We start from the raw sequence: 107,345 nt of genomic DNA, 5'->3' as shown, positions 1-107,345 counted from the left end.
TTGATAGAAATTTTGTAAAGATATTGTTGAGCAAAGCTATTGTTTTTCATCAGAAGCCTGTAATTCCCAAAATGAGATGTACAGATAATATATGCATTTTGTTGAATTACTGACTTTATCCTATAGCTTTCAACAACTCAAATTATGATGTTAATTATAGCGGTTCTTCAAGTACAGTTTTAGATACAGTTTTACCTGGATTTTATCATTGTCATATCTGTCGCAAATTCACTGTTTTCATCTGTACATTTCAAATTTAACTTATTTATTGAGATATATAAAAGAGAATTATATTGTGAGTGGCCTTAGTGTGAAAATGGGCCGGCTAAGCAGGTTGTATGTAAGTGGAAAAATGGAAATATTTTGTGTTTGTTCTTGTAAAGTTCTCTCCGTAAACAGTTCATAAAGAGATTTCAAAACCATGTACGTGGAGCAGTGGACTCTGAATAATGATTTTGCAGTGTGTTAATTCTGTGATGCCAGTTTTGTCCTGCCTGCATATCAGAAGTAAGACATAGACGCTGCTTGCGGACAACTGTGACCTCTGCCTCAACACAAATGTTAACCTGAGGTTAAGATTTTGAAATATCATAATTAATTAAAAATAAGGCTGTATTTCATGAAACTTGGACATCAAATTCCTTGACCTGAACTTCATTGGGCCAAGTTATAAAATGCCATTCCTGGTCCAACTTAGGCTATGCTGTATCAAAAACATCAAACCTTAACCAAAGCTTACTAACCAAGATTGTCAATTTCCAGCATAATTTTGAAATTATGTGATCTTTGTTAATTTAGCATCCTGCTTATGTCACTGGGTCAAATAGAAATTTAAGTTGACACTTCAATGTCACAAAGTAAACACTGCTACAATGTCGAATCATGTTATGCAGGCAAGACTGGCAGTGCTACTCCACTTGTCTTACCCTTCCCATCTTCATTTTGAAAGCTCCGTAGTCATGTACATGTATTGATTACAATCATTATACTTGTAATAAATGAAGAACTGCATATGGTGTGTAAAAAGAATATATGTAACCCTTTCTTTGCTCTGAGTGGCACATTTGGCCAAAGTACTGGACTGATAAGCAATGCACCTTTTAATTCCAGTCTTTATTACTTTTGGACATCCCAATTGGACTTACGTTTAGCCCAGTATTCTGCTCTTTATTCCTTTCACATGAATAGTGCATATATATAATATGATATTATTTGTTGTAAGCTGCTTATACTGCATTGCCCTTGTAATGTAACAACATGTTTGTATGCTATTCTGTGTTTATAGTTAAGATTGTAAACTACTGCTATCTATATCGACATTAGTTGCTGTGCATTACTCCACTCTCGTATGTCAAAGATCCCATGCTTGAAGTTGGCTTATAGACTTATGTGTATATTTAGTGTATTGTTTCATTTGTTAAGAAAACGAAGAGAATGTAGTGACTTCCATGCATTTATCTCATAAAACCAAAGACTTCTGATAAATTAAGATGAATTTTGAATAATGTCATGAAGCATTACTTTCACTTTTTTGTGTTGTACATTACAACAATAGTTTGCATTTCATGCTTTTGTTTTCAATGCAAAAAGTAACATTTTATTTACGATGCTACACTATTTTTCACTTCAGCTGCAGATGGAATTCTCATTTATAATTAGAGAGTAAGGATATTATTTTTTCATCCAAGAAATTTGAGAAAAACATCAAGAAATTAGTCTTAAGAATATCTATATATACAGTCGTGCTCAAAATTTAGTGAACTCAACCAGAAAATAAACATATTTAGATATTTTGATAATGAAGTCAGGATGTAAAATATTACATTCAATAAAAAAAATTCTCTAGGCTCGCCGAACATTGTAGTGTCTACACTTAACACTCAGCATGAAGGAGTGTATTTTGTGGTAGGTTTCACTAACTTTTGTGCACCACTGTATATATTATATAGAGAGAGATAGAGATTTACCGTGTTTGTTTTCTGTCTTGTTTAAATTTTTGCAAGGGAAATTTAATTGAAGAATGTGTTGCATTTAACAATACCCACTTTAGGGAAATATTGTAACCATTTATTGAGAAAAAGGGCAAAGAAATAATGTACAATTTCCTGAAGAAAATAAAAATATGCATATCAGATGGACCTGTAATGCAATTTGTACTTTTCTAAAATGTATCTACTTTAATTTATATGTTAAGTGCAACAAATACCTCATACATGTATACATGCTGTATGTTTATATTTTTTTTATGTTATTCATTACTTTAATTCTTATAGTTCCCTTGATACTGCCTAAGCCCTAGTATTCCTGTATCATACAAAGATGTGTTTCTTTTTTTCTTTGTTAAAAACACCCTGTGGACCTTCCTCATTATAACTGAAACTGGACTTATATGATTTTCAGTGTCATCAGCAATTTTCTTTGTACAATCATTTAACAACCTATGCCAAACATTTATTGATATTTTTTTGGTCTTACATTCTGCAATAAAGTCAGTGTTCAGTATGTAGTATGGAAGCTAGACTTATATTACAAAGATTATGATTTCAGACTCTTTTGGTGATTATTTTGGTGACAAGCTGGTCCCCAAAAGTGAGAAACACGTGTTTATCAACCCTCAAGTCTTTTACCTATTTTGTCTGAGGAACTGCTATATATACTATTGATAATTCTTTTTTTCTTTTCAAGTGATTGAAAAGAATACAGGCTTAATAATCACATCAACTGACATATTGTATTAATGTATTTTTTGGCTTGCATATGATGTACCCCAACATACATGTTTCAGACGAGTGTTTGTATTTTAAATACAGTGTCGCGGTTCCCCATTTGCTCCGATGCAATATCTGCACATTAAGGCAAAAATAAAACCTAACCTCCAAAACTATGAAATCCCTATACTGATATTTGCATAATTTTGAAGCAAAAACTATCACAATACTAACACTAACCCCATGCCCTCTAAGATGTGATGACCAGAGCAAATGTTGCAGGAGCATACATCTTTGTCACCTTATATACAGGTTCATTATTTGATCTTAAGAATTAGACTAGAGTGAATTGCAAGTCAAAATAGATTTGATAATTAATGCTGCTTTGCATCCCAGATTACATTCAATTTCATTGATACTGAATCAACTCATAAAATATCATTCCTCAACTTTCATCAAATCTTTCATTATGTCAAAACGTAAGTCTTGATATATATATTTTTTCCAGACTGATTATATTGATGAAGGTGTGATTTCATCAAGATAATTCTTTCCTTTATTTTGGGCCAATTGTTTGGGTGGTTGTGTTTTCTATTGTTGGACAAAATTGGTGTGAAATTTCTTGCTGTGAAATGTACTATGTTTGTCACAAGCCCTTCACCAATGATGAAAATACCTGATTAATCATGACAGAAGAATATTTGTGTACTATAAACAACAAATGTTGCATTACTCTAACTTTATTGTAACTGGTTACCCCCAAATACTTCACAAATGATAAATTGTATATTGTGTCTTACAATTGTGGATGTATACCTTCCAAGAAGTCACCATGAGAGGAAGGTCTTAGAAGATGAAAATTCAGTCAATATTCTGGTTGGCTAAGGGTAGTTCGTGGAATGGATGGACGTTTCTTTGTTGAAGTTGTGTGTACGACAATCAGACATGTTTGTACTTGCTTGTACCAATGATATATTTGATGTGTGACAATGCCTATATTGACAAAAAGTGAATGAATTGGACTCCTATGTACAATTTCAAAAATAAATGTACCATTTCTATCAAAAATGCATTTAAAAATGTTTTCCTGTTTCCTCACTGCAGTGTTTGTCTCTGTCAAAATTTTCATTGCAGAGTTTTGTTGAACACGGTGGCCTCTAAATAATGATACACTTTAACTTTGGTGTAAATCTTTAGCTATGCTATAGGTAGCCAAATGCAACATGATGTGCAATAGATTAGTCTGGCTATCCCTAGAAAGCCACATAAACAAATGAAATTATATAGTGTACACAAAATGCTAATATTTCATTAAACACAAACACAAAAATGTTGTTAGAGCACTTGCAGTCACAATTTATTGCATTTCTTAAACTAGGTTGATTAATATATTGTGGCAACTACCTGAATAGCCTTACTTTCTTTGTATGTAGTAGTGCAAATAGTAAAGTCGGTTCTTGATACATTTCACATGATACATATATTGTGCTCCAAAATGTATATCTAATCACAAGAGAATAGTCATGATATCTGTTAAACAATAGTTAATCAACATTTAAATCACCCTAATTTTTCTTGCTTGATTTAGTTATTCTGTAACCAGATACAAAATTTTGATGAGGTACGTGTGAAAAAGAAAAATGTGTCTTTTCAACCAATGAAATATAGCCTATGTGTGTGCACTTGTAGCACAGTCAGTATGCTATGTTGAATATCCATTATTAATCACCACATGTGAAAATATGACATTACATCTCTTTAATACACAAAATGTCCAAAAACATTGAAATTAGTCAAATCGCTTTAATTTTTCTTGCTATAGATATGCACCTATAGGTACCAAATATGAAATTTAGAATATAAAAATAGTATTATCAACCAAACAATGTACTCATAGTCCCAACAATGTGTACTGATATTCTCTTAATTTACAAAAAAAAACTCTGGAACTTCACCAAAATACACTCAGATTTAATACACTGGAGATTTTAAAGGGGAATGAAACCTTTGGAACAAATAGGCTTGTGTAGAAACAGAAAAATCAAAGAATAAGAATAAAAAAAGTTTGAGAAAAATCGGACAAATAATGAGAAAGTTATGAGCATTTGAATATTGCAATCACTAATGCTATGGAGATCCTCCCATTGGCAATGCGACAAGGATGTGTGATGTCACTGATGAACAACTTTCCCTTTGGTGGACTATAAAATACCCTTAAAATGTCTCTTTTTGCTTTTTCCTATGATGATGCAAACTCTTTATCCATGATGTATTCTTAAAAAATATGTATTACATGCCCTCATGTAGAAAGAACACATGATCTATGGATAGATGTGATAAAAGAGGCAATTCAAGTGAAATATATACTAAAGTAATGGGGAGTTGTTCATCAGTGACTTCACACATCTTTGTCGCATTGCCAATTTGCTATCTCCATAGCATTAGTGATCGCAATATTCAAATGCTCATAACTTTCTCATTATTTGTCCGATTTTCTCAAACTTTTGTTGATCTGTTTCTTTGATTTTTCTGTTTTCACACAAGCTATCTTGTTCCAATGGTTTCATTCTCCTTTAAGAACAAGTGACAAACTTATTTTGAATACACAATAAAATGTTCTATCCATCACTAATATTTTCATACTTTGTTCTCATGACAAACCCTAGTAACTTCACAAATCAGGGGAACCTTACCATTGAAGGTCAAGTCCACCTCAGAAAAATGTTGATTTGAATCAATAGAGAAAAATCACACAAGCACAATGCTGAAAATTTCATCAAAATCGGATGTAAAATAAGAGAGTTATGACATTTCAAAGTTTCGCTTATTTTGAACAAAAAAGTTATATTAACGAGCCAGTTACATCCAAATGAGAGAGTTGATGATGTCACTCACTCACTATTTCTTTTGTTTTTTATTGTTTGAATTATACAATATTTCAATTTTTACGAATTTGACAATTAGGACCTCTTTGCCTGAAGCACAAAATGTTAAAATAATGGAATTCCACGTGTTTAGGGAGGAATGAAACTTTATTTTACATGACAATGACAAGAAAATCAAAAAATTTCATATTTCATACAATAAAATACAAAAGAAATAGTGAGTGAGTGATGTCATCAACTCTCCCATTTGGATGTAACTGGCTCGTTTATATAAATATTTTGTTGAAAATAAGCGAATCTTTAAAATGCCATAACTTTCTTATTTTACATCCGATTTTGATGAAATTTTTAGTGTTTTGCTTGTTGAATTTTTTTTCTCTTTTTATTCAAATCAAGTTTTTGTTGGGGTGGACTTATCCTTTAAGCTAAAAACAACAGTCATCTGGATTGTCAAGTCTAGTTCATGTTCCTCAAAGGTGTTTTTGCATAAATTGTTAGAATGAAATATGAAAACTTATGATTGCTTACACTGGGTAGTAAGATACACAAAAATGTAGGACTAGAAGATACAATGTGCACTACTGCTGATACAGTTTGCTGCCATCTGTTGTCAAAATCAAACCAGGTTGCTACAGCTTGTGACAATATCAAACAAAAATGTTAATCTCAACATTAAAAGCAAACAAGGCACTTATTAAACAGCATAAACGCAATAATTTTCAAAACATACAGAGACAAAAATTGTGAGAAATTCGACAGAACAAAATTATAATAAAATCTAAAAAAAAATTACAGTTGGCATTTGAAAAGGCAGCTTCATACAGCATTCATTTAAAAGTAATGGTAAAACACAGGAGTCAATCAAAGTAGCAATCTAATCATAAAACACACAAAAATATACAAAAGCCAATATGTTTTAATCTACATGAAATAGAGAAAATCTGGTATGATACAAAGATATACAAATTAGAACTTTCAAAAAGTTTTTAATTTAGTCCAAAGTATATTCATGTCAATTCTGGATGTGTTGGAAAAAACTATGTAGATAAAGAAGTGGGCATGGAAATGATTTAATGAAATAAAATTACTCTCAATTTGATATATAATTTCTAGTTGATACATAGAATCCAATGAAATTAAACTATTTAACTTCTTTTAAAAAATCAACTTTTTTCCACAACATATTGCATCATATATCATGTACATGATACAAATTGTATGTGAATTCAAAATAAAAGAACCCAAGTTCCCGATTATATATGAATATAATTTCTATAAGTATAATCTGGCCTTAAAAGAGATTCATGTTTCAACAAAAGTTACGGTTGCACAGACCCTAATTTCATCTTTAAAGGACAAAATCAATTGCATAGATTACATTTATATCTTTGAAGGGAATCTGGTATAACACATCAATCACATCAACAAAATATGTACAAAACATTACATAATATTGAAATTAATAGATGAAAGTGAAGCAGAATGTAAACCTACATTGTTTGTATACTATTATGTAGGCACAGGTGTCTTGTATATGTATTGTCATTCAGATAAAAACATAGTTTGATGGACATTCATGTATGTATAATGTATGCATCTAAAAGACTCCAAATAGTGATATACATGTAAAAATGGAATGTCTTGTAAGAAACAACTGTCATCATCCTATTTTTCTGCTCCAACAAAACCAATGAAATGCTCACAGCTCCATTTAAGACTTTCTTGAATATAATAACTCTAGATTTAATATTGGTCCTTAAATTTATATGTGTAGCTGAGCAACTTTCCTCTCAATATAGTAACAAACATACAATGGTACAGTAATAATAGAATAGAAACATAAAGATGAACAAATATAACCATGCATTACTCTATACTGGATGAGCATTTATGCACATACAGTTGAATTAAAGAGACGATGAGCACTCTCTTTCCCCACGGCTTTCCAAAGTATTTGAGACAATTCACTGGTAATTTTTGTAAATAGGTATAAAATTGTTGGATTCTTTACTGACAAGTCACACACAAAGTCAGACAATAGCTGAACTTTGGAAGTCTCTTGCTTCAAAAGGCAAAACAAATAATGTTACAGGGAGGTACCCTTTGATTGTGGATACAATAAAAGGACAAGGATTAATTACATGTAATTGTTCACTGTAAACAATTTCAGGCAAGTTATCCTCCAAGTACAATATTTTATGAGTGGGGGGGGTTGGCAATAAGTAGAAAAAAAGTGTTCAGATTCCTTGTGAGGTAATTTCTATGCAATATGTTATCACTGAAACTAAATGAAATTTTTAGTATATTTAGAGCTGTATTACCTAATTTAATTTAAAATATCATTTAAACAGAATATCATTTATTACAGAGTAAAAATTTGGCCTATAAATTTTGATGAGTCCTACAAATTATTTTGCATTTGATGTTGAAAAAAATATGAAAAATCAATTCAGTCCAAGAATTTTTATAAAACATGCTGGAAAAACCAGAATGATTTGTCAAATAAAATTGGAAAACTGCAAATTTCTTCCAAGCAATAAAGATTGAAAATATACTGTTAAACTTGCAATTAATGTCATTAGATTACATGGTAATTATATTCAGTTTGAGAATTTAAAAATTCTCATTAAAAAAAACCTATTGCGAACAAGACCTTAAAAGACTACAATCATTGATATGAGTGAGCACACTGTTCAAATTTGAAGTGAATACAGAAAATTCTATTAAAAAATTCTAAGTACCGTACGCAATATGAGGCACTAAATTGACCTTTCTGATTTATCATGCTCAGTTAATATCTACATGTATCCTTAAAAAGAAGTCTAATTCAAAAACAATTTTCTTCTTTGGAAAGGAACTCTTTGATGTGATGCAATAGACTTATATGCAAGTTCATATGTGCTGCAACACATGCAGAGACCTTGACTTTGCCTTTTCCTCATTCACAATTGTGAATACAAACTGCTTCAAGATAAAGGAAATTAATCATCATTATCTCAAGTGACTAATTTGTGCACAGGTTATACAATTGAACTTTTGGTTTCTGATACCTATTTTCAAATTATACATGTATATAATTTCAGTACTCTCTAAAGGTGCCATTGGCACTGTATAAATAAGAATATTTTCATAGCTCATATCATTTATCACTTTTGATTTAAAAAAAACATGTATAGATCCTGGCACTGCCATATTTGCCAATTAAAAAGCTTTCCATACTAACTTCACATATTTAAGCACTTTAGGCAGCATTTTCAAGTTCACTGGCAAAATCTTTACTTGTGCTAAATGTCAACATCAGAATTTATTGCAAGTGACCAGTTAGCATACACCCCAGTGACTACATGTCCATGCATATTACTTGAATATCACAGCAAACATTGCGGTCCAATGACATATTGATTTATCGCAACTGAAAGACCACTTGCATTTGAAGGATTTTGTCAATTCACACGTTCAACAGTGTGTCAATGAAGTGGAAAGATTGTATGTTTGTCAAGATCGCATTGGACTGAAGTAGACACTCTCGATCTATGATGCACGTATCTTTACATTTGTTGTGATCATGTCATTTGAAAGTACAAGCAGTGATTATCAAAGTACATGTAATGATCAGTTCAAAACATCAATTAGATACTCAAGTACACACACGTGCATGTGCACGTAATTCAAATGGTATCAACAATATGTCATTAACAGTACTAACAAAATAGAAATATTGGAATATCCCTATTAACCACTCACTTGGATACATATAAAGAATAAAATAATGACCCTGATGAATTAAAATTATCAAATAAATGCATAAATTCAAATGAAAATAAAAGAGAAATTTATATACCCTAATATTTTAATTTGATAAGCAAAGTAAAGTCAAAATTGTTTATGGGCCAAGGTTGGATAGCCATTACAGAAAAGAGAAAAGCGAAACATGACAAATTTGTGTATTGCAATTACATGCACTTATGGTACTTTCAATATGCCAGTCATACTTAACGCAATGACAAATTGGTGCAATTTATTTCAAGAGAATGCATACCTGTACATGTTAATTGCTCTAATGGGAATGTACATCTATATTCCATGCATTTAGGCCATCATGAAAAATAGTGCAAAATAAATTAAGAAATGAAACCAAGTTCACTTTCTTTATTTTTTCCAATGACATTAATTATCATGAAGGCAGATTTGATGACAAACAAAAACTGGAATGTTTTCAACACTATCTAATTTATACAGCAATGGGGTGTGTGAGTTTGTCATAAATATTCAAATATCATCAGAAAATATTATTTTAATAAAAAAAACTTTTTCATTTGCTGATGTAAAATAAGTATCTGAATGGTACATTTAGGAAGAGTTCCTTCCCCATTTAAGACCAGATAAGAAAAGTCTATCATGACATTAAAAGAATTTTTTTTAAATACGCCACCTAAGAGAAGAAAAAAAGTCATCTCTATAAAAAAATCTTTGCCTCTTGATTTCAAAAGGGGTAAGGGCACTTCTCAAAACAAGAATGCATTGTACACTTCGTTGCAAATGGGGGAAATTTTCCATAGGGGGAGGGGCACATGCTCTAATGTGCAACCCTCCCCCCCCCACCTCCTAAGACCTATAGGCCAGGGGGTGTTTCACATAGATTTAAGTATGACTTAGAGTCACACTTAAATACCGAGTTGCATACGGTATGAAAGGCTTGACCGCATTGGTCAGATCATGTCATGAGGACGCGCACTAATGCGATTCTATCAATAAGATCGCACGTTGCATATCATGTACGTGTCAGCATTTAAGTGTGACTCAAGTCATGATACATCTGAGTGAACACCCCCCCCTACATACATTAAGGTTACACAGATGGCCTTTTGCAGTATCGTCAAAATGAAAACGGCATGCAGCATCGTCAAAATGAAAATGGCATGCAGCTTGGTAAAAATACGTAATTAGGAATATCAGTTTACCTCTACTCACACCTGTCCACGATATTAATGTTTCCTATCCTCTACAGTACATACTTAATAAAAGCATTTATCCAATGAATTCATACACGTACATCATACTTGATATCATGCGAGTACTATTTGTACAACAATATACTGGGATTTTTTCAAATGTCTTACGATGGCTAATTGAGCCAGTAATATCACACAGGTCACTGGTGATCATGGCAACAATTCATTTGGGGTTTAATTATCATTTGATCTATTTGAAAGATAGTAGCATAACATCATAATGCCAAGATCACAGAGATGAAAATATGTAATGTTTTGGGAATGTGTTGAACATGTGGTATACAAGTGTGTATGGTATGTCTGGTCAGATACTCAATGTGTAATATCCAAATCCCTTATCCATACAATTAACAAAGTGTGCAAAATTGATTTGAAATCTGTATGCACTTAAACAGATAAAAATAAATTGCATTTGTAAAGCAACATCTAAACACAAATTTATTCAGAATGCTTTTGTATAGGGTTTATGAGGCTAAATATGGTATCTAAACCTCTTCACCAAAAATTCATAGTTGAGCATTATAGATGAACAAGTGGAGCCAGTCGGCATTAATTTTTCAAATTCTAATAATATTCAGCTCTATTTTCTTTAGAGGCAGCTGCAATCGACAATGCTCATGCTCTAATAATAAAGTCCTAGTCTGCCGTTCCTGTGCAAGAGTGTTGTTTTTCTCCCCCTCACATCATCCACCCCCATCTGTAAAGTTCTATCTCATTCAGTATAGATCTCTACTGTCTTCATCCTTAAGTGACATGGAATAATGAAACATGTGTGTGCACAGGCTGAAGGTTGAAGTTGTATTATTTCTCCAGAGAGAGAGAAGTGAATATGAAATCAATATCCATAGACATGCTCTCTCTTTCTTTCTCTGTAGCATAAATGGAATGGATATTTTTGTTATGATGTACATGTATAAGACATAGTGCAAACTTCATGGTTAAATATTTCTATATTTTAACATTTGTTATGGAAATACAGGCAGGATGTTGCTGATACAAGTACTATTCTTTGCCAAGATTGTGTATTAACTCAATCCCACTAGTTTATTTGATCTCCAATGTATATATGCCTTGAGTTTTTCTTCTCATATCGGGGTAATCCACAATGTAATAGTGAATTATTTGAAGTGCAGTGTTATCATTATATTATCAAAAATATTTTGTGAGCATTATTAGACTGTAAGTAAAGAACATCGTGAAATACATCTAGCAATCTGATATGAAATAAAGTTGAATCCAACTCTTATGACAAAGAAAATTAATAAACTTATGGACAATTCACTCCTTATTAAGTGAACAATGGCCAAATGGTTCTCACATTATGATAATGAGCCCCTGTAAATATCTACCGAATACAGTACACACTGTATATATAATTTGGCATGAAAAGAGTTTGAAATATAGTCACTATTCAGAAAATACTTCTTTTTTATATATCTTGAAAAAGACTGAAAAGGCACTAGACACTTAAGTGAAATTCAATAGGTATTTTATATTGAAATGTGAAGTGTAGGCAGTGGTGTAATATTCTATTCAGATTGTCATACAAAAAATAACTACATGTCCATGTATATTACAACAGAAGGCTAGGGTGAAACATTATTGTATTTAAGAAGTAAAATGTTTGGTACAGTTGAAAAAAAAGACAAAAATCATCAATGCCAACTTCGAACAGTATACAATACGATAGTCAGTTTAGTCACCCCTTTTCGTGGCATAGTCTCATTTAGTTAAAAATCCAGACGTGATATTGGATTTTACTGTGAAATTTTAAGTGTGTAATTAATGACAGAAAAAATTAGTGAATACAAAGAAATAATGAATTTCTTTCTCTCTCTTGTATGAAGGCATGATATTTGGATTCCTAGCCAAAAAGGTTTTTCTTCTGAGGCACTAATTTCTACTACATCAAGGTGACAATCAACATTTTAAACTAATCAATGTATCAAATATATTGTGTCTAGTTATTATGTACATCTACATGTATACATGTATCTATCTTCACACATGATCACACACAACAAACTCACATTTTTATTAATCCTTATTTACATGTACCTAGTTCATACCTATTGAAAGAATAGCATATCAGCTAATTTTAAAGCTGAACATATATTATAAGCTTTTCCATAAACTTCTGGTATGCATTTTCCTTAAAAAACCTACATTTTGTGTCACAAATTTCATGACATGTTTTGTCCAAACAGCTAGATATTAGAGCCATTCCCATCCTCAATTACTGTACTTTTTTAGAAGTGCTGTACCAGTTTTGGGTCATCTATCACATAAAAAAATGTCAGAAAGAATAGTTTTGAACTTGGGTATACATTTTATATGTTTGGTTTTGCTTCCTTATAACAAATATGAAACATTTCGTTTTCAACTGTACTACAGAAAAAAATGGATAAGCATTCTACTTTTATTTTCTTTTTTGACCAAATTAAAAATATATTTTATACAACTTTGTGCATCATTTCTTTTTTAAAAAATGGGTTATGTTCTACATGTATCTGTTTATATGTTTCCTTTCTACGTTTAAAGGCTTGTCATTATTGTAATTTTCTATTGAATTGCAAATAACTGCATGTAAGACTTTATTAGTAGTCAGATACCATTATCAATGGTGAGTTTTGCTAGAGCAATCTTGATAATATCTGGTATAATGAGAAATTAATTTCATGAAACTCTTGTATCAGCATCAGATAAGCCTTTCATTGTATTGCTGAGAATCTCCATCTTCTTGTGTCGTTGTAGTTGCAGGAGTCTGTACCTTCTCTGGAATGGATGGGGACACTTCACCTGTATCACCATCCCTAACTTCTGCAGGGCTTTCATCACCTATGACTGGCTGTTCCTCTTCAGGTTGTGATTCACTACCATTTGCCATTTCAGCTGAGTTGCTGTCATCTGGTGGCAATTGTTCCTCTGAAGACTGTGATGCAGTTCCATCTGTATCAGCAGACACCTCATCTGGCTCCTCTTGGTCACTCTTTTCTTCTGAAGCACTCAGGCTTTCCTGATCACCTCCATCATCATGATTTGTGGTAGATTCCTCAACAGCTGATGAAGACTCCTCTGCAACGTCATCTGCCTCGGCAACGACTTCATCTGGTTCGGCAACAACTTCATCTGGGACAGCACCATCCTCTGTTAGATTCTCATCTTCCATGGATTCACCTCTGGTTGATTCCTGCATAGTATCAGCTCAGGTTCTTCTGACACTACTTGTTCCGGAACTTCGTCTTCTTCCTCTTCTACCTGGGCTCCTTCTGATGGTACTTCCACAGAATCATTGTCTCCTTGATCATTCTGAACTTGTTCCTCCTCTAACCTATCTGACTCTGGGAGGTCATCCACAACCACTAGTTCTTCAGCATCATCATCTACATGCTCTCCTGGAACATCTTCATCATTTGCAGGTACAATCTCAGGCTCTTCCTCAGGCACTTCTCCAACTACTCCATTAGCATCATTTGTCTCATCGTTTGCCTTGTCTCCTCCGTTTACCTCTGGCATTTCCAGTTGTTGCCCTTCAATCACATCATTCTGTTCAACTTCTGTCTGTTTCTCGATGTCCTCTGGAATGTCAGGTCTAGGATTCTTCTTTTCATAATTTCTCATGGCAGCCATTCCTTTACTTGCAGAAAGAGCTGACGGGTATACTAAAGGATTATCTTGCAGAGCTAGCTTCTTGAGAGACTTTGCCTTTGTACAAAAGTTCTCTGGGAGTCCTTTAATCTTGTTTGATGATGCAAACACTTCGTTCAGCTTAGACATTCCTGCAAGCTCTTCAGGAAGTGTTGTTAGCTGGTTGTCATCCACCACTAAACTCTGAAGGTTGGGCATGTCCTTGATTCCTGGAGGCAAACTCTTCAGCTTGTTCTTCTTCATGGATAAATCCTGAACTGGACTCTGGAACAAAGCTGCTGGGAATTCCTCAAACAAGTTACCATCAAGCACAAGCTCCTCCAATTTCCTTAAGTAGATAATATCTCTTGGCAGAGAAGTTAGCTTGTTCTTACTGATGTTGAGGTATCGAAGATTCTCAAGATCCCCTATGACTTCTGGAAACTGTTCAAAGTTATTGTTTGACAGGTCTAGTCTCTCAAGTTTTTTAAATCTTTCTAGTTGGCTGGGCAGCTTAGATAGTTTATTTCGCTTCAGCGTCAGACCAATTGCCTTGCTGTTATTGAAGAAACCTCTTGGAAAGTCCTCGATGGGTTGGTTGAAAATCTCAATGCACTGGCCAAAATCTCCCTTGTGGTCAAGGATATTGTCATAGGTTATCTTCAAGTCCCCCATGATGGAATCTTGGAGTTCTGTCTCGTTGCTGCAATCACAAATCTGTAAATCATATGAACAGAGAATAGAAATCACAAGCTAAAATATGATGTAACATTCAATTCTTACAATATATATCAATATCAATTCATAAACATCATGATTAATAATAATAATAACTAGATTTTAATTCGTCATGTGGACGAATTAGGTGGTCTGTCCTTATTCTCGCCATCATGATCACTATCAACATGTTAATGCAGATCAAGAGATGATCATCATGACAACTGAATGTTCATTATGGTTTAATACCTGTGAAAGATGCGAGATGATAATGCGCTGTGAAAAGGGTCTCTTTAATATATGAAAATATATGTGATATGAAAAAAAGTAATTATAATCTGTTTTATCTCGCTAAATCTTAACTTTTATACCTTTTAATTGTCATAAAGGATCATGTACAAGGTGATAAAATAAAAGAAAAAAATCATCTTGTTCACCCCAGGACTCGAACCTGGGACCAGAAAGACGCTAGTCAAGTGCGTTATCCATTCAACCAAGCTATTCCCCATAGAGATTACACGTAAGCAAATTTGAGAATTACAAATCCAATTTTGCAAGCGAAAAATGGGGCATGATCCCGGCATCTGATCAAAAAATGAAGACAACATTAGCAAAAGTTTAGAATCTCAGCTACAACATATTAAAAGCTCAGGGAAAACTGACAAGAAAAAATGGAGATATGGCCCGCGAAATAGTGCAATGTAGAATCTAGTTTTGAGAAAAAGGTCATGTCCCATAGAGATTACACGCAAAATACATGTGATATGAAAAAAAATTATTATAATCTGTTTTACCTTGCTAAATTTTAACTTTTATACCTTTTAATTTTCATAAAGGATCATGTACGAGGTGGTAAAAAGAAAAAAAATCATCTTGTTCACCCCAGGACTCGAACCTGGGACCACAAAGATGCTAGTCAAGTGCGTTATCCATTCAGCCACGATATTCCCCATAGAGATTACAAGTGAGCAAATTTGAGAATTACGAATCCAATTTTGCAAGCAAAAAACGGGCATGTTCTCAACATCTGATAAAAAAATGAAGGCAACACAAGCGAAAGTTTAGAATCTCAGCTACAACATACTAAAAGCTCAGGGAAAACTGACATGAAAAATTGGAGATATGGCTCACGAAATAGAGGAATGTAGAATTTAGTTTTGAGAAAAAGTCATGTCCCATAGAGATTACACGCAAAATGAGTAAAAAAGCCTGCCTTTGTTTGCAATTTTTCAGGATGATCCGTTCATTAAAATGAAAAATAAAGGCAATAACTCAGAAAGAGTAAGACCTAAGCTACAACATATCAAAAATTGGGCAAAATTGACCAATATTCACGGAGTTAGAGCCAAATTCGGATGATTATTATGACGTCATAACAAGCAAAATGGATATTTTGACTTCCGACGCCATTTTGATGATCAATGTCATAATATAATTGAGGGTCATATGAGACAAGAAATTATATCTCTAATTCATGCTCTATCAAAACAAAAAAAAAAAAATGGGGGTACCCATTCGTTCTGAAGAGCTACAGCGGATTTTCTATCTATAGGCATATTTTTGCCCATATGGCCTACAATGTATAGTGAGAGCTCGCGCGCACATTTGCTGCAAATTTTAATGGGTGTTAATTTTGTTATTAATGGTCGTAGAAGGTTGATCAAGGTATCAAATTGCTCAGAATCAATGCAATGATATAAAAAACAGTGTTTCTGCGTTGTGTTAATGTTAAGGCGTAACGCGCGCATACGTGTGCATGCAAATTTTTGAAATGCTTAAAATGACCTTATTTGATGTAAATATGGTTGATTATTGATCCGTTATGTTGATATGATCAAATAAAGAATTTTACAAAATGGCGCGTAGATGACGTCATCATGATCAGATGACCTTGAAAAGCTTAGTATGCCGTCTCTATGATAGACTCTATATATGACAGAAAAATCAACAAAATTGATTTAGCCAATTCAGAGAAAAGTTGGCGACAAACATAGGGGTTAAGAATAAATAAATAAATAATAAAGAAAATTCTGACGAAATTAAGAGGTGATCTGTCATAGACAGACCAACTAATAATACATGTAGTGATGATATAATAATAATGGTCTTTATTAGGCATCAAAACATTTTGGCAGCCAATGGCTGAATTATAAATGTTTGTACACGGTAAGAAGATTCACATATAAATTTGACAGAACGGTATACAAAATATACAAAATACAGAATAAGTATGAAATATGATTAATCAATATACACAAGAAAGGGCGAACTCCATCCAACCTTGCAAAGACAACTAGAAAAAGGAAACATTTGATAATGATGGCAATACCAATAATAATGATAAAAATAATTATGATAATAATAATAAGAGCAAGCATAATGTAATGTAACAGACACTCATGTATGCCACTATAGATCTGTTGACATTGACTGCAGGCTACTAACAAGAGCAACTGAATGCAAACCCTACACCCTCACACATCTGAGATCTCAATAATAGTGAAAAATTTTGTTATCTTTAATACACATAACATTAATAAGTGTAAATGAACAAACATTGAATCAAATTTTATAAGTCACCTTTTTTCCACACTTGACTTCACAATCATTCGTGTTAATCGTGCATGAATATGAATGACATAGATTACAGTGGATTGCCCTTTTAACCTTGCACACCTTATGCATACAAGTAGGAGTTCTGAATGTTATCAGCTTCTGAAAGGTATTTGGGTCCACTCAGAGCTAGCAAACGAGGGGATTAAATTATGTATATGGTTCAACTCCTAAGAGTTTACACAGAGATAAAGCCATTTTGGCTTCAAAATTCTTTGGGGAGACAGGGGCAAAGGTACATGTACCCCACAGGTATTGCTTCCTAAGATACTACTGTCGTTGATCTGAATTTACAGTTAAATCTATAGAGGGTGTGACAAGTTCTTCAAAATCAAATTAAAACAAAATATTAGAGTATCTATTTTCTTTTGTCTCGAAAAATAGTGGTGATGTTAAAATAAATCCTGTTAAGTGGAGAGGCAATACCAGAAGTCCACAGAAATTACAAACATTTCAATTACCCCAAAATTAAAAAAAAATCTTATTGATAAACATGTTGACAATATGAATATTATCTGAAGAGTATGCATTTGCCCATAGACACAAAGTACTCTGTCTGTAACCCCTCCCCAAACTGTATTTTTGTATATTTTATTAGATTTCTTTTTCTCCCTACACTTACCTTTTGAAAGAGGTGAAATAAAATAAACTCTACCACATAGGTTTAGATGATGATGAAATGACTGTGTCATATAATATTGTGTAATTCCAATTAAAATTATAATAATAATCTTCTGTTAACATAAGAGGTCATTTGAAGCATATTGGTAATGATCAACAGGTATAGATCACTGCGCATGTACATGTACTCTGAGATGGGGCAGTAATAATATACCCATGTGGTAGTATAATCTCCAATCTGATAGACAGGGTAAATACCGGAATGTTTGCTGCTGGAGATAAGCAAGTAAGGTACACGCACTTTGGAACGAAGCAAAAAAAAAAAAAAAAAGATAATGTGTAGTTTATACCAAAGATTCTTTTCTCAGAGTTCTTAGATGTATGACAACTAAACTTTGGTCCATTAATGGGGTTTAAATTCTGGATTCATGTACCGGTCAGTACACCACTCTGCTTGTGAACAAAATAAGAAGCCCTGGCAAAACTTGAGTTTTTGCAATTGAATTGATTTTGTTCAAAATACTTGAAATATATTATGAGTAACCTCACCTATCTTTGAAATGAAGATTAAAGTAGAGATGGAGTGATGTTACTTGTTTGTGGAGGTAGTGTTCCCATGCATGGAAATTTTTTATTCAATTCAATATGTAAAGGCTCATGAAACTAGACTGTGTAAGCCATTTTATAAAAATATTACAACATTAAAATAAGGAGACATTCACATTGCCCATATGAACCCATTTTTAGTTTTAAAAAGGTTAGCACTGTGACACTAACAAAGGAGGAATACAAGTACATGTACTCCTGCCACAATTAGTCACCATAAATTTCTGATAATGATATGTACAAGTACATGAGAACCTTGAATAATGACTACATGTGCAGTTCAGCTGACAAGTTGAAAATAAACATATCTATAAATTCACCGTCAAAGTCAAACTCAAATAACCCACATCATAGAGAGAGACGGAAGAAGGAGATGGGGGGTAATAATTTTATTTTCATATTATTCAAAGCACTACTGTCACAGCTTTAGTGGTCTTTTGCCATGGAAACGGCTTGCATCATTTAAGCTCCATGGTAACCTTTTCTCACATTGATACATCTAATTTTCACCCTCTTTTTAATTCCAAGATAATCAAATTACACAAGGAAGACCACTTTCAACCATTTCTTATCATTATTTGATTTCATATTCTTCTCTCTTTTAGTAATTGCTGGGGGGTAACAATAATATTAAGAGAGAGAAAAAAGAAAAAAATTCCAATGGAAGTAATTCTTGGAAAGTTGTGCCTAGGTAGCATCTTGACATAATTCATAGATGGTCTCAACATTTGCATGTACTGTCAGTGTCAGTCATGAATGATTCACTATTCAATAATTGACACTGATTTTGATAGCAGAAGTTATTTTTATTACTTGATACCAAACCAAGTACATACTGACTATTAGTGAATCACTAATAGTCAGTATATGTACTTGGTTTGGAATCAACAAAATAACTTCTGCTATCAAAATCAGTTTCAAATTATTGAATCAAATATATATCATATTAACCTCTGTGAATGAGTTTACATTAAGGATGCACTGTGTAAGTATATACATGTATGGCAAGCTTTAGCATTATGCATATTATGAAGGATGTGAAAATTATACACGAATGTAACATGTAGATGTTCAAAGTTCATAGCATAAAAACATGTGTCAGACTATATTTATGCATACATGCATCAGAAATATGATTGTCTGTCCAGCGTAAAATCCTTCTTCAACAAACAGATGCACAGTTTGCTATTCACCGGTGTACAGTGAGTGACTAAGTAAATATCAGATCAGTGGGAAAATAGAATTATAGTCAATATCTCTTTTAGATTACTGTCTTATGTACTTGGGGGCAGCCCTAGATTATAATTCATTAACCGAATTATCGCTTCCGCAGTCTTGGTAGGCAAAGGTAGAGTCAACAGAACCTGTTCATGGTACAATTCCAACGTGACTGTGCCTGTTTGTATCAAGCTGGCATAGAGGGATTCTAGATTGTTCTACGTACTGTATGTATTATGTACCATATGTATCTGACTGCCCACTTCACGAATAAAGATATAATACAAGTTGTGGTAACGATCTCATAAATGAGTTCAAACAGAATCCAATAAAATTACCACCCAAGCGTTTTACATGCCAGATGGCTCTGGAAGAAAATGTGTAATTGCTGAGAAATTATAAAAATAAGCATGGAATTCTATCAAATGTAGGGTATCTTTCCAAGCACTGTGAATACACTGTCCAACAAATGCTTTTCTGTGTTTTTAGTGATCATCAGATTTATTGGTTTTGAGCTATTAGATTTCATGAATTCACAAAGATAAGTTTACATGAATGTACTGGTAAGATAATATTGCGGCAATCAACCTTGATTCAAAAGACTTTCTCATGAAATTATTGTTTGCTGCAACTACTTTCTCTTACCTTAACATATTTTTATTGGTGGTGTTTTTAATTTGTCACCCTTTTATTACCACTTATTCTTGATTCCGAGCAAAAATTAAATGATTTCAAACAGAGTTCCAGAATTCTCCATGAGATGTAATCAAGGAAAATATTAAAGTTTATAAAGTTGCCTACATCCAAGCTATTTCATCAAGCAAAACTGTTTTACACTATCCCGTTCCACTGCTTATATTTCACTCCTATTCAAAGAATTCAATATATACAATGAATGCTTTGCTTAGATCGTATTCTTGTATTGTCACCATGTTTGCACAATGTGCCCTTCAGATGTGTGACTGCTGGTGACTAGACTGAATACAATATTGTGAAAAATAAGAAGACAGGAATGGTGATATCCCAATGCACTGTTCTTTCTTTATTTAACTTCATTTAGATTGTTAATTTCAGTTCTGGGCATGAACTAAAATCAAACTTTGTGAGCAACACTGTCTACATTAATGTCGATTCTGCCTTGATTTGCAAGTCTACTGTGATTTGATACTGTCACTTGTATTTTTTCATCAGTTCTTTTTAAAGAGTTTAATATACATTTTTTATTATCATAGCAGACAAAATCCTTAGAATTTCTTACTATCCCCAATTATGAAGTTTTCATCTGATTTTCACCTGACCTGACGTTTTTCTTGCAAGTTGCCATCTTGAATGACGACATTATCGTTATTATCGTTATATGTCGCGATTGAAAACTAGTATCGTTTGTCTTCGTGTAGTGTATTGTATCGTATTATTGTTTTTGTATATTGCCTTGAAGGTGTGCTGGTGGAATGCAATATCGATATCACATTCGTAAATTGTTGACGCCCTCTCTGTTCGTTTGTAAATATTTCATAGTTTGGCTGCCATTTTGATCATTTTTCCTGTGTCCTACCCAACTAAACATCGGTAAAGTATAATTTTAATGCATTTTCATCTCTATCGTTTAAAGTATTTTCATGATGAATAATCATGTTTTCTTAGTTTGTAGTTTATAAATCCTTAGAGTGTAAATTCGATGTGAAAAATATATACTTTGGACTGTGGATTAAAAGTGTGGGTGTGATAACAAATGCGAGCCCACACGGACACTTTACCGTCGGTGAATAAGGATTACAGTAAAATGTCAGAAATTGTTCAATAAATCCCCAGAAATGACGGTTATTCCTGTCTAGTGTTTAATAGTACAGTTGTCAGATAGAATGGGGAATTGCACTTAGCCAACAGTGAACCACGCCCCCTTTTAAAACTCACTTTTAATTTACCGTCTCGCAATACTCGTTCCTACCCCCCCCCCCTGTATTCGGGCTGGATATGGAATCACAAACTAATTAATATTTGAATAATTAATCAATTTATATATCTGCAATACTTTTTCTATTATATTTGAAATAACGTATACGGCATTTTGTTTTGTGTATGTAATCCCCGGGGGGCACTCAGTGTATAATGCATAGTGTGTATGTGACGCGGAGGGGACCCCCATTTTTACACTCAAATTTTTGTTCCGAGGCATAGCATTTTTGTTTTGTTGAGAAAAAGAACAATGAAAGCCGCTCCAAGGCATAGCATTTTCTTCTTATCGAGAAAAAAGAGAGAAATCCGCTCCAAAACATCGCATATTTTTTTGTTACGTACCGTATCGATCTGCTACAATGAGCTGCAATTTTGGTGAAAAGCGGCCGCAACGCTCACACGGCAGAGGTTGCGCTAGCTGTATGACCGTTCCAAAGGGATGCATACACACTCACATGCTGGCGATCCGTTCCAAGGACCCCAATTTTCACAAACATTTGTTGTTCCGAAGCCCGTTCCGAGGACCCTCCTTTTTACAATAAACCCGCTCCAAGGCCCCCGTTTTTTGTCTCGCCCGCGGCACACCCCCACCACTTTTTGGTCGAGTGCCCCCCCACCGGGATGTAATCCCACGGTATTCGTATTGTAAGTCTATTTCATTCTGTCTATGCATGTGCATATGTATTTGTAATTTTTGTAAACCCGATATGAAATGAATTTCCTACACAGGACAATAAATACATTCAATTCACTCGTACACCATGTACACGGCCATGATCGCATCTTGGTACTGCTGATTGGTTGTAACAACACCCTCTTCGCAAAACAAGCAACTCGACGATAATCAAATCATGAACCTCGCAGTTTCTTGTCTCGTAAAAACACAAGATCACCCAAAACAGAGAGAAAAGTAACTTACCAATCAGACTGACCGCGGGTGTGGATGATAAAATGTTAAAATCTGTAATATGACCAAAAATTATCTTCTGGCGATCGATATCTCGAATTCTTTCGAAAAACGCGCTGGTCTTCTAAACCACGGTAACCGACCTCGACCGTCCACCGTGCAAGTGGCAGGCGATGATATCAAATATGTGTATGAGGCGTGCACCTGTTGATTTATTTTTCATGCTTCGGCCGTACGGACCGCTACCGTACGTACAAAGTTATGTATTACTACCGTCAGTGGAATTGGCGCCTCACCTTATGCTCGTGGCGCCACCATTGTGGTAAATGTGGTAGAAGGGTGGTTTGTGTTCTTGTTAGTTTTCAATTGAAAAGTAAAACGCTGTCAAGCTCTCTGGTTACTTTTTGTGATTTAGATAACAAAGTATGACTTCTACGAAATGTACATGAAGAAAACACCTAGTTTAGTAAGCCAATCATATGACAACCCCTAGTTTTTATAGTCATTTTCATTAACAACCTGAATTGAGATTCCAAATAATTCTTGATAGGCTGTATATGTGGTAATTAATCCCTTCTTCTAATTGTGTTGGTTTCTTCTTTGTTGTCTATTTTTTACCTACTATTTCCTCTTCCGCTTCTCCTTCCCTTTTTCTTCTTTCACTTGTTCCATTCATCTATTTTTTTTTCGGTTGCTCATTTCTCAAGTTCTTCTTCCTTGGCGTTTAGTTTTAACAGCACTTCTCATTTTTATTCTCCCTATCGTCTTTTCTGTCTCCCCTATGACTACTTTAATATGTTCCATTCATGGAGCTGACCATCATCATCAGTTTGGATGTTTGTCATGTTATGACCATGAGCATATATCAGCCTGAAGAGAAAAGCCCTTTTCAAACTATCGCATCAAAGACTAGTCAACTTTATAAATTAATGAAAATCCAGTGCGCCCCCCCGTTCCAGTCACCAGCATCTTGTCATTTTATCAATAAATGTATAAAAGCTAACAAAATCACCTAGGGCTGATATTCTTTAAGACGTCATTCAAGACTATAATGCTGTCAATTATTGTCTCCGTAGGATGTAAATTGTCGCAGTCATAAGTAATCCTATCAATTCATATACAATTTCACATTATAATAAACAGTAATATTTCATTTGCTTAAAATGGTTTTTAATAAAGGACTGTCAAGTCATGTTCAAGATCAGAGCTTATTTTCGATTTGCTGTTGGTTAATTTCCAACATTTTCTAAATATGCTTGAGATTCTCATAGCAGGCATATAGTATGTACATCAATAACATTTTTTCTCTTTTTTTTTTCATTTCTACAGTCAAAGAAATATGAAGGTTTCTTGTATGGGTATTGATGTGCTTTTACAATTAACCTTTATCAATAAAAAGTGGAAATCTGTATAGTATAACAAAATCTGATCACAGTATTTCAAAGTGAAATCCAAAATCTGAAGTACTAAATAGTAATCTGAAATTTTCTTTCTTTTTTATAGTTTATATACTTATAGTCAGGTCAATATGTGATTTTTTGAAAGTTTTTAAAGTTAAAGCCAGTGTAGGATTTTTTTTCTATTATATATCATAGACTAATAAAATGAAATTGAATTGAAGTGTACATATGCTTTGAACCTGGGCCCATTTCATGAAATAATGTAACTACAGTTTATACTCTGCCACTATAAGCCAGTTCATGGTTAGCTCATGATCAACTTTTCTCAAATGATCTTTGTGACTTTTCATTAGGATAAGCATTATCATTTTCAAATGTAGATGTTGCGTAAGCTTTACCGGTAGAGTATTCTAAGAACAAAAGGCAATGTATAGACCAGGTGACTAGAATAGTACATCAGGGATACAGTTCGGAAATCTGTTTTATTGTCTGCCTTTGGCACATTTGACTTTTGTTTAGGCTACTGTCAGATACCAGTGATTATGAAGGCTCTATTACTATTCAGTTTGGATGTGATAAAATGAATATTTTAAAAGGAATACATGAATAATCATCAAATCACAAATGCCTATGTCAGTGAATTTGAAAGCCACCTTCATGGTTTATCTCCAATGACCCTTTTCTGCTCGTGCGCAGTTTACAACCATGAACAGGCTTATTGTTTGTACACAACATAGTAATTGGGCTTAATCAAACCAAGGTTTCCATGCTACTTGACACTATGGCAAAGTTACCACAATGCACAACATGTTAATGAAATGGGTACCAAATTTCACAAATCCAATTATAACTAGTTAGGCATTTTTTAATTGTTCCAGGAATCTTGTCGCGTAATTAAATGACATCTCTACTGTATGGAAATCGAAACCAAAGTAGTGAAATAAAGCAAACTTTGAGACTCAGCACATAAAGGTTTTACAAGGACACACATTTTAATCTCCTCTCTACATGGACATATTGAGCAATATTGCACTTGGTAGAAAAGGAATATTTAATGCGGTTAGTTCAGTAACAATACTAAAGACTGAGTATAAATGACATATAACAATGAATGGTAGGAATCAAATTACATATCGTCGGCATTCATCCGAAAACCGTATCAGTCAATTTTGGTTTAAAAAAAACGATTTTGAGATTTTGAAGAAAATGAAAGTACAAGACCTTTATCTTATTCATAAATGAATTTCTAGGCAGCAATTTATTTAGTGTCTGAGATATGTAAGGATTTTAACGGCGAGGCCATGCAAATTGTTGATAAAACGCAGAAATCCCTTACGAGACATGTACAGTAGCAAAGCAAACAACAGCTGCACGCAATTGATATGCAAATTCAGTCAGTCACACTGTCATATCGGTACCGCATTGACTTTGCACGTGAAAAAGCGATACGTTTTGATTGACCGTGTGCATTGAAATCGAAGTCAGGGTTGTTGTATTGCCTATGGCATTTTTGTACAGGGAAATTCTAAACCACTCAGGCCAACATTACAAACATGCAGCTCTCTTGCGATATTTTCTCTGATTCTTGGTTATATGTAAAAAAAATACCAATGTCAAGAAATCGTCTTAGTCTTTCCAATGTATTTTTCTAGCAATTAATATGTTATACGGCTGAGGAACTAAGTGTGAAAATTACAGTAAACTTTGAAGTTGATTTTCTCTAAAATTGGGTTTACACCGTCGTTTCACACAAACGAGGGTGCAGCTCCCCCTCAGTCTTCTTACGCATCATAGCCCAGTCTATTTAGGGTTAAACTGCTTGATACTCCATAAATCATAAATACATGTACGCTCACGCTATAGTCACGCCAACGACACAGATCATGTCAGCCACTATGGCTGATTAACCTAGACGTAAAATGTTCCAAGGTAATTGGTTATATACCAGCTTGGCGTTTACCAGCAAAAAATGCTGTCCTGCCGAGTTCCTACAGGAGTTACCACAGCAGAAACAGATACCAAACCGACGAATGATATGTCATTGGTAATAACGTAAAAGCTTTGATCAATCTGGAGTCGGTTCCCCAGTGGGACTGTGGCATCAAAGAATGGAAGCCAAATATATTAAAACAAAAAATAGCGCAAACCATAATGGAAAAGTGATAGCAAATTTGAGGTGCTGCATAACTTGAGAAAACCATTCTTTGGAAAATCACTAAACTCATAAACGTTAAGGAAATATTTTCAGTTCTAAATAGAATTATGGCCTCCAGGGATGAGAAGATAAATATATAACAATAATGGTTTACACCAGTAAGTAAAATTGACCAGAAAGTAATCATTTAGTATTGATCAAAGAGTTACACTCTCACATAGTATAGCCTACATATTTAACTATTTTTTAAATACTATATAAAAAAAAAATACATGTAAAGGATAAATCATAACACAAATGCATAGGTAAATTCTTCCAGGTAATTATCATCGATAAATTATAATACTTCTATGCTCATGTAAATAGAAATTAATACATGAAACAATAAAAAGAATTGTAAGCAACTTGTTTTGGTGTTCCTTTTAGAACATCAAAACATACTGTCAACAATTCAATTCCACAAAATATACTTTGAATGATAAAGGAAAGAAAACAAGTTACAAAGAGCACTAAACTAATAATTACAAAGTTTGCAAATACTGGACATACTATACACAAAATCTGAAGAAAACTTTCAGTGGTAAAAAGACTAAATATTCAAGATTAGTAGGAAGGGACACCATAGAATACTACCATTTCATAGCAAATTCTAATTATAATATCATACATACTTTGGAATGTTACACACTCTGTTATAAGCATAATTCTTTCATAGCAAACATGCTTTGCTTTACAATATAAAGATAGCATATACACATACATGCATGACAGTCTATTTCATTTTGTTCATAAATAGTAATCATGCACAAACAATTTACACACAATTTATCAAATCAAAATGAAAATTTTTAGCATTAGATAATGATTATCAAACTCCCATTCTATTCTAGAATGAAATCATATTAAACATTAAGCTTTCTGCATTGGAGTGCATAACAGCTGGAATATGATTTAACAAACATACTGAGAACATCAACATGACCCATTATACATTATAAAGATGAAAAAGAATGTGAAAAGCTGAGTAACAGTATGAAGATATATTCAGTTTCAAACCTGTAAAAATAATTATATCTATCTATGCCTAATGAAAATGCATATTGAATAGGATCAATCCAACACTTTTTCAGCTAAAAAAAAATCTTTCCAAATGAATCTCTACAAGGGATTATTGTTGTAGCAATACAATGAGGGATGTATACAGTATGTGTAGTATATTTAGCAAACCACTGAAGGCAGGAAATTATCAGAAAGATAATTGAGGTATAATTCAAAGTCCTGTAGAAACGATATACCACATTATACATGACAAAATAACACATCATCTATGCAAAACTTCAATAGGCAAATTAATCTAGTTTGATATCACATTCTGCATATATTCGTAATGTTGTAGGTAGTGGAATTTCCTCTTGACTCCCTATTGTACAAAAAAATTATTGTTTCAGCCAATCTTGATTTTATTTTTCTTGTCTCGTATTCCATTGGAATTTTTTTTTAAAGTAAATAATGCATTTTCATTATCTGCTCATGTATTTCAAGCGATAACAAATATCTGGGATGAAAATGAACTGATGTAATGCAATAAGGTAACAAAATGATAATTAAAATATGTAAAAAAAAATTATTAAGGAGATGAAATACTATCAACAACAAGCTGAGGAAAGAGTTGATACTGGGAATATTACATTGTTATATAAAGAAGTATGATATATCATTCCTATTGCTGTATAAATGCAAGTATAAATAGATAGCATAGACATCTGTGTGAGTATCTAATCCTGTTGATATTTTACAATTTCTTGATTATACGTTGTACCAAATAGCACATGTCAATAAGATTATGAATATGAAGTTATAAATATCTGAAAATCCATCTTTCCATTCTATGAACAACATAGACATACATTTCTTGCAAACACTGAACATATGATCTAATTTCATTGAATTAATTTCCTACATATCTTGCCTCTTACGTTTTTTCATAGCTGTAGATGCAGCCTAGGATAACCGAAAGGATAAGGCGCTATGTAAACCAAACTTTGGATTGGATTGGTTGGATTTGGTATGGATTGTTTTAATGATACATAACACTGTGGAATTAGTTTTTTTAATCCATATAGCTATAATCATTTAAGAAACAATAGGCAAAATCTGCACTTCTGTTGATGGATGCAATATTGGGTTATTTAAAGAGCAACAGAATGTTGATGACATTTTACAAATATTTCTGCACACTACCTTTATATCATAAATTTGGGTTTGGCTTTCATGTGCAAAACTTGCAATAAACATTCAAGTAGAATGGCATTCATTAGCAGAAGATTTCAATGCTGGAAACATGAATTTTGAATATCAAAACTATTGTGAAAATTACCACTTTTAAGTTGGAACGTACGCTTTCACACAAGTGAAGCGAATCTGGCTTTGAAATTGAACACAAAATATCTATTCCCACACAATACCAATGCATCATCCTAACTTAGCATAAGAATGAAATCAGAGTGATATTCGTCATGCAAGGGAACCGATCACTTTCATAATTCATTTGTTTTCAACTTTATTTCAAAAACATTTTATGATAATACATAACAGGCAAGATTTTTTTCCTTGCAGGAGATCATTTTCGCACATGCAGATCCTTTCCTATACCCTTGCACATAACTTTGACTCTCCCAAAATGAAATATCTGACAAAAGAAGACTAAATAGATAAAGGAAAGACTGTAATGGCTCTTCTGAGAGTTCCTTTGACTAATTCTGTACATTTTTTTTTGTCATACTTTCAAAACAGAAAGAAATTGTTTTACATTACTGATTACAAGATGAAATGTTCCAAGTACATCAATTATACTTGCAAGTTCTTTCAAAGAGTGATAAGAAGACAGGTTTTAATCTTTCTCACATTATTGACAAACTCATGCACATTAAACTTCTATAAATAGATGTATTTCATATTTTCTTGTAACGTGGTTGAAAATCTGGAATGAACATTTCTTTTTTAAGTATACAAGCTGCTTCTATCTAGTGGTCATACTCAGCACTATTCTACACCTCGGCAGGGTCTAGGCTGTCCATAATGGTGCCCTTTTAATTACCCACAGCGGCACATTTTCTGTTTGTATCATCTCTCTTCCCCTCTAGATATTATTCTTCCAATCTCTCTTTCTTGACCGCAGATGGCATGAATGATGTATCTACAGGAAGTAATCTTTATGACATCTCTAACCTGAATAGTGAAAGAAAGCAAACAAAAAGAGATGAATTACAAATTTGTTTAACTCTTCATGCGTTATGTTCGCATTATTGCACATCCGTAGGCGTGTTTCGTTCGCATTTTTTGCACACCCACATAGACGTCCCCTGTCCCATTGTTTTTTTAACAATTACATGTCCCGGAGCGTGCCTAGCTACAATGTATAGCCTGGCGTTTGTGTATACCGTATATGTGTACCGATTGATCGATCGCGCGTGCGACATTAGTTTAGCCTTTGACGGATTACCGCAGTTACAGAATCGTTGAGTTTTCCTTGAAAATTAGTACTTATATCGCGTTTATTTTATTTAAAAAATCAATACATCCTGATCCCAGCCAGGAAGTTCATTGAAAAAGGAGAGGAGAAAATCAATAAAACCCTCCTCACAAACAATACCATGGCCAGGTTTATTGTTAGGAGTCTGTGACTCGTGGCACGAATGTGAATGAGACCCTTTCAATGGAGTACAGTACCTTGACCAGGCAAAAATTTACTCTCTTTTATTTTCCACTATATATGGGCTATTTTTATAACATTATGATTTTGCTATCAATACAAAGCTTATGTAATGAACAGTCCAAGTGGATAAATAAAAATCATGCCACTAACACAAGAACCAAAGTAAAAGGGGGGCTAAATTTTGTTGGAAGTATTAGGAGAAAGCATTTAGAAAATGTAATTTACTATACATTTTTCCATAATTCATCCAATAAATTTATATACAATAAGAAAGCCCAGGAAACACTCTACAAGTTTGCTACACAACATTTTCTTTAAAAATGATCAGATAAAAAGTTATGGCACTCTAGATAACAGAGTGTATTATACTGCGTAGAGGGGATCACTGCTAAAATAATGCAACACACAGGGGGTTTACAGGTGAACGCATGAAGAGTTAATTCTAGCTGGTTTCATTGTACATGGATAAATCCTACTTAGTTTGCAGCTGAAATGTAGTTTTTAAAAGCTATTTGTGTAATTTCAATTTGTCTACAATATATATTTTATTTTGTTTCATTGACACTTTTTTTAAATTTAATCTCATTCATAATGAAATTAGGAAAGAAGAAACCTAATAAAAAATGCCTATGATTAAAAGCAACTAATGTATCTTTTTCAATAAGTTTGAATCATTTCTTTTCATGAAAATCATACAACTATTGCTGATGAAACGCACGATAGGAGATTGTTTTACGATAGGAATTATCAGTAGTTTTATCCAACAACGTCTGTGTTTTTCTGCCAGATACGAAAGAAACATTCAAATACCTGTGTTCCTCAGCTGATCAAGAAAGTTGTCATACGTGACACATTGTCAGATGGCAAATATTGATGTAACAATCTCCTGGTGTAACTTACCCTCCCTCTTCCTCCATCAGCGCCAGGAACTTGGGTACTCTGTAGGATGGTTCTGTCTGTCTGACAATCTCCAAGAGGACTAGGAGCTTCTTGATACCAATCAGTAGGGATTTGCCTTGGGTCTTGGTCCTGATCCTGTCCCTTTCCTCAGGTGTGAAGGCTTTCAGCTCCTGATACAGTGATGAGATGAAAAATGTTATAAAAATAATCTATACGCTAACAATATTGTGAAGGCTTTCAGCTCCTGATACAGTGATGAGATGAAAAATGTTATAAAAATAATTTATACGCTAACAATATTGTGAAGGCTTTCAGCTCCTGATACAGTGATGAGATGAAAAATGTTATAAAAATAATCTATACGCTATTAATATTTTTTAACCAATTCATATCATAAAGCTCTGATATCTTTCATTGTTTAGAGGGCAATAAATAAAGGAAATAGACATTTATCAATGTAAAATACAAGTATTAGGTCAAAAATAAAAGTAACAAAATAAGACTACCTTAAAACAATATTTACATGCTCATAAGCCAATGCAATTTCTTGCTTCTTTGGAAAATCAGACTGATTCTTCTTATTGTTGAGAAGGAGCATTTCATGTTCTTTATAAACTTACACACTGCGTCTCCATAAAATTTCATAATGGCAAGTGAAACAGGATCTTCAATCACTTTTTAGCTAATGAAATCTGCAAATGTCTATCAACGTCAACATACATTAAAAAATTTCAGAGAATTTCTGGTCACAGTTTTTGTAATTAGATGATGAAAAAAGGTTTGCAATTATATAAAATACAATAACATTTTGTCATAAAAATGTCAGGACCTTTGATCATCCAATTTCACCCAACCATTCATAGTCTGGCTGGCTTTACAAAAAGCTTATGGAACACCAGGGCCCCGTAACACAATGGTTTATAGCGATTAACTGCTAAATGAAATGGCCTTCAAGATCTTTCGCTCAGTAGACTGACGAGGAACCGATCAGATTTATTCTTTCAAATCAGCAATCAATCGCTTTGATACCTTTGCATACAGGGCCCAGGTGTATAACATACAGTAGACAATGTAAGATGGTATATCCTACCTCTAATACTTTGACAATGTGATCACTTGTAGTAAGACTGTGTACTCTGATCTGGGTATTGAAGATATCAGTCATCTTCATCTCTTCTAGTACATCATGGCTGCTTGTAGTACCAATGATAAGGAGCTTACGACCCTGGGGATTTCAATAACGAATCATTAAAGATAAATGCCACTTGTGATGATTTAAAAATGAGTTCCTACAGAATCAAATGAATTACCACCCAAGTGTCTGTAAATATCAATAAAAAAAATGTGCCAAACAATTCTGTAGGAAATAGTGTAATGGCTGGAAAATTAGCAAAATAAGCGTGACATTCAAGTGATCTGTTGGGTCTTTTTCCAAGCAATAATAATGATATGCTGTCTCACATGTGCCTACATGTGTTGGCTATTTTCGTTGTGACCATTTTTCAGCTTAGATCAGTTTACAGACTTTCATGAAATCATTGTTTACTACAACTACTTTCAGTTTACAGACTACTTTCATTTCGCAAATGTGATACCTTGGTATCCTTTTCAAAATCATCAAAGCCATTAGGAGCAGCATAGTTCAAAATCATATTAGTCAAGGTGACCATATCATTTATGCAAAACACAGAAAATCATACAAACTACAAAACATTAAAGTGAAATGCAGTTAATGTCTGTAAAATGGTATTAAAAGAAATGATCTCATTTAATGATTTAAAAAAAGTATATTTGGATAGAATGCTCATTGGTTGTAGCTACATGGTCTCAAATGCTATTAGTATCTATGATACAGTATTAAAAGAAATTATTTTATTAATTTATCATGTTGTCATATATATTCATAATTTTTACATTTCATATATTCATTACACAATGTAAATATTCAAATTCAATCATTGTCAAAATCAATCACAGACAGGGTACAACATGAAGTGAAATTTATCTTTACCTTCGGTGGGGCTTTCTTCAAGAGTACTAGGAGAGCTTGCAATACCAGATTTGAGAAACGAGGTCCAATGGGAACATAATCTGAAACAAGTATGTAAGTGATAAATTAGGTAAATAATAATGAAATACTAAGAACAAGTATTCAAGTTATAAATCAGACATAAGATATTCATACACTTTTTACAAATTTAAGAAAATTGAAACAGAATATAAACAGTGGTTGAAATCATCTACAAATTCATATTTACTGAATTTGGTTGGAACTGCAAATAATATGCTCTTAAACAGCAAGCATTCATGCGGAATTTCTTCAAAGTAATTGTGTCATATCTTGCCAAGATATGCAATGTTTTAGTCTAGATATAAGTGCTTGGAAGTCAATTAATAGTACCTCTGTGCTAATATGAGTTGATATATTGCGATAGCTGTAAACTTACCAAGCAATCTTTCAATGTCATCTACCACCACACAACTGACCTGAGACTTGTATGCATCCTCAAAGATCTGAAGAAAGACATTAATTATAATAACAATACTACTACTAATAATAATATATCACTCGCATCAGGGAAGCCAACCTTGTAATAAGTATTGCAGAATTTAGAGGAATGAAAAAATAATATATATACAGAGATGCCAACTTTTGGAAATCAGAATTAGGGAGGATTTGCAACCGCCACCAAATTATGTGTGCAAAGTGCACATCTACAGAGATGCCAACTTTTGGAAATCAGAATTAGGGAGGATTTGCAACCGCCACCAAATTATGTGCGCATAGTGCACATCTCGAGCGCTCTGCGCTCGACCCTTGCGGCCGGGGTCCAGGTCCAAGCTCTGGGTTTCTAGATGCTCTCTGGTGCAATCTGACCCTTATTTTGGGGCATTTCACATGTTTTGAAATAAACATTGTTCCCACTTTTTTAACATTAAAAATATCAAATATGCATTTTCACATGTAAATAAAAAATGAGGGGACAAAAGAAGTACCTGTTCAACAACAATAATAAGGATGAATTATCACTATCGGCTATAGGCAGGTTATGTTCCACTATAAATCCAGTAAAGAAAAGCTCAGCGCTGGTCCCTTGCTTGGTGAAATAAAGACAACAGGGTACTTGTGGAGCTCGAAGATCTTGTCATCGCAATGTCCGTAGGCCTATGCCATTTGCTCCCGAACGAAAGTGCTTCCGAATTATCATCACGACCTCCCTGCTAAACAAATGTCCACGCTGCAAATTGCACAAAAAGCATGGTAAATTCCTCTTTCCGACTTCCGAACACACAGGTACTGGAGACTGTATTCAGTCTTATACTTCTGAGACCATTTCTTGGTCTTCTTTTGTTGATTTTCCGCCATTTCGTGTCAATATCAACCCATCAATACGCCAAAATCACACACCGATATTCCACCGCACGACTCCACAAATCCAGTGGCCGCGAGCGCACACGCCTTGCGAAGCTAGCCGGGCCTACCGGCCTGGTGCACAGTGGATTCCTGTTGGGCATATCACATGCACCAGCTTTTCGCTGCTCCTTATTTGTCTACTTTTCACACAGAATTTAGTAGCAGCGAACGTAATGGAGTTACTACATGCTAAAGTTAGCAGACGATACATGTCCTTCCAATCCAATTTGATCAATGCAAAAAATCGTAATTTTGAGAGGATAAGGATGGTAATCGTAAGGGCGGGAGTTAGGATGAATTTTCGGGAGCCTCCCGATGAAATCGGGAGGGTTGGCATCTCTGTATATATCTATGTGGGTAGTATTGTCAAATTTTCCGTAAACAATTTTCTGAAAACAAAGCATCTTTTAAACATGCGGTATATTACTAGACAGTGTAGAAATACTGAAAAATCCACTAATTTGCTGCAAGCTTCATGTACTGCACACATAAATTTGCTCAAACACTTAAGATTATTCAATATCTTGAATGATAAGGCATCTGAATAGCAATCCTTCACAGTTATTCAGTGTACATTTACTACAATATTGCTCCTCTGACATGAAAAGAAAATATAAAACTACCAGTGATTGTTTTCACTTTTCCACAATAGGAGAAAGAAAAGAAAGAAAGAAAGTTACAATCAATGAAAGAATTGTGGTGGGAATAGTAACTAACTTTCTTTATGGCTTGACATTTTGCTGATTCTGAGAATCCAACCATGTCTTCTGGTGAACAGATCTTTATGAATGGGAAGCCAGACTCCAATGCAAGCTTGGCTGCTAAAGCTGTCTTTCCACTACCAGCCCTTCCTGTTCAAATTGAAAGGAAACCCAACTAAATAATGACATATTTTACATGAAACATGTTCCGTAGATAAACACTGACATTAACAAGAGTATTAAAAAAAAGCTTGGTCTAACACAGTGTTCAACTAAAGTTAATGAGATTTGACACACATCCCTCACAGAAGATGGTACATTTTTAGTATTTCTGCAACTCTTACTGTCATAAGAATGATGATATATGTATTTTCGAGTCCAAAGTCCAAGTCCAAAATTATAGTAATCATAATCATAACAGAACAGACAGTTGTCACAATCAATTACCCATACTAAAACCAGAGGTAAAAACTCTGACAACTTAATCTCTTGCAGAACATACTTCATGCCTGAAACATTTTTACTTCAAATTGAATGAAAATAAACATTAGAATTGGGGTCAAACAGGCAATAACATAATGTACCTCATTTTACTAGTATGCTTCTGCTCAAGCATAAAACTTCTCATACCAGCAATGTGAAAGTGGGTTTGTCACCACTGCTTCAGGGCATGCAAGCGGTCAATCTTGGACAATTGTTTTCAAATCCTACCTGACATGAGCATACTGGCCAGTGGTACCCGGTCGCTGGCCTTGGTCTGCTTGACCACAAGCTCTCCGTCGGCCAACACCCTCTGGACGGATTCTCCCCAGTCAATGATCCCATTCAAGATAAACTTGTCAAAATTTTCACTACTCACACCAAAAGCCTGATGAAAAAAAAGAGTGGAATCAAGTTAGAAGAGATCCAGGTTATATTCTAGCACTACAACAGCAAACCAGGCTTATGTGTTTTAACAGATGAAGGATGCAAACGAGCCAACTTAAAAAGCAATTTCTCCCCAAATCAAATGGTGAGCAGGCAAAATTGTCACTGTTCAAGTTTGCAAGATACATTTTCAGTATCATACTAGTGCTTTATGAAAAACCTAGCAGAGTTTAGTTACATCACCAGATTTCTTACTGGTTGATTCATTCATAAAATGGTTTGCAATCATATAGTGGTTTGAAAATTAAGAACATTTTAACGAAACAGCCCCTGACATGGTTTGGTTATATCTTGAAGTGCTTTTTACTAGTTGATCCATAAAGTCTGGTTGAAATGAATAGTTTCTTACTGGTTTGATGTCTGTATCCATGGCATGCATAAAGTGTTCTCTTGAAACCTGCATATTCTCAGCCTTTTCATAATCAACCTCAACCTTAGAGGATGCCTACAAAAAAAAGAAATCACAGACATTATTGTCACCTCCTTCTTGCTAAGGTCATCATCATCACCAGCACTAAAGCCACCACCACCATCATCATTGACATAACCTAATTGTTCCCATGAGTGGATGGGTATCAGGTTTTCTTGCCATGCTTCTCTATGTTATGATCATTTATAAATTCTGAATCAACTTTCTTTCCATCCTTCAAGATGCAATCCTGCCATCTTCTATTTTGTGCTCCTTTTTTTCTTCCCCATCTCCCCTGTATTCTAAAGTTCATCAAATAAGGCCATTGATAGAAGTTGGAGCCAAGTTGGGCTATGTCTTTTACCAAACATCCCACATCCCACAAATTATATATTTTCCCTTTTCAGCATTCATTGATTTATCCTTCTCATTTTCCTTTGACAAAATTACAATTTCTGCCAAATATTTTACATATAATCTCACACATCATCTATGTCTGCCATTTCTCAAAATCATACTCACCGTAATGAGGCTATTCATAGCCATAGACTGAGCTGCCCTGACCAATCCTGCAATCTCAGCACCGCTGTAATTCTTGGTCAGCGTGGCAAGTTCCGCAGTATCCACGTCTTTACTCAGCTTATTGTTTTCTTTCATCTTGGCAAGATAGATCTCTATGATTTGGATACGCCCTTCCTCATTCGGCAAACCTGGTGAATGAAAATAAAATTCAAGGTTCACTTAGGTATAAATTCATTCACTATTCAAGAACTGATTACTTATCAAGTAAGCATCCTCTAGATATACTGCGACAAAGCTCAGAAACATTTTACTCAATGCTCAGACAAGGTGAGACAAATTGCATCAGTTATTCTAATAAACAGGCATTATAACTCCAAGTCTACAACATTGTCTTAAGTTGAGCAGATAAATTCATGGTACACTAAAAATACATAGGCGAAGGCGGGGTAAGTTGTGACAGTTTTTGCTTTTTGCATGTTAGAATTTATATGATTAATAATCTTGTCGAAATAATTACCTTGCCTTGAAATTTCATTCTTCTGAAATATTTTCCACCTATATATAACTTTCTACCCCAACACTGAAAGTCATCGTGACCTTTGAAAAAAACCGATGTCAAATGGCTCAACTTGCCCCATATATGGGGTAAGTTTGAGCCACCTTCTGGGGTAAGTTGAGCCACAAAAACTATGTCCAAAATGTATGGGGGAGAACCAGCATGTCAATTTTTTGTTTAAAGTCTTTTCACTTGCTAATTCTCTATAAATACTAACATCTTGTAAAAGGAAAAGAGCAGTCATGTAAATTTGCTCCTTTCAGCCTGCATTTCAATCGATTTTTATGGTTTGTTTGTTTTTTAAGATACATTACCATAGGAATTACCATGGCTCAAATTGCCCCATGCCGTTTGGCTCAACTTACCCCAGTCCGAACTTAGTGCGATAATTTTGTATCCACACATTTATTATGCATCCATCATATAAAAGACTATGACAAGAATGAAGATCCATGCCTGGACTAATAATGTTGTTATCATGTCTTTATTATATTTAAAGACGTGTGTGTTTATAAAGCACTTATCTATTTCACACTCTTTTTTACTCTTTTGGCTGAAATTCACATTTTTCCCCTCTAAAAAACAACTTTTTGTTTCAAAGTTGGAAACAATGTGGTGGGGTTAGGGGTTATGCTATGGGTCATCAATACATGACACCACACAATGTCTGACTCATTCATTATTGGCCTAGGGCTGGTGGCTCAACTTGCCCCTATGCTCAACTTACCCCGCCTTCCCCTACTATATTAAGTTAATATGAATTATGACATCACTCACCGATTTCCATTTGAACCTCTAATCTACCTGGCCTAAGCAAGGCATCGTCTATCAGATCTTTCCTGTTTGTCATACCTGAAAAATATGTTAATCAATTGAATAAAACTGATGATTGATACTTAAGTGCTCCTATCTCAGCATTTCTGTTACATCTGAGAATGACTTTGAATGGTTATGAATTTGTTGTCTTCATATTTTCAATTCAATTCTTCAGGGACTTTATTTGTAGATAAATTTTACAATACAGGCATATATCATATTCTTAATTTGCCATCATTACATCTCCCCAATTATAAGTTCATTAACCAAGGGCTGTTTTTAATCTTCACATCAAAAGGACCACAAAATAGAAAATGATCCCTATGCCTACCAGAGAACGCATATACCTAGACATTTATAAATGTACACATGGCCAAATAATAAGGGAGTTTAACAAACAAACCATTATTTTTTTTCAAGATGAATTCTGGGTGCACTTTAATTTGCAACCAAAGCAACCAAAAACACTGAGGAGTTCACTCCATGATTCAAACTTTTTTGTGGGGGTTTAAGGATTATTTAGTACAATATACTCTGAAGAATCTCACCGATGAGAAGAACATTATTGAGTTGTTCAACACCATCAATCTTTGACAGGAGCTGGTTGACTACAGTATCATGGACACCGGTGCTTCCAGACTTATTAGAAAAAGAGAAACAATAAGTTAGTCAAGACCATTTTCTGGACATTTGCACTGGACTTGGACCAATACTGTCACTACCAGGTAATTGGAATATATTTTATCTCCTACTGTAAGTTGACTAGTATTGGTATCTCCAAGCACTTTTTATCTCTTGGAAAAGGTGCCATATTGACTATCATCAATCATTACTATGATTGTTTAACTATTCTTAGTCACAGTAAAATGTAAATAAGTTTATGGGATTTTTTAGCCTCAAGCCTTGGGACTCAGATGTTTTGTGAAGCAAAGAACACAGAGCAAATTAAAGACAATTGCAATAATGTAAAGTGCATTAGTTTGAAGATTTAAAACTGTAAGCATCCATCAATTTTAGCAGTGAGAATACCGGTATGTAAAATGTTCCAAAGAAGAGAAGCAACTAATGGAAATCACTCCACTTTTTTCTCATTGAATCATTTTCATAGTAAAATTTATGAATAAGTTAATTGGAATTTCAACTGAAATCAAGAATTCTAGTAAGCTCTTAAACTTAAACATCCAGACTGATAAATGAATGATTTCCTCATCTGCATACTTTCAATTTCAATAGTTAATCATGTATGTGGGAAGTTGTGAAACACAATACTGAGGTATAGCAGAAAATAATCATATCTTACCATTGAACCTCTCTGCTTACATATGGCATCAATTTCATCAAAAATAATTATATGGAGTCCACTGTTATTCCCCATCTACAGATGGAATAATTGAAATGCAAATATACAATGTTGTAATTATTTCATAAGACTGGAATTAAATGTTGTCATCACATTCTTTAGAATGCAAAACCTATAACAAAATAATAATGTAGATGAAGTCAACCATATTATTTTTATAACATTTGACAAAACAATTATTAATAGGTATTACAAAATTGAGAACTGCATTTCAAGTTTTGCCTGTGCGTTTTCTTCTCTTCATCTAAAATGGGTCTAAATAATTAAAATTAATTAATTATTTAGACCCATTCAGAGGGAGGGAATGGGCATACATGTAGGCATAGCCTAAATAACACTGAGTGGGGGGCCGGGATTTTCACTAGTGCCAATTTGGAAAATAAAATTACCTTCAATTAAATCAACTTCTGTCTGTGTATTACCAAACACAACAAAATGTAAACAAAAATTTGAAGAAATTACCAAGAGATTTCTTTTACCTTTTTCTGTTCCTCTTCTGCAGCAGCAAATAGTTTTCTGATGTTAGCCTCTGACTCTCCTACAAACTTGTTAAGGATCTCTGGACCGTTGATAATCTGAGGTTCCCTTGAGTTCAACATCTTTCCTATAGTTCTAGCCATCAGAGTCTTACCCGTACCTGAATGGTGAAATAAAAGAATTGTTCTCAAATGCCATTTTCACAGAAAAAAATAGGGAAAAGTCAGGTACATAAAGAACCCAACCACCAGACGTGCTAATCAGAAATCAAGTAATTAAAAATAAACAGCATGTTATTAAAAAAGTTAAGAAAAAGCCAATCTCATAAATTGCACGGCATGCAAAATACTACAATTAAAGAATTGTTTCAAACACACATCATACTGTACAACTGTTTTGTTCCCCCTAAAGGTGTAATGCATAACAAAAACTAATCTTTCCTAATGATTATTATTGTAATGCATTATTGTTGCTTATGCTGCTATTGCTGTCGTAATTGTTGTTCTTTGTGGTTCAACTCATCATTTACATGTATATAATATTACAATTATTTTCATAAATATAAAACAATCTTTTTTTCTTAAAATCTTAATTATCTCATTAAGTTGTGGTATCATTAACACCCTCATCCTCATTCATATATGTTCAGATAATTAACATATAAATAAGTAGAAATGAGGCAAACTAATGAATATATATAAGCTTAACATTTTTTCAAAGAAAATGAGAAGTGCCTTACCTGGTGGTCCATACAGTAATATACCTTTCACATGCTGAGCACCTGAGTTACAAAATACAAGTAATGAACTTCATCAAAAAATCAAAGTCAGAAATATCAACCTTTTTTAGATTATAATCTAGTCAATGCAGATTAAGACTAAAAATTCTTAATAGTTTTGGCTTTTAAGGCAGGTCTAAGGTTTTAACAAATTTTGAAAATTTCTGTGACACCACATAATATCAAGTAATTCTGAATCAAATCAAATTTTTGTTGTTTGATGATTTCATTCATTACCAATATTCATTTTTTTTCTTTTTTTTGTAAAAAGAATGAATTTTACACAGCAAAGAAACCAGGCAAACACATAAATAAGTACGCAAGGGAAATCACTCACATGATCTAGATCATGTGATACAGTTTATATATAAAATCTGCTGATATTAATAATTAACTAAATCTTAATTCAATTAGAATTAGAACTTGCCTATTTGTTCCACAAATTCTTGTGGAAAAACTCGGGAAGCAAAAGCTCTCCTGAAGATATCTGAAAATTCCTATAAAGAGAAGAAAATACATGGTATCAAATTAAAATGTATCATAATTCCCATCCATTACCCTTTAGTCATTTAACTCTTTCTTATTAATCCATATAATCCCAAATAAAAAGCAGGATAAAATCTATTTGATCACAATAATACATGAAACAACATCAATTTGTATATTCATACAACTTGACATTTTGGTGAAGTTTGATCTGCTGCAGTCACATGTCTCCTACAGTGGCTGTACAACGAGTCAAAAACAGCCATTTTATTTATTTTTATTCAAACCACCTATATGTAGCTGGTAAATTTTTTTTAAACTGCCGTTTTCAACTCGCCGCACGGCCACCATAGGGGAAATGTAACTGCGCTATTAGTCTTGTTGTAAAAACTTGAAGGTTGATTAACCCTAAACTGACCGGGGGGGGTTGAATCAACCCCCCCTCAACATTTTCAGAGATCATTCCGCCGCGCAAATTTTTTTTAACGCGCCACTCATAGAGTTTATACTTTTAAGTCTAGTGCATCTTTTGAGACCAAATTTGCGACACCCGGGTACGCGTTTCGAAATTACGCAACATTTTGTAAGTGCATGTCAGACCAAAAATTGTTCCAAAACATGATTTTGTGTACAAAGTCAATGCAAATTGAGTTTTCTCATCTTATTCATAAAGATAAGATTATTTTTGCTTCAAACAGCTGAAATCAATTGATTTTAGCATAATTATGCTTCAAAAAGGTTGCGCAATAAATCTTGTGAAAAAAACAAAGAAAAACAAAAGGTTGAAAAAAAACAAGGAAATACATAAGAAATTCATAAAACAATAAAATACATAAGAAATTGATTTACAAACCAAAGTTTTTTTTCAATTGCGATTGTTAAGAATGCTACAAAGAATATTTTAACCAAAAATTAGCATTTTAGGAGCTTTATTTAGTGAATTAGAGCAAAAAGTATGATTTATGCATAAATTAGCATAATTAATTCATATAAAATAAAATCTCATTATTTTGGAAAATTTTACCATACAGCATTGAAGATTACATCGCACACTACCAGCGTGCAAATATTTGCGGTGCCCGCTCGATCAGGGGGCCAAGATCTCAGGGGGGATTCAATCAACCCCCCTCCCCGGCAACAGAAAAAAGCCTGGCCTAGTTAAATAAAAAAAAGTGCACTGCACATAGGATATTTATAGCAAAGTGTACATTCCTTTGAGACATAACGCAGAAGCCATATATTTCATGGACATAATTCACTTCATAAAGATAGGAAAAGTTAGGAAATATAAATATCTGCAGTTACTTAGACGCAAATTTCACACACACACACATAAAAAAACCCATCTATATATATTCAACTCACCTGATCTAATCCACCAATGCCCATCTTCTTGAAATCCCAGTCAGGGTTGATGATTGATTGATTCGCTGATTGACTGCAAGGAGAAAAAAGAAAAAAACATGTCTTGTGTTACTTGGTACATTTTAAAATGATGGGATACATTAGGTTCGTCACATGCAGGATTTAACAGCAGCTTTCCCGATCAGCATTGTTCCATTATGCAGAATATGGCATAAGGAGAATTAGAAGGGGGAAAACTGGGTAGGATTCCAGCTATAAACTGTACCGCAATATGGCTCAAACATTTGTTACGGTTCCTGAGGCAAACGTTTCCCACACGGCCCTTAAAATATAATTCAGTAGCATATTTGGCATTATTTGCAAGACTTATGATTGGTTTCAGGACATATTTATTTATTTATTTATGTATAAAAAACATTGCACATAGCAGCCTTACGGCTGAATTGTGTACAATTTACAAAGATACAAAACACAAACAATAGTTGATAAAAATATAAGATAATGAAATAAGACATACATAATTAAACTCTGATCTATAATCAATGAATCTATGATTTAACAAATGAATTTACTAATGAATATTTTATGATATAATTCGAAATGGTTGCATTGGGATGTAAAATAAATATGTTATTTGTTATTCATATCAAGTTTTCTTGCTATATCCCAAAAGACTGGTGGAATGTTGACTGAGGATCTGCATTTGGTAAATCTCTGATATTAAAAGAGCTTACCCCTTTGATCTGCCAATGAGGTTTAGTGCAGAACCATCTGCCTTCTCGAAGGTAACTTGTGTGTTCTGGGTTAGGACACCAATCCTTACTTCCTATTGGAGTAAACATAAACAAGAGAATTAAAAAAAATGAGACAGACTTTACTATACACTGACACACTTGGCCTGCAAAATACAACGGTTGGCTATGAAAACAAATTTGTCATGTGGTAATGAAATAAAATGAGAAATGATACAGTCCAGGTACATGTTTCATAAAGCTATTCGTAAGTTACAAATTATTTTACACACATCTGGTGACCCTTTATTGCGCTAAATGATGTAACTGACTTAGCACCTTGTAAAGTTTCAGTCGTGCGTAAAATTGTGCGTAATGCTACAAACAGCTTTATGAAACACCCACCAGGGGCTGTTTCAAAAAGCTCTTCGTACGACAAGAGCGACTTTAAGTACGACTGGTGAACTTTTAACGTGCTAAACCATCGCCAATGAATATAACATTTACCACAATAAAGGATCACCAGTCATTCTTAAAGTCGCTCTTAACTTACGAACAGCTTTATGAAACACCCACCAGGAATAACAAACAAATACTAAATACCTTGTTCCTTCTGGCTGAAGGCTTTCCTCCCTTCAAGATAGCAGGATCAAGGACTGATGGAAAAAGCAAGAACATAAAACATCAAAACTATCATAACAAGTACTGAAAATCTGTGTTATTAAAAAGAATTCTAATCTTCATATTTCCTTTCTGTTCTTTTACAAGACAATTCAGATTTGATTTTACACCCTTCAAAAAAGAAATTCTCTGCATATGTTTCCTGCTTCCAAACTAGACAGAGTAAATTTTAAAATGGCCATCGAAATAACCACTGGATCAAAAACCAACATTAATTTGGAACAGCAATAGAACCATGATTCAGTATGATACTAAATCATAACATGATTTATACTTGAACATGAATACTTACTTTCTACAGATTTGACAACCAGTCCCATCAGTTTCTTGTTGTAGAATGAGCAGACCAGCTGTTGTTCCACTGTGAATGCCACACGATCAAATGACCCCAAGAAATCTTGCGCCATTTTGTCCGAGTCAAAAGCTTCATTGGTGATGCTGCAACGAAAGAAAATGGGATGGATATTATTAATATTTTAATTTTAATACCACTATCATTACATTGAAAAACTGATAAATATCTGTCTCATATTTCCATATCTTTACAAAGTACATGTATAACCCTTGATGTCATGGCAATATCATAAATTCTACTTATCAGCATGGTAAATCTACAGACTATGTATGATGTTAAACAATATCAGTATCTTCAAGTCAGTACTTGTTCAAATCTTTTAAGTTAGGACTAACGCATTACCCCCTCCTTCCCCCACAGAGTATATTTCCTCATGCAAGTTGATAATCCATTACAATATCTTACTTTTTCTTTTGCAAGAAATCGACCTCCACTGTGATAGAACTCAAGTACTGGCAACTTGGATCAAATCGATATGGGGCAGCTGAAGATAAAGAAAGATTAAAAACAAAAAGAATCTCATTGAACATTTTAAAAATATACTGAATTGACAGGATACAAATTGGTTTACATTGTATGTTAATCCTTATTGCCGATCAACCTCTCTATTACCACACTTTGACTTGTAACCATTCGGGAATGGTTAATCAACATCACCATCACTATTTATTATATTATTAATCATCCTCAATCAATTGATATTATTATCATCCTTATCATCACCATTATCATCATTACCACTTTGAAACTTTGAAAAAGCGCTTTATATAAAGAAGTAATTATTATTATCCTTATTTTCATCACCATTATCATTGTCATCACCATTGCCATCACCACATCATCATCGTCATCCTCCTCCTCCTTTTCATCATGTTTATCAATTTTGAAGATGAAACTGGACAGTTCAATATGGAATATACCTGCATCTGTACTGCCTATTCAGTCTTAGTGCAATACCATCTCTGTCTGCTACACGTAATTTTTTGTTCATCTTTACACCACATTTCCTCTAAGGAATATTAATCAACTGTCAGGCATCAAAAGAGGGGAAGATATTTTAGCTGTCTTCCATATGACAAACAACCTTTCAAAAAGTATGCTTAACATCATCTACAGTGCCTCAAAAGCTCCTTCATTTTGCCTAGGATATCAGATTTCATGCGTCAGATATGGCGTTATTAAAACTAATGGATGAAAACTTTTACATTGCTGTATTACATGCAGTTTGCCTCAGGCTCAAAGTTGTCAGGAAAAAAATGAAGAGGGGACAAATTGTCAAGAAAAGCTATCATGGTGAACATATCCAGAAACATTATTTTTATGAAACAAAAAACTACCTGTATCTAATCAATATTACTCTCTGTAATATGGTTCTTTCAAAAGCAATATGCTAATTTGATGTTTAAAAAAAATGAGCCAGTCAAAATTTTTACGATGATCCAAATCAGACATTTAGAGAAAAATCATGAAAATAGAGATATATTATATCTTAAGAATATGCTGTTAATGTGCCATGTTAATATATCAGGGGCTCCTAGCTTTACCATTATGATTATAAGGTCACATCCCTGGGGACGCATCTTCAGCGATGTTTTATAAAGTATATTGCTGTTGCACGGATCAATACGGCATGTAGGCCTATCTCCTTCTATGCTTCCTGAGATGCCCGGATGTGAGACCATGGATAATACAAAGGTATTATATTTTGCATCTTCTCTGCCTCCAAAGACAATATGCACATACTCTGCATAGAGAGACTGAGTAAAATGCTAATTATGTACTTATCCCTGTAAATTGTAAATGACCTGCTCAGATGTCTGATACAGCAAATGATAAGAAAAAACAAGGAATATTCCCCCCCCCCCCCATGAAAATAATACAATGCACACTGAATTAAACAAATTAATAATGATCTGAATTAAAACAGGAGTATCCACCATCAAGTTCAGGGTATTGGCTCTTTGAAGCTCACAGCACCAAAAATGGTGCATTATGCACACAATACTGTCAGCAATACACGGAGCAAATTTGCTTTTACAGATCAGCAGCCAAGTGAAAACAAATTGAATGGGACAAGCAGAGAAGGACATGTTCACATTATCACCTTACAGTACCAAAAATAAGCAGAGGGTACATGTATATGTTCACATTCTCACCTTTCGGGCAAGCAGAGAATGACATGCTCACATTACTACAAAGGCAAGCAGAGGATATGTCAACATTCTCTCTTTTCATGTAAGTATGATGTTCACATTAGCACCTTACATAATCTACATTACATTACATTAAGCAGTGTTCACAACATGACAAAGATTTATGTGTGTATGTACATGTATACGTGTAGGCCTACATGTGCCAAACACATACTGTGCAATGGATATATATTCATTTTATATTATGCTGTATGAAGATGAGCATTAATTATGAATTGCAATTAAAACAGCACTCACACATTATTTGCCAGTTTTATACACACACAAATACATGTACACTGTACATGTACTTCAGGGGCCGAGAAATGGTTTTGGAAAAAAAAGGGAGGGGCTGACCATGCAACAACAAAAAAAAACCAATCAGATAGCCATTAATTATGTTTTTGTACACAAATTGAAAACAAAGTGGGGGGCTGAAACCTTCATTGCAAAGTTAGAAATGCAATTGTTTTACTTTTACAAAATCTAAATTGACATCAGTGCTCAAGAACTTCCCATTTTGGTGAAAATTCCATTGTAAAGTGACATCTGATGAAGATGTGAACAGAGTAGAAACAAGAAAAACTGATGGCGACAGTCATGGTATTCTTGCGCAATGTTTAAGCACAGGTATTCCTTATCATTCATTCAGATCTACAAGTACTAAGACCATCTTGATACAGTCAATGCACTGCTGATGCACTGAACTGAATGTCTAACAAGTGCCCCTACCAACCTCTGACACTGCAATCACCTCCTCTTACATATCATTGTTATTCTTCACATCACAGATTATTAAAGGTATTGTTTAACTTTGTGAACAGCCGATTTAAAAAAATCTCAAACCAAGATGAAACATGTGTACAAGTGCATGTATTAGAACTAATAAACCCTGAAAACAACCATTATTGAGAATGAAAAGCTAAAACTACAAGGCAAACCCCGATTTTGTAAATAGGCGTCTTATAGACGCCTAAATAGTACACATAACTGTATGGGATGAAATTAAGATGGTGTTTCCAGTCACTTTATATTTCAATTTTCGAAGCACTAAATAATGATTTTCGAACGCAATTTTTTTCAGGGCTTCATTTTTGTAACATATTACAGAAACAGGTGACAAGTGTGACCTTCTAGCTCAGATTTTTTAAAAGTCAAACCAATGTTAACCAATCACTTTAAGGTTAATGATATTATTTTTCTTCAAAAATGTTTTCAGCAACTTCAGGGAAAGTTTTTTTTTTAGTTCTATTTTCTGCATAGGTTCAAAAGGATTAATGGTTCTAAACATAAGTTTAAAGAGTTGACTCACCCACCTACAAGCAACAGCAACATTTAGACATAAAATCCCACATGGATCAGAGGCACCAAAATGGTCCCCAAATCTGGATAAGTTTAATATTGTATACATGTAAGAAGCATGCGCGAGTATACTGGAGCTAAACAAATCTGAATTGGGGATGAAGAATGCGATGTCACAACTCTGATGAAGTTCAAGTGAGAATACATCATCATGGGGATAATGGAAGGATAGCCAGAGGTGCAGTAGAAAAGGTCATCATGATCAGAACCTTCTTTCATGGAGGGGGCTGGGCACTTGTATGAGTCTCAGGCACTTTACTTCAAACACACACCCCAAATATCCATATTAGAGCGAAGAACTACATGTACATACAACCCTAATGCAATATTTTTTTCCAAACTATACATACATCTACATGTGTATGTACTGTATGATGCCTTCATAAATGTATGATCTTGTATTCTTGTTCAATATCTAAATTTAACATTTAAAATATTTGATTTCCTGCATAAATTGCATGGGTGTAGAGTAACCAATTAACAACTTTGATCAAAGATACATATTTCATTATTGGAATTGGATTTTTCAGGGCTGCATTTATGTTCTAATAGAAAAATGTAATTTAAACATGAAATTGATCTTTTAACAATAAGTATGTCTGGTAGATAATTTATCTATAAATCAAAATGGATTACTCAATCTACATGTACATGCAGGTGAAAGAAATCTGAAGTATCGTACTGCACAACAAGAAACAAATAATTCTAGCCAAACAAGATATTCTGATCTTGTTTATACATGGATGTACACGTAAAGCTAACAAGTGAGGAGTGCCTGGGAGGCACTCAAAAGGTTAGACGAGTCCAGTGTCATTTCAATCAAACAAAATATTGCAGAAAAATCTACCATTGCAGCTGATTTAAAGATTACCCTCAGGATAAGAATTAATCATGAAGAGACCAAAGGAAACAGTGACAGGTGCCATGGGATCGGTCTACATGAAAATGTAAAATGCATGAAATCGTTTCCACATAAACCATTCATGTACTATTGAATGTGTTTTCAGCTCAAAATTACCTAAAAGCAAATGCACATACATGTAAAATTCACTATTATTGAGAAACATGTGAGTCTTTCCACAAAGTTGGGACAGGAATAATTACACTGTATTGAGGTCATACATTTTACAGGAAATTCTGTGCCATTAGACTTTGTGAAGTTATCGAGTAAAACAGTGTATACTGCTGTTAACATGAACACCAATTGTGTGTTCTGGGTTAGGACACCGCATTGGCGGCGGAAGCCCAGAAAAATTAGGGGGGGGTCCATTTTGTGATGGACACAATTAACAAATTTGACAAGCAAAAAGAAAAAAAAGGTCATCAATCTAAATTTAGGGGGTGACCTGTCCCCCCCCCCCCCCCCCGTCTCCGCCGCCTATGGGACACCAATTCTTACTTCCTATTGGAGTAATCATAAACAAGAGAATTGAAAAAAATGAGACAGATTTTACCATACATTGACACACTTGGCCTGCAAAATTCAACGGTTGGCTATGAAAACAACTTTGTCATGTGGTAATGAAATAAAATGAAAAATGATAGTCCAGGTACATGTTTCACAAAGCTGTTCATATCGTAAGTTACAGTACAAATTATTTTACACACATCTGGTGACCCTTTATTGCGCTAAATGATGTAACTGACTTACATGTAGCACCTTGTAACGTTTCAGTCGTGCGTAAAATTGTGCGTAATGTTACAAACAGCTTATGAAAATAAGGGAGAAAACAAGCCAAAAATGACAGAAATTATCTTTGGAATGCAATGACTAGTGATTACATGTATCTTTGTGATTTTTGTTTTTATTTGGGTTTTTTTGTGAATATTTCAAGATCAGACACATTTCAACATTATACATGAAATGTTCACATCTAAGCAAGATGTATGCCTACATGTATACACACATTCAATTTCAACTTTTGGGGCGCCTTAATATGATGGATACATGTAGATCTCACCCCTGTTAGAGGGGTTAACAAGTTTCTATGGTATTTCCTGAGTACAAGACGCAAGGGATGTATTTATCAGCTCATAGCATTTCACGGCATCTAACTCAGACAGGAGGGTAACTTGATATGACAGTAAATCTCATTTAGGTGTCGTTTAGCACAGTGGCCTCCTTGAGTCCTCGGTTTGTTTACTACTCTCCCTTCTCTCTCTCTTTCTCTCTCTCACACTTGCCCTTTATCCTTTCATACCCCATCTTTTCCCATATTATCAATAGTCATTCCTCATCGCCACCTCTTCAGCTCACTCCTCCCTCCCTCTCCTCATAAAATTATGACTTGACACATACATGTACAGTATTATCTTCAGTTGATGACTGAAAAATTCATAAATCTAGAGGTGTTTCATAAAGTTATCCATATTTCTGTATTCATGACAGATATACATGTATACTTTATTTCCATAAAATAATCTAAATCAGATCTTTGTATATATATTTAAATCTTTGATAAAAAGCATTTGAATGCCTTTTTTTAAGGATTTATTGATGAATGCTTTGTACATATTCCTACAGAGTGAATTAATCTGAATGATGATGATACCTATGCATGCATTCATTAACAACTGTTTCAATCAACATGCTCTTTTTTATTAAAAATGTTGTATACATGGTATCTTCGGACATATTACAATATGCTACATGTACAGGTATGTTATGTACATCTAGGTTTGAGTTATCTCCAAAAATGGCCAAACAAAAAGTGTTGTTCATGAAAATTACAAGCACTTACCTTGAATTGGTTGGTCTATTGATATTCTAGCCCATTTCCTCTGCAAACAAAATCAAAAGCAAGCAAATCATCATAATTATTGAACTCAATTATCAATTATAGATTACTCCGTTTCCTCAAAAATGAAAATCAGTTCTTGTGCTAATGGGAGAAAGAGTTGCTTTCAATGAGAATTTAACAGACATAAAAATTATACAGCTTGTTTTTCATCCAGTAAAATGGGTGTATTTGAGAGTTGCATTTGATTAAATTTCAAATCACATTCAAACACAACTCTTTTCTGCAATTAAATGACCTCTGAAATTAAGATTAAATTGTCGAGCGGACTGCCTCAGTGTTATAAGAAAAAAATTTGATTATAATGCATTAAATTATGCACCTTGAAATTACGAGTGTATGATTTATGAGTTGAGTCTTTGGGGAATCTCAAGAAAATTGAATCGGTCTGCCAAGGGCAACAGAAATGCATCGATCAGACTATGTAAAATGACTGAACAAACATTCAGCTGTTTTGGAGTCAAATCTGGCATTCGGGGTGGAAGGGGAAGGCAAATGAAAAGCAATCATTTGGAGTGAAACTTTTCCTTATTTTCCTCGAATAGAATGAAAAAAAAACCTTGAAAGCTCATGATTATTATTCATCAGTCTATTTAAAGCAATAAAAAAGAAACCCAAAAGTTAAATTTTTTGGATTTTGCCAAAATACACTGTAGACTGACCAAATTATATTTTGTGTCAACTTTACCCAAGGACAACATCAAACAATGAAGTATATTAATTGGATTCACAAAAGATGGAACTTCATGAAATGCACTCTTCAACATTTTTTGGCTATAATATGTAACAATCTGCATTTGCATATTACCTCATGTTAGCTAGATAGAAACATCAAGAGTACAATGCAAAAAAATACCAAAAAAACAAACAAACAATATTTAAATAGACTTTCCAGGGGATGGTCTCCATTATAAACATAGTGGCCACAAATTACAAACGTGGTTTCGAAAACCCACAGTTGAGTCCATGGTTTTTGCAGATTTCCTGTATAAATTACACTTATTTTACCCCATATAATAAAAATGTCTATTGCTGATGTGCGCTTTGTCACAGTGCGCAAAATTGACACCTGTTGTCGTGGTTATCCACGTTTTTTATTCAAGAGTCCACTCTTCAAACAGTGGACTCTTTAATAAAATAGCATATTTAATCATGGTAACAGCCCGATATGCGCTAAATTAAGAGTAATTTATACAGGAAATCTGAATAAAACATTGATTCAACCATGGGTTTCCAAAACCACATTTGTGAATTCGGGCTAAATTTGTTTTTAAGCTTCACTATTGACCTTTAAAATATCAATGTATTAACCAATTCAACTAATTGATATTCTGGCCATACAAGAGCATAAATCAAATGCCATCAACTTCTGAGATGTACATGCACTTAAACTTCATGTACAATTTACAAGCTCACAGAAAACAGTTGGCATAATTATGTATAATCCATTGATACATGTATGCATTATGACAGACAAGAACAAGTCCATTCTTTGTAGATAAAATTGTGAAAAATAAGGCATTATGATTGAATCTAAAAATACCATGTAATTCTTGTTTATGTCCCCCAAATCAAAATGTAAGAATTTTAATGTATTTTCATGGAATTTTATGAATGGAACAGTTCTCAATTATCCTTCCATGAAACAAAACTGGTGGTGGTATAAAAAAAATTTAAAAAGAGAGAATGTTTTCACTCACGAAAGGCGACATAGCCTAAGGACATTCACAAAGGCAAGGAAGTAATAATGAACTCATGGCCTGTATAGTCAATACCTATGCACTCTCCACATAGGGTCTTCATTACGCTGCTTTCTATGCGACAGTGTGTATGCACAACCCAATAAATCCATCCCAATTATAATTTCATTGGTGTTTCTTTCAGTATAGTATACTGTAGCCTTCGATCAAGGCATATGAATTTCATTAGATGACAGAAGAACAGAATCAGTATGATGCTGTGAACCTTCACAGCATGCTTACCGCATGTATAGTACGTAAATAAAAAGTCGGTAAATCGATTCCAATTATAATTTCGTGCAAGCACCTGCTTTAATCATTGGAGCATCCTATTGGTATTCTATCAAGAAAAAAAATTCATATCTCTATCGAATTTAATTTAAACATAAAATTTGATCTCCGTGAATTTAACTTTTCTATTTCTTTGTACCTGTACTCCCCAAAACTTGCTTCCCCAAATCCCTCTGATATACATGTAGTTAAATGAAATTAATGTTGCAAAGAAAAAAAGATTTTAAAGGTCCCATGACCAGACATACATGTAATCTACCACTGCACAATAAAAGATATTCTTCTTATTTTATTTCCAAAAGGAGATTGAAATCATTCTTACTGAATGACTTCATATATGATGCGTTCCCTTATCTCAGGCTATACCCTACTTGTAGGTGAAGTTGCCTTGACGTTACCTTGATGGCCACATCTCACTGTCTTCACGAAGAGGGTGTACAGATGAGTGTGGCAGGGTTAAGGAGGCTCTTAGAGCCCATTTAAAAACCCAATTTTGATAATTGTGTCTTAAATTGCAGGAGTGTTGGTGCCTCAATTGTGGACTGTGGGAGTTTATTCCACTGATTGACAATCCTTTGGCTAAAGAAGTGTTTCCTTATATCCAGTTTAGATCGTTGCTTTTGTTTGCGGATCTATTGGTTTGGTTTGGTTTGGTTTTATTTACCGTATAAAAATCACAATAAAATACATTGCACAAGATATGATATCAAATGTAAATATATAAACATGCACATAAAAATATACGGATGGATCACTCTATTCAGAGCCATTGATATAATGGCTCTGTTCTTCCTAGAGGTCCAGTCAAGGTAACATGATAACAGATAATAGATTAATGATAACACGTATTTGAAATATTATTAATTAAAAACAAAAAATACCAAAAAACGAGTGGTAAACAAATTAATAATTATTAGACACAATTACAAAAAAAATATATATATATATATATCCTAACCATTCCTAAACATGTACTTAAGGATACTTTAAACCTTAATTCCCCCCCCCCCTGTCAAACGTTTACAGATCAAAGGTTTCTATCCATTTATCAAGGCCAGTTTTAAATAAAGTGAGTGTGTCGGGTCTGCGGAGATAAAGTGGGAGTTCATTATATATTTTCGATCCACGATAAGAAAAATGTCCGCTTACAATAATTAGTCTTTGGTTTTGGCAATACAAGATTTCCAACATTTCTTAGAGAGTAAATACTTTCTTTGTGAACGAGATTACTTTGTAAATATTTCGGAGCTAAATCGCGAAAAATCTTATACAACATTATATACATGTGTTTTTTACGCCTAGTTTTCAGGGTTTCCAATTTAAAAGTTCGTGAATTTGGAATATAGATTTGTGAGTGTAAGGACTTATTCCGAGAATTATGCGCCCAGCCCTATTTTGGAGTTTTTGAAGTTGGTCCAGAAAGATGTTTGGACATGATTGCCATATGGTATCAGCGTAATCAAAATGAGGGAGAATTATGGATTGATAAATTATATTAAGATAGGACTCGTTTAGTGAGTGCCTTAACCTGCCCAAAAAGCTAACCATTTTCCCTATTTTCTTGATTGTTTCGTTTAGGTGGAGGTCCCATTTTAATTTGGAGTCAACGATCATTCCTAAATACTTTGTATGATTTACCTGATTTATAACATGATGACCTATTTTCAAGTTCAAGTTACCTTGTTTATTAAGCATGGTTTTATTTCCAATCAACATAGATACAGTCTTGTCATAATTAATAAATAGCTTGTTTTCGGACATCCATTCTGAAAGAAAAAATAATTCTTGATTAATTACTGATTGAACTGTACTAGGATTTCTATGTGAATAATATATAACTGTATCATCAGCATAAAAATGCAGGTGACAGAATTGAAATACATCGCACAGATCGTTTATGTAGATTAGAAACAAAATGGGGCCCAAAATTGAGCCTTGTGGGACGCCGAGTTATTACTAACTCTTCGGAATAACAATTGTTTATGGATGTAAATATCTTTCGATTATGAATATAATTGTAAAACCATTTGAGCATATGACCATTAACACCTATAGAAGACAATTTCTTTAATAGTATCCGATGATCGACTAAGTCGAATGCCTTACGGAGATCAACAAATAGAGCTCCTGTATATAATCCCTTGTCAGTAGAATGGAGCCATTCATCTGTTACTTTGGTAAGGGCTGTACATGTGGAGTGCATTGGACGAAAGCCAGACTGGTAATCCGTTAAAATTTTATTTTCTGGAGAAATCGAATTAGACTCTTTTGAACAATTTTTTCAATAATTTTGGATATACAGGTCAGTAAAGAAATGGGTCTATAATTATTAGCCACAAGTTCATCTCCTTTCTTATGCAGGGGAATTATCTTTGCAATCTTCCATCTGGATGGGAAATCCCTTCATTAATCGATTTGTTAATTAAATAGGTGATAGGTTTAACAATTTCTAGTGCAAATGTTTTTAATAGGAAAGAATCAATCCCGTCTACTCCAATTGATTTCTTGTTCTTAAGACGATTGATTTCCTTTAAAACTTCTGATTCAGTGACAATGGGAACAATAAAACTACTGTTTGCTGTATTACACAATTCTAATCTATTCAATTCCTCATAAGTCATACACTCATGATTTTCAGAAATATCACTGTTCAGTTGATTACCAATGTTTACAAAATGTACATTAAAATCATTAGCCAATTCTTGGCATTTATCTTCACAAAATGGAAAATTAGTAACAGATTTAGAATTAGGTAGCAATGATTTCAGCACTTTCCAAGATTTCGTTCTGCCCTTGCAGGAACTTAATTTATCAATATAATATTTCTTTTTTGCTCGTCTTATTTCAAATGTCACTTTATTTCTAAACTGTCTATACTGTGCCCATAAAAGAGCACTTTGTCCCTTTTTAGCTTTTACTTTCATTTTGTTACGTTCCTTCATGAGCTTGTAAATAGATTCATTCAACCAAGGCGAGTGCTTTTTGCGAACTCGTTTCTTTTTCGTCGGCATGTATTTATCAACTATGTCCAGAAAAAGCCTTTCCCATTTATCAACAGCTTCGTCAAGGTCATTAACTCCTTCGATTTCAGCCCAATCTTGTTCTCGAAGTTCGGCTTTCATTTTGTCAAAATCTACTTGATGTGACTTTCTAAAGGTTACGTAGTTAATGAATGGATCATTATTGGTGTGAGCTTTCCAAATTAAGTAGCTCATTGAATGATCACTCAGTCCATTTTGGAGGACTCCGAATGAATTAACCTTTTCTGGACAAGTTGTCAACACATGATCGATCAAAGAAGAACATTCATGGGTGACTCTAGTATATTCCGTTCTATTAACTTGACACATTCCATATATATCATTAATATCAGAATATTTGCGAATATCTCATTAGTTTGATGTTTCATGATATCATAATTTACATCACCCATTAAAATTATCGGAACGTTGAATCCCCCTAAATGGATCAATAAATCTTCGTAGGAAAGAAGTACATTTGTTTTATTTGGCGGTCTATACCAATTTAAAAAGATAACAGGTTTGGAACATTTGATGCGAATAAGAATACAAATAATTTCTAAATTTTCAGCTGAACTAGGTATACTTAGCTTTTCAAATATAATATTTTCATGTACATAAATGCAAACCCCGCCTCCATTTCTGTTTCTATCCTTCCTAACAATATTGTAATTCGGTATGTATACTTCATTATCTCTAATCGAGTCATCAAGCCTGGTTTCATTTAGAGCGAGAATATCAATATCGTTCCTACATAATATATCACCAATTTCATCGAAGTTCTTTAATAAACTAACCACATTTAATTGGACAAATTTCAGACCCCTCCCATGCAATTCCCTGTAAGTATTACCAGAGTCACTATGTTTATTAGCACAAGAAATATTAATACTTTGTTCTTTACTTTTTTGCTCATTATTTGGGTTGACATGAGTCTTATCCAGCTGATGGAAAGGCAAATGTTCAAATACACAACGTGGACAAATCCAGTCTATAAAGTGTTCAAATGGATCATTGTATGATTTCTGAGACACATGGGCACATACAATATGTATCCATTTACAACATTGTGTACATAGCAGACCTTTATGATTTACTTTCACACGATTTTGACATATCCCACAAAGATGATCCCTTCCCATGAAAAAAAAAAACAACAACAACAGATAATACCTAAAAAAATATCTTTATAATGAGATGTGAAAAGTCAAGTTTGAAATATTAAAAGAGAGGTTGATCGCAGACCTCCCAGGGGAGATATTAGGAACATGTAACATGTCGTTCACTTCAGTTTTCGTGCTTCTTCAACAGTGCTGATAACTTTTCTGATGGATTTTCCGTTTGTTGCTGGTAGAGCTACAAGGTACGTCCATCTTGTGACCACGCTGCAGATATCTTTGACGACATTCGTGCTTCTTTCAGTATCTCGTAGTTTGATGAAGTTAAGTCTTCCGCAATGGATATACCGGAGTTTTTCAGTCTGCGCCTCACTGCCATCATGGATTGTCTCGCTCGGTACGTCGCAAATTTCACGATGATCGGGCGATGGTGGGCTTTTTTCCGTTTGGCTTCCGACGCGATCGTGGCCCATGATATCGGTGTTGACGTCGACTGTGAAGGTGCTTGTCTTTGTCTATCCGGCGTTGAATTTGCTGTAGACTGCGACGTTCCAATCGCTGGATCTCTCTTCTGGATCGGTCCGACGCGGTGGCTACGGTCGATGTCGTCGACGCGCAGGTCAATGCTGAGCTTTTCTTTGGCAATTTGAAGAATGATCTCATCCGTGTTTTCACCTTTGATTTCGGGTATACCAAATACTCTTACACAATTTCTCCTCGAGTATTGTTCAGCATCCTTTGCTTTATTTTGCAGTCGAGTTATCGATTCCTCTTGACTTTCAAGACGTTTCACAAGGCTTGCAATTTTTGTATCTTTGTTTCCATTTTCGATCTCAAGTGCAGTGATTTTGGATTCGTTTGCCTCCGCTAGTGTAGACACTCTGTTAAGTTCTTTCTTAAATTCTTGAAGTTCTTCTCTGATTGCTTTTCTCACTGCTTTCTTTATCGTTTCCAAAAGCACCTTGTTGTCATTAGGATCACATACACTCAAACATGGACAAGGTGTTTCACTTGCCGGTTGTGATTGTCGCGTTTGTCTTGTGCTAGCATTTCGCGTCACTTTCTTTTCAGAGGTGCCTCGATCTTGCCCTTCCATTCAGAAAGTTTGGCAGAGGGTGCAGCAAACAATAGACAGGGGTACGGGCTTTTGTTCCAGTACACGAAGAGTTGACCAATCGATTGATCCGTCATGGGCTGAGAGGCACAGTGGTTAAAGATTTGGATGAACGGTTTGAGAGCAATATTCAGCCCGTTACTGCCCGGTTTGAGTGAAGGACATCACCGTGTATTGGTTTCCAGATTGTTGGTGTCAGATTGGTTCAGCTTTTCAATAAGTAAAGTCAGCAAAATTATATACGAGAAACTCACATTTCACTCCTGGGGGTCCACATTACACAGCTGATCCGAAACTGTTCACATATTCACGATGATCTTGAGAATAACGTGCAAAAAGTTCACAATTCCGATGAGGTTTTATGCGATGAGGTTTATGTCTCCTAATATTTATTTTTAATGTCATGTCTACTATAAAAAATGTACTCTTAACAAAAAAGGTGAAATCTATTGCCTCCCAATCATGAAATAATATATTGTTTCATGTCTGTAAATGTATTCAAATTGATGAATAAAGAAAAAGAAAAGGCCAGTCAAAAGACAAGGCTGACCATGGATTGTGTAATGTAGAATACTCTGTAAAAGAAACTGACTAAATTATGGTCAGGTATTAAAGTTAGAGTGTAACAAACACAAATTTTTGGTGCAAGTTTGAAATACCCAACAGATTTCACCTTTTTTGTATAAGAGTACATTTTTTATAGTAGACATGACATTTCAAATAAATCTCTTATGCTTGGAAATAAAGCTATGTGATAGAATACCCAGGTCCTCACACACAAGCGAACAATCCTAAAATTCATCCCTTTTTGCAATCCTGTAATGGCGGACAATATCACAACATATACATATTGTATAGTACTGAAGAGAGTGCATAAATATTCCCCTCAAAATCTGGGTCTCTACATCTGATAAATGTACACTGTTATAACGACCCCAGTTTCCAATTCAGACACTCCTCCACTTTCAATTTAATTTTGTCCTAAAAAATTCTGGAGGCACAGTTGCTGTGTGTGCCTGTGAGTGAGTGAGTGAGTGAGAGAGAGATGGGGGACAGAAACATCACATAGCATAATGCCACTGAAACTGAAAATTGTCAGTTTGAACTCAATCATGATGTACATACAATACATACTGCTTGAAATGAAAAAAAAAATTATCTAATTTGCATTCATGAACAGAGACCACTGAATCTGAGTAGAATAAAAGCAACTACATGTACATGGATATGCATATTTTTTTTAAATGTATCTACAGTACAATCAATCTAATCTAAACGCAACAGGAAGAAGTACATGTATGTTCTTAATTATCATTAAATATTTAACCAATTGGCGTGGTCTTATTCTATTCAAAATTTAAATTTCTTATAAAAAATCATTTTCTGACAAAATTCTGATCTATTGCACATGTATAATGAAGTAGTTCAAACTTTTATGGCCATTTTACATACACATACTTTACATGTAGGTGTGCTGTTATGTCAATAATACTCTTTACATGTAATATTGCATAATATTAACATGTAATAACATGTGCTAACATGTAATACATGTTGGCTTAATTCTAGGTTACATGTATTAACCAATACCATTAGCAACATAATCACTGAACACCAACTCCACCTGATATGGGTCATTAACAACCCCATGCCCCTTGTGGATTGTTTCTAACAAATCCCATCAGTGGCAATCCAGCTAATGGGTCTTCCAATAAATTAGCATAAATTAATACGTCAACACTCTACAATCATAATGCACATCAATAAAAAAAAAAAAACTTTCACTGAGAGTGAGACTTTTCACAAAATGATAGCTACACAGATTTTATGTACACATGCCTTTATATAAGAACAAGTTTTTCTTTAAAATACGTGTCAGTTGATGAATATTAGAAAGCTTTTATTTTTCTTTATAAAGATTAAATGCTGAAATTGGTACATGGGCATTCAATACTTGAGAAGTGAATTACCAATAATACAAGAATACTATACAACTCAGTCACATTTCCCTTACCGCGGACGTACAGCAAGTCAAAACAGTTGTTTTATCAATTTTTATTTAAAACACCTAGCTGGTATGAAAAATGTTATTTCAGAGGTTTTTTACTTGCCTTACAGCCACCATATAGCAAATGTGATTGAGGTATTAAGGGAAAAATTGAGGGATGGGACTTACAATGTATTTGAAATTTCACGTTTTGATTGTAAAATTTACCCATAAATATAATTGCATCTTTCTAACAATCATTGATAGTCTATTATCATGTTATATGATGAAAAATTCAAACTGTGAAAATGGACACTCTTTAAGAGATTTCCCAATTCTTTTATACAATAAGCATTATTTTCATTAATAAAAAAAATACTACTAAAAAAATGAAGACAGATACTGTGTATTCTGATTCAATTTGATTTTTTTTTACTTTGATAATTATCTCTACAAAATTTTAAAGGAATATATGATGTGCACAGTCTGAATTGCAATGATAGAGATTATAAACACATCTGGAGAATTAAATCTTAAAGAAAACATATACATGTAGTCCTGGGCTGGTATTCAATTGGAAGTAAAAAAATTTTAAGACTTTTACTTTTAATACTTAGCATTTTACTTGACTAAGCAAACTGCTTAGACTCATATTCAGATCACACCTCAGACTTAGTATTTTACTTTATCAAGCCAAATTTAAACAAAATACCTACTAATAACCACTGAGATAATAATGCCCAATGTACTACACGTATCCATCTGTGCACAGAATATATGACTTCGTGATCACATTTGTAAACTGCACGAAAACCAGGCGTAAGCATGGTAGGCAGCTGACTTAGTTTAAGCAAAATAATTAGCCAAAAAATATAATTGAATACCAAAGATGATTAAGTATTTTTCTTAAATCTAAGCATTAAATATACTGAGTAAAATACCTAAATTCAGGCTTAATATTCAAACCCTGGTCATAAGAATAAAATAAATATGAGAACTAACTTTCTCACAATAAGAATAATGCATCTCTGAAATAGCGAATGTGGTCATAGACAATTATGTTTAATTTCAACATTAATTTGGTCATGTTAGTGAGAAGGTACATCTAAAACGCAATCATTTGTAGCGGACCCTTGTTAAACAATGACATCCTTCTTCAACAACATATGAAAATGAAAGCTTGTTCATTGTTATGAACACTCCCTTATTTTTACTTTCTCTTTAAGCAATGAGTCTGAATGCATATAACAGCGACAAATATTACTTCAAATCAATCAATACTTTCACAACAATAAATAAAAATAAGCATCATTCAAAACAATAATAATTACCCAAAAATGTTAATGAAAGAAAAACCTATTTCAGTTACATAAATGATCATAAAAACATAGATACAAAAAACATAACACCTAAATGATTTTTTTTATCAATACATGAAAGAGTGAAAAAATGAATATACATGTACTTGTAAATTAAATAAATAAATAAATAAATCATCAAATAATTACATGAAAATCTAACCTGGGGAAGACTGAATCCCATTTCTCCAACTTTTACATCTGGATGTGTTATTATAGCAAATACATAGCTTGGCCCTGGAGTTGCCTGGATCTGTACATAACTGGGATGAAAGGGTAGAACAAAATTTAGAAGTCAAAGAAAAACACATCCAAACACATGATTTATGCACATTTAAATGAATGACCAGTGCCTACAATTCTCAAGAGGGATTTTTTAATTGACATTTACCGGTATATGTTTTCCATGATAGTAATTTTTCACAAAATCAATTTGAAAGAAGTTGAATTCTCTATTGACTATTATAGAAGGAAATAGTAATGTTGTGAAATTACTGAATTACTTTGCCATAAACTTCAAATCGAGTTTAGAAGTTCAACCGATTTGATATAAACGTAGTCAATTTGCTTTTTCTCTAGAAAGGATGGTAGCATAGTGACAGATTTGAACCCAAGTATTGTAATGATTTAGAATTTTAAACAGTAAGATGTTCCATATCTTTATACTTGCTTCAAGTTTTACGTTTTATCAAAAAATATGGTCACAGACCAAACGTAAGGTGTTTGGTGGCCTTAAGACACTTGGCTTCTGTTATATACAGAGCAAAGAAATATGTACAGACTATTTATTTTGTTTAGATCTAAATATGAGACACATAATTTATACAAATTATAAGAATCCTCCTTTGGGACACATCAAGACCTGGCAATACATGGAAATTTGGAATGTAATATACTGTAGTAAATAAACCACTGCCGCGGAATTGGGAAGCTATTTTAACCAAATACAAAAAGATCAGAAAACACATGAATGATTTTTCTTTTACACTGTATTTCTTAAATATGGTTACTTAATTCTCAAAACATTTCTTTCCAAAGGATCTAGACTATTTCTTTGTAGAATAAAGGACAAAGACTATGAAATAGTAATATAATGTTACAATTATGGCATGGAAAGGGAAAAAGTATATAAATATTGAATGAGAAAAATAAATGAAGAATAATGAATATTTTTATTGAGATTACAACCAACTACAATTCAATCGATTACGATTATATTTTAGAGCATTTTTCATGCATTTCACACTGTGAATAATGACAACTTTTTGTCACGAAACAACCATGGTTTTTTTTAAGGGAAACATTACTAAACTATAAGTAATAATGCTGGTAATGTATACAAACTTTACAAAGAGTATCTTCTAAAAAACTTTACAAAATACAATTTCTGTTTTCAGTAAAGGTAAAAAAATTGATATTAAAATATTCTATATGTATTTTGAGTGTTCCTACAGCTATGTATTTGCAGAAACATGGTGTCTTGAACGAGGCTGAACTGTGGTCTCTTTGAAGAAGACGCAACTGATTTTAAAGAGTGAAATGGGTGCAGTGCCTTACCCGAAAATATGGTACATTCTCCTTAGTGTTTAAAGCAAAGTATCACTTCAAGACAGGTAGAAAATGTTTAAAGTTACATTTTTATCATCACTCTTGTTTTATATTTCAACCACTGAAATGTTGCCATCACATAAAATGTCATGTGAACATATTAAAAAGCATTAGAAAGCTATGAATACAAATGATGGATTATCAAGGAAATAGGGTAACAGACCTAAATGCAATTCCCCAGACAAATGACTTTCTTTGTGGCTGATGAAAGAGTATTTTTAAGTACTTTTATTGCAGCTTAGGAGTCATAATGTGATTTTTCCCAGTAAACATATTCGCTTTCTACAAGCATATTGTGTATGTACAATGCTCGTGTAAATACATTTGATTCCTCTTCCTTAACCATACATGTATATCAAGAGAAGCCCCTATAAGCATGTTTTGCTCCTACCCATGAAGACAAAAGACGTTTACAGGTGCGGAAAGACAAGTTTTTACATGACTACATGATAGCTAAAAAAATTCAGTTGTAAAAAGAGTAACAAGTGGAATGCCTCTGGCCGTCTCACCTGCATCACGCGGTTCAATATAGCAGCATTGCTGACTTTGAATACTACTCTAACTCGCACAAGATGTTCAGTGATACATGGTTACTCTTATGTCCACTTTTTATGAACTAGACCAATAAACTTACAGAGATATGATGGTTATTCAACAAAAAACCCCAACATGGCCAAAGTTCATTGACCTTACATGACCTTTGACCTTGATCATGTGACCTGAAACTCGAACAGGATGTTCAGTGATACTTGATTACTCTTATGTACAAGTTTCATGAATCAGATCCATAAACTTTCAAAGTTATGATGGTAATTCAACAGATACACCCAATTCGGCCAAAGTTCATTGACCTTTGACCTTGGCCATGTGACCTGAAACGTGCACAGGATGTTCAGTGATACTTGATTACTCTAATGTCCAAGTTTAATGAACTAGACCAATAAACTTTCAAAGTTATGATGGTAATTCAACAGATACCCCTGATTCGGCCAAAGTTCATTGACCCTAAATGACCTTTGACCTTGATCATGTGACCTGAAACTTGCACAAAATTTTCAGTGATGCTTGATTACTATTATGTCCAAGTTTCATGAATCAGATCCATAAACTTTCAAAGTTATGAGGGGAAATCAACAGATATCCCCAATTTGGCCAAAGTTCATTGACCCGAAATGACCTTTGACCTTGGTCATGTGACATGAACCTCATGTAGGATGTTCAGTGATACTTGATTAACCTTATGTCCAAGTTTCATGAACTAGGTCCATATATTTTCTAAGTTATGATGACATTTCAAAAACTTAACCTCGGGTTAAGATTTCGATGTTGATTCCTCCAACATGGTCTTAGTTTATTGACCCTAAATGACCTTTGACCTTGGTCATGTGACATGAAACTCTAATAGGATGTTCAGTAATACTTGATTAACCTTATGGCCAAGTTTTATTAACCAGGTCCATATACTTTCTAAGTTATGACGTCATTTCAAAACTTTAACCTCAGGTTAAGATTTGATGTTGACGCCGCCGCCGCCGTCGGAAAAGCGGCGCCTATAGTCTCACTTTGCTTCGCAGGTGAGACAAAAATCAAACTCCTATGTTTGGGAATGTTGAAAGAAAAATGAAATCAATACTAAATAGGTTCATTATTGCGGATTGAAATAATCGCTAGAGGGTATTCATTGTCTCGCAATCTACTATGGTCAACGAGGAAATTCGTGATCACTCTCGCAAAAAGTGTTCACTGGCTTTCTAGGAAATTTGTGATCACTCTCGCAAAAAGTGTTCACTAACTTACAAGTTCACGAGCTTTCGAGTGCCGCTGCAACTCTTTATCAAGTGACGAAAATTGTCTGATATCGTACTCTATTTATACTAATCTCCAGGACCGTACGCACACACGCGAAAAAACAATAGGTGGGCACTGATCCGTTGTGTGATTGGTCTGGAGTTATGCAAATAAGCCTTGGGTATATGCAAATACGCCGTGGGTCGGCAATATGCAAATGAGACCAAAACTGGCGGGCTCGCTAGTTTCCCGTGGGCGGGGGTTGACTAGCTGAGCGTTCACTCGATCGGGGCCAGGAACGATCGGGTCGGCGTGCACTACCAGGTAAGGGGGTATTGTACTGTCGGATGGTTCGCATCTAGAAATCGGGGATGTCGATCCCGCTGTCTCTGTTGAAGTTGTTAGGACAAAGACGTATACTAATAGCCTCCTTAATCCTGCGTGTATACCAATGTCTTTCTTTGGCAATGCAATGTACACCCTCCCAATCTGGGTAGTGTTGCTTCTCCCAAGCATGTTCTGCCACCGCGGATGTGTCGGTTCGCTTTATTGCGCTTGTGTTGAGAAATGCGTTCAACTATCGGTTGGGCTGTCTCTCCGATGTAAGACCCGTTACATCCCTGGCAAGGAATGTTGTATACAACGCCATCACGTCTGTGATCAGGGATAGGGTCTTTGGGGTGTACAAGCTGTTTGTGTAAGGTGGTGTCCGAGCGGAAAACCGTTCGGATACCGTGACCTTCTAATCGGCGTTAAAAATGAAATTACTTACTCAACACGTGCATAAGCATCTCTGTCTGATACAACCGCTCTGTTTGTCAAAGAAAGCTGGTCCGTTGGACAACGGACTGCTTTCATCTCCTGCAAGAAATAAGGAAAAGTAATCAATTGCACCTCCTTCACAAAAGCAAATGAAATATCATATGCTACTTACTTCAGCAATTATTCTTACTTGAAACATGAATATTGCTCCATTGCACACATGTATGCTTGCAATAAGGCTTCAATGACAGTAAGGCCCATCCCCCCCAAAAAAATATAAATAAATAAATAGATAAATAAATAAATATAAATGAATGAATAAATAAATAAAAATAATTAATAAATAAAAATAATTAAACAAATTATTTCATTAATAAAAAATGTTCAAACTTAAACAAATAATCCAAATAATAATAAATAATAACACCAATAATTCTGTTATATTACAACTACGTTCATTGGAAACTGCAGATCACATTGATCATATCGTACTGCACTTAATCCAGGTGAGATGGGAATGTATTCCTTAAATAAGTTAAAAATATTGAACAGTGAGCACTCTGCTATTAACCAATTGTAAACTATATCAATTATTATTGAAGAGTGTATAAAGAGAACTTAAGATAAATTAATTGAATATTTATGAATATAATTACTACAAATGGTGTAACAGGGACAAGTTGAACCAGAGGACCTACATGAAAGATGAGTTTATACGGATCCATACCTATTTAAACTTAAAGTAAATTTTCTTAATGGGATGCTCCGGGCTGAAATATTTATATCTAAATAAATATAGTAAAATTCACAGAGCAAATGCTGAAAATTTCATCAAAATATGATAATAGCGAAGTTTTTTAATTTCAAAGTTAAGCAATATTTTGTAAAACAGTGATATGCACATCACAGTGAATATTCATTAGGTGGGCTGATGTCACATGCCCACGTTCCCTTTTCTTATGTTATTGCATGAAATCATAATTGTTTCGTTTTTCATACATGTGTGAGTAATATGTCGCCCTTACATGAGATAAGTTGCAGCGATGAATATCTAATGCACTTAATCAGTTTTCAATCAAATGTTTTAAGTTATGAAGGAAAAAAATTGAAGAAACCTAATTTCATCTAATAAAATACAAAAGAACAAGTGGGGATATTACATCATCAATTTGCTCTTTGAATATTCATGAAAACATAACTTTGTTATTCCTTGTGACTTGTCCAATCTTGATCAAATTTTCAGTAATATGTTTGTCTGATTTTTCTCTAGCTCTATTCTCAGCCTGGAGTATCCCTGTATATTTACTCACCCTTGACATTTTGGTCTTACTCTGATGCGACCCTTTTTATATTAGCCAGTCCAGTCTATACTGCAAATGAGACAAACAATTTTCCAATTTATAGCTGGAATCATAAACAAAGGGGTTTTACAAAAATGATCTTTCACGATTAAACTGCAAACAGTAGTAAAAGAATAGCAGTAGTCTGGCAGCCCCGCCATACGTGATCTATCTACGTTACATTAAACTCTTAATGCTCTGGACAGCAGATCTGAATTTATTTAACAGCAATGTCATACGATTCACAAAAATATGCTTCTTACCAGAACCACACACAAAACTGGGTTTATATTTTCACCTTAAACTTTTTTATTACTAAAAACTCACACAGGTGCAGGTGAAGCCAGCCCTGACATCTTTTTCACACACCTCTTTGCTTTCTCCTAGTCTAACTAAAAAATTTCAAATTTGAAATTGAAGAAGTGATTTGCAAGTGCTATCATAGACAGCTGACAGCCATCTGTTTCAAGGAGTTTTTAACATTTTTTTAAAATTTCTCCTCGTACACAGACGGCTCGCTATCGTGCAGCAACCAAGGTTAACAATGCAAAATCACCCCCGACGGAGCTCATTGATTTTTTCTTTTATTTCATAAAAATATATGAAAAGAACTGTACCAAAATCAAGATTAGCATTATTCCGTTTTGGCCTGAAATGCACCATAAACTGGGAAAATAACTTAAGGGGAAAAACAGTGACTTACTTCGGCTGTCGCGCAACTTCACTTCCCTGTTTTATCCTAACTCAATACATAAACATATGGCCATTGAGTCCCTGTACAGATCGAGCTAGAACTTCAGTCTCTTGACTCTGTATAAATGGAGGCAACGCCGGAGTTCAGCGGAACAACCAACATTAACAAAACAGAGTGAGAGAGACCGAAGCTTTTGGTCTACTGGCCTGCTGCTATAGTATAACGTTATAAAGTAAAAAAAAAAAAACGATGTGGCCTGTACCATAATTAGAAATTATAACCTTGTTCATTGGATGAGTGGAAATAACCACGTATCTCGAAAAAAGTTGAATGAGTCACTCACATACTCAGCCGGCCGACAGCACATCACAGTGGACGTGGACCAAGCTACGTGGCCAGCGCAGCGGGTCTTCCCTTGGGCTTGGGGACACAAGTTTTAGCGTAACTCGTAAGCGATGATAGTGAAATCTTGCTCGCCTCCAATAGTGGATTACAAATTCATTATCAGGCTAAAATTCATGGATTAACTTCCTTATTTGAACAGTAATAAGCATCGATCGACTCATACATCTACTACATAACCACATCATTAAAAATGCAGTTGATTTTGAAATAAAAAGAGGCGTTTCAGTTTTACTTACCTCGATTCGGAGATGAGAATATTATGTACGGTGGCATGCGATCGAAAATCCAAAACAAAATAAAATGGGGGAGGGGCCGGGGAATCTGGTTGAGGGGCGGTCGAATTACACACAATTAATGACAATTTATGATTAAATCTCATAGAATTTTATATAAATCCACTGTTTGGTGACCATTCAGTCACTTGCTTATGATTTACTCCCTAAAGATTTAAAAGCCTAAAGCTTTCAATGTAAATCATCCGGAGTTGAACAAAATACTTAGGATTCAAATTAAAATCTATACTCATTATTTTAGTGACCTCTAATCAGGGAGTCAGAAGCGAATCTAGAGGGGGTTTGGGGGGTGCAACCCCCCCCCCAAAAAAAAAAAAAAAATCCGGGGACCATTTTTAAAAATCTTATCTTTTTTTTAACTTGTAATTTTATTTTATTCTATTTCTATGTATTTATTTCATTTATTATTACGTATTAGGCTAACAGTGCTTATTCCAAGGTCCCCAATTCTTTGCATCTGTGTTGTTAACTGGCCTTACATTGCAGGAAAATGCAACTTAATTTTACAAATTTTCATGGGGGTTAATGTAGCAACGACCTCTATACCAAAAATAGTGGTGTTTTAGATGCAAGAAAACGTCATTTTCACACACAGATTTTCAAAAATTTTCCCTACTGTGGGAGGGGGGACACCCCCCTCGCTCGCTCCGCTCACTTGGACTCGGTCGCTACGCTCCCTGGCATACCACCCCAACCCCCGTCCCCCTTTATAAAAAGCTGGATCCGCCCCTGGGAGTTGAATTTAGCTCAAAATGAATAATTGAAGTGTGATCGTGTGGTAATGAGGTGCAGAACGATTTAAAAACTGGGGGTGGAAGGACCCGGGGGACATGCACATACATTCCACAAAATCACATTTTTATTTTGGAGAAAAGGGAAGAAGCTATCGGGACTCGTGTATTTTTTTTTAGAAAATATAAAGTATACATTGGTGTAAAATCATGAAAAGTATCTTTTTGATTAGCACATGCCAGTATGTCGCCCTTGTCCCAAGAATCATTTTTAAATATATATTTACACAGGCGCATAGCCAGGGGGGCGGTGGGGGCAGTCGTCCCCCAAAAATAAAATAGATGTGAAGGGGAAAAGGGAGAAAGGAAAAGGTGAATTTTTGAGAAAAGGGAAGCTAAGCTATCGATCGGAACTCGTGTATTTCTTTTTAGAAAATATAAAGTATACATCGTTGTAAAATCATGAAAAGTATTGACACAACATTTCCGCTCTTCGAATCTCGTCTCGTCAAAGCTGGTAAACATTGCCACCACCAAGTCCCAATGTGCTATTTATTCCGCAATTTTGGGAAAGTATCTGCTCAAAGGTACACTGTATATGATGAAATCCCTGCAGCTGTGCTATATATACAAAACGTTACTAGGTATATAGGTATATACATAAACAATAATATAAATATGTATATATAAACATATACGATGAAAATTTATTCCATATCGCAGCACATCCATCCTATGTCTTATTTTGCCCCATTAATTTGAAATTTTGAATATTATAATTTTTTTAAACTTATATTTTTATTTAATCAGATATTTAAAAAAAAATCAGAGGTCTCCTCATGCTTTGTGTCGATCAGAATATAAAGGGACAAATGGGACAAACCCGTTTTGCTACTCTGTTGCTAATTTTGTTGTGACTTGCAAAGCTGATCTGATATGCACTTTATACCACTTGATGAATGCCTTTTTCTTTTCTTTTTCAAACTCCCTCTCCCTGCCCCCCCCCCCCGTTTTGTAAATAAACATACGGGCACAACAAAAACCCTCCCTTATGCCGCTTATTTTCTTCATTTATACAGATGAAACTATTTTTTAAGAAACAATAAAGGTACAAGCATCAGGTCATGGCTTACCAGGGCATATTTACGCTTGGGTTCGATTATTTTTCCAAGAAAACCTGCCCCAATCTGAAACTGATTTCACTTAATCTGTTATCATTACAGCAGTTTTGTGCATGTTGACCTATGCGTGGAAGAAAACATGCAATTTTTGCACTTTCATTCAACACAATGGCGTCTGCTTGCTACGTAGAAATCAAAATGTTGGCATTTTTCTTCATTTTATATATGTGCTCAAGCTGTCATTGCATTTCTTATCCATTTGAGTGTATTGCAGAAATGAGATCAGAGTATGATTTGCCAGATTTGCCTTTTGATTACGAAGATTTAGAACCTTACATCGACAGTGCAACTTTGAAAGTGCACCATCGCGGCCACCACGCAGGCTACACACGCAAACTCAATGCAGCATTGCAACTGTGGAGAACTGAGGTAAATACAACAATCTCAATAGGCTTAGATATGGACTAGAGAAATTGCAGTCTCGTGTAAAAGTTAGAGAGTTTTAGATGGGTCTATGAGTGTATAATATAGCTTATGTGATGGGGGAAAGGAAAGATATATGCACTTTTCTTTTATACTAATAATTCCATTTCCACAGACACAGTCTCATGTTAGTATTGTTAGATCTATCTACCGGTACCCAAGTCTGGAAATAATTTTTTCAACTGGATGGGGTTCACCCTTTTTTAATTATTTCATTTATTTAAAGTTTAGTCAATTAAGATTAACTTAATTGGCCTAATAGTAAAATTAATACTGGATTCTCATCTTTTTTATTAATCTCAGATCTACATTTTTTTATGTATTTGAAATAATATATTCATTTGTTTCAAATGTTCTTTAATTAGGAGCCAGACAGCTATGTAGCAACATCCATTCTCAACCTGTTGAAGCATCTGGATGACATTCCTCCCAAATATCAACGCAGCATTAGAAACAATGGTGGTGGGTGAGTTAAACAATACTTATCATGTCTTGTTTTTAATTCAGCTCTAACCGCTTCGGTGAATAAAAAGACGGGTCAGAGAAAATGGTTCAAACCTATCTAGGAGTGAGTTGTTCATTAGAGTTCAATCACTGGCAGATCCAAGAGGGGCGGGGGGGGGGGGCAAAGCCGCCCCCCTTATGTGTGTAATGTAAAAATGCTGTTTAACAGAATATGAAGACCTTTTTTTCTTTTATTTTGCTTAATTGTCAGACTTTTTGTGGACAAAATTTCTTTTTAGTTAATTTTTTGAAAATGGATCTGTCCCTGGGTTCAATTATGCAGATCATAATCTGGAGTGATGATAATGATGATGATTAAGATGATCATGATTGTGATGGTGATGGTGATGGTAATGGTAATGATGATGATCATGATAATCATGATGAATCGATGATAATGAATTATTATATAGTTTTGCTGGTTGTTCACAATAAATAGGGTATATTTTATGAAAATGATACTGGTCGCAGCTATATTAACAAGAAAATTTGAATTTTGAATTAACAAAATAACTCAAAATTTAGATAATTTTTGCTGTGACAGTAATGTTAAAAACAGTACAAGATCAGACAAACATCACATGCAGAGACTAAGTCTCCATAGAATGGCTCCTACTTCCCCCCCACCTCCCCCGCCCATCTCATTTCTTAATTTCATATATAATCTCAGTCTATTCCCCATAGTTCCCTGTCAAAAATGTCATGTAATTTTGGTATCTGAAGTTGGCATCTCTGTAATATGTAGCGCCTTCCAGTCACTATGATGGTCTGTCCCACCGCTGCCACCACTTTAGATAAACCCAAGTTATATGATTTTGATTTTATCAAACCAAGTTAATTGAGCAAAGCGTGATCTTCTCAAACACCTGATGCTAGGTGGGGTCAGGCATTACAACACCAGTGGTGCTGCAACAAAAGGTAGAACATGATTCTTATTATGCATATTATGATGCTGATCAATACTCATTAATTTTATTGTTGGCAGGTTCGTGAATCACAACATTTACTGGTCAACGATGGCCGCCAACAGGGACAATGACATCCCCATGCCCTCTGGAGATCTCCTAAATCAGATAAATGCAACTTTTGGAAGCTTCCAAGAATTCAAGAATCAGTTCACCAGTCAAGCCCTTACACTGTTTGGATCTGGTAAGTTAAAACAATCTTCTGAAAGAAAATTTAAAGCCAATACCATACATCAGCACCAGCTCAATGTTTTATAGAACTTAAGCTCAACCACAAACAACCCCAGCCATAGTCATACATGTTTTTTCAGGAGTAGAAACAACTTTCAACAACACAAATCAACATTGTAATGAAATTACTTTGTGTTCAACAAGTTCCAACTGCTCCTTCAATAACATTTCTAGTTTAATCGGCATCCAATCACGCAATTAGAAAAATTGGTGGTAAGAAGAATAAAAACAAGAGTGGTGATTTTGTAGATCCTGATACTGATCATTGTATTATACCACTATTGTTTTCTGGACTTCAACAATCTATATTAGATCACATAGCTTATGAGAAAACCAAAGATGTTATGAGTTGAATTACAGGGTTAAATCATATTCAGAATATCCCTCGCTGAATGCCTGAGAATATGTTACAATAAATGTCAAGGACAGTAGACACTATTGATTATCATATTAAGCCTTCTGTTTGGTTTTAAAAGATTTGACTGACAAGCCCTAATGATCATTTGCATCTCGTAGGTTATGTCTGGCTTAGCCAGCGCAACCCCTCATCATTTTATGGAGACAATGAGGAAGAACTTTCTCGCCTTATCATCTCAACGACGGCCAATCAAGACACCCCAATCTCAGATGGCCATCAACCAATCCTAGTGCTTGATGTTTGGGAACATGCTTATTACCTGAAGCATCAGAACAAACGGGATAATCACATCGCTGACTGGTGGAAGGTCGTCGACTGGTCAGCTGTTGCCAATTTGAAGGATTGGTGGTCTAGGGATCAATATGAAGTTCATGATGAATTGTAGTCGAGGATGAGTGATGAAAGGTGAATGTGTATTACTTCAAAATATTCTTGGTCAATGGTTAGGTGGAATAGGTAAAGGCTCTACTTTTCTCTATAGTGTGTGATTTTTCTTCTTCCAGATTTCAAGATTGAGTCAGACTATAAAGTGGATCACAGTTTGTTTCCACACTTGGCCTATCCTTCCTATTTTGCAAATTAAGCTCATCAAAAACTCTAATTTAGCTATTTCGAGTAAAGCTACTTAAAATGTAGAACTGTCACTAAATTGTGTTGTGTATTTTCTAAAGTTACAAGAGTGATACCACTGATATGCTCATTTTAGGCACCAAAAATACCCAAGTACCCTTTAGGTTTCATCCAGTCAGTAGGTCTTGCTCAGATTGTGTTGGAGCAGCAATTAACTTATCTTCCACATTGTACCATTTATTAGTTCAAAGTTTTATTTCAATTCATACTTTTATACACACTTCTACTTTCCACTCTATGCTACACTCTCCTTTGATAGTAATTACTTAACATCAAGCTTACAAAAAAGGGCATATGGGGGATTATAATGCTAATTAAAATACATAATTAGTCAAGGGTGCATTTCATGATACAATTAGTTGGTGGTTTTTACAGACTAAATTGATTTTCACAGAGAATTTTACTGTCACAGACTATTTTCCATTTCATGAAAATTTTGTTGGTTGTCCCAAAAACGAATCATTCAAGAACACAGTAAATGTATTTAAAATGCATGTCAAATGACGAAGACCTAGGAGGTCTTTGTCGGAATGAATTGAAACAGCAATCCATCCTAAGTTTCGGAGCTGGCAAACTATTGCAAATATGTTGTTTGTGTAGAGTCCTGGAGGAAACTTCAGTTTTGATTCACCAATTTTGGTTGCTCACTATCGTGAAGGGCATTTGTTTATACAAGTATTGTGCATCATGGAAGCCCCACGGTGTAGCGGTTCTGACTTTCGCTATGTAATCAAAGGGTCGTGTGTTTGAATCCCACCCTGGCCTAGCATCCTTTGGCAAGGTGTCAATCCACAATTTTGCTACTCTCCACCCAGGTGTTAAATGGGTACTCCGTAGCATGCAAAATTATGGCATTTTAAAGTTTCACTTATTTTCAACAAAATAGTTATATGAACGAGCCAGTTACATCCAAATGAGAGAGTTGATGACATCACTCACTATTTCTTTTGTATTTTATTATATGAAATATTTTCATTTTCTCGTCATTGTCATGTGAAATGAAGTTTCATTCCTCACTGAACACATGGAATTCCATTATTTTAACATTTTATGCTTCAGGCAAGGAGGTCCTAATCGTCAAATTCGTAAAAATTGAAATATTGTATAATTCAAACAATAAAAACGAAATAGTGAGTGACATCATCGACTCTCTCATTTGGATGTAACTGGCTCGTTCATATAACTATTTTGTTGAAAATAAGCGAAACTCGAAATGTCATAACTTTCTTATTTTACATCTGATTTTGATGAAATTTTCAGCATTGTGCTTGTCTGATTTTTCTCTATTGATTCAAATCAACATTTTTCTGAGGTGGACTTGACCTTTAATGTCAGAGCTAATTGAAACACATACCTTATTTTATTCAGCCCAGGATAGACTTAGTGTTTGGAAGTTTTCAGGTGTAAATATGCAAATTAATTTGATCATGTTCCTTCTACTGAAATAGTAAAATGCACTTGGGCAGATGCATTTAGCCAGCTAGAGAAATAGGACATGCCAGGCATGGGCAGGGGTTTCAGCATATTTTATCAGATTAATTTCTTCATTATTTCTCTAGTTTTGTATCATCAAAAGTTCTCAAGTTTGAGAGCAGAAGAGTATGCCTGTGACACAGAATTTCATCTATTGTAAAGCATCTTTAGTTGTAATTCAGCACTACCAGTGAGTAGACTTTGGAGCTTTTGTAGGTGTTTTCTTAAATAAAAAGAGAGAAATGACATGTGTGTGTGAATGAAACAATAATTTCAGATAAAAGATTAGCAAATGAGCAAATTATATGATAATTGGATAAATCCGTATTGTTGTTTGAAACCTTTGAGAAAACTCATTGTTTTGTCAGCCTTTAAAGACACTTGATATTTATTGGGATTTATTGAAATGTGTATGGAATATGTCATAGATTCTGAATTATATTTTTAATGATTTTTTATATTTAATTGCTTTTTATTTGGAAAGCTATTCATAGAACCATATAGAAAGAATGTTTTTTCTGTCTGTAATTTAATTATAGATAGCATATGAAAGGGGCAGTATGCACTCCAACCCCAAAATAACTTCAACGTAGAAACTTCAGCGAAGTCGACGACAGCGAGGCTTGGTCGTCCACTCATTGTTTTCATTGAAAGAGCATGGATTATTAGACAGAAAATGATGTGTGACGGTGATGAATGGAATTGAGACATTGAACATGATTGGATCCTTGAACAATTGTGTGCAGATGATGTTTGTTGATTACGGTAGAGGGAGTGCATCATTGAGTGAAGAGATGAATAGACAGTGGTTTATAGTGTTGGGATTGAATGCCAAAACATTAGAGATTAAACTGAGTTTCTATGTGGTTAGAATATGTTTGGAGATATTGTAATCAGGTCAGTCAGTCCAGGATCTGTAATTGTGAACAGGTTAGCCAGAGTTTCAGGTGCGGTTGTGTAATGTGGAAATTAGTTTTGGAAAGAGTTATGTGATTTGGAGATCAATTTAGCATGCCATCTTTTCAGAATTAAAGAAGTTGACTACATGGCATTGCTGATGAAATTCACCATGTTCACATGTGATAGCTAATAATATTACAATCTGTACTATTATGATTTACTGAATATTGCAATCGATTCAGAAGTTATTGTTTGGATAATGTAATGTTGAGCATTTCATGCAATTGTGTAAATCAATCAAAACTAAGTTACCCCTCATAATTATGCTCTATAGAATTTATTAATGTACTGGCATAATAGCACATCTACTCTTTACATCACGCATATAATTTCTTGTCTGTGGACTCTCTCACCCCTTTTCACACCCACCAGTAAAGTATGTATAAAATTGGTAACATAACATAACATTGGTAATATCAATAACATACTTTATATGTGTAATAGTTAATCTTGGGATACACCATGTTTAAAAAACTATCATCACATTCATGATTGCTAAGATGATAAAATTCTTCGTCAGCCCACATCAAAGGTTTTTCTAATGATTTGATCACATTTTAACGCAATATTCAATTAGTAAACGACGGACCCTTTTCCGTATGGATTTCATCATAGTATTCTACAGTGCGTATCAAAAAAAAGTTTACACTCAGAAAAAAATCCTGTAAAATTATACATTTGTAATCAAGATTTTTCCACATTTTAACATTGGTACAGCTCCATTTAAGCGAATGACGATATAACTGTCGAAAAATATTTCCGCTTGAGCAAGCACCAATTACTTTTGAAAAGTCAGTGAAAAATGATTTGCGCAGAACTTTGAAATAGTTATGCGAATAAAAGTAGACCTTAATCATGAGATTTAGCTAGTAAAATTGATTTGAAGATATCTTTTACCTTTTTAAAATTGTTTCCTTTCCAAAAACACTTCGGAGAGTCCATTGCGCCCACCCCCCCCCCCCACACACCGAGACCATCGTGACGATATTTGCTTTGCCCTGAGCGGTGATTTACATGAAATGGCTTATGCTTGATTTTCATTTTGTTAATCATTTTTAAGCATGGGAAAAGTGTGGAGAAACAATTTTTAAATGAAAAATGAAATATAAACCCACTTTAAATGATAAAAACGTAGTGGAAAAATGCTGGAGATGTCTGATGTAAACCTTGTTCACATGTAGTTATGTCATCAGAATCAGCTGGCACAAAAATGGTAAAGGTTTGTGCTTACTAAGTGTTGAAATTTCAATTTGGGTGACAAAATTGTTACAAAATGTTTGAATGTGTCCGTTTTATTTCAATTGACTAAAAGTGCAAGGGAAATGTATGAGAAATGTTTCGCAAGGTAAGTTTGATTTCGCCCTTTCTTGACACAGCGTGTAAAGGAGCATTTCTGCGCAAACAGATTTCTGCGAGCTTTACAAAAATAGACAGCGCTCACTCAAGTGTAATATTATGTCAAAGCTTTTACTTTCATTGGTTAGATGAGACCCAAACCCAAGATTATATGTGAAAAAATTACCCACATGTATATTTTTTCATTCCCAAAGCTTTTTCAAAGTGTAAACTTTTTTTGATACGCACTGTATATCTTGGTGAATACGATTTTGTCCACTGTCATTTATTTTTAAATTTGTTCAAATTTTATAATAAAAACAATATATTTAATGAATTCCTGTGTCACTTGTGTACCTGTTGGATGATATGAGGTTAAAGAAATATTTTTCATGGTGTTCTAAAGAATGGAAATGTCTTTTAATTATTTGCTGATATTTTATGGTGTGAGTGGTGTCAAGGCGTTTTGATGGCCCAAGGATCTGTACGTTTTTTATGAAAATATGCATATTTAATTTAACAACCGAGCCATCTTTTATTCTTGCACTCTATTTTACAATTTTTTCTCTCTTTTTTTCGGTCGTTTTCTGTCATTTCTCCTTTTTTGTCCTTTTTTTTCTTTATCACTTCAAGAAGAATATGACGGGTTGATAATGACTACTGAAGTTGCCCCTCTCCCCATCTCTATTATCCCAATGTGAATGATTTCCCCAATGATGCCTTATTATGAAGGAATGTAATGAAAATTATCATTATAGAAAATAACTTTATAAATGTTAGTGATATTATGAAAGTTAAAAAACATGCAATATCATTTTTTTCCAATTTTGTTTGGGGGTGTTGAAAAGTAAGATACCTCTTCCTTGTACTTGAATGTCTGGAAAATGAATCATTTTTTCATTCCAATTAATTTTCTCACCTTTTTGTTTTACCAGGGAATTGCCCTTCAGATGGAACAAGGCAAAGTTTTTCTGGAAGGTATGAAAAATGAAATGAAAACAAAAATGTTTTAGAAGTGTTGGGACATAAATATCTTAGCAATTCATCAGTGTCTTTTGTATTTGTTGCTTTATTGATAATGAGATGGACGGGTGAATGACTGTTCCATTTATGCATTATGAATTATTCAATTATTGTAATCAATATTAATTTTAATGTGTCCGAGGGTCTTTCAGCCATGACCAAGTCTTCATACAATGACGAATCTGCCCACTGAATACACGATGAATTAATTTTCTTGGTCAAAGAATATTGCAATTCCATGAAACTGTTTATAATGAATAATGCAAGTCAGTAATTTCATCCATTCCGAACTCTCTTTTAGTTTGTTTCACAACATTGTATTTTTTCATGCGATGAAATGTCTGTTGATGGATTGATTGATTGATACTTTTATTTTGCATTCGCATGCACCAGTTTACAAGGTTAATACTATGTAATATAAAATAATGATATTAGTGTAGTATAAGCATTGGATCAATAATATCAACAAAATTACAAATTAAAGGAATGCAGGAGACCGCCATTGTGTGCGAATTAGCTTGATTATGATGGCGGCCTCGTAAAAAGGTACATGTAGGTCCCGGATGTAGGTCTTCATTGATTGAGTGGCCATGCAGGTACGGTGCAGTAGAAAACAGTTGTACATACATACATAACAGGTATTTGTATAGCGCTTTACCAAAAATATGATCAAAGCGCTTTACAATTAATAACTGATAATAATAATCATTGTATTGAGATTTTAACTTTAAGGGAATGATGCATAAGATTGAATTGTGTTTCTTTTAGATTAGCTTTCAAGGAGTATATTATTAAGCATGATTTATATTGTTTGGAAAATTGTCCCAAATATCAGGACCATAATGACAAATCGATTTATGGTATAACTTTGGGTAAGTGAGATCATGGACCTTGTAGTAGGTCCGTGATGAGATGGATGTTTCCAGGACGTTTCCTTATTCAGATTATCTATCAAAACACATGGCATTGTTTTTCACACACTCAAAACCAGTATATATATTCATACTCCATAATATATAATATCATTTTAAAATCTAAACATAATAATAATGGACATTTTTTCCTTTTATCTCATTAAAAGAAAGATATACGTTTTCATACAATATAAAATATAGAAATATCATAGGCTCCTATAACAGAAATTTCTTCAGATTGAAACCTGTGCTTGTTTAGCGTCATCTACGTTAATAGCAACCACATGCAGAAATGCAAACGGTATCATGTAGTTAGGTCTAAGATTCGGTCCCATATAGGTTCAAGACATACTTTAGCTGGAAAATATATCCATTGTTAGGGGAGTTGAAAAAAGGGATAATACACATGTATATCCCATTCAGAGGTCCCTCGACGAAGAATAGCGATTATTAAATACAGTTCATACAAATGTTATGATCAAGATAGAACCAAACATGGATTTCGATTTACAATGATCGTTTTATAACTTAATGTTCTATTTGTGGATATCCATCATTTTCACCTGAAGAATTCAGTGACCGACATTTATTTCATGTTATCCATATCATTACTGTCATTTCCTTGACCGTTTTATCAACCTTGACCGCTGAAAAGTCACACAAACCCGAAACGACACTTTTTATACAATATTGATACAATCAAAATCGATATGAAAAAAAAAATAATGAAGCAAAAAGGATAATATTGACATTTGGAGAACAATGCAATCATGGGAAACATCTTGCTGTAAGTAAACTCGATGACCAACAATTGATACCATTACTCTGCAAAAAAAAAAAAATCCCATCGACCCGATTTATAACAACTAAATTTCACTGCACCAGTATTGCTATCCGGAAACGAATGAATTATTGAAAATCGATTGCGACCCGTAAACTAATGATCTTAAAGTTGAGGATTGCAACACTGACCTTCCCAATTGGTCTCCATTGTTACGACTTCATACTACGAAAAAAATCTTTATACAGTGTATACCGATAAACATTCGACATTTTGGGGGAAAAAAGTTCTGGCAAATGAGAAACTTACAAGATTGGGACAATTTTTGTTCAGATATTTTGGGGCCTCGGTCTCTTGTATCAGAATTATGTCAGTTATATTGATATCACATTTTTAAAGAATATTTTAAAACTGTACACATTGAATGAATTTTAAAAAGTATTCAGCAGAGAACAAAACAATGGTTGGAAAGAGAAAGAGACCGGCGGTAATGTATGTCATAAAATATATTTTAATATGTCTTGTGCACTTTTTATTCTTACTCTATCTTTTTATCGATCTCAGCTCACCCAGAATCAATAACTTTCCCATTGGAAAGAAGAAAAAGGTGGCGCGTCACTGGAGAGCCGTTGCTAAGCAACCACTAAATGGCTCATTCCTTTGCCACGATCCCATTATTACCACCCCCCCCCCCCCATCATTTACAATTTCTCTTCAGATCTTTTGTCTAAACAACGGTCAATCCATTTTCTCCTTGACTTCTAAGCCGTGTGTCATTCGTTCTATGCAGTTCATATTGAAGAAAATAAAAGTATATCCATGAACTAATGAGAGTTCAGGGATGATTATTCTTTTCACATTAGGATGATTTATTCATCTGTAGAAAATTATTTCAGTCCTTGTTAATTACAATATGCGTAATTGTACGTATGCATTTCTGATCGTGGCATGTTAATTACACATGTTATTTTACGTATGCATGTTTAATGAAATTCCCTTTATTACACTTTGTCATCGATGCATTTCCGTATTCTCGCATTGTCAATTACTTTCTGTATTTAGTCCATTCGTAATAAGGGCATCGTTGTTTCGAGTATCCACTGTTGCCTTTCTGCCTGTGATACGACCCCCAAAATGTGAAATCGTTAACACGACGTTTTCACTAATAAAAAAAGTAATCTTTCCAAAATATTTTTTGTCTTCATTCACACAAAAAAGGGAAAAAAAAGGAAATAATGACTCTGAAATGAATGATATTAAAAGTGACGTAAATTTTACAAGTTCTTTTATCCAGTGTAAAACAATCGGTCACACTTGAAATTGGGGATTATGATTATGCAAATTTAGCACCAGGAGCACCTTTACTGGTGGTGTTTTCATCTTAAAGATAACTAATATCCACGAATGTATTGCTTATAATTCTCAGATGGCATATATATCAGTGTTTTGAAGCAACCATTTCCGCACTTTTTAAGGATTTTGATAATATAGCTTTCACCTGGGTACATCATGGGTACAGTAAGCTCCCATTTTACACTTAAATGTGCACATCTAGAGATGCAGATATGCATTCCCGGTGAAAACAATTGTAAATGATTGTACCTGACTTTGTAGTTCATCTAAAGGTTCCACCTGTACATAACCTATAAGCAGGGCCGGATCCAGGATGATGTTCGAAAAGGGGCACCTTTTCCCCGATGAAATTTGACAAGCAAAAAAAGTCCTCCCTTCAAGGGGGGGGGGACACTTGAATAAACATTACGAATTTTGATTCTATTAAAAAAAAACATGAAAAAGATATATTCACCGAACACAATCTCTAGATGCAAGCTGTTCGAGATTTGCATCTTATTGCTTATCTAGAGGCAAGCTATTCTTCTTTGTTTTAGTTGGTTTTGTTTTGATATTGATAAATTGTGTTCATTTGATTACAAGAAAAATAAGTCGTTTTATTATTATTACCGAGAATCCTGCAACTATTCTTATACTGCTGCTCATCTGACGACTATATTAAATATGAAACGGTGACACGACATATGCTCCTGCGACATTTGCTCTGGGGCCCGTTGCAGAAAGAGTTGCAATCAAACGCAACTCTAAAAATCATGCGCATCTTGATTTTCAACCAATCAACAGCGCGCTTTTGGGACTTGCGATTGATTTTTTGACTTGCGTTTAAACGCAACTCTTTCTGCAACGGACCCCCGGTCTGAAATCTCGGAAGGCATAAGGTTATATAGCTAGTATTGTGATAATAGGTTTTGGGTTTGAATAAGAGTAATGTAAAGGTCATGATTAGGGTTTATTTCGCTTGGTCATGTGAGTTATTGATGACATGATGATTACTAAGACCATACTAGTTGAGTGTTTGTCAGTGAATATGTACACAGACTGTGAATCACGAAGTCTCCCGTCAAATGCACATCTTGGCACTGAACCTCCTAGGATAAGATGTTGATCAACCTTTGCCATTTGCGGTTAACCAAGGCGTTAAATGTGTACATGTATATACTCTATTTTCCTGTATCATATTTTCAAGTGCCCTATCATCAATTAAAAAAAACATTGCAAAGGCTTACAATGTACAGGTAAATAACTGGAAGTAAATTCGGCATAGTCCTATATTTCACGGTTTATTTTCAATTGGTCTAATGCCAATTCTTCCAATTACTAACTCGTCCACTATTACTATTGGTCTACCATCATCAGTTCATCCAGTATCCATATGGTCTAATTGCCATTTCGTCCATTTACCATTTCGTCTACTTACCATTTGGTCCAATATCCATTTTGTCTAATTGCATCAAGTGTAAATTGGGTGATAGTAATGAAAATAACATGGATATAAGACCAACTGGTTAAAGACAAAATGGTCATAGACGAACTGGTGATTAGATGGAGTGATGATTGGACCAAATGGTTATCGGATCAAATGGTTTTTAGACGAAATGTTGATGGATGACATGATGGTAAATGAAGATAGACCATGACATGTGATAAGTGGACAAGTTGGCAATTTACAGATTTCACAACATGAACTTCTCTTGGGAAGATTGTTGGAGTGACGTTTCCAAAAGTACGACACGATATTTGAAGACAAAAATAATGAAGAGAACATCACATTTGAATGAACGGAACATGTTTCAATGATTGAACCTCACCCTCAACCTGAATAATAAGCAGATTCATGCTGCACTTTGGATATCTAGTAAATTTTAAGAATGAAATGATGGACGATGAATTCAATTTAATAGAATGATTGAAAGTAAAAACAATTGCCGGTGATCAGATCAGTTGTTGTTTATTGGTTTTTAACAGCGCTCTCAATCAGTAACAGGTGGATGTAGAACGCATGAATTGGTAATTGTCCATTATGTTGGTTGGGTTAGGGCTTTCTCCATTACTTTAATGAGCAGTCTTTCGTTGACTTTTAAGTCGGAGTAATATTTATCATGATAGTTGAATTTATTAATCATGCTTATGCTTCAAATGTTGGGTTAATGCTCTATGCATGGTTGAATTGTGTCACATGACCCTTTTCTATATTTTGGGATCCACCAGCCTTATGAAAAATGCAAAATATAGTTTGTTACACACGGAAGTAGCGTAGGCCTAATAAGCCAAAGAAAAGTGAGGAGGCTTAGGTTTTGCGTAAATTTCGAGAATAGAAAATCGCGAACGAGCTCTCGATGTGCGCGTTACAAATTAATGCAGCCGTCACCAAATCAAATATTAAATTCAAACTGCAGATTGAGATTGAAGATTCAGCCTATATACCCCCCCCCCCTTCGGCAATCTTCCAAACACTTGCTTGTCGGCCTTACTCACTCGAGTACACGCGGAATTTTCAGCAAATGATTTCATGCATCTTTCCCAATGGTTTATTAACATATTTATCACTTCTTAATCATATATGCATATGCTGCTTCACCGCTCCCCGCACGACAATATAAGAGCAATTGCTTCATCAATACTATGAGTTTGAGTTGTATGCATGTATCAGCACACAAAGACAGACAGCAAACATCAGACTGCGTCCCGTCATGTTCGCTTAACGGTTTTTCGGTGCAACATGACGTCATCACGTGCTATTTTTGTTTCTTTTAACATGTTAGATTTTCTCATTTTAAGATTGTGCAACATAAGAGTGTTGCTTGCTTTGAGAAGATTCAGAAGAATAAACTGAATCACTCACAATGGGAGTCATTATAAAATGACGCATGCATTCCTAGATATTTGTGAAAAGGAAATGATTTAAACAGAGACACTGTATTTTCACGATTTTTTACTCCCTTTCGGGTCCCATTTTTTTTTTGCTTTCCCCTGCATAAGAGTACATAATATACGGTTATACAAACAAAATCTTGAATTTAGGGGTAAATTTTCAAATGTCATAACTTTGGAAGACAAGGTTTTATTTGACAAACGAGTGTCGCCGACGGTCAAAGTTTACTGTGGTCATTGAACTTTGGGAAAAGACACTTATTATAATTTCAAAATTAGTTTGTCAAGTCATATAATGGAATAAGCACGTAATGTAATATATTACTAAGCATGCATATTGCGGCATTATTACGGACCAGACGAGTTGAGACGGTCATCCAACAGTCATCATTCGTCATGATTGGCAGTTTCAGAGCCGGTCAGGGGCAGATAATCTTAACTGTTCTAGAATAAATACCAAGAATTGTTACAATTCGGCCAACTTTAAATCAGCGGCTGAAATGCGGCTTACTGCGGCTTTATTACGGCAATAGACCTATGATTAAGATCCCTCAAGTCGATCCTTTGCGGAAGTGTTTTAGAACATGCCTAAGTCCGGCTATTAGTATATCCGCTCTCTCCAAAACATATTTTGTATAATGTAGGTGTGTTATAGATATTTTATGCATTTCTCTCTCTCTTTCATTTTTCTGTGTATGAACCAGCCCCTTGTTTATATTAACCCCTCTTGTTTCTCCCTTAACTTGCTCGATCAATCCCCCTCTCCTCCTCTAATGTTATCTCTCTCTCCCTCTCTACTCTCCGAACCCTCCTTTCCGCAACATCCATGCACCACAAAAATAACCACTTACACCTTTCGTCGATACCTGTATCGATTATTTTATCCATCAGCTCTTGATCTGCCTACTGAAATAGCGAGCACAAGAGACGTCATGAATATTAACTTATCGATCTACAGGAGGATGATCGCTGCAGAATTATTGCAGACGATATCTACGAGGGAATGGATGCAGAGAAAGTTGCTTTTTTGTTCACGCCTTCCAGTCGATGCTGTGTAGCCGTCAATCAAGCCATTCGCTAGATTTGTTTTTGAGCGCGCGCGCACCCTCACACACACACTCTCTCTCTCTCACTCACCGCCTGTCTCTTTCTATATTTTTTTACTCCCTCTATTAATTCTCTCTCTCTTCCACTTATTTACACAGCCATAGGCGTCGATCCGAGGGGGGGCAGGGAGGGGGGGCGATCGCCCCATCAATGAAAATATTGGGGGAAAACATGTCGTGATGCCCCCCCCCAATAGTTCCGCTGATGTGGAAAAATAAAATAAGATTGTAATCAGCAAGCGAGATTAAGATACCAGCTCGTTCTTTAATTAGGATTGTGCCCAAGCTATCCGCTTTTTAGATTGGAATACAAAAAAATTCAGCTCGCGCTTCGCGCTCGCATCATTTATGTAGCAAAAACCCATACTTTTCATGATTAGATAGGTGAATATAATGTCCCGTTTTAGGTTCTAAGCCTCAACAGAACTCCCGCTTCGATTTGCAATAATCTTTTGTTGGATATATATCTTGTTCTTTATAAAAAAAAAAGTCCATTAAACTGTCTTTTTTTCAGATCGAAATATCAAAATTTTCTTCGCGCTCGCATCTACTGTTCTTTGTTCTCGGCACTCGCATTATCTGTGTAGTGAGATACATGTATCTATCCTCGTCATGTGTTACTACAAACAGTCCTAAACAGGGACATTTTTCCTGATTTCATGTCAGTATACTAAGAAGTTTCAGCTCGCGCTTCGCGCTCGCATTAATTTGTTGGTGTGAGATATGTGTCTCTTTCTCATGAGTGGTATGAATATATATATATATATATACACCTATGTGTGTGTGGGTTTGTTCCTTTTGTGTGATCGAGCGCCTTTGAAACGTTGATTCATGATTTTGCCCCCCCCCCCAATCTGAAAAATGGATCGACGCCCCTGATACACACAGACACCCAAACCGGTGACCAGCAACACACATACGATATATATATATATATATATATATAGTATACATGCATATCTGTTTACTTACTTTTTACACCTACATAGGTGCATTTATCTATTTGTCTAATTTGTTTTATTTCCGATAAGTCTTTGCCTATCTATCCAATCATAAAATTTGATCCTCATAATAGTTGTTAAGACACAGCCAATCGGTTTCACCGTGGGAAAATGTAAAGCTGTTTTTCATAGTTTGTAGAACGTAAATGTCTGAATTCAGATTAGTTATTTATCGTTACTTATTTCAACGTATTGCTGATGGTTACTTGTATTGAATACTCGGTGCGAGTATAAAGAGTAAAATGGTTTTATTAAAGTCTTTAAAGAACTCTGGTAAGTTGTATTAGATTTTTATTCATGTAAATTCATAAATATTATTATAACACCAAAATCACTTCAAAACCTTTGCGCCTATTGCATGTTAGAGCGGATAGTTTGCTGCACATAGAAAAATATACTACTAACTCCTTCGTCAATAGATAAACATGTCACTGTGAAATAACATTTTTTCGCTCTCTTGGATAAGTATAAATGTTGCTAGAAAGTTTGCAAACCCTAAATATTCTCCTTAACGAGCGAGGAAAGTGGCAAATTAGCTCTCACATTTCCAGAGTTCTGTTTGTAGGGTCCTGGGATGATTTTCTAATTGGGTGCTATAGTTTCAATTTGGCAAGCAGAGTTTTTAAAAATGGGATGTCACTAAAAACTTTACGTCATTTTGTTCACGCAAAATTGGACAAACAAGTACTTTTATTCGCGGGTATAAAGCATCCTGTATTATCAAAATAATGTATGGCGAAGTAATTATCAATCTTCACACCTTAGAGAACTCAAGGTAACTTATGTTTAGATTACTCTTGTTGATTGCAATCAATAATTCACACTTTTTGTTTAACAATTAGCGGTTAATAGCAAATGCTGAGAAGAGACTATACGCCATCTCGGCTACCGGATATGCTCAGAACGCCACTGTTTCAGGTACTGAGCATCAGTCCGCTTTTAGTTCTCATCAATATTGAAGTGATGCCTCGCATGCTACCCGTTCGCTACTTACAGAGAATATATGAAAGTTTCATTAGCCCATCGGCATCCATCCATACACACGCACACTCGTTAATTCTTCACGCGCGCACACACTCACACACACCACGAGGAGCGGATGCGAAGTAATAGAGAGGGACATACCTGACTATCGTTGTCTGGGAGTCGAGCGTCATGTAGCTATGGTAAAAGGACGCCATTCGTTGCAGAATATCACACATTTGGCGGTAGGATTCTGCTTTCATGCCAAAGAAGAGATATTTGTGGATGATTTATAATTTCGGATTATGCAGAAAATGGAAAGGTGATATGATCATCATTTTTGTGTGCATCGGAGATTATGGAGGTCGTGTATAAACTAGAAATGATTGCTCGCATCTCACACGGACAACGTTTATTGTAATTTAGGTCAGATAATTTTAACACGATGAATTTGTGAAGATATTTGTGAGCTACTGAATTGCATGAATCTGACGGAAATCGGAAGGCAACATGGGATGCGGGGCATCCCAGAAGATGAAACAAATTGAGCACGAGGAGAAGGAAAGATTAAAGAGAAAACAAGACGATATGGACAATAAGGAGGGTGAAGAATTTGAAGAGGAAGAAGTAATGGACGAGCATGGTAACAAGAAGAAAAAGAGGAAAAAGAAAAAGAAGAAGCCCGAGAAAGACGAACATTTGTTGTTGACCTTCAAAGGACATAAGAAATGTATAAACTGCATGTCGATGAGTGAAGATGGGAGTTACATTGCAACAGGGAGTGACGACAAAACGGCAAGGGTTTGGAACGTTTTCGATGGATCCTTGAAGGCCATTCTCAAGGGCCACACCGGTTACATCACTTGTTGCCAAATATACGAGGAGTTCGTCTTTACGGGTAGTGCTGATCGCACGATTAGGAAATGGAACATCGACGAAGGCACGCAGGAACTGGTGATCGAAGGCCACGGTGGGGCCATCAACCGTCTTATTTGTACCGGAGACTTTCTCTTCACCAGCTCGTATGACAAGACGGCGATGTGCTGGGACCCTGATGATGGGGAACTGCTTCACATCTTCCGTGGTCATTCGCGATCCGTTACTCCATTGATGTACATTCCCGCCGAAGATGCCATGAAGGAAGATGTGGTTGACATGGATCTCAACAAGGATATCCTCATCACGGGAAGTGCTGATGGAACTGCCAGGGCGTGGAACATGGACTCGGGAGACTGTATGATTACGTACCGTGGCCATAAAGCAGCCATACACTGTCTTGGAGCTGACAGTACTGGAACAGTGCTTTATACAGGGAGTGGCGACTTTACAGTTAATAGTTGGAACATTAACACAGGAGAGATCTTTAAGACTTTTACAGGCCACCAAGGATCGGTTATCTGCTTACAGGTAGGTTCAAAAATAAAGTTTGATATATCATTTTGTATATAGACCAGATTGCATCAGAAGAAAGTTCAATTCATCAATTATTTAAAAAACAAAACAAATACACGTCACATTGGAGATCCCGATTTCGGAAGTAAAAAAATGGAGTTGATACAATGAGAAATGCATCAGTCCTCATTCGTAAAATCATTTAGTGAGGATCTCAAGCTGATTCAGAGTAGATCTAATATCCCGATACGAACTAAACAAGGTCTTAGCAGATTCAACTAAGGGTTTAATAGATCTGTGATGTGTTTCTAAATGAGGACTTAAATCAATCATAGAGAAGTCTATCGGAGACTAGTTATTTTCATCTGATCTGTACAGCCTATTAGGGATGAATATTTCAATTTTTCATTTTTACTACTAGTATTTTAGCATCCCATTAATCTTAGAGAGGCCTCTTTCATGTCTCCATCTCCTTGTTATGATGACTTAATACCCACCAGAGAAATATTTCATGACTTACAATCACCTGATAACAGTCTCAATGAAGTCTGTCATTTATAATCATTATAATCATCTGAGAGAGGCGTCTAAACGGTGAAGAACGTCATCTCAAAGATATCTCCCAGTTATGATGACTTAAACACTTTCAGAGACAATCACGAAGAAGCGTTTCATGAAAGGACTCGTCGGAAGTTTTATCCGACAGGTCTTGTTTCATCCGACAGTTTCCATATCAATAGTGATTTTCAGCCAATCAAAACTTAAGGAAAGTTGTCAGATCTGTAAGACGGCTGTTGATGAAAGTCTCCCCTCACTGTGATGACATAAAGCCATCTCAGAGAAGCCTTTTATCGAAGACTTGATGTAGTCTCAGAGACATCTCTTAGATTTGACTCAAAGCCGTCACAGATAAGTCTCTGATATATTTTAAAAGGCTTTAAGTTAAACCAAATCCATAAACGTTTCTTAATAAGATGCTTTTTTAAAAGTACGCGATTTGAAGAAGTGGAATAAGATTTTTTTTTATTTGCATGTAGTCATTATTTAACCTTGATATTGTTTATCTATATAGATTTCCATGGTGAAGAGATTCCTTTAATATTTTTTTCTTAACAAAAGACAAATTCTCCCTAGAAATACCAAAAAAAATGGGCGGGGAATAATCGTAAGTGTGTACATCATGATTTAATTAGTAAACGTATCATCAACAGCGGAGTCCGAATATTGGATCAAATATTTCTTCGTTCCTTTAATCAATTTATTCCGGTCCATTTACGCCATCCTAAGTGATGAGTCAAATACTTGGATATTGAAATTGTTCCAAGAAAAGCAAACAGAGATGACAGCACTGAGGCGAAAGAATGAATGCCGGAATGAGAGAAAGGTGTGTGGCAAAGTCATGGGGCAAAATGCATTTTCTGTGTGCTTTTCGAGAAAGTAATAATGCAGAAATTATGTATACAGCTGAGCTCCTTATGTCAACATAAATTTTGACCAGATACAAACGTTGGTTGCCAATTTTGCTTCTTATCTCTACTTTTGAAACGGTTTTCTCCAAGTTTAAGTAAACAAAAACTCATTACTTGTACGTAAGGGATCGATTATTGGAAATTTGACGAATGGATGTAGAGTTATTTGGAATAAGTGAACCATTTCCTTGTTTGTGTGTGATAAATGATAAATCAATAATTTATTGTTCGAAATAGACATGAAATGAAATACTCCGAAAATTTGCTTTGCCCAATATATCGTGGGCCCGGCAGCCGCTGTGCAGCGCCAAATCGACGAGGCTCTATCCCTTTAATCGTTGAACGCCAAACAGGGTAGCAGCAACTCCCATCTTTTAACGTCTTTTGGTCTGACGCGGCCGGGGTTTGAACCCCGACCTCCCGGTTGTGAGACGGACGCTCTACCAACTGAGCCAACACACCGGTTGTGTGCGTTCACGGAATATACACAATTTTATCGCGTAAAAACACGCCAATAGACCTCGAATCATAAAAAAGATGCCACGCTCGACTTTAGTGGGTCTCATTCGCATGTCAAAATTGATAAATTATCAAGTTCTTTTGAAGGCCCAAAACAGAGCCTATTTCAACTAATGTTTAATGAATCATGATTATTCTATACAATGTTCAATGAATCATGATTATTTTAAACAGATTGATGTCATTTTTGGTGCATTTCTTGAAATTACTGAAAGTTAATGAGAATTCAAACGTTTATCCAGATGCCTTTGAGTGACAAAACTTTCACACAAGATTCCCTTCGGCTAATCAAGGTTAATATATAGTGTTTTCAACCACAATAACCGCCCCTGTACGTAAAGGAGTATTTACAATGGTATGAAGTGCCTGACGATGGTTATCGATTGCGTGATAACCTCAAAAGACCTATATCGATTAATTTGTTCTCCAAGAAGAATTTAACAAAGCTCAGGAGATCCAGGTATTCCATTTCCTGACGTAACAATGATGTTTAGGGGCTACTACAATATGGTAGCAATAGCAGAATAGTATAAAGAGAAGGATAGTTCTGACATGGTATCACAGAAATAAACAACAAAAAAACTTGTACAAATGCAAAAATATCTCAACACTAACAGAAGTAAAAAAAACATAACAAATAAATATAAAAAACAAAAGTGGGGAAGAAGAAAAGAAGAAGACGTGGAAGAAGAACGAGAGCAAAAAGAGAGCTTTCTTGTCCCAACTTCTGATAATGGTGAAAGATAAATAATAACATATTGAATTATTCAGGGCGTTTGAAAATCAGCTATAATAGTCGACGTGGCTAACCTGGTTATTTATGAGTATATATTGTATAATATTATCATCATCACCATCATCATAAGATAAAAGGTTGTAATTTATAAAGGTTTACAAGACAGAATGTTTGTTTGTTTTACTTCGGCTAAAAGTATGCAATGTACATAATTGCCCGCAATCAGCATTTTAGCGAGGACATGACCAAAAAGAGATATCAAGTATACAGAAAGTAATACAAGGCAATACATTCACATTTAACAAGCATATCATATTATGAAAAAATAAATATATTTTTTTAAACATCAACACAGTAATGCTAGCAAAAGAATTACGGTGACATTAAAGGAAATAAATCATATTGACCCCTAGTTCGTCGTAATGATTCGGCTGTTTATCAGTGAAAATAATAAATCATGGTGTTTTCATACAGTTTCTACTTTGTCGAGATGAGCTTCATTAACTTAAGTGCGTCTCGCCTCTTTCTTACTTTTTATTTTACAACATGAAATTCTATTTGAATTCGCCGAAACATTTGTCTAGATGTTTATTGTCTACCATTTTAAAGGATTCCAAATTAGATATCAACCTACTCACATCCGTCTACACTATTATCTAAATCAACAAATTACTGACCGGGAATATTATCTTTCGATTATAATATTCCATTTATCTGTTGAAGAAGGTGGGTATCGACTCTACACTTTTACAACAAATTTACATGTATTTCGTTGTAATATTTTACGGATAATTTTATTGGAAAAATTATTAATGTAAGGTCAAGGATATTGAATTGATTTTAGGAAGAACGTCTGACAAAATGGAACGAATCGACCTTGATATAATTTATGTACTATGAAAAAAACTGTTAAAATGTGTAGATTTACCTCGCATCGTTGACACAGTATTTTGCTCGATCAGAAATTTTAGAAAGTGGAAAACTCTTACACATCTCAAAACTTTTTTCCTTATTTCAAATATAGTTGCAATCAGGAATGAATTAATTACGTAAAAATTTTTCATATGTGTATGTTGTGTCAAGTATCCCATCAATATCTGTTGGTATAATTTTATTTTTTATGAACTTGTGCAAGGATTCTGAAGAATTAGCCAAAAAAAAGTAGTGAAGCATGTTCTTTCTTACTACTATCCTCATTCGTGCCCTGTGGCACATAAGGCCTCCACGCTGTCTTTCCATTTTTGGCGGTCTCTAGCACAACTCCTGGCCTCATTCCAACTCTTCCATCCGTCGATATTTCTCTCCTTTTCTACAGTTCTCCTCCATGTTGTTTTTATCTACCCCTTTTGCGTTTTCCTTGGGTTTTCCTCCTGGATTCCATGTCAGAGCAGTGTAACAATGATGGTCATCTTGCATTCTGAGGACATGACCTATCCAAATCCAACGTCTTCTTTTGACTTCCTGACTCATCTTGTTGAGTTAAGTGAGATTATTGAGCTTCTCCATGCCAATAATGTTTGGCCAGAATATTTTAAGTGTTCTTTCAAGGCATTGATATTGAAACGAATCTAACTTTCACTTTTGTTGATCTTCCATGTCTCACAACCATAGAGAAGTACAGGTCTGACTAATGTTTTGAAAAGGTTAACTTTGGTTTTCCTTCCATACTCCTTAGATCTCCGCACCTTGTTTAGTTTTACAAAAAAATTTCTGACATTAAATTTTCTTTCCTAGTCATCTAGAAACTGATAGATGCTATTGTATGTTTTGTGACCAATAACTGCATCAGGAAATGATTATGTAAACCACATAAAAGGTACCAATTACAATACGTGTGAAGTAACCTTCATTGTAATAAGAATATTTCAACTGTGAAATCGATATAAGATGAATCAGCAATGGTTATACTGTCTCGTTGATGATACACTATCATCATTTCGTGACAGGAGAGATGGGGGTTATAATATCTTTTTAAAAAGGTAGAATGTAGATTTTTCTATTTTGCCTCATCTGAGGACTGGATGTTTTATTTTTATCTTTTCTGCTCAACTCTCTCTCTGTGTCTCTCTCTTTCCATCTCGCCGCGAGAATGTGTTTGTGTTGTGTATGTTGGTCCATGCGTGTGTGTATACTGTTTTTATTTAGCTCCTAAAACTGTGGTGTTAAAACTTACACCAATTGGTGTTAATAGAGAACCACACCCTGAGGTGTTACAATAACACCCTAGAGTGTTAAAATAACACCCTAGAGACTGAACATAACACCAAAGAGTGTAAATGTAACAACCATAGGAGTTGTAGTAACACATATAGGTGTAAAAACTGACACCACCAATTTAACACCGGTGTAAAATAAATGGTGTGGTCCTCTATATGTACACCGGTTAACTCCACAGGTATTGTTGTATATCTCCATCACCTCTCTCGCACTAACTGTATACCCATTCCAATTCTCTGCTCCTCTCCGTCTCTCTCTGGCTACCTCCCCTTCTCTCCCTTCCTCGCTTCTTTATACGTCTATCCACCCTGTATGTTTGGTAATTAATTAATGAATGCATTGTCGCCAATGCGAATCAACTTTACATTAAGAAATGTAATCCAACAATTTCCACCGTCTATTTATATAACTCATGTAGCGTGCGTAGTGAAACGAGTGAAGGTTGCTGTGTATATAATAGGTAATGTGTTTGGAGAATATACGGGTTCTTGTCACTGATGGTAGTCAGCTGATTTCCATGTTTCCTGTTAAATAACAATTATAATGATAATTATTATGATAATAACAATTCCAATTGTATTATAATGCCTAAGATAACAATAATACAGATCAAGCTACTCATGTTATTTTGAACATTTTTTATAAACTCACATTATAGGTGTTTCAGATGGGGGAAGGTAAATTATATTGAGCTTTCAAAACCAACACCAACTTTGCAATTACCTGATATTTCTGATCAATCTTCTTCTTGTAAGTCTCACGCAACTTATGAGACTAAATTCGCTAACCCCAAGTACGCAGTTTGGAAGTGTATGCCACACCCAATTTGCTAAAAAAATCATGATGTTGTGAAAAAAAAATCAAATTCAAATTGTGATTTAAGCCAAAGCCAAATCCTCTACCGTAATCGTGCAGAAATGGAAAATCTTAAATGAGAGAAAAAGCGTCAACTTTTTTTCGAAGAAATGAAATTTTCCTCCCATTCCTTGCCATTATACCATTATTGTTATTAATGGATGCAATTATGATTGAAACGAGTAATGTAAATGTATTTGTATTTCATCTTATTTTTTTCGTCTTATTTGGATTTCTCTCTCTGCATGCACTCAGCCATCAAATCATAATCCAAATATTTGTATATAAGGTTTTTTTCCCCATTTTCACTTTGTCTCTACACCACTCTTGTTCCACTACATAGGTCTTCCTTCTTCGCAAATTTTGACTCTACTCCTGTACTTTCGTGTGTAACCATATCCCAATAAAATGCTGTCTCCAAAAAATTACACCACCACCACCTTCTCTCTTTCTGTCACTGTCTGTTTTTCCCCATTTTCACTTCGTCTCTTCACCATTTTTTTTCAAATACACACGTCTTCCTTCTTCGCAAATTTTTTACTCTACTCCTGTACTTTCGTGTGTAACCACATCCCTATAAAATGTCCTCTCCATATATTACGCCATCACCCCCTTCTCTCTCCCTCTCCATCTCTCTTTCTGGCACTGACTGTTTTTTCATCTTTCCTTCTTTCTCTATCTCTCTTCATTTCCTAGTCTTTGTCTGGATCATTGGTTCTATATTTCCAAATTATGATGCATTGTTCCTCTCAAACACATGACATTTTGAATCAACGTCACTAATTTGACTTAATTTAGCCTTGGTTTGGGTACAGGCTGCATGTCGATGCATTTCATTACGTCGTTTTTTACTATTGTCATCATTATTATGCCTATGCATTCAACCTACTTTTAATTAACCATCATAGTGACACTCATGAAGTGAAAATTCTGTGTAGAAAGAGAAAAAACTCCTAGTTATGAAAGAATCAAAACTGATTTTTAAAAAGTTTTCAACAGAGAAACGATATTTTACGTCTCCAGGAATATGTTCCTCTTTCATACAAGCAAGAACGCTCTAAAAATTAAATGTTAAATCAACATTGGAAAGGTTGGAGGAGTGACAACCGTTTCTACACAGTAAAAAAAAATAGCACGTTGTTTAAGCCTGTCACTCTAACAACAAGTTGAGTGTTTGTCTCGCCCACCAGAGGTGAAGGCGAGATTTAGGGATCCAAATGTCGTCCGTCTGTCGGCCGTCCGTCCGTCGTCCGTCCGTCACAAATGTAATGACACATAACTCCACAACCATAAGGTGCTTTTCAACTTTTTCAACTATATCACTTCTTTTTTAATTCATAAATTCTGTTGAGAATTAAAGTTTCCCAACAAAAGATCCAATAATTTGCTTTCTTTCACCTTTCATAAGGTCTGTTTTAATGTTTTTGTTAGATGCTGTTATTTGTTTGGATACAAACTTTTCATATAAATTTATAAAGTACTACTAATTATGATAATAGTCCGCTTTTATATAGCAATTAATACATCGGAACGACGTATCTGAGCGCTTTACAGATATATTATTACCCCGGTCATTGGATTCTATCAGTCATTCCGCACACAATGTGCACACATTCTCCACTTCCTTGTGAGTATTCCAGTCTGCCAAATTCATTTGATTAACTCCAGTTCTTTTCAGTTGGAAAGTATTAATGTTTACATAAATATTTTGATACTCTATTAAATTGCGAGTTCTTGTTTCACAGAATTCATGGGGAGAAAGCAGAGGCTACCATGTGGAAATTGTCTTCCATAGAGTTTGCAGCCACCTTTAGGGCAATCTGAACTCACACCTGTATAAGGGATTTTTTTTTGACAGACAACCATTTACATATTCATATTTAAAGGTTGATCATGTAATGTATATTTTCTTCTGTTATTTGATATGAAACAGCTTAAGCATCTAATTAGAATGGTAAGCGTGCTATATAAATCCTATGTATTCTGATTTATTTTATTGTCTCACCCGCCAGAGGTGAAGGCGGGACTTAGGGATCCAAATGTCGTCCGTCCGTCGTCTGTTGTCCATCCGTCACAAATCTAACATGTCTAATGACACATAACTCCACAACCTTAATTCGCTTTTCAACCAAACTTGAACGGTAGATGGACATGGGGACCTGCATGGTATGCTGCAGTTGGAGGTCACATGGTAAGGTCAAAGGTCATTTTCAGCTCAACGTTAAAGTTTACATGCAATACTATGACAACTAACTCCGCAACCGTAAGTCACTTTTCAACAAAATTTGGATGGTACTTGGTAGATGGACTTAGGCGACCTGAATCTTTTGCTGCAGTGGGAGGTCACATGGTAAGGTCAAAGGACATTTTCAGGTCAGCATTAAAGCTTACGTGCATGGCTCTAATGACAAGAGTTATTTCATCCCAGTCATTTCACAATGAAGTTTCGATACAATTCTGTTGCGTGCCCTCGTAAATCAAGATATTTCTGGTTATTTTCACAAGTGGGCGAGACACAAACTTGTTTTTGCCTTTTTTTAATGTAATTGTTTAAACTTTTTAAACAATTTGTTTAAAACGTTTAAACAGTTGTTTTAAACATTTAAACAGTTGTTTAAAACCTTTAAACAGTTGTTTAAAACCTTTAAACAGTTGTTTAAACCTTTAAAAAGTTGCTTAGAAAGTTAAAACAATAGTTGTTAAAGTGATGGGCTTAAACAACGTGCTTAAAATTTTAAACAGCATTTTTACAGTGTAAATGTTGCATTTAGAACATTAAAGGGTTCAACCAAACACGATTCAGCGTGATGCAAAGGTATAACATTGGGAATAAATTGCCAATCCTCTAACCTTTCAGATGTTGATTTAACAAATCATTTTTTTGTGTGAATTGCCCTCAGATAGTACAGACTGTATTTCCCAACGTTACGAGGTAAAAAAAAATAACGCATTGCACAAAACAGGCACATTGAACTCTATTAACAGTAATTACATTACCTACGCGGAATAACAAGAAAGAAAGAAATTCCATTTATCAGTTCGACGCGCCGTACTGGGATTTCGCGAAGGCATGAATAATCACGCGGAAGTAAGGTTCGATGTACGTATTAGTGGATTAGATCTGTCGATTCTTATTCCGGGTCGTTCATTTCAATTTGTTCTCTCTTTTTATTTTCATGGAACAGGGTGTTGCACAAGCAGGCACAATTCCAGTGTCAGTCTGATTAGGGAATTTAAAAAATATATATATTACTTCTTCAAATATCATGTCTGTTATTTGGAGGGGAACACAGTTTTATCACCCATCTTATTTTTATTTTTTGCTGACACGCCACATCTTCGACTTTCGCACGAGAGAGTCATAAAACTGGATTTTTTTTTGTGTTTTTCTTGTGTACAATAAATTTATTTTTTCTCAGCATGCAATTCTGTATCGCGACGATAAAATAAGTGGCGCCAGTATGTCAACGTTATGCATCATAGCAACATCATGAATGCCAATTATTTATTCACGATATAAAGTTTTATACACACTCAGAGGTAGACAAGCCATATAAACAAGCGTATTACGTAAAAGACCATACCATTTTTCATCTTAAGATAGGAACTATAATACAAAGTTTTCTATCTTTAAATGTTGAACAAAAATTATTTTACATCAAGCAATTAAGTTACCCATTTTTTTTTAACTCACACTTATAACGCTTCCAAATTTTAATCTCAATTTCGATTAACTAGTGTATTGTGGTGAACATTACAGTGCACCACTGCTTAACCGTAGCCAACTTTCCTTTGAATCAAGAGCCAACAATCAAGCAAATTATAATTACCCAGTTATTCGTAGCGAGGTTGATGTACTCTGTAATTTTGTATTCGTGGTAAATTGAATCGGTATAGTGATCGTTGTTTGTTTGAAAAATGATTAAAACAACTCATGAGGATTGTGTCATCAATGTGAATGTTTTGTCTTATGAGTTTTCAGATCCGATAACTTTCTTTGATTCTGATGACCTGTGCCATCACATCAGGCTATTGCGTCTGGTCGGGCAATCGCGTAACCTGACCATTCGAGAAAAGGGCCCCCTAAATTCCTGAAACGTCCAGTATATTACCTATAATTTTCACAGACCATTGGGTTAATTGCACCCGACCTTTTAGGAATTTAGGGGGCCATTTTCACCAATGGTCGAGCAAACTGGACCCGACGTTTCGGCATTTTAGGGGACCGTTATTCCCAAATAGTTATAGGTGATTGCCCGACTGGATGCAATAAGCCGATGTGATGGCACAAGCCATTTTGATTGAGTAGCATATCGGATGCGACATCCGACGAGTCCTTTCATGAAGGGTGAGGATATCACAAACATTTTCCGTCTGACAAATTTTGAGTAGAAATTACAATCTATAATGTCACACTGAAAGATGTCAAGTCCCTTCTTAAAAATATCCTTGTGGTATGAAAATTATTATTTTTTGAATGGGAATGAAAATGAATAAGGACAACGATTCTATGTAGGATACAATCTTTGAATATTTTTTTCTGAGTGGAAGTACTAAATCTGTAAGATCAGCGTTCGAGTGTCCTCTATGCATAAAATGATCGTATTACCGATAAAGGTCGCTATTCGTTCACAAGTCAAATTTAAATTTTTATCGTGGATCAATTAATGAAATAGGATAGTGGTCACCATTAAGACTATGGCCCGTATTCTGAAATCGTGTTTAAATTAAACTCTGGTTTAAAGTTGTGGTTTAACTATGGAGAGATGATTGGGGCACAAATCTCCAACAGTACACATCCAATTTATTGACTCACATGACACCCAAATTGTTCATAATTGTCTGGTAATGAAAAATGAAGTAATTTTAAGTATTTTACTTCATTATGAAAGCAAAATAGTAAACATAAAACATGTACATTAGAAACAGATTTTTTTGAATTTTTGGCTCCCCATAATTTTATTACAGAGTTAGACCGTGGTCTAAGTTAAACCTGACTTCAGAATACAGGCCCATGCGTGTGGTGCTATGAATTTAAGTCACATTTACTTGTCTGTGAAACCGTCCCCTTATCTGTATTTAGATATTTTTTATATTGTATTTTGATTCAGATTAAGGCAAAATGCTTTCGTTCAAATTATTTTGACCGCATTTTATCCGAAACAATTGATTATCATGATGATACATGCGGGGTTCCACACGCACATTGTCCCAATTATAAACGACCTTCCCTGTTCTAAATTTCAGTAATTAAGATTAGCATGGTCAGTAAAATGGGGTTCGAACTTCCAGTATTCATCTTTATATATTACCACAACTCTTTTAAGCATGATGCTCAGTAAATTTCAACCATCTTTTCCATATGAATATTTGTGGTCATAATTGAATCATCTCGAAAGTGAATTTTGAAATTTATCGGTTTTATTTTCCGAAAAGTTAGCACCGGCGTAAAAAAAATGGAGAGGGGTGGGTGCTTTTGCCCCCCCCCCCTCCATTCCACCGAATAAGTTTCACGTCCAAGAAACAAAAGGAGAAAAGGGAAAAATAAGAAAGAAAAAAGTTGACATGTTGAATATCATGTAAAATATGTCATATATAGATAAATTTTCGTTCGCGCCTTTTTAGAAATTTCCCTATGCACTGTCGCCACAAATTTTCTGGCTCATTACATCATTGGAAATAAGCTTGATATATCGTTTGTACAAAATAACACTGACAGAATGTTTGTTCATTATATCTACTCTTCATCATTATTATAATTTTTTGAATATTCTCGTTGCAGGTTATAAACAAATTGATGTATACTGGTAGCGCAGATCAGACAGTTCGATGCTGGGTGACAGAGTTTGGAGATCTTACTAGGACATACGAAGGACATAAACACACAGTACAGTCCGTCAAATTTCGAGATGGATTAGGTAAGCGAAGAAAAAAAAGAATAAGATTATATTTTGAAATTATCAGAAAAGATGAATTTATATCTACCTTCCTACCACCGGGGCACTTGTGGTTGGACATATTTACAAAGTTGAATATGTAATTCAGACATTAAGTATTCATTTGAAGGAAAGATTGACTAAGAAAACATACATTTTATACAAACTAGCAGTCTGTCAGATATTTCACAGACATAGCGTTAATGCATTTCGAAGCCTGAATCATAATTAATACGTATTGTACAAGTAGTTCGTCTTTAATGTCGTCCTTATTACTTCACAATGGTGTCGTCACCTTAACGAAAGTTGCAACCGCATCCTCCGATTTTTCAAGTACCGGTACTGAAAAAGAGGAGAAAGGAGTAAGACCAGGAAGAAAGGACCAAAAGGATTATATAGAAGAATAGTCTGGGTCGAAATTACACTGTAGTACCCCTATTATCCAAAAATGGGGGAAAACGGGGTCGTCTTGCCCGCCCCCACCGATTAAAATATCCGACCACATCTCATGTCAGCTGTAATATTGTAAACGTGTATGCTTATAAATATATATACTTGAGTTTTTGGTACTAACAACATTTGTACATATTTTCACTATAGTGTGATTGCATTAATTACGGCTTAGTATATACACATATATATATACACACACACACATGGTAAATGAAGAATGCCAACCGCCTCATCCTCGTAGTGCTATGGTTGATCAGTGAACATTAACCGTCTCTCAGAGAGGGAATTTCAATTTCGCTTGTAATCTAAAAGAACATGATAATCGATTTCTTTTCACCGTCTACATGAACTATCATGAACCATCAGCTATCTCGTTATTAAACTCACATTGAATATTGAGCACTGAAGTGGGAATAACAAGTATGTGTAATGAATAGTAAAATGAATGGCTTCACGACTTTGCTTGGTTCTCTCTCCCCTCCCACCTTCTCACGCACACACACACACACACACACACACACTCTCTCTCTCTCGCAAAGAAAATAAATACATATTAATTCACACAAACACAACCTTCCCTCTGTATCTTCCCATTCCTCATTAGGGAGTTTTTGTTAAGTGACGTACGGAGAATTCAACAACGTAGTAAAATATATTGTCAAAAATGCCCGTCATGACAAAGAACAACCAAGAAGTCTTTGTCGAAAGTCGGTGAATCAAATGAGCAGATTCGTAATTATAGACAAACTACATATTTGCAATATTTCATCAGCCCTAAAACTTGTTCCGATTCACCAAATTTCGACAAAGACCTCCCAGCTATCCTTTTTTATTTGAAGGAAATTTTCAAAATATTTACTTAGTTCTTAAATTTTCCATACTTCGATGAGCGAAAACTCTCTTTCTTTTCACAGCTTCCCCCTAAATCGGCAATCACGTGTTAACAACACCGGACAAATATAATTCTCTCAAAGATAATTAAAGTTAAACTGATAAAATATTGTTCGACTTCCATGAAGAGATTTACGCCAGAGATCACATCGTATCACCACCAATTTCTCTGTTCTCTGTTTAATCTTAATAATTAAAATGGTCATACCTTAAACTTCATTTTTTGATGCATAAACGTCGATTTCAAAAAATGTTTTACACATGAGATGTATTTTGAGAAAATAGAAATTAGGATAATATAAAGCGGGGCGAGAGACATAACAGAAAGAGAAAGAGCAACAACCACTGAAATAAGACAGACAATGAGAAAGAAAGTGAGAAGGGAAGAAAAGGGATTACAAAATCATAATTCAGGGCAGAACTCTCATTATTTCCATCCGTTGTTTTGCGGAATCTGAACTGAATGTGACCGTGAAAATTTATCCCAGTGTAAACAAATGGGATTTTTTTCACGTCATTTCTGCCGGTGACGCATTCCCCCTTTCAAATGAACATTAATAGCATCCATGACCTTGGTTATACAGTCACGTTGATAAACATTATATTGCGATGTCAACAAATCTAATTGCGGAAACAACTATGATGTTGAAACATTCACCATGATTATGTGCCAGTTCACTCTTTTTTTTTGTGACCTACCTTCCAATAATTTGATCAATTTTTTTTGCTGCTGCCATTGCTACTGAATTTCCTGTTATGAGTTCTTATATTTATATATCTCTTAGCCTTCTCATCCCTTCTACATCTACCTCTTATCGTCCTTGTTGTTTTTGCTGCTGCTGTTATTGTTGTTGGTTTTTGTCTTTCTCAGTATACTCATTCACCTTCTTTTTCTCGTCATCTGTCTTCATTTTCCTTTTCTTCTTCCTTTCTTCTTCTTCCTCTTATTTTTCTTCTTTTTCTTCTTCTTCTTCCTCTTATTTTTCTTCTTTTTCTTCTTCTTTTCTCTTCTTTTTTCTTTTTCTTCTTCTTCTACTATTTCTTCTTCCTTCTCTTCCTCCTCCATCTCCCCCTGCTATTTTTTATGTTCTTCCTCTTCTATTTGAAATACACCTCTAGCATCACCAATGCAATTTGTTTTTTCTACATAACTAACTATGCCACCCAATAACCATCGGTTGACCCAAATGAAGTTTAAGCTATCAACAGACTGCATATTAGTAACATGTTTGATAGCATTTTTCTTTTTACATATCTAATAATTTACCAACATACTTGCTTTCATCTTTCAGTGTACACTGCTTGTGGTGACGGCTTTGCCCGGGTATACGATGCGAAATCAGGTGCGCTGAAGAGGACGTTCAAAGGACACGAAGGGGCGGTTTACTCCATTTTGGTGAGGATACGTCGATGTATTGATGATGATGATGATGATGGTGATGATTATGATGATGATGGTGGTGGTGTTGGTGGTTATTATGGCGATGATGATGATGATGAAAAGAAAGGAGTAGAAGAAGAAAATGATGATGATGTTGATCGCCATCATTATCATCATTAAAAACAAGAAACGTTAACATCAATCATGATATACTATTTTAGTACCACAATAGTGACAGTTTTTTTTACGATAATAGTAATGAAGTAAATAATCGTAATGATACTTTGATAATAAAATATCATCAGAAATATTGTCTTTACCATCTTCATGATCATCAAAATCATAAAATCTCATAAAAGGTAATAAGGCTCACTGCTATTCAGATTAGTGCTTATTATGTTCAATATGATAGTGCCTACAATAAGGTGGAATTAAGAATTACGTTTAAAGCATATTCACGCACGAAATTTATCGTTTCAGATTAATAGAGATCGATCGCCTCCAATTCACAAACATCAACGAATATTCAGGAATAACGAATGACCCTGAAAGTGTGCAAATTAAGAATTGACAGATGAAAGGAACTAAATGGGGTTTATATATGACAGGGATGATGTTGTCTTATGTGGATAGCTACGTGGTGGAGATGTTTGATTGCATGATTTATTGAAGGATGAATATTGCTCCAAAGTCCTATTGTTCTTTTCCGGTGCCTTTTGAAGCAGGAATATACAACCAATTCATTTTGAAGGCCCTGTCATATTAACTAACGATACACTCCGAGAAACGATTGCCACATTTCATTCGACTTTTTACATGTATTCGACTGGTATAAAGCGATATTGATTTTTTTGAAAGACAGCGCTAGTCGCTTTCTAACTACTGTATGTATAATGTTCAAAGTTGAATTTTCGCTGTCTGACAATGTGTGACGTAAATGTTGGGATGGGGGCAGGCATAACCGATAAACGGCAACATGTGACAGCGCTTTATGTCTGAATCATTCAAATCGGACTGCATGTCTGACAGAATATTGACTTTTATCAACGGTTATGACCGTAACTAATTTGTCGGCGTTGCAACCAAGGAAACGGGTATAAATAATGAGAGGTAACATTTGGAAACGATAATTGCTCAAGTGTCAACATCCAAGATCAACGAGTGTATTATGATGTCATACCCTACTCAATTGTATATTTAGATTAACAAAACAGAGTGCCAAGATCGAATATTTTAATTTGTTGCAGATATAAGCAGAAAATATGTCGTAAACCCGAACTAGAGAGAAAGACTCATAGTATGGGAGTTGGTAGCAAGGACGTTCTAACTTTTCTATATTCCTAAAAACTTAATGTGGCTCACAAATCTGAAAAGAAATAAACGTTTTGAATTTCTGCATGCAATTATATTCAAATGCACTAACAATCTGACATCATGTTATTGCCGAAATTTTGATGAAAATTGTAAAAAGCAAATTTCACCATGCAGTATCATACAAGGCAGGCAAATAAAGGTTTACTTTCTGTGGCAAAGTTTAAAACTAAATGTTTTAGATATATCCCCCTTATGTCCTCTATTTGAGTATGAGTATGTTGGAAGATCATTGAAAATGATAGACTGAGAAAAAATATGAATATTTATTCTCGAAATTCGTTCCAACGCCATTAAAGTGAATACTATTAAGTTTAAAGGTGGGATTTTTCTAAACAGATTTTTTTATTGATTTATCTTACAATTTATGATACATGCATCTTGATTCATTTTGTGTATATTTATCTTTTCTTTTCCGAACCATCAGTTGCTGGACGGAAAGCTTGCTACCTCATCTTTCGATGGGTCGGTGAACATCTATGACTGCGCCGACATCAAAGACGAGATCACCAGCTTCGGTGATGACGAAGAGGAGAAGGAGAAAAAGAAGAAGGAAAAGGAAGAGAGGAAGAAGAAAGAGAAAGAGCGGAAGGAGAAGGCCAAACAGGAAAAAGAAAAGGCCAAACAAGCCAAAATCGAGGCCAAGAAAGCTTTGGATCAGCAAAAGCTCGAGACTGCTAAGAAGCTGAAGGAAAAGAGAGACGCTGAGAAGAAGAAGAAAGAGGAGGCGGAGATGGAGGGACAGACGGAAGAAAACAATAAGGCGGATAAGGATAGCCTCCCGGAGAAGAATGACTTTGAGAACAATGAGAAGGACGATGATGGGGATGTAGAGATGTCATCTGAGAAGAAAGATAGCGAGAAGGGAGACGACGATGATGACGAAAGGCTTATGAGAGAAATTGAGCAGATGGATACTAACTAATGAAAGATTTTGCTTTTGCTTCAGATTAAAGCCTCTCATAAAGTTCAAAATTTCAGTCGAGTTGTGAAAGTTAACACGGAACCAAGTAGGAAAGTGATTATACAACAAACAATTTTTTATGAGACCAAAGTCAATCTTCATTGATTAACATTGTAATTGCATCTTAAATACTATACTTAGATTACAAAATATGATGTAAAACTAGATATTTTACCATTTAAAGTTTATTCTATAATCATTATACAAGTATAATGAAAGTGTAATACCTTGCAAGGAAGCATGTGTATGGTAACTAGAAATGATGAAATAAGTGAATTCAAATATAGTAGAATAATTGTCTATAGACCAACGAGTCATTGATACCAGGGGCCGCAGAAGCGGAGGCTGGGGTGCCCCCCACTTTTTCCAGAACCGTGTACAAAAACGTAAAACTTACAATATAATTGTGATTTTTTGCATGGTCAGCCCCCATATCCCCCCCCCCCCACTTTGAAAACCATTCCGCGGCCCCTGGATACTGCGAATTATGTTAATACAATGACTAAAAAGTCAAGCAATGATCTTGGCAGGTAAGGCAATTCAAGAATAGAATGGATTGATCGGAATGTTTTAAATTTGCAAATTTCATCCATTAACTCTACTCTAAAATGTGTTCATATCTAATGCAGATAAAGGTTATGTGTAGTATACATTAACATTTGCTATAATTTTTTGTACATATGTATGTGATTTTCCTGATACCAGTTCTCTAGAATTTGGAATTTACCACTTCCATTAATCACCGAGCCATTTAGCATCCAGGGCTCTCATTACATATTTGCTTGATATATTTCGTACTAAAGTTATTAAATATTTTTAGACTGTTTTATTGTCTCGCCTGCATAGCAGATCGAGACTATGTGCTCCGCTTTTCCGATGGCGGCGTCAACAATGAAATCTTAACCGAATGTTAAGTGTTTGAAATGACATCATAACTAAGAAATTATATGGACCTAGATCATGAAACTTGGACATAAGAGTAATCAAGTATCACTGAATATTCCGAGCGAGTTTCAGGTCACATGACCAAGGTCAAAAAGTCATTTCAGGTCAATGAACTTTGGCTATGTTGAGAGTATTTGTTTAATTACCATCATAACTTTAAATGTTTATGGATCTAGTTCATAAAACTTTGACATTAAGAGTTATCAAGTGTCACTGAACATTCCGTGCGAGTTTCAGGTCACATGGTCAAGGTCAAAGCTCATTTCGGGTCAGTGAATTTTGGCCATGTTGGGGGTATTTGTTGAATTATCATCATAACTTTGAAAGTCTTGTGTCACACGATCAAGGTCAAATGTCATTTAGGGTCAATGAACGTGGTATGATATCGTTGTATGAATGGTGTTTTCTGTGAATAAATATTTTTTATATTAGTTTTCAAATTCAGCACTGCTGCTATATTGAATCGCGTAATGCAAGCAAGACTGTTATATCTAACAGAACAAAAATACTTTTCTCTGACTGCCTTTGTATTTTGAAAATCTATATTATTTATAAGTAGTTAATACCAATTAAGTATTTTCAATAGATGTACCTTTTTTCTTAAACACTTTTTCTTCACGATGATGTAGACCTTAGTGCAATAGCTTCGATATACTGTGTTGATATAATATGATATGTTGAAACTAAATGTAAATAATAATATTTATATCATAAGAGGTTAAACTTCAAATATCATCTAAAGATTGTGTTATTTTCATTAAGCTGTACAGAACAAATACAATTTGATATGTATTAGCTTCATAAGAAATTACAAATTATATATGAACAAAAGATTAAGGTATTTCATTGCTTATAATCTCTGAGA

The 107,345-nt window shown here is 34.7% G+C and overlaps 3 protein-coding genes and 1 pseudogene across 4 annotated transcripts; 2 read left to right on the top strand and 2 right to left on the bottom strand.

The window, feature by feature from the left end:
• Nucleotides 1-10,659: 10,659 nt before the first annotated feature.
• LOC121426045 lies at nucleotides 10,660-23,079 on the bottom strand (annotated as a pseudogene).
• Nucleotides 23,080-25,237: 2,158 nt separating this feature from the next.
• On the bottom strand, nucleotides 25,238-68,479 carry LOC121426032 (vesicle-fusing ATPase-like). Of its 2 annotated transcripts, none has more exons than XM_041622164.1 (25): nucleotides 68,432-68,479; nucleotides 67,067-67,126; nucleotides 65,767-65,855; nucleotides 61,762-61,861; nucleotides 50,915-50,954; nucleotides 45,025-45,103; nucleotides 44,557-44,702; nucleotides 44,187-44,239; nucleotides 43,587-43,678; nucleotides 42,853-42,925; nucleotides 41,429-41,498; nucleotides 40,963-41,004; nucleotides 40,226-40,383; nucleotides 39,687-39,761; nucleotides 38,935-39,025; nucleotides 38,348-38,422; nucleotides 37,015-37,202; nucleotides 36,433-36,528; nucleotides 35,868-36,024; nucleotides 35,173-35,306; nucleotides 33,488-33,554; nucleotides 33,052-33,131; nucleotides 32,131-32,265; nucleotides 31,041-31,210; nucleotides 25,238-29,653 (listed from the first exon to the last, which is right to left on the bottom strand). In XM_041622164.1, exons 2-25 carry the CDS (start codon nucleotides 67,073-67,075, stop codon nucleotides 29,638-29,640), a joined length of 2,235 nt encoding a protein of 744 aa, XP_041478098.1. In that variant the 5' UTR covers nucleotides 67,076-67,126; nucleotides 68,432-68,479; the 3' UTR covers nucleotides 25,238-29,637. The 2 variants fall into 2 exon arrangements, with proteins under 2 accessions (XP_041478098.1, XP_041478105.1); XM_041622171.1 differs by lacking the exon at nucleotides 68,432-68,479 and adding an exon at nucleotides 68,134-68,389.
• Nucleotides 68,480-70,386: 1,907 nt separating this feature from the next.
• Nucleotides 70,387-73,650, top strand: LOC121426021 (superoxide dismutase [Mn]-like). Its single transcript, XM_041622154.1, has 4 exons — nucleotides 70,387-70,769; nucleotides 71,189-71,289; nucleotides 72,313-72,476; nucleotides 73,040-73,650. Exons 1-4 carry the CDS (start codon nucleotides 70,464-70,466, stop codon nucleotides 73,324-73,326), a joined length of 858 nt encoding a protein of 285 aa, XP_041478088.1. The 5' UTR covers nucleotides 70,387-70,463; the 3' UTR covers nucleotides 73,327-73,650.
• Nucleotides 73,651-87,329: 13,679 nt separating this feature from the next.
• On the top strand, nucleotides 87,330-105,604 carry LOC121426011 (WD repeat-containing protein 86-like). Its single transcript, XM_041622143.1, has 4 exons — nucleotides 87,330-88,758; nucleotides 100,322-100,457; nucleotides 103,112-103,215; nucleotides 104,999-105,604. Exons 1-4 carry the CDS (start codon nucleotides 87,862-87,864, stop codon nucleotides 105,494-105,496), a joined length of 1,635 nt encoding a protein of 544 aa, XP_041478077.1. The 5' UTR covers nucleotides 87,330-87,861; the 3' UTR covers nucleotides 105,497-105,604.
• The last annotated feature ends 1,741 nt before the right edge of the window (nucleotides 105,605-107,345 follow it).

Source organism: Lytechinus variegatus, chromosome 1 (assembly GCF_018143015.1).
Source record: "Lytechinus variegatus isolate NC3 chromosome 1, Lvar_3.0, whole genome shotgun sequence".
Lineage (NCBI taxonomy): Eukaryota > Metazoa > Echinodermata > Echinoidea > Temnopleuroida > Toxopneustidae > Lytechinus > Lytechinus variegatus.
Note: the sequence above shows the minus strand (reverse complement) of the source record. Positions and strands in the feature narration are given on the sequence as shown.

Excerpts from the sequence above, each read along its gene's own strand:
- LOC121426032 (XM_041622164.1), bottom strand. Across the intron at positions 41,005-41,428 it reads AGAATTTGTGGAACAAATAG|GTGCTCAGCATGTGAAAGGT; the intron begins GCAAGTTCTAAT and ends TTTGTAACTCAG. Across the intron at positions 35,307-35,867 it reads GGCCAGTATGCTCATGTCAG|GAAGGGCTGGTAGTGGAAAG; the intron begins GTAGGATTTGAA and ends CAATTTGAACAG.
- LOC121426021 (XM_041622154.1), top strand. The coding sequence starts at position 70,464 with ATGCGTGGAAGAAAACATGCAATTTTTGCACTTTCATTCAACACAATG. Across the intron at positions 70,770-71,188 it reads TGCAACTGTGGAGAACTGAG|GAGCCAGACAGCTATGTAGC; the intron begins GTAAATACAACA and ends TTCTTTAATTAG. Across the intron at positions 71,290-72,312 it reads ATTAGAAACAATGGTGGTGG|GTTCGTGAATCACAACATTT; the intron begins GTGAGTTAAACA and ends TATTGTTGGCAG.
- LOC121426011 (XM_041622143.1), top strand. The coding sequence starts at position 87,862 with ATGGGATGCGGGGCATCCCAGAAGATGAAACAAATTGAGCACGAGGAG. Across the intron at positions 100,458-103,111 it reads CAAATTTCGAGATGGATTAG|TGTACACTGCTTGTGGTGAC; the intron begins GTAAGCGAAGAA and ends TTCATCTTTCAG. Across the intron at positions 103,216-104,998 it reads GGGCGGTTTACTCCATTTTG|TTGCTGGACGGAAAGCTTGC; the intron begins GTGAGGATACGT and ends CCGAACCATCAG.